Source organism: Dasypus novemcinctus, chromosome 14, assembly GCF_030445035.2.
Source record: "Dasypus novemcinctus isolate mDasNov1 chromosome 14, mDasNov1.1.hap2, whole genome shotgun sequence".
In the NCBI taxonomy this organism is placed as follows: Eukaryota; Metazoa; Chordata; class Mammalia; order Cingulata; family Dasypodidae; genus Dasypus; species Dasypus novemcinctus.
This window is the reverse complement of record NC_080686.1, coordinates 26,485,110-26,629,288: the sequence shown is the minus strand read 5'-3', so window position 1 is coordinate 26,629,288 and position 144,179 is coordinate 26,485,110.

Below are 144,179 nucleotides of genomic sequence, written 5' to 3'. Positions count from 1 at the left end.
AGGAAAACATAGCACCCCACCTATATTTTTAGTAAAGCACTTATGAGATTTTGAAATTTCGTGGGACACAGAAACTTTTAGATAGCCATATTGATCATTAGTGGCAACAGTGGGGATTCCAAGGATTGAAAGAATATGGGATTAATGCTGGAACCAGGATAAACAGGGGACTTGGTGAATGCCCAGATGTCAGAACAAGGAGATCCCCTCAAGAACCTGGTCCAAGTAAGTGCATAGAGGGCGTTGCCATCGATTGCAGTGGGCGAGCCTTCAACAAGTCTTGAAGGACTGTTCAAGATATGTGACGCTGGAGATCTTGTGAGACGTGGAAGTGAAGATTCCATTTTGGCAATAGCATAGAGAAAGATGTGATAGATCTATAAATTGGGTGTCAGCAAGTGGATGGTATTTTGAGCTAGGGGAGTGAACAACATAACCTAGCTACTGGATGTTCAGGGAGAATATGAAAGGCTTCAAGACTGATTCCTGAAGTACTTCCATCAATGAGATCAGGGAGAGGAAGAGAAATTGAGAGGTCAGAGAATTAGGGAAAATTCAGAGGGTGATGTTATAAAAGCCATGAACGGAGAGAGCCTCAAAAAGAGATTGGCCAACTGTGTTGCATGTTACTGAAAGTCAGACATTGTGTCTTTAATGCTTCATTTAGCTTAAAATGCTATGATTCTGTTATCTTTTTAGGCAAGGGGCTGATCAAGGAAGAAGACATTCCTTTAATTTATTACAGTTTACCAATTACAAGTTTGCAGGGAGCTTCTTGGGCTCAGTTAATCTTGCCTTCTTGGGAAGCTCTGAATTCTGTTTTTAATTTTTTTTTCAGTAGATAATATGGTCACATGGTTCAAAATTTAATAGTGAACTCTCCTTCCGTCCCTGTTCCCTAATGTTATACTTTTATTTTGTGTCCTTCCAGAGACATCTTAGGCCTATACAAGTTTAGAGCAAGTTGCCACAATGATGTGTCATGGGAGCACAGGTTTAGGGCACAACAAAAATATTCAGCAAATGGTCCCTTTTTACGGTTTAAAGATCCTGAGAGGGCAAATAATCCGGTCGTCACTTACATAGCACAGAGTCCAAAAGAGCAGGGAAAGAAGTCCCTTCATGGCCAGCCTCCCAGGGTGACCAAGACTGCTCCAGGTCAGGGTCTATAGATGACAGTGCCCGCCACCCCACTTCAGAGGGGATAAGTGAGACCCATCTGTACTGTTTGATGGTGGTTTTTATTCACCTTGGGATGAGGGGGTCCTGCCACTGAGAATTCCTCTTCTGATAAGCAGCTGGTAAGTTTGACTGGGCCTTTTCATTAGACTTAACATTTCCCCCAGCTGTGGGATGGCACACAACAGAAAAAGAGGTGGGGGTAGCAGAAGGCCATAGGTTGGCTGATTAGTGTGTGTTCATGACTTTCCCAGAGAAGGAGCTGGGGGTAAGTGAGTCTGGCCAGTGGCCACATAACATTACCCATAATATTTCTCTAACACAAATATTTGCAAGAGAATATAAACATATATTCCCCCCATTTTATAAGACAAGACGTGGCATGTTCTGCAAACAATTTTGCACCTTTCTTTTTTTTCCCCTTAATAATCTATTTTTAAGTTCTTGCCATACCAGTATGCAAAGAATTTCCTCATTCTTTTCTCTACCTGAATTGTACTCCCTTTTCTGGACATAATTTATCTAATCAGTCTTCAATTGATGAGCACTTAGGTTGTTTCCACTTTCTCAGCACTGGAAATGCTGCTATGAATATACTTGTATGCATTTGAGAGTAATCACGTTTATCTGTACAATAAATTCCTAGGAAAAGAATCAATGGGTCAAAGGATGGTGTGGGCTTTTAATTTTGATAGACATGTACAAACTGCATTTTATGCTTGCACCATCCACGGAAAAAAGGATCTGTTCCCTGTCTGTTGACCAACACAATATGTTATTAAGTTCTTAATTTTGTTATTGGCAGGATAAAAAAAAAGATATCTCTGTATAGTTTACTTTGCATTTTTCTACTTATGAGTAAAACTGAACATTTTTTTTCTACTGTTAAACCATGTGCCATTTTTCTTTTGGGTAGTTAGTTTTTCTTATCACTTTGCAAGGATCTTTTTAAATATTAAGGGAATTGTCTTTTTCTATGATACAAATTGCAAACTTTCCAAAGTTTTCGTTTTTTGCTTTGTTTATATATTTTTTTCCATGCACAGATTGTTGATTTTTAGAGGGTTAGATTTATCAATATTTTCCTTTATGATCTGGCCCTGCCTTCTGTCCACTGGGAACACTTTTGCCTTTACTGTGAACTGGTGCCACCTTAACCCCAAGTTTTATTGTAGCATTGATTAATTATAATTGAACATTAAATGCTCATAGAGTTATGCTTCAGAAATTCTTAAAATCAACATGACCCTATGACCACTTAAGTCATTTAAGATTTATCTACACTCTTTATTTCAGCTTTGAAAATAGTTTTTAAAATTGAAGGAAAAGGGAACTTTAACCTAATTCTGATATTATTTAAATAAACTTAAATTTAATGAGGATCAAAAAATAAAGTCTTAAAATACATTTGTCAAGCAGAGCTAGCATCCCAAATGTTGACTTTTTCCTTCCCTCTGGTATGTATTAAATGGCATGCAGCCAGTTACTGTTATTGTAAGAGCATAAACAAATCCTTCAGAAGTAAAATTTTGAAGCAGGATGCCATGAAGGGGTGAATAGATATCATTTAAATTTGTGAATTTTCATATGGAGGTAAAGTAATTTTGTTTGTTTGTTGTTCCTGATATTTAATTTTAAACACCATATCATAAAATAAGAACTGTTTACAAAATTCTTCAGAGAGAATTCCTGAACAATTCACCTCATTCTATTTATGGAAAGGTAAAAACTTTGTTTTAAATTATGCTTTTTATGGAAGAAAAAAACAATTTCCTGAGGCACAATCCTATGACTAAAACCAGAAGTGGAAAATTAACCATAGAAGAGAATCAATGTCCTAAGACTAAGGATGAGATGGGTATTTGAAGTGCCCAGCAGAAAAGATGTACTGTGAAGCTTCAAGGGAAAGTTTTGCAAAATAGCATCTGATCATGTGCTTTTGTTATCTGAAGAACCCCTTGTCTTCCACCTGACTTCATTCTTCTTTGCCAACATTTAAAAGGAAATGGGGTTTGCCCCACTTGATCCAGGTGGATAAAATTGAAGAGGACAAACGACCAGGGTTTATGTTCACCGATACTTGTAGGCTCCTGCCCATAGGCTTGTATGGAAAACTTATTCAATAAATAGGCATGAAAAAAAAATGTAATGGTTGGGTTAGGCACAAAGTCCAGACAAACAGGTTTTAGTAGATATATGTTGGCCTAATTCACAAAAAGTTTGGCAAGATCACCTGTCTGACCTAGCTCTTCTTGGAAAGGATGTGCATATTTAAAACTCTCCCCAGGCTTGGAAGCATAGACTGATGTCACATTCCAATGTAAGGCAGGGGGAGGTGGATTTTTTGCTGACTTATTGTTGGACTTCAGTTAAGTCATGCATTGACTGTGACTCTGGCCACTTGCAGAATCTAAGCAGAGGAATACTCTATCCATTCCATGTCAAGGAGCACCTTACAGAACTAGGAATTCCATTTAGTTTGTTGGTCTAAAAATCTTAGCACAGGAAGCAGTTTGGGTCCCAGTGCCTTCTAAAGAAGATGAGTAGAAGCTGCACACACCGCAATGAGCTAGCCCCTGCAATGAACTAGACACCACACCAGGCACAACAAGCAGATGCCACAGCTAGCAGATGCCACAGCCCATGGGAAGCAAGTGTGGCTCAGGTCATTGGGCACTTGTCTCCCATATGGGAGGTCCCAGGTTCGATTCCCGGTGTCTCCTGGAGAAGGCAAGCCAACAATGAGAAGAGAGAATCATCTGGGGGCTGGGGAGAATACAAAAATGTAAATAAATAAAGTCTTCTTTAAAATATATGACTCCCAGAGATGAGCCTCCCTGGTGCTGAGGGATTACTATCAATCACCAGCTGGTGATGTAACTAGAAAAATACCTTGAATAAAAGGGGAAAATGGTAAAGACAAATGAGTTTATATGGCTAAGAGACTTCAAAATGAGCTGGGAGGCCATCAGAGGGACTGCGCTTAAGAGTGTCTCAGCAGGATCCCAGAGACAGCCAAAGTAAATACAACCCCAGGTACTGGTGCTCCTGAGGGCCACGGAAACATGCAGGTTCTATGGTCATGTCAAAAGGCTCTGGAGCTCATTGCCTTGCCAGTGGGCCCTACTTTGGAGTTTGTGCTCCTGAGTGCGATGGAGTTGGACTCAGATGTGACCTTTGTACACATGCCTCTTCTATCACTTTTACTGAACCTGTGGTTGGCACTGGGGTTAGTTAGTGTATACTCAGGAGACTTGAATCTCTAGACTGGCCATATGCTAGCTGGGCCCTGAGCCTCAGCAGAGTTATAATACCTACTCTCCGGTTCGTTGGACTTACCCAGGCCTGCTAACAGTAAGTGAAGATGGTCAACCACCACTCCAGGGAACCGAGAGTGTCTATAACTGCAAGCAGGAGAATCGCATCCATCAGCCATGTGGGATCTAAGCCCCCTCTCAATTTAGAGGTGGAGTGGACATCACCATCCCAGGGTCCACAGGATGTAGGAATAAAATATGGATTAGAGTGGGCTTACTGGTATTCTACTATAGAACTATTGTGACTCTAGCAATGGAAAAAATTGATTTGGAGACAGTGGCCACAGGAGTTGCTGAGGGCAGAGAGAGGGAAGAAGAAGCGTGATGTGGGGACATTTTCAGGACTTGGAGTTGTCCTGAATGATAATGCAGGGACAGATGCAGGACATTATATATCCTGCCATAACCCACTGAATGAACTAGGGGAGAGTGTAAACTACAATGTAAACTATAATCTGTGCTGTGTAGCAGTGCTCCAAAATGTACTCGCCAGATGCAATGAATGTGCCACCATGATGAAAGAGGTTGGTGATATGGGAGGAGTGTATGTGTGTGTGGGGGGAGGGTATATGGGAATCTTATATTTTTTAATGTAGCATTTTTTGTGATCTATGTATCTTTAAAAAAAAGACAAATAAAAATTTAAAAATTAAAAATCTTAGCACAAATTTCTGGCTATACTGCTATGTATCTATCCGTTTTGCACAAGAGTACGTGTACTCTGTTTGTGGGAATAATCATACTTTAGTATACTTAAATTCATTAATTGTTTCCTGATCAGTGGATACTCTGGTTACTGGGAATAAAAACTATAATTTCTATTTTTCTTCAACATAATCTCAGTGTGAAGACGAAAGAATCTCTGTGGTTAAAAATGATACCACTTAGACATCATTCATCAGCTCCATGTAGTTGATAGAATTGAACACTTTATTTGCTGCTCCAACTACATTTTTTTTTCCATGGAAGGGCAAAAATGAATGAATATGCACACTTAACTTTTGGCTTCAGGCTAAAATGTATTATGCACAGTATTTTGGTTTTTTAAAATAATCACCTTGTCATAGTTCAATGGCAAAGTGAAGTCCATTCTGTCAATAAAGACAATTTTTGGGGGGGGGGAGGTTGGGAATCTCCTCACCCCTTGAGTATCATTTCATTTGAATGCTCCTGATTCTTTACCTGCTACTTTTTTCAGAATGCTCCATGGGACAATATAATGAAGTCTAAAATACCACACACTAAAAACTCATCTTTTCTGACAGCACATAGCTGACAAGTACTGATTTTCTCATCCATTGTCCCTATTTGAACACTATATTTTATGTACGTAAAATGCATGTCTAGAAGTTTCCTTTTAAACACTACAAGCCCGGAAAAAACCTGGATCCCCATATGTCTAACAATGTATTGCATGAATATATTAACACCATCACAACACCAACTGCTTTCATTGTTTTGCTGTAAATGGCATCATAGTCAGGATATACATCACTTAAAATGTATTTTTTAACATATCACAGAAGGGAGCAAACACATTCGTTAAAAAAATATTTAGGGGAAAAATAAAAGCAGTAGACATTATCTACAATAGATCTTTTGTATCTATTGTAGATAATGGTCTTATCCAGTGAATGAAGCTGACATGAATTTTGGGGAGGAGGAGTGAGGTGTGAAGTTTCAGAGGAAGTTTGAATTCTATTTAAAACTTATTTTCATAAAAAGACCAAAAAGCCTTCCATAATTTCCTGTTGTTTTAGAGGCCACACACTTTTAAATTTACCTCTGTCCAAAGTGGATTAAGACTAAATTAAGAATATTTCCCATTATGGTGTGACTATAATTAACACAGTTTGGGGTTTTTTTGGTGTGTGGTTTTGTTTTGTTTTTTTTTAAAATTTATTGCTCTAGTCCTGGTTCCCTGTGAAAAATCACTTACGCTGTCAGGCTTGAGCTGACAATAACCATACAGCTTATGGTGACTGATCTCTACGTTCTTAAAGGGATGTTGTGAGGGCACAGGGGATTTAGAGAGACACTGAAGTCCTCAGGAGGAAAGCTCAACATGAGTTCAGGTGGCCATCACAGCCAGGACTTAAATGTACCGCATCTAAGAAAATCTTTGATTTGATACCCTTTTCTTAAATTTCAGGACAAAAAAAAGTTAAGGAAATTCTTATTATGACAGGAGATGGAAAAGCCAGTAATACTTCAAAATGGTTGATCCAAGGAAGAAATTGTATTGAGCCTTTTGGTAAATGAGCAAAGGAATGATAACTTCAGTGAATTTCATAAAGGTCAAAGACAGCTTTGTAGAAAAAAGTCCCAAACCATCAGTGTTCTGCAGAGCCACATGATTTTTTTTGTTGTAGAATTCCATATATATGAATCTACTTTCCCAGGAGATTGTAATAAAAAGCCAACTAAACAAGTGCAGATAGCTGTACAAATTATTAAGTATATCTGTAGATAGCTCTATTCAGGCCAAATAAATACACCCATGTGAGACATATGTAGGTCCTGTTTTGTTTCATTTTGTGTTTTTAAATTTTTGAATTCCATTTGACAAACTTATAAACTTTCTGGACAGAGTAAGAAAGATATGCAGCCAGTATGATATTGTCAGTGTGAGACATTAATGAATTAAGGATATTTGTTGTCATTATTTAAAATGGCCACCAGTTACACATTGTGTAACGAAATCCAGTTAGGTGGCTAATTATAGACTTTGCTCATTTCTTCATACTATGTTTCTGTTTTACTTCCAAGGTAGTTTGTTAACAAGAGCAACTCCTTGCACTCTTTGAGAATAAAGGAGATGAAACTCACATCTCCTTATGTGACTTGAGTTTCCCTCAATTTCACTGATAAAACATATTGGAAGTACCTGGCAGTACTGATTGAAATTGTGTGTTTAGGAATCCATCTCCCAGAGAATGAGGACCATGTCTTTTTTTTTTTTTCATTAAAAAAATTTTTATTGAAGTATATCATATATACATGTACATACATAAACAATAAGTGTATAGTTAAAGTTCTGAACTTACAAAACAAACATTCATAGCATACAGGCTCCCATATATCACCCCACCACCAATAACTTGCATTGTTATAGACATTTGTTACAGATGATGAAAGAGCATTGTCAAAATAATACCTAACTATAGTCTGTATCTTATATTTGATGTGTTTTCCCCAAACCTACCTTATTATTAACTCCCTAAATTAGTATTATATATTTGCTATAGTTCACTTGAGAACATTCTTATATTTGTATTGTTAACCACAGCCATTGTTCACCACAGGATTCACTGTAATACAGTCCCATGCCTTGTACAATCCATTCAAAGTGTATACTCAGTCGCTTTCATTTTCATCACAGAGTTATGCTGCCATCACCTCAGTCAATATTAAAATGTTTTCATTACTCCAAAAGGTAAAATCCTATACTCCTTTGTATCCCCCCCATTATTGTCCTTTAGAATTGATATAATATCTTCTTTGGCATTGTTGCAAAAATATGGCAATATCACTGTTAACTATCATCCATAAATTACATTAGTTGTAATTTTCCCATGTACACCATATTCTTAACATTTTGTAATAGAAGACCATTCTTCTATTTATGCTATTAACCACAATCTTCATCCTCCTCCGAAATCACTGTTATATAGTTCCTAGATTATCCTCCAGCTCCTTTCAATTGACATCTACGTCCCTAGACTACCCCTTTCAGCCACAATCCCATTTATAAATCAGCAGTTTTAGTTAGGTTCACTATAGTGAGTTACCAAAAACTCTATTCATTTCCACCCATTTACAATAAACCTTATCAAAAATTCTACATACATTAAGCATCAGCTCCCATACTCAACCCACATTTTATCTCCTAATAAACTGTACTTTTTCACATTTGCCTCCATGAGCTTATTCATCATATTTAATTCATGTTAGTGAGACCACACAAAATTTATTCTTTCATGTCTGGCTTATTTCATTCAATATGTCTTTTCTTGATATCACTAGTGCCTAGCACATAGTGTCTGGTGAGTAACTAACTTATTGAGCTGAACTAAATGTTGGCTGTGTGCTCAAGAAATATCACTTAGCGGAAAACGGACTTTGGCCCAGTGGTTAGGGCGTCCGTCTACCACATGGGAGGTCCGCGGTTCAAGCCCCGGGCCTCCTTGACCCGTGTGGAGCTGGCCCATGCGCAGTGCTGATGCACGCAAGGAGTGCCCTGCCACGCAGGGGTGTGCCCTGCCACGCAGGGGTGTCCCCCGCGTAGGGGAGCCCCACGCGCAAGTAGTGCACCCATAAGGAGAGCCGCCCAGCGCGAAGGAGGGAGCAGCCTGCCGAGGAATGGCGCCGCCCGCACTTCCCCTGCCGCTGATGACAACAGAAGGGGACAAAGAAACAAGACGCAGCAAAAAGACACAGAAAACAGACAACCGGGGGAGGGGAGGGGAATTAAATAAATAAAAAATAAAAATCTTTGGAAAAAAAAAAAGAAATATCACTTAGAAAATGTTCTCAAAGAGAAGCTTATAAGCCTCCATTAGCAGCTTAGGAAAGCGAGCATAGGCGTCATTTAAACTATTACAGTAAATATGATCTGTATCAATAAGCACAGCACAGAAATGTAATAGTGTAACTTTACTGGTTAGACCACATCTGGAGTTCTAGGTCTAATTCTCAGTAACACATTTTGAAGGTAATTAATGTGCAAAGTAGCTGGAGAAAGGTTTGACAAAACTAGAAAAGTTCAACTGGGAGAAGGATTTGTGGAGCATTGCCTTTCTTTTGATTTGGGCTATTACTTATGTAGCAAGATTATATTAGCTTTCTATTGCTCCAGAAGAGTTAAATAAGTAGCTATAGTTAGATAGAAGCACATTCAGCTGTATATAAAAACTTTTTACTTTTCAATGTTCTTAATGTTTTAAATTAAAATAAATACAAAATCCCTTCTACATTTTATAAATGTAACAGTGTTTTAACAGTAAACAAGAGGAAAAGATTTAACTGCATAAAAGAGGATATTCCCTTAACAGCAATAAATTTAACTAAGAATAATTCAGGACTTCATTCTTGTTTTTCTCAGTTTGTCATGGGCCAATAAAGACTGTGTTTGGGAGACATTGGCTTTGACTATGCTCCTTCCCTTTCTTCCTGAGTCTATAATTCCACAGATTTAATATATTTTGGTGGTTTTTAAATAAAGTTCTAAAGTTATCTAGAGTTTCAAAGTGTCTTCATTGCATACTTCATGGCTAAATAAAACATGAATGCGTTAGAATTGAAAGAGAAAGATAAGAGTTGAAAAACAAAACAAAAACAAAACCAACACAAAAAGCTTTCACTTGCTTAAAGCCCTCTGATGCATTTCTTCTCTTTGCGTTAGTCTCTATTTAGCTGTTGGTACAAGTTGGGTAGTGAAATGGAATTTTCTCCTTCTTTCTTTTCTCTTCATTCTTTAGATGGGTAGACTGGTTTCAGATATGAACTGGAATTATGGGCTATAATTTATTTATGGGAATTAGCACACTCTAGAAAAATCATTTCAAGTTCTAAGAATTGAAGAATGTAGTCCTGATTTTTCACATGCCCTAATTTTCAAATGTTCCTTTTCAGCTAAAGAAATAAGTGAGAAGCTGTACAGAGGTTATGGTTTTCTTCTACTGGAAAATAGCCACCTTTATATTTAATTGTAGCCAAAAGAAAATGTATTGAATTTATTATTTCAATTTACAGAAGTGCAACCACAGCCCAGACCTCATTGTAACACAGAGTATATATTTCACTTCAGTAAAGAAAGACTAAATGGAATCAATATTTGAAGGACCTGGCACTGTATGAAGGTCAAAAGACTCTGGGTCCCTTAAAATATCTAAGCACATCTGTGTGTGTGAGAGTGTGGGTATGTGTGCTTACACATTGCCCTGCATATTTAGAAATTGCACACGCAGGGTTATTACTTTCTGTGCACACAAGAGTGGCTATGAAATCTGATGCATGATCAAACCCTAGTCTCTGCCCTCCACCATTACACATGGAGCCTGATGCTGGTTAAAGCAAACCATTAATGTCAGCATCTTATGTGTCACTTTCCTGACTGAACAATTCTTACATCCAAAACAATTCATTTGCTTCTGGATGGCAGGATAAAGTAGTTTACTGGAACATTGTAAATAAGGTTTTATATTTCTTCAAAGGCTTTCTTTTGATGAGCTCTTGATGCCTTTTTTAAGTTCCCATAAAGTTCCTAGGGCTTTAAATAGCAGGTGCTATCAATCAGTAGTCTCATTTCACCATCCCAAACCCCTGAAAGTGTCTGTTATGCACTAGATCTAATCTTGTTTCCATGAGCCAAGTCACATGTCATGATTTTAGCTGAAAAAGATAATCAGTATTATAGAGAATCTTCCCAAAGCAGCCATGGATACGAAGTTCCTTACCAAGTTAAGCAAAACGATACAGCACAAAATGGGTTTCCACAGAGGGAAAGCTTCTGAGATCTAGCTTTGGTATCTTAAACTTTCAGTTCTCTATCCACTGAGTCCTATTTTTGTTGATTTTTTCCAAGATCTTCTCAAAACCTACCCTATTCTCAGACGTTTTTTTCTTTCTTAGACTTGGAATCAGAATTATACCATAGCACTCAGAACGGCAGCGCAAAATATCTAATTGGAGGTCAGGGATGAGATCAAAGATGTGTACATAAAATGTAGTGAAAACCATGAGGTAGTCAGAAAGAAGCTTTCCATGACCCTTTCATGGTTTGGCACTGGAGTTCTGTAATAGTCATCCAGAACAGGATTTGCAAAAATGAAATTGTCTCCAACTGTGAAGTGTGCATACTTAACTTTCATTTCTATTTTAAAACTCATTACTTTCTGGTGTTTGGTGAGGTATAGCCAGCAAACTGGTTGCATTTATCTGAGAAGTGGAAATAGCTATGAGTGTGTATTTTGTGGAAATGCTGACCAAAACACTCTGCAAGATTCTTACTAATTAAAAACCCCCGGAACACAATCAGGTCTAGAGTAGAATTTTACTGCAATCATTTCTAGGTATTTATTTGGAATGAAAAATGAATATTCTAATACAACTATTCAAAAATGTCATTTTAACTTGATATTTTCCATATGCATGGACATTTGCATTCTGGAAATTTTAATCAATTTATGTCATTTTGTCTTCAAAAAAAATTTAGGGAATTTTCTAAGATTTGAGACACTGAGTCTTATAGCAGTTGCGTCTCCTTGTTTTCAAATATGGTATTTCATGAGAATTTTTTTCCTCTTTAATCACCTGTCTACTTTTCAAATTCTAGACTCTAAATCAGAAGTTTTAAACCTTTTTTTGTCCCGCAGACCCCTTTGCCATTCAGATGAAAACCATAGACCCTTACTAAATCCACACTATACTGTGTGTTATTTAATAAATATATCACACGTCCCCACAAAGATTTTTGAATTTCAGTTCAAGTTCACAGACCCCTTGTTAAGAACCTCTGCTCTAAATAGACTCTATCTTGATTAATGAGCCCTAGGCCATAAAATCAAGTGGAATATTATCTTGGCAAGGACAGAAGGGAAGAGAGAAACTGATGGAAAAACTATGAAAATTTGACTTATCATCAGAGAAGGTGAAGAATGGAGAAGGTACCTTAGAGCCACCTTTAGGGGCTAGTAGTACATTCTTGTAGTGTTCTAGAAACACTTTGGTTCTAGTAAGCAGAATAGGTCTCTGTATGGCAGAGTTCCTTCTGTGGCTTTTATTTGCTCATAAAAATTAAAATTCCAAAGGTATTCTCCCATATTTCCATTATTTCCAGATTATAATTTGATGTATTGGGAAATGTGTTAATATACAACGTTATGATTGAACAATTGCCTAACTCTTCTGTCTCAAAATTTATCTCTTTGTATATGGGAAAATTGAACTGGATTATAATTTTTTACTTTAAAATTATTACTATTAATTTCTTTGCAGTTGTGAATATATTTAAGAAGCCCAGTAGAGGTTTAGACCCTGTCCCAGATAAATGCTCACACACACATACCCACAATTTTAAAAACAATTTTAGAGGCTTTACAAAATACGTGAAGCTCATTCATGAATGCTTAAGAAACCCTGTATTAGAACAAGATAAGACAGTAGGTTAGGTGGCCATTTACTGTGATTGAAGGCGGTTTTGTTGGTGCTTTGGAACTAAAATAATAGCTGACCAGGCACTGAGTCCCAGTTGTAATCTTTAAAAATGACATAGTGTATTGGCTTGTAAAGAATGTTCAGGGTTTTTGGAGTTATACCAACTTCAATTTTAAAGTAAAACTTCGTCATCACTACCCTTTGCTGCGTTTATCTGAGAAGTAGAAATAGCTGCCAGTGTGCATTCCAAATGGTATCCAACTTAATTTCTGTCAGAGACAGGATGTACAGTATCATATGTAAACCAAAGAGACTACCTAATTAAAAGATTTCTGAAAGAGATTTCAATTTTTCTAAGTGTTGGTGCTCATACTAAATAATATGTCTCCACTGAGCAGCTGACAAGATTGCCAAATTTCTGTCATTTGACAGGTTGTACCAACATTTAAATTCAAATAGTCAACGAAAAGAACACTGTAAACATGGACACCTCTTTGAAAGAATACAATCTCAACTTCCATAAACATATGAAACAAACTATTGCCCCACCCAGGTATCATTTGTTGTTAAAGGTCTGTGGTCTACTGGGGAGGCAGCTATGATTTACTGTGATGTTGTCATGAGAAGAAAGTAATCTGGACCAAGTCCAGTCCCTCCTCCAAGCTGAAGGTTAGAAAAAATTTTTATCCTGTTGATGTCTAAATTTAGACATAGGACATAAGATGAGCAAGGCAGAGGTATTTGGAGAAATGAAGACATGAGTGGAAAAGTTGGTCTAGGCCTTAAGAGGGAGATGTAACAAATCTATTCAAGAGATCTAAGGATTTTGACCCTGAGAGCAATGTGAAACTAGTGCAGAGTTTTAAGCAGAAGAATGGCATGACCAGTTTTGCAGTTTAGAAACCTCACTCTGGCTGCAGTAGAAAATAGAAACCTGATGTCATTGCAAAATTGCAGAAGGAAGATATTGGTTAACTGAGTTAAAGTAACTGCTGTGGACATGCATAGGAGTTGAGTATTAAAGAAGCATTAATCACAATTAGCAGTTGAATGACTTTGGAGACAGAGAAAAGAGTTAAAATACGATTCCTTTGCTTAAGTTTTATGTAACTCAACAAATGGCAGTTCAATTCACAATGAGTGACATTGTGGAAGAGGTTTTGGAGGGAAAAAAGATGAGCTCATATCAAAGCATGTTGAGTTGGAGTTGCGTGCATACATTCACATGGAGATGCTCAGTTGATATGTCCGAGCTGCTTTTGCAGATAGGACCAGGAATATAAATATAGATCAGGGCATTCTTTATGTTATAGGTCATTGAAGTCAGAAAAAAAAAAGATGAAATCAACCAAGAAGAATGGAGAGAAAGATCTGAGGACAGAATTCTGCAGTCACCAAGCATTTTAAGGTGGGTGGAGGAAATTGAATTTTAAAGGGAAAGAACATAAGAAGTAGCAATAAAGGTAAGACAGAAACTAGTCTAGTTTCCCAGATGCCAAGGAAAAATAATGTTTCAGGAAAACCAGGATGGCCAATAGGGTTATATCCTACAGAGATGTCATATTCCAGTTGGGTTGAGGATTAGAAATAATCATTGGCTTTATTGACATGTCACAAAAGTGCCAGGCAAAGCTAAGCTTCTGAGAGCCATCTTAATGAAGGTGGAAGCCAGTATATCATGGGTAGAGGAACGGAAAGTGAAGAAGTGAAGGCAGTGAATGGAAACTGCTTTCTTAAGCAGTTTGGCTGCTAATTAGGCAGACAATATTAGAGGAAAATTTTCACTTAAAAATGTCTTCTCCTTGTTGCTTAAAAGAACAATATTTTTTCATATATGTAAAGCAAATTGCTACCTTTTTTAATGCTCATTAGCAAACACACCAAAACCACCCAAAAGAGGTCTGAGACTTCTTAGGCTCCGTAAGTTTTATTTCCCTTTCCCTGTTACAAAAAGCAGGAAGTTTCCAATGACTATTTGGTTGTTATCTTCATGCGTGATGGCAAGATTGGGCACAAGAGTCAAAGGCACTTAAAAGGAAGAAAAGAAACCTGAGAATATTTTGCGTAGCTCAGCTGAGGTTTTCCCTAAAGAGTGGAAACAAATACATTAAAATGAGTGCACCTGCTCTCTTTTCATTATTATTTCAAAATGTCAGATCAGTGACCAATTGAACATTCACCCTTGAAATACTCAATAGGCTCAGGAGATGAAAGTGGGGTTCAAGTCGGGGAGATCTCTCTGTTCCACTGGGCTCCAGTGGTCAGTGTCATGGTTGGTTAGAGAAGCTTCCACGGTGAGGGTCAGCAGGGTCTTGCCACCTGTGTATTTCTGTGGTGCCCACTGTTAGGTTAATGTGCAGAAATAATGTGTACTACATTCAACAGCACGAACATTCTAACTGTCAAGATCTTAAACCGCTGTCAGTGAAGTGACAGACTGACTTCAGTACTCAATGTTGGTCTGATGCTGTAAATGTGTAAGTTGGTAAGAAATTTGTCAAATTGTTTTTCAGCTGTATAGCAATTCTAATTCATTGGTCACCTTTTTAGGTGCAACATACACTGCAAAGAACTGTTTAAGATAATTAGGTGAAATTCTTTGATCATCTGAATTCAGACAAGGGAATTGATCTAAAATGGTTTAAAACTATTTCCAGTAGAATAAATTGAGTTAACATCTAAAGCATATTTTCTTGTGCTTTTTATTTAGTGAAATCATTTAACATATATAGTTATAATAGCTTTTGCTATCTGTTTTTATAACTTGCATTTTTATTGCAAGTAATATGGCATAAAGCAGTAGCACAGGAGTTAAGAGATTGGAATTTGGAGTTAGACATGCCGGGTTAGAATTTCAGTTCTGCTACTTACTAACTGAGTGACTTGAGTGGATCAATGCACTTCTTGGAGCCTCAATTTCCTCGTTTATAAAAAGGTGATAGTAATGGTATTTATTTCCTAGAGATGTTGTGAGGAAGAAATGAGATATTTGAAATCTTGGTAAAGTAAGCACTAAATAAGTGTTAACTTTCACTGTTATTGTTCTTTTATTAACTGGGGATTGTAGAAATTCAGAAGATACAAATAAACAAAATGAAAGTCAACTAAGATAATAAAATTTCACCACAAGGAGATCATCTCTAAATTTGTTTTCTCTGAATGTGTGTGTGCACAGAAATTTGCTAAAGGTTGCCAAGGAAATATATCAGAAATCAGTTGGCTTTTAGAATGGGGATTTATTAGTTTAAAAGATTACAGTTTTGAGGCTGAGAAAAATGTCCAAATCAAGGCTTCATCAGGTGATGCCTTTTCTCCCCAAAGCCTGGCTTTCAGGGATCCTGAAATCCTCTTTCATATGGCCAGGCACATGGAGGCATCTGCAGCTCTCTGCTTTCTTCTCCAGGCTCCGTTGCCCACAGCTTCCTGCTTCATGGCTTTTTCTCTGCTTCTGTGTTCCATTGATTCAGCTTCTGGCTCCCTGACTTTCTCTCTTAGCTTCTGGTGGTTTTTTTCTTTCTCTGTGGATCCCTCTCTCCACATTCATACTGTTTTTATAAAGGACTCCAGTCAGAGGATTAAACCCCACCCCCCCCACCCCAGGTCATGTCCTACTAAAGTAATCTAATCAAAGAATCCTAACTAAAGTGATCTAATCAAAAGGTTCTACCTACAGTAAGTTCACACCCTCAGGAATGGATTAGCTCTAAGATATGATCTTTTCTGGGGTCCATAAAAACCTCAAACTCCTGTGCTGGTTATATTGCCTAATGATCAATTCCTTTCAGTGAATAATACTTTGTGGTAATATTTCCATGTTATGAGGTATACAGCTATAGAACATAATTCTATGCCTATTTTTATTCATATGCCCACATGATATTTATTTAAACAACACTTTTATTGAATATCTGGTTTGTTTCTATAATTTTCTATTATAAATATCACTGTGATGAACATCTGGGCCACTAAAAGTTTGCTCACATCATTAACCATATCTGTAATTACGTCTGCAAATAAATTCTTAGACAGAGAGGTCTGCATTAAAGGGGAGCATATTTTGAAGGCTTTTTCCTCTAGATGTGTAGGGTTCAAATTTGTAATTGCACTAGCATTTGTACAAGTGGCATTAGCAGTTGAACAAGAGCATTCTTTCCTCACAGCCTTATACATGGGATACTATTAATATCAATTTTTATATTTTGCTAGTTTATTTCTGACTCCTTTTAGAAGGTCCATTAACACATGTCTCACAAGTTTCAATTTTGGAGTGTTTATAATGCTTCCATTGATGTAATAATTTTGTAATAATTATTGATGTAGTAATTTTCCCTAAGCCTAAATATTTCTTTCCTTTGAAATCTATTTGGTGCATGTTAATATGTTCATACTCTTCTAACAATGTTCTGTGAGGTCTCTTGTTCAAGCTATATAAGAAAAGCTGACAGAAATTAATTAAATTTATCCCATTTATATTATCTCAATGAGCTATCTAAATAAAAGAAAAGTTAGCTGACTTTCCCAACGTTATGAAACTTTGTAGAAAAGCTGGCACAGCTGGACCTCTCTGTGATTCCTTTCAGCTTCTCAAAACCCAAGTCATATACTGTCAGTGAAAACATTCATTTACCTCAAAAGGATATTATTTCTACATCAGAAGCAAATATACAACCAATCAAGATAAATGTTTGGAATACTTAAAATATAGTGAAAAAAGCTGGCTATCCTTCTGCTATGTTTTATTGCTGTTCTCAGTATTTGAAATGGCCTGATATGGTTCTGCAACTTTGAAAGGAGAAATGGTAAATTGTGAAGTTATAATTAGCATTGATAATAAACTAATTATTATACAGAGAATTATACAGAAAAAGCTCAATAAATAGCAAGGAATATTTAATGCATTATTGAAAAACAAGAAGAAATATAAATTTAAATGATGAATATTATGTACAAGTGTGGTTGCATCAAATGATTTGGAATTTTGACAATTTACATAGAAGATTGATCATTTCCAGTGAAACAGTCAATTGCTTGCTTGAAAATGAATAAATATTAAGGTAATATTAAGCAAAATATAAAATGCAACATGTAATATGGTATATATATCATATGTATATGGAATCTTTGTATAAAATTGCTACTTAGGTCTCTTATTGGCTCTTTGTGCTTAAAGTGTGTGTTTAACATTTCATTTAGCAGTTGTCTAAAAAAATGTTTAAATACTGTTATTTCATATAACTCATGTTGATTTCTAGCCTCATCATCTTTCATATCACCTGTAAAATATAACCTGAAACACACATACATATATAAGTATACACACAAATATATACGAATGTTTTACATATACACATATATGAATATATTTAGATATATATGTACATGTATGGATATATGTGTAAGCATGCTTATACATTATATGCATATAATATATACTTTAAAAATACATGTGTATGTTCCATTACATTTTTTCCTTTCTATTTATTTTATTTTATTTTTTTTAAATAGATCACTTAAAACTTACATTAAAAAACATAAGAGGTTCCCATATATCCCATTCCCACCCCACCCCGGCTTCCTCCATATCAACATTCCCCTTTATCAGTGAGGCACATTCATTGCATTTGGTGACTGCACCCTGGAGCACTGCCACTCCACGTCGACAATAGTTTACATCATAGTTCACACTCTCCCCCAGTCCATCCAGTGGGTTATGACAGTATATATAATGTCCTGGCATGTGTCCCTGCAATATCATTCAGGACAACTCCAAGTCCTGAAAATGCCCCATATCACATCTCTTCCTCCCTCTCCCTGCCCTTAGCAACTCCTGTGGCCACCATCTCCATATCAATGATCCGATTTCTTCCACTACTAGAGTCACAACAGTTCTATAGTAGAATACCAGCAAGTCCATTCCAATCCATATTATATTCCTCCATTCTGTGGACTCTGATATGGCGATGTCCATGCCACCTGTAAATTGAGAAGGGGCTTAGATCTCACATGGCGGGATGGATGCAATTCTCCTGCTTGCAGCTGTAGACACTCTCAGTTCCCTGTTGTGGTGGTTGACCATTCTCACCTCCCCGTCAGCTGACCTGGGTAAGTCCAACAAACCTAAGAGTAGGTGTTGCAACTCTGCTGAGGCTCAGGATCCAGCTGGCACATGGACAGTCCAGAGATTCAAGCCTCCAGAGCATACACAAACCTGAGTGCCAATCACAGGTTCAGTAAAAGTGACAGAAGAGGCATGTGTACAAAGGTCACATCTGAGTCCAACTCCATCACACTCAGGAGCACAAATTCCAAAGTCGGCCCACTGGCAAGGCAATGAGCTCCAGAGTCATCTGTCATGACCATAGAACCTGTGTGTCTCCATAGCCCTCAGGAGCACCAGTACCTGGGATTGTCACTGGGATCATGCTGAGACGTGTGTAAGTGTGACCCTCTGATGGCCTCCCAACTCATTTTGAAATCTCTTAGCCATATAAACTCATTGCCTTTGCCATTTCCCCCTTCAGTCAAGGTATTTTTCTAGTTGCATCACCAGCTGGTGATGGTAGTAATTCTTTGGTGCCAGGGAGGTTCATCCCCAGGAGTCATGCCCCATGCTGAGGGGATAGTAATGCATTTACATGTTGAATTTGGCTTAAAGAGTGGCCACATTTGAGCAACATGGAGGCTCTCAGGAAGTAACTCTACATTTTAAAGAAGAAAATGTATAAATTTTAAAATGATAAAATATAAAAAGAAAAAAATTACTCAAATAAATTTATTATCTTGTACAATACTTTTTCCTTACTTCTGACTACTAACATCGAAAAACTTCATATCCATCTTGAGATGTCACATCATTTATATATATGTGTTTATGCATGTGCTTCTCCAAAAAGAAAAAGAAATTAATCCCCACCTTATCTGATATTAAATTAATACTGTACTCAATTAGGGGAGTTATGAGGACTGGTGAATCTAAGTTACATTTTAGGAAGCTCAGTTACTCTTCTAAGTCCCCATTGGTTTTATTTTAGCATTGAATGTTAAAATTTTTTATAAGAATAGTAGTAGTAATTGTGTCCGTTAAAATTATTGTCCAAATTTGTATTCAGTTTTAACCCAAGCTATTTGGTTCACAGATATTCATATGGGAGGATCATTGATGAGATTTCAGTGGACAAAACTTTCTGTCTCTCTCTCACTCTGTGTGTGTGTTTGTGTGTGTGTGTGTGTGTGAATCCATTAGAAGATTTAGTCTGTCTGCCTGACATAAGGGTGATAGGTTTCTGTCTCTTAGTCTAATTAACACCTTTAATCTTTTTTAATGGTTAGGCAGTCTTTCTTTGGATTTGAGGCATGCTAGTGATAAAAGCACAGGAGGCTGGAGGTTAATCCTTCCTGTACTTTATTTCTTAATTTCAGCTACAGGGCTTCCCTTTGCATCATGGCTATTTATTCAGGAACCCTGATGATATGCTTTGAGCAAGAGACAACAGATAGTTTAGAAGTATCATTCAGTATTGTTCACATATTAAATTATAGGGACTGTAATCAATAATTGTTAAAAAATACAACTCCAATTCCTTATATCCTTTTTTAGTATTATGGTTGAGAAATTAATCAATTTAATGCTTTTATAATTGACATTTGACCCAGATAGCACCATATTTAGAATTATTCTAGCAATTTGATAACAAAAGAGTGCAAAATATCCCCAGACTTTGTTAATCAAGGATGTTGCAAATGAATACTAGTTTATTAATAATGGTTTGCTCTTCTCGCTAACATGGAGAATATTGAATTTCCTATGGTATTGATTTCTAAATTTACATGAACTAAAATAGGATATATATTGAATCAGAGAGATTTGAATTCTCCCTTTAGATTTAGGATTTTTAAATTTGTTAGTATCTTCCATGCGGTAAAATGTTTTGAACATTTGCCCCAGTACCTTGTAATATTTTTAAGCATCATTTTATTTTGGGAATGTTGGAAAATACACAGACATTTTCATTTATACAAATCTAGTTATCTTCATAATCCTCCATTTCTAATGTTAAAGAAATTATAGATTTTTAGGTATTTCACAAATAAATAGAACCCCTTCAAAGGATTTGTATAACTTGAGATCTCAGTGCAGACAACTGCATAAAGCCATCTTCAACCAATTTTCCTTCAGAATCATAACCAAGAAGGATTTCTTCAAAATGGACTTCTTAAAAAAAATAGAATTAAAATGTTCTCAATTTGAAAAGGATTATTAAACATTCCCACCAGTGCACACACACACATTCACACACTAAAGATCTATAATAATTATATGTAGAAATATTCAGGAGTCAAGGGGTAATAATCAAGAAATTTAAACAGGGGACAAATTCCTTGGGGAAAATAGAAATATAGGTAAATTATAAAGCATTTTCAGAATTCTCTATTATGAGATTTTTAGAATTGTTAATTAAAATATATGCTCCCTGTTATTCCACTAGCAAAGAAAATATAATCAGCTTTGCATTTTCTCCCTACTATAGGCAATGTTCTCATTCTGCATATATTGCTTTGTTAGGTAAAAATAGAATGGTCTAAAAGAGATTTATTTTTCTTTTCAGAGATTTGTGGGGGGGAAAACGACAAATAATATCACAGTCTAATGAGTGAGCTTCTACATTACCTGCTTTGTTCTTCATAAACTTAACTTCCCAGCAGTAATAGATAATTAGTATCCAGTTTCCCTTTATGTTTTTCCCAAGAATGCAAAGTCTTATGTGCTTGTTGTAGGAAATCTGTTGAGTTCAAAATGTATTTTGTTGTGTGCTGTATCTGTTCCTGCCATTGCACTTACTAACCGCATGCTCTGAATAGCTTGACTCATTCTTCAACTCTGTTTCTTTATCTGAAAAATGGGGATAATGATTTCCTGAAATTTTGCATGTGAAAACTAAATATAATATTTGTAAAGTTTCTGGCAGATAGATCGCACTTAGCAAATGTGACAGGCTTCTCCCCATTTTAGAGATTTCTCACTGTTGAGTAGTTTCACGTCATACTATTTACTTACTTGTGGTTTATATCAATCCTTGAAGGTGACTTTCTTTTTTTTAGGAAACTCAGATAAACCATGATTCAAATACGTCATGTCTTTCCCAGTGAAGATTCAGTCTTTACTCTTCTCCCTTCATTTTATTTACTGTTTTTATTTTAAATCTTTAAACGGTTTCCTAACTTTCCAGCTCATTTTCTTTTTGTTTGCAGTCACGGGCTGATAGAAGCTATAGCAAGCTCGTTTGTAATAGCACGGTCATCATTTTCTACCTCTTCAAAGAGTTTGAACCTTGCCAAAGGGGTGTGCTTCCCGGATGCGGATCACCAAGAATGAACCCCCGGCCCACACTCTGACTTTTCTCTCAGGACTGGCAGGAGTTAGTAGGGGACTTCATTTCCCTTTGGACGCCTGCTCCTAGGGCCTGCACTCAGAAGGACCTCACACTTGAGGTTTAATGCTCTGCCATAGAGTCTGGAAAATTCTTAAGAATTGTATCTTTGAACTTACGTTTCGTAAACGACGTTACACTGAAGCACGTGCGCTGGGGACGTGGCGCCTCAGCTCACCTGCAGGTGGGTCATCTCCTTGGGATGCGTCCTCGGCTGCCAGCTGCTCGCTCCTTGATGCCCTGGGACCCGCCCGGCGAGCCTTCGCCACCCCTTCCCCATTACTGCTGACGCATTCTTCCTGGATCAGTCTCCCCGTTGGGACGCACGTTTCCCCATCACTCTCTGACCCTGGAGGGGCGTGAGCAGAAGGCGTGTGCGGTAGGGTGGTACACCCAGTGGTATCTCCGAGTGGGAAACGGTGTCCCTCCCGGGCGATGGGGACAGGTCAGGTGGCTGGCGGGAGGGCGTCCTGGCCGCCTGTGAGGGTCTGCACTTTTCCTGTGAATATTCCCCTGCGGATGACATTAAATAGCAAATAAAAGAAAACACCAGGGCAGCTCAAGAGAGAGACTGTAGAGAAAGAAACACATTTTAGGAAGTGGTTTTGGCTCAAGGATAGAGCTGCTGCCTACCATATGGGAGGTTCAGGGTTCAAACCCAGGGCCTCCTGACCCGTGTGGTGAGCAGACCATGCGCACAAGGAGCGCTGTGCCACACAGGGGTGCCCCTGGCGTAGGGGAGCCTCACGGGCAAGGAGTACACCAGGTAAGGAAAAATTGCCCCCACCGTGAAAAAAGTGCAACCTGCCCAGGAGTGGCTCCACACACACATGGAGAGCTGATGCAGCAAAATGACGCAACCAGAAGAGACGCAGATTCCCAGGGTGCTGACAAGAATCCAAGAGGACACAGAAGAACACACAGAGCAAATGGACACAGAGAGCAGACTAGGCGGTGAAGGGGAGAGAGAGAAAAAAAAAAAGAAACAAATTTTAGATGTAAGTGTCTTTAATGGCACTTTTATCCTGCTTTTTGACTAAGCCCCATAAATCATGTAACCAGTCCTGCCCGCTCGCTTGTTCTCTGAATTGCTTACATGGACCTTCCTGGAGGACCACATTCACCACTCCTCCCTCTCCTTTCTTTTCATTTCAGCTGAAAAGAAAGGTCAAAAGGCTTGGGTCTGCTTGAAGTTATATTGTCCTGAGGCTTCCTGGGGAATCCTCAGCCCTAAGTCTTCGTATACCTAACCATGCTTGAGTCTTCCTTCCCTTAGAAGCAGTGTATTGAGTTAAATGTTAACTTCAGATTTTATAGTGATTTGCTAAGGGGGAGCTCTGAAAGGACATTCAAAATATTTGGATGCATTCCTAATATTGGCCTCACTATGCTATTCCTTTATGTGTGTAATTCATTACTTCATTCATTCAATCAATATTTCTTGATTGCTTAGTATACACGGTGCACTCTGCTATACACTGGGGACACATTCATTCATTCAACAGATGTTTAGTGAATGTGTACTAGATGACTGACTATTCTAGATGCTAAGGACAGAGTGAGTAAACAAGAGAGCAGAAATTTCTGTTCTTGTGGAATTTATATTTTAGTGGGGTGAGGGCAGGGGGAGGGGTAAGCCAGACAACAAATAACTAGGCAAATAATGTCCAACTTCTGTGAAGTTCAATCGTATTTAGAAGTCTCTGAATTTATTAGAATTTCTAAATTACCTTTATAGAACAGTGCACAAAAGAAACCTCTCCTTTTAGTTACTAGAAAGTATGGATTGATTAACATAGGGAATTATTTTCTTCTGTGTGTCCTTTGTTATCAATATCAATGGAAATTAATGATAGATATAATCAATCAGTAAGTCCCAAGTGACCCGTAGGGAGAAGTATAGAAAAGTCCCTGCCCTCAAATAGCTCAAGACTTAATTGAGAAATCAAGGAACTATATTAGTGGTCAAAAAACCAAACTATCATTGGATTTTCAGCAGAGAGAAAGGGCCACTGGAAGTCAAAGGAGTATCTATCCTGAGGATAGCTGGGAGTGAAGAGTTTGAATGAATGGGGAAGACATTGTAAAGAGAGAGCATGAAGAGGAAAGGAGAGGCTCACCTAGGTGAAGGAATATTGCTAACTCCAAGGAAGACTAAGAAGATAGGGCAAATTATGAAAAAAAACCTAAGTACCAAGCAAAGAATTTTAGGCATTGAATGGTAGGTCATGTTACACATTAAAAGATTTGGAGAGGCATGATTTGAATCAAGCTTGGAAAAGATGATCGTAGCAGGAGTCCATTGACTTTGTTCACATAGAAACTAAAGGTGAGGGATCAGTTATGATGCTATTGAAACTACATAGTTGTAAAGTGGAAAAAAATGGAATTAGGCTTAGAACAGTTGGACTAGACATGAAATATGGATCAACAAGAGTTGGTATGAGTGGTATGGAACATAGACGAATCAAAAATCATTGAGATTGCAACCCTCAGTGATGAAGACAAAAGTGGATGGAAACTTTCACAAAATCAAAAATAGGTAATGATTTTTTTTTAATTACTAAAGTGCAATGAGTCCCCCACCCCCAACCCTATACTATTAGACGCAGGGTTCTATCTGTTCACTGCCTCCTTCACTATGTCAACTCAAAACTTGACAACGAGGCTGACAGTCCCATTTGCTCTAAGAGGCAAAATAGCATTCACTGTCATTGCAAATAATAGCATTTCCTCAGTGAAGGTTGAACTAAATTACTTTAACAAGGCTAAATTAAAAATCAAACATGTTGATGCATTTAATGTGAGGCACAGAGGACACAAAAGATCATCAAAAATGAGTGGCAATATTGATTGCCATAAACAACCCTTCATGGAGAAAAGCAGACTCAGTTCTGACCCTTGGAATGCAGTTACCCTATTCCTAGTTTATTTACTCATAGCTTATGTAACACCCAATTTTGGAGTTTCATTTCTTTTTTTTCTGCTATGTTTTGTTTTTGATGTGATATTTTTATCTTTCTTGCCTCACCACAATTTCTTCTCTTCATTAACGATAATAATAATAATAATTCTACCCTAACACTTAGAATATGAATTTTTTTTGTTCTTTCATAATATATGAAGTAGAAAGGACATACCTAACTATACTCATTTATAGAATAATATCTTTTGGGTTTGAGATATGTGCTGATAAATAATTTGGACATTGTGAGACAACAAATTTTTTACTGACTCTGATAAACTTGTATAAGTTTCCATCAACTTCCTAAAGGAATTCTATGCCATATCTGTGGCCTTACTATTTTGCAACTTTGAATTCTATGAAACAGCATAGGATGGCCTTTGACTTTTTTGGATTTAGTTGTGCTATAAAATGTTGCTAAAGAAAAAAGCTGGGATTTTCGGAAATTTGTTTAAAGTTTTATCTTAACAGCATCATTCTTAGATTAAATTCTTACAATTCATATCTGAAAAAATTTTGAATATAGTAAAAAATTCTGGTGGAATTTTTGTAATTCTTCATTGAGAGTTTTGTTGATTCTTATACTAATTTAGAGAAAAAATTATTATACTAATTTAGATAATTATTTTTTTAATTCATTCTTTATCTTCATGAACAGTTGCACCAATTGCCAGCATAACATGTGAATATCCTAAGACTTGAAGCAGAAGAACTTAGGAAAAATTCTAGATAGTGTCAAGTAAACTGTGGAATGCATTGCTGCAAGAGGAAATACCAGCTTACATATAAACAATTATCACTTGGTTTCTATAAATTCATGATTCATCCAGCCATATTAGTGTATATTATAAGAAGTTAGAAATATTTTTGAAGTAAATACTTTTTTTAGGAATTGAACCCAGGACTTCATACATGGGAAGCAGGCACTCAACCACTGAGCTACATCTGTTCCTCAGTAAGAGTTGGTTTTTTCATTTGTTGTTTTTGTTTTTAGGAGGTACTTGGGATCAAACCTGGGCCCTCCCACATGGGAAGCAGGTGCTCAACCACTTGAGCTACATCCTTTTAATTAATATTAAGAATGATGTCTTATGTTTCCTGGGGTTGCATAACAACGTACCATGAACTAGGTGGTGTAAAACAGCAGAAATGTATTGTCTTAGAGTTCTGCAGCCCAGAAGTCCAAAATCAAGGTGTGAGCAGGGACCTGTAGCAGAGAATCCTTCCTTGTCTCTTCTAACTTGTGGTGTTTGCTGACCATCCTTAGCATTCTTTGGCTGGATGCATCACTCTAAGCTCTGCCTCCATTTTTGCATATCCTTCTTCCTTGTCTCTCTTCTTATGAAGTCACCAGTCATATTGGATTGGGACCCACCCTAATTCAGGCTGGCCTCATCTTAAAGTGAATACAAATAAGGTCACATTCACAGGTATTGGAGGTTAGGACGTCAGCATATCCCTGGGGGGGGACACAATTCAACCCATAACACTTGGTACTGATGCTTTCCTGCCTAGTGTCAGTTATCAGAATTGCGGTACTGGGTGGGACTTATCATGGACATTGATCACATTAAGTGTTCTTTATTTCCTTGCTTTATATTCAGAATATAGTTCTGCTCAAAAAAAAAAAGCAGCATTACATGAATTATCTCCTCTTCCTTCAGCCTAATACTCAAATAAATCCAAATTGTATCTGTATACATTTCTGCCTACCCTACCAAAATTGCCCCATCTTTTGCCAATCTATTGCTCTCTCCCACTGTTCTCTCTAACATATAGACTTGATTATGCCCGTCCTCTGCTTCACAACCATGTCTATGGAGTAAAACTCTTTACCACGATACTCAAAACCCTTCAAAATCTGGCTCTGAAAAACATTGCATTCTCTCAAGTAACTATTAACCATTGGCACATGCTAGTCCCTTAGTGGTACCAGCGATTCCAAGAGGGAAAGACTGACCTCAAGGGAAGTCCCTGACCTCATGTAGCCCACAGTGAACAAGCAATCACAGCTCAGTGTGACAAATGCTTCATGCATGTGTATGTGTAAAGATTAAGTGTGATTGGAAGAGTTTGGGAAGTTTTCCCAGAGAAAGTAGTAGATGACACGTGTTTAATGGCTAGAAGTTCATTAGATAGAAGAGAGGTAAAGGGTCTTCTGGGACAGGAAAATGACCTCTACACAATCTCCGAGGCATTACCGAATGTGATCTGCTCAGAAAATGGCAAGCCAGCCTATATGGTTGGCGGATAGGGTTCCGTGAGGGCCTTGAAGTAGGAGGCTGTTGAAGCCGATCACAAGTAGCTTTCTGTTCAAAGGGATGTGGTCTTTATAAATTAACCATAGAAAGAAACCTTAAACAGTTTTCTTTAGCAGATGCATGAGAGAGTACTTATGGAGAAATAGCATAGAGGGGAATATGCAGAATACAATGGGAAGAATGCCGGAGACTGAGGATCTGAGCTGGCAGGCAGGCAACTGCAGTCATCTTTGTCAACATACGGTGAAGGCATAAACTAAGGCTGTCAACCAACAGGCAGTGAAGGCAAGAGAGACCAGCAAGATGTAGTCAAAGTAGAATTGTCATAATTTCACAACAAGATGAATAGGGGAGTGAAGGGACGGGAGAAATGTCAGATGACCTCTGGATTTTCGTATGGGAATAAGGACAGTCCTGGTGTGACACTCCAAAGAAGTGAATGCAATGAGGGGGTATCTGGTAAAAGCAAGGCAGGTAATGAAGCTGGTTTAGAACACACTGAGTCTGAGGCCCTGGTGTCCTTCTGGCAATTATATACACATGCCTGTAATTCAGGAGAGAATTTTTAACTTTAAGTTCTAGTAATGACTAGGGTGCGGCTAATAATTCAAAGCCATAGTAGATGAATAGGGGCATAAAAAGTGGCTGGGGGTCTTGCAGAAGTCCATATTCAGGACAATTTTTTTAATGGAAAGGCAAATTTTATTTCAAGACAATGTTTTACAATTCATACTTGTAGGCAATTTGGGGGTACCCTTTTATCTCCTCTGAGTTTTCCCTTGCCACTTCTTATAAAAGCCACACTGAATTTGCTCACCTTTCTTTTTGGGCAAATTCCCCATCGGCAACTAAGTTACTGCTACTGCCTGATGCATCATTGAAAGCTTGAGGATTTTTGATAAAAAAATAAAAAGTAAAGTGATTCCTTATGCCAGGCATCATCATATTTTTCATAAGTGATTGTATGTTTTTGTCTTTCCTTTAATTAATTAGGTCCCCATCCTACAGTTGCCTTTTTCCTTTGGTCACAGGCCACTTTGAAGGTGTACCAATTTTGCAAAACTTATCATACGTTAAATACATATTAGCCCATGCTTTTTTCATTACCTAAATTGATAAATTTATTTCTAAGGCATATCCCTTTAACTTGGATGCTCTTCTTGAATTAGTTTTATCTATTTGCTGTTATTGTTGATTTATTATTTTTTTTAACTACCATAGTGCTCACTATATTGTACCAGTCCTTACTTGAGTCAATTCCACATTTATTTTAGTTATTTTTTCTTGAATATCCTAAAGCATCCATAGGTCAAAAAGAGGAAAACTATCCAAAAGAATAAATGAAAACAGATAAAAAATAGATAGCTATATATCAAATTCTAGTTTATAAAATCAAAACTGCAGTAACTCCTTCTAGGGATGTAGAATAAAATTCAGTACCCCTGGAATACAAAAGAAGAGGAAAAAAATCAACATTTTTCTGAAGAGAAGCAAAATCCTGATAAATGGTTTAATTTTTTCCAGAAAGACAATATCATAAATAAAATTATAATAAATAGTATTCAAACATAAGGAACAAAAAAGCATGAGCTCTATAACTGTAGGCAAAGAAAACCATTCCTTCCTCTTCTAAAACCATGCAATAAATCAGACAAATAAGGAAGCACTTCAATGATTCCTACATGGTATCAACATTCCTTCAGCCATGAATCAAAACTTTGCCCTAGTGCTGTGCACTTAGAGTAACTGTAATGACAAATGATACTTTCGTTGGGTTTTAATTCTTCTACAAAGTCCTAGAGGAAGTCTATTGATCCGTGTGAGTAGCACTGCTATGAGGATCCTTGGCCTTGTAGGGCTTTTCTCTTTATGTGCTCATTTTGCTCATAACAAAAGACTACAACTCTCTGGACTCACAAACACTACCATGTAATTTAGAAGGAACAGACAAAAGATACCAGATAAGAGCAGCCAGAGCTTGAGTGCAAACAAGAGTGAGAAATGACTTACATAGGACTTTGTTTTTCTTTGCCCAGAGTGACAGTTTGAAGTTTTGTGAATCTCAGAAAAAAATCATGTTTTTGAGCTAATCCATTCCTGTGGGTATTGGGCTCTTTAATTGCATTCGATTTGGTTAAGGGATTTTTTTTTTTTTTTCCATAAAACAAAATTTTATATAGCTGAAAGAGCCTTCCTGGGACTAGATAATTACCTTTAACAAAGAAGAGGAGGGGAAGCAAATGTGGCTCAAGGGATTGGGCTCCCATCTACCCCGTATGGGAGGTCCAGGGTCCAATTCCCGGGGCCTACTGGTAAAGGCAAGCCAGGCTGCACAGGAGTGCTGGCCTGCACAACAAGCTGGCCTGAGTGGAGAGCTGGCAGAGTAAGATGATGCAACAGAAAGAGACACAGAGGAGAGACAATAAGAGACGTAGCAGACCAGGAAGCTGCAGTGATACAAGAGATTGAGCACCTCTCTCCCACTCTGGAAGGTCCCAGGATGGGTTCCCAGTGCTGCCTAAAGAGAAGATAAGCAGACACAGAAGAACTCACAGCAAATGGACATAGAGAGCAGAGAGGGGAGGGCAAGGTGTAGAAATAAACAAATCTTTAAAAGAAAAAAAAAAAAAGAAGAGGAGGAAAAAAACAGAAACACCTGGACAGAATGAAATTCCTGTGTTCCAAATCAACTTGTTACACATCAACATAAACCATAGTGTCCTGGCAAACAACATGCTTTCATGTTGAGAATTGAATGTAATAATAAATGTAAAGGGCTGAGCTCACTGCCTATGCATAATAAGCACCCAGTAAATGCTACTTCTCCTCCTCCTCCTCTTCCTCCTCCTCCTTACTCTTAATACAGTGCTATTCCACATGAACAAATCTGAAAGTCTGTAATCATTTTCAAGCTTGCCAACTCCATAAATTAATTTTGTCAGTCCCATTTTGATGAACATTGAGATATTTCCATGGAGAGCATGGAGAGATGGCTTTTTAGTATGCTGCAGTGAATATCCGGTACAAGCATCTTTATTGTTTCATCACATTATCTCCATAGGATAAATTCCTATACACAGAATTACTGGACTCCTCACAACCTTCTGCGTAAATTACCTTCACATGGTACACTTGGCTCTTCATGACCTAGTCCTACCTGCTTCTCCAGCCTCATCTCTGGCCACTGCTTCCACTCTCACTGCAGCTTCTGGTTGTGCTGAGATACTTTCAGCACCGCCAATGTTCATATCTCCAGTCCTCCTTAGACTTGAACATACTATTCCCTTTGACTAGGAAAAGGCCAGTATATTGTCTCTTTATCATCCATTTTCTTATCTATATCCCCTGCTAAACCATAAGTACCATGAAATCAAGAAGCATATCTGTTTTTACAGGGTGTCTGGTCTCACTTTGATACCAATTGCAATAACATTTGTGATGTTCTGGACATTGTCTGAAAAAAATCACTCCATCCTTCCCTCAAAACACATTCTGACATAAATTCAGCTGCTGATTTAATCTAAATATCCACAAAATGAAATGCTGTCAAAATTACACTGGCTACACTGTGTATCTCATTTATCAGTAGAGTTTCCCATGCCTCACTAAGACCCTAAAAGCAGCACATGGCTGCTGATAACACTTTTGGCCCAAAGGTGGATCTAGGATTTGGAAAGCATTAATCTTGCTACATCTCCATTCCATGAGCATTTATGATAATCATCTCCACGTTTCTTTTTTTATCTGTAAGCATCAGTTTCTCCTGTTCTTGAAGCAAACTCAGCATCAGAAGGATCCTGGTGGGGAGGGCCTCTGAAATTTCCTGGCCCTCCTCCTCTACATATACATGGCTCTGAATAATCCCCGTAACTGGGAATAGGATGGATATTTATTTCTGTGATTAGTTTGTGTTATAAGGCATGGTTGCTTAAGGAGATTATCTGGGTGTGCCTTAGCTAACCACATGTGCTTCTGAAAATGGATCATTGTCTCCATCTGGTCGCAGAATAGTCAGAGGTTCAAAGCATGAGAAGTAGTTGACATACCATTGCTGACTTGAAGATGAATAGGTCAAATGCGTGGCAAGGAATACTGACAGCTTCTAGTTGCTGAGAACAGCCCCAGCACGAGCCAGAAAGAAGATGAGAACTCAATCCTGTAACTCTAAGGAACTGAATTTTGCTCATAACAAGAATGAGATTGGAAGTGAACTTTGCTCCAGTTGTCCCAATGATAACTAAGCCCAGTGGACACATTGATTTCAGTCTTATGATATCCTAAATAGAGAACCCCGCCTCACTGGGCCAAACTTCTGCTCTACAGAACTGTACAATAATAAATAGATGTTGTTTTAAGCCACTAGGTTTGTGGTAAATGAAACAAGAGAAAACTGATACAGTGGAGTGACGGGTAGTGGTAGAAAAGCAGAATGGGTGATCAGATGTCCCTGAAAAATAATTCTGCCTTCTGTTTTGAGTATTCTGGAAAGCCTGTATTTGTTGAGTGAATGAACATTACTCAAATAAGGGGGCTTGCAATAGAGAAGGCACTCTCTAAGAAAGAGATATACCCTGCAGTGGGTGTTTCAGAGGCCCTGCAGAGCTAGAGCTCTTGATGAACAATTTACTGATGACAGATCCCAAGGTTATATATATATATACATCTGATAATTTGGAGTTTGGAAGACTTCTGACCTCCATCATTTATCTTTCCAGTCAATAATCCATTAAATGTTTTCCTTGTTAACTAAAAGTATTTCTACTACTGTACTACTACAAGTATGACTGCAAGGCGAGGCGGAGGAGGCAGGGTGAGGGGAGAATATTCCCTGTCTAGTGGAGTAGATATTATCATTTTTACAATGGAAGTTAATAGTAGGGGGAACACCTTCTTCCCAACTTCTGTGTCCTCACCTAATGAATGATTAAGCTTAGAAACTCACAAATACCCATTAAGCACCATTAGGCATGTAGGAAATGGTTTCGTATTTTTCTTAAGAACACATTTATAATCTAAATGTAGATCAGAGGGAAAGAAATGCTGGGGGAAGGATATGCTGGGTTTGAGACAGAACTGTGCTAGAGCAGGCTTCAACTAGCTCTTGAGAACAAACAATGAACTATTCAGGGATTTTGTGAGGAGGCTTCTAAACCATTGGCACCTGAAAATCAGTCTAAATTGGAGTGTTTTATTAGCAAATGCTACAAGTCAGGGCTTTTTTTTTTTTTTTAAAGAGTTGGTTGACCAGCACACCACTGCTTCCAGGCAATGTGCTAAATGCTATTCACATATAATTTAAAATCAGGTAATCCCAGCATAGGATAGGTGCTAGTTATTTGTAGATGGCATAAATACATTCTGAAGAAATTTTGAGTTAGGATTAAAATCACCTAGATGTGAACTTAATGGAAGACAACTTGTTGAAGATGTAAATTTTCAACTTTCTGCTACATTGGAAGAAAGGAAAAGGATGGAATTTCCAGACAAATGGAGAAGGTTTATTCAGGTCAAGAATGTTGAAGGAGACAGGTTTAACTAGAGCAGAAGAATCTTAGTGAGAAAATGAGAGATAGCTTGATGGGTGTCTTGGTTTCCTATTGTGTTGTAACAAATTATACAAACATAGGGACTGTAAAACACTGCAAATTTATTATAATTTTGGAGATCAGAAATCAAAGATGGCTTGACAGGGCTGTGTTCTTACTGTAAAATAGGGGGAAATCTGTATTCTTTCTTTTTCCATCTTACGGAGGCTGCCCACATTCCTTGACTCATCACCCCCCATCTCTGGACTCTGCTTCCTTTGTCACAGCTCATTCTCTGATTCTAACGCTTACTCTCTTGCCCTCCCTCTTTCATTTATGAGGACTCTTGTGATTACATTGTGCCCAACTGGGTCATCTAGCATAATTTGTCCATCTCAAGAGCCTTATTTTAATCATATGAGAAAAGTCCCTTTTGCCATGTATGGTAACGTATTTACAGGCTTTGGGAATTAGGACATGAACATCTTTGAGAGACTTTTTTTTCTGCCTGCCACATTGGATATTATAGGCCAGTTGATTATGGGCTTTAAATGGAAGACTGAAGAGATTAAACACTTATTGATTCTGAGCAAGGGAATGATTTGATGAAAATGGCATTTTAATAAAATTAATATTTCAACAGATGGCTTAGAGAAACTGGAAACTGTTCTCTAGTAGATTACTTGTAGTAATCTATGGAGGAGGAAATTAGAATATGAACAAGGATATGGCACTGAAATCTAGAAAAACTGAATCTAAAAATATTTCTTGCTTCTACTACAGGACCAAGATATGACTGAATTGTTAACCATGAGGATAACTGAGAATAAGAAGGCAAAGAGAGGAAAAGATCAAAGTTAGTTCTAAGACTGCAAGTTTGGGAGGCTCAGGAGTATTATCATCAGTGTTTAAGAGATTTAAAAAAAAACACATTTTATTAATAGTATAATATTGTACATTTCTTTTAAAAATATTTATTTATTTTTGTATCCCCCCCACCTCATTGCTTGCACACACTGTCTGCTCTGTGTCCATTCACTGTCTGCTCTGTGTCTGCTCATCTTCTCTCTTTTTTTAGAATGCACCAGAACTGAACCTGGGACCTCCCATATGAAAAAGAGGTACTCAATTGCTCAGCTCCCTGCTTTGTTGTGTCTCTCATTGTCTTTCCTTTTTGTAACTCCTTGTTGCATCATCTTGTTGCATAAGCTCACTGGCCACACCTTCCAGTCACACCAGCTTGATGTCTTGCTCAACTTTTCCAAGAGTCACCAGAAACTGAACCCAGGACTCCCATGTGGTAAGCAGGAACTCAATCACTTGAGCCACATGTGCTTCCCTGTATATTTCTTTTTGAAACTTGCTTCTTTTATATGTTTTTCAGATATTTTCATGTTGTTACATGTAATTATTTCAACTATGATGTAGAATTCTGATGTATTATTGTACATTATGATTACACATTTATAATACCTACTTTGCTCTTGAAGCACATGGGGACTTTCCAGTGTTTTTGTTACAGCAAACGATGCTGCCTTGGTATTCTTATATGTATTTTATTTCCTTATGTACCAGTGTGCAGGCTACTTTAGTGTATGATCCTAGAAGTGTAATTACTGAGATGTGGAATGTGGGCATCTTTAATTTTGCTAGATGTTGCAAATAGCTTTCCAACATTGTGCCAATTTATACTCCCACTAGCAAGGTATAAGGGTTCTCATTGCTTTCTGTCTTGGTCCTTGGTATTGCCAGCTCCTAAAATGTACAGATATGAAAAAGGATCTTATTTTAAAAATATATATGTAACAGCTCTTTCACTTATGAGTTTTATTCACATATCATAAAATTCACTCTTTAAAGTGTGCAAGTAAATGGTTCTTAGTATAGTCACAGAGTTTTGTAACCGTCTTCCAAATCAATTTTAAAACATTTTTGTCACCTTAAAAAAATTCCTGTCCCTATTAGCACTAACTCCTCATTTGCCTCCAATACTCCAGTTGCTGGCAACCACTAATCTGCTTTTTTTGTGTCTCCATAGATTTTCTTATTCTCAATATTTCGTATAAATGGAATCATATATTTCATTTTCCATTGTGACTGACTTCCTTCACTTAGCATTATGTTTTCGAGTTCATCCATGTTGTAGCATGCATCAGCACTTCATTCCTTTTTATTGCCAAATAGTATTCCATTGTGTGGATGTACTATCTTTTATTTATCCATTCATCAATTGAAGGACATGTAGATTGTTTCTGCTTTTTAGCTACTATGAATCATGCTGCTCCAAACACTTAGGTACAAGTTTTGTGTAGACACATGTTTTTATTTCTTAGGTATATACCTAGCAATGGAATTGCTAGGTCAGCACAAACTCTGTTTCTTTGAGGAACATCTAAACTGTTTTCCAAAGTGGCTGCAACATTTTACATTCCAACCAGTGGAATATGAGGATTCAAATTCTCCACACCCTTGCCAATATTTGTTATAACCTGTCTTTTTCAGTATTAGAATTCTGGTTTTATTTTCCTTGACTGTCAAAGCAAATGCTATGGAATAGGTTGGGTAAAACAATGGGCACTTATTCACTTATAGTCTTGAGGTGAGAAAAAAAAGCCCAAAAGGCATGTGGCAGTGTCTCCTGCCCTTCTCTTCTGGGTTCCGTTGATGTTCAGCTTCTGGCTGCTCCCTGATGGCTCTCCCTCTCCTGTCCGGGCTTCATTCTGCTTATAAAGGACAACATTAATAGAATTAGTCCCATTCTGATCGAGGTGGCTCACATCTTATTTCAAGTAGCCTCATCAAAAGGTCCTACTTACAATGGGTTCACATCCACAGGAATGGATTAAGCTTAAGACCATTTTTTTCTGGAGTGCACTCAGCTCCAAGCTACCGCACTATTCTACTGAGTGTGAAGTGGTATCTCACTGTGGTTGTGATGAACATTTCTCTGATAGTTAAAGATGTTGAATATCTTTTCATGAGCTTATTGGCCATTTGTATATCATTTTGGGAGAACTGTCTCTTTAGATCATTTGCCCATTTTTAAAATGGGGTTGTTTTTCTTTTTACTATTGAGTTTTAAAACTTCTCTATATATTCTAGAGGCAAGTCCCTTAGATATTTGATTTGGGAATATTTTCTTCCATTCTGTGGATTGTTTCATTGTTTTCTTTATGCTATCCTTTGAAGCACAGAAGTTTTTAAATTTTTATGAAGTCCAATTTATCTATTTTTTTGTTTTGTCACTTGTGTTTTGGTGTCATCTCTAAGAGACTTTCCCAAGGACTTTCTCGTATATTTTATTTCAAGAATTATATAGTTTTAGCTCTTACATTCATGTCTATGATCCATTTTCAGTTAACTTTTGTGTATGGCATAAGGAAGGGGTCCAAAGGTTCTGATTTCATTATTTTATATCTGTACATCAAATTGTCCTAGAATAATTTGAATTTTTCAATTGAATTGCCTTCCTCTTATCAAAAATCATTTAACCATAAATGTGAAGGTTTATTTCTGGACTCTCAATTCTATTCCACTCATCTTTTGAGTCTATGTTTATGTCAGTGCCACAATAACTTGATTACTAGAGCTTTGTAGTAGGTTTTGAAATAGGGACTTTTGAGTCCTCCAACTTCATTCTTTTATTTCAAGAATGTTTTGTCAATTTGGGGGTTCTGTGAATGTCCATATAAATGTTAAGATCAGCTTGTCAGTTTCTGCAAAAAATCCTGTTGGGATTTTGATATAGATTTTGTTGAATTTGTAAATCTATTTGGTTATATTGCCATCTTAGTATTAAGCCTTCTGATCCATAAACACAGAATGCCTGCATTTATTTAGGTCTTCCTTGATTTCTTTCCACAATGTTTTATAGTTTACAGAGTGTAAATTTTGTGCTTCTTTGTTAGTTTTATTCTTAAATATTTTATTCTTTTAGATATTATTAAAATTGAATCATTGTACTTAATTTCATTTTCAGATTGTTTATTGGTCATATATAGAAATGTAATCTTTGTTGTTGTTTTGATCTTTTTAAAACTATTTTTAAAGAAGTTTTATATACAGAAAAGTTACATTGAAAATACAAGTGATGCCCATATATGCCATCCCTCCTCCTCTCATGTTTCCCCTTTTAATAACATCTTACATTAGTGTGGTACATTTGTTACAATTGATGAATAAATATTGAAGCATTGATGCTAACCATGGTCTATAGGTTACATTAAGGTTTACACTTTGCACCATACAATTTTATAGGTTTTGACAAAATGCCCCTATAGTATCCTCCAGCTGTCCTCAAACTAACATTAACCTCCCTAGACTACCCATTTCAGCCGCAATCACATCTATAAATCAACAGTGTTTGTTACACTCATTATAATGTGCTACCATCAACTCCATCCATTATCACGTATGTCAGTTGCCCTTACTGAACTTTCTACATACATCCAGCATCAGCTCCCCCTTCTCAACCCACATTCCATCTCCTACCAACCTACACTCCATAAGTCACTCATTGTATTTAGTTCATATCAGTAAGACCATATAATATTTGTCATTTTGTTTCTGGCTTATTTCACTCAACATAATGTCCTCAAGTTTACTCCATGTTGTCATGTGCTTCCCCAGTACATTTCTTCTTCCAGCTGAATAGTATTCCACCATATGTCTACATCACATTTTGTTTATCTATTCATCGCTTGACAGACACATTCTTTCCATCTTTCAGCAATTATGAACTAAATTACTCTATGAACATTAGTGTGCAAATATCTGTTCATGCCTTTGCTTTTGGTTCTTCTAAATATAATCCTGATAGTGGGATTCCTGGATCATATGGCAGCTCTATGTTTAACTTCCCAAGGAACCACCAAACGGTTTTCCATTTTCCATTCCCACCAACAGTGAAGGAGTGCCTATTTTTCCACATCCTCTCCAGCACTTGTAGTTTTCTGTTGTTGTTGTTATTGTTGCTGTTGCTTAAAACATTCTTGAAATGGAAGAACAAAGTTGGAGGGCTCAGGCTTTCCCATTTCAAAAGCTACTACCAAGCTATACTAATCAAGTTATTGTGGCACTGACATAAACACACATACAAAAGATGAGTGGAATAGAACTGAGAGCCCAGAAACAGACTCTCACATTTACGTTTAAACGATTTTTCACAGGACTGCTAAGGAAGGCAATTCAATGGAAAAATTCAAATTATTTTAGGACAATTGGATGTACACATGCAAAATAATGGAGAGTTTTTCATATGCAGTAGGGAAGAATGTGTTTTTTGCTACAGTTGGATGTAGTGTTTCTATAAATGTCTGCCAGGTCTAGTTGGTTTATGGTGTTGTTGCAGTCTTCTATTTCTTTGGTGATCTTCTGCCTAATTGTTCTATTTTTAAAAGTGGTTGAAATCTCCAACTATTATTATTATTGCTGAATTTTCTATTTCTCCCTTTAATTTTGTCCATTTTTGCTTTGTGTATTTGAGGGCAGTGTTGTTAAATGCATACATGTGTATAGTTGTTATATCTTGCTGATAGATTGATACTGTTATAATAAAACATCCCTCTTCTCTAGTAACATTTTTTTTTTTTAAAGTTGATTTTGTCTGATATTAGCATAGCCACTCCAGCTTTCTTGGGATTGCTGATTTCACGATATATATTTTGCCGTCTTTTACTTTCAGCCTATTTACATATTTGAAATGAAAATGTGTCTCCTGAAGATAATGGGACACGTAGTTAGAGTCTGTTTTGTTTTGTTTTTTATTTTATTTTATCCAGTTTGACATCTTTACCTTTTGATTGTATTGCTTAAGCTATTTTCTTTTAATATTATTATTCCTATGGTTGGATTTATATCTGCTATTTTACATTCATTTTCTATATGTCTCACCTCTTTTTTATTCCTCTGTTCTTCCTTTATGATTTCTCTTACATTAAGTGAATGTATTTTAGTGTGAAATTTTAATTTCTGTAATGCCTTTTAGTTATTTTATTAGTGATTACATTTTCACTTATCAGATTCTACTTCATATTTATACTAACATAATTCCAATGGATATACAGGTATCACTTCTATATAATTCTATTCCCTCTCCCCCTTTTTATGCTATTATTTTATGTTAATATGTGCTATTAATATTTGTAAATGTTATACATATTACATCTGGATTTGTTACAAACCCAGCAATCAGGCAATACATTGTTATAATTACTATTTTCAATAGTTTTATATCTTATAAAAAAGTGTCTGAAGAAAAGGGAATAAGCACATATTCAAAACATTTGTTATATTAACCTCCTTTTTTTACCGTTTCTGTTTCTCTTCATTTGTTCTTGTGGATTTGAGTTACCATCTGGTGTTATTTCCTTACTCCATGACTGCTTCGATCCCTCCCACGTCCTTTGTGCTGTTACTGTTAAATATAATACATTTCTGTATGTTATAGGCACAACAATACATTATATGCATATTGTTTTATACAATTGCTTTTTAAGTCTGTTAGGAAAAGAAATAAGCATTTATACTGCTTTTTATAGTTATGTAATTCTCTTAGATTTTTTTTGTGGTTCAGAACTGGTCATTTTCAGTAACACATTGTAACAACTCTGGAAACCTATTTTCCCTACCTCTCCAAATCTTGTTACTTTTGATGTTTACTTGTTTATTTGTTTAGTGATTTGCCTAGATCTTTTATTTATATTATATTTATTTATAAAAGTCTATTTCTCCCACGTGGGATACCTTGGGCATACACGAAGTCACCCTAGGATGACAGTGGTTTTATCAGGGCTATCTGTGGCTGTCTTTCCTGACTACACCCAGAATTTAGGCTATGCTAATTCCAATTTACGGTGCCTTTGTTTTTGGCAATGCCCTGGGACATAAAGGTTCCACAGTCTGTTTCATTTCAATTTAAGCCCCTTTGCAGGAACAGTTTTGAGGCCAATCTTTGAGGGATCTTTGTAGCTGTCGCTTTCCCTGGTTCAATGTGGTAAACTAGCTGATCTGTGCTTTGGCTTGTTGTTCTCATGGGGCTACCAACCTCCCCTTAATTGCTTACAAAAATCGCCACTATTTTCGAGAGCTCCTTTAGGCTTGAACTTCAGTTCCTGTGGGGAGAGCTTTGGATCACTCTGTTTTGTGGACAACCTCTTCCCTTGAGCAAAACCTCCGAGCCACTGACCCAGTGGTGGGGACAGTGATTCACTTCTCTCAGAGCGATACCTCTGCTTTTTGAGCAGGTATTGGGCAGGGGCAGCAGCCTCTTGCCTTCTTGCCTTGCCTCTCCCTCTGTGGAAACTCCTTCCTACCCATGTGCTGGAGTTAGAGTGATTGATGCCCCACGATTCTCAGCCTGCTGTGTTTGGGGTAGACCTTTTGCCCTATGAGTGGGGCCTGGATGGAGGGAAGGAGCCCTAACTTTTCAGCTGCACTTGCCTAGAATTTAACCTTTGCACAAAGAGATGTTGGGACTGAGGAATGGTAGAGGTCTGTCCCTCCTGGGGAGAAGGCATAACTCTTGATTGGGAACTTGAGAGTGGAAACTTCATGGCCACGCCTGGTTATAGTGCAGCTTCTGCCATGCCGCGTTGGAGACAGGACAAGAAGGAAGTGAGTCATGGTTCAAGTGCCAAAGGCACTCACTGTTCTTATCAAGATTTAGGAGATTTTCTTGAATAAACTGTTGCTTCCTACAATATATGTCCTTAGGGCAACATCCAGAGACTTTACAAGGTTGGGTTTTTTCAAAATAATTTTCACCAATTATGGTTGTATCACTGGGGTGTGGGTCCATGGAGCTCCCCTGGCCACGATCCTGGAAGTGGCCATACTGCTGTGTTAAATTGATATTTCTTTGGAATGAAAGAAGTACAATGTTAGTTAGATTAAATGAAGGTTGAATAGCCTTGGGCAAATTAGTTAACCTCAGTTTGCTCAATGGTAAAATGCAGATAATAAGTGTTCCTACATCATTCCATGAATCAAAATGAGATAATGCACATAAACATTTAGCATAGTGCCTGCCACACTCAAAACACTGAATAACTGTTTTTGTGTAACTGAATAAATGAACATTTGGAGTGGCATTGGTATCTTCCTTGTTGATCATTGCTGTTCTCAGATCGTCCTCCCACCTTTTTCCCTAACCATCCCAACTATGTGTGTTTATCATTATTTTATACTACTGACCCTCCTTGTAATGTTCAACTTTATACTACAGAACTTTTGTCTTTATTCCTTGGAGATTTTAGATCCTGGATCACTGTCACACTCTTTAATATCAAGTTCTTTCATAATTCTTAGGGATGATATAAATTTAGACATATAAACTTAGGTAAACTTTCCAATACTTTGGTTTCTCAGCTCCTTGACCTCCTCTCTCTAATGATTTTTATCCCTACATTACTCAACCTTACTTCCACAGCTGTACCTTGACTTTTTTATTTCCAATAGTGACAACACCTCCACAATCTGTTTCAGCCATCCCAGTCTCTGACCCTGGCATCCTATCATTTGGGGCACAACCTTTAATATCCTAACTCCAATAATCCTTTAACCCTTTTTAGACCTAGTAAGCATCAATCCAACCATTTTCATAATGCCTTTCATCCTCTAACACCTTTTATTCCCTCTTTACCCACCTCGAATTCTATGGTCAATCATTGTAATCACTCTCTTGCATTCATCCTCAACTCCTATGCCTTTCTATTGTTACATCATATTTTCCTGATGAAACTGTAACTCTAGTTAATTAAAATTCTCTTTCTGCTATATGCCCGTATCTGCACAGTTCAAGGGGTTTTGGGAAACTAAGGAAAACACGTAGTCTCATAACTGGTCTTGTTTTAAATTCATTATCAACAGCTTTATGTGGGGCCTTTAATCATCACACTATAGGTTCCCAGTCCATTTTCTCTTCTATTCTCTAAGGTGATATTTGGATACTTCCTCCTATTTCCAGTATCTCTTCTTTCCTTCTCTGTTTCTGATGACTTAACTTTCTGTTTCAAGGAGAAAATTGAAGCATTCCAAAGAGGACTTACATAAGATCCCATTAGTGCATCACCCACTACCAACAACTATGCTTTTATATTTCACTGTCTCTCCTGTTACCAACCATAAAATGTATGTCAATGTCTTTACCCAAGCCAATCTTTCCATCTATGCAAAAGACCCTACTCATTCTTGTCCACTCCAGACTATCACTTCATCATTTCTCCATACTTTCAAAAGCATCCTGAATTCTTTCTTCTTTATTCAACTGTAAGCAGCAGCATATAAGCATGCTATTACTCCATCTATTTTAAAAACTTTTACTTGGTTCCACTTTGCTCTGCAGCTACATCCCCGTTTCTTTCCTACCTTTTATAACAAAACTCATAGAGGACGTTTTCTACCAAATGTCACCAATTCCTTTCCTTCCATTCTCTTGTGCTCATTCCAGTCAGATCCCCCATCCACATTCCATCAGAATTGCTTTTCTCAAGGTCACCAAAGTAATCCACATTGCTAATGTCAATTGTGAATTCTCAACTCTCATATTATTTGTAACATTGAATGCAATTGATCCCCTTCTAAAAACCTTCTAAAAATCCTTTCTTCTCTTCTCAGTCACTTGTCAGTTCCTCCTTATTTTCCTGAATTCTAATCCTTGGACCTTTTTATTTTTCTATCTTTTTTTACTCCCAAGGTGGTATCATCACTCACATGACCTTACAGATCATTTCTGTGTTTATGGCCCCAAAATTTAGATTCAGCCACTTAGAATTAGGTATTCCCCTTAACTTCAGACCTATATGTCTCATTGCTTATTTAATATGCATTTATTTACCTATCAGGTATCTCAAACTTTAAAAATTTTCCAAGCCGATGTGCAGCTTCTTCTGCACACTTATATACTGGGTAATGATGAATACATTTTTCCAGTTCTTTGAGTAAAAAATGTTGTTATCAATCTTGATTCTCCTCTCCCACAACAAGTCCATCAGCAAATTATGTTGACTCTTTCTACAAGGTATATCCAGAATTCAACCCTACTTTTCTTCGCCCTAACTCTTATCCATGCTACCATCATCTCTCTCCTGGATTATTGCAATACTTTTTAATTTATTTTTATTTTTTATTTATTTCTCTCCCCTTTCTCCTCCCTTCCCCTGGCATTGTCTCTGTGTCCATTCGCTGTGTGTTCTTCTGTGTCTGCTTGCGTTCTTGTCAGCGGCACTAGGAATTTGTGTCTCTTTTTGTTGTGTCATCTTGCTGCATCAGCTCTGTGTGTGTGGTGCCATTTGTGAGCAGGCTGTGCTTTTTTCACGTGGGGTGGCTCTCCTTGCAGGGTGCACTACTCGTGAGTGGGGTTCCCATACACGGGGGACACCCTTGCATGGCATGTCATTCCTTGTGCGCATCAGCACTGGAATTATTGCAATACTTTTAAATCGATCTCTCAGCTTCTGCACTTGCCCCAATAGCCTGCTCTTAACAACCTATTTAGTATTTTATCCCCACCTCCAATATTTCATACACCCATCTTTGCCTCATGTTTTCTCTTTAGCACTCATTTCCTTCAATAGCGTGCATATCCAGGAGGGCAATTATTTCTGTCTTTTAAATCACTATTATATTTCCAGTGCCTTTAAGAATGCCTGGCATATAGTTAGGAACATGGACAGTTCATGTGTGAATGGATGACTCAAGGAGCAATGAGGCATTTACTTATAGAAGACCAATAAGAAATTTGGAGAAATGGGTCAGGAGAGAAAATAGATTGTTACATGTCAGGAGATAAGAATTTTTGAGTTGTCAGTATAGTGGAAATAATTAAAACATTTAAATGTACAAGTTCTATTAGAGGATAACTACAGAGAAAAGTAAGAAGAAAGATGACAAAGAGGATCACAAAATTGGGGGATTATAGGAAGAAGTAGCCTTGAGAGTGAGAGATACAGAGAAAAAGTGACGGCCAATATCATGAAAACTAAAAATGAAGAGATTAACTGTGTTACATGCAACAGAGAATTTGAAGAGGGTCACATTAGCAATTTTAGGGCATTGATGGGTCCATAAATCAGATTATAGGCCTTTAAAGGTATAAGTGATGGGTGGTGAGAAACAGTAGGGTCTAGGGGTAGGTTGCCTGTTTGAAGAACTTAGCTATAAAATAATGTAGAAAGGATAGGAGGGTGGATGAAATGAATGAGCAATTTCCAAGAGGAAGATTTTTTTAAGATTTGGGAGATTCAGACATGTTTAAAAGAGAAACAAAATAGAAAGAGAGAGAGAAAAAAATAAGGTTGAAAAGGTGAGCACCAGTATAGGAGAAAGTTATCTCTGGAAGAATGGATTCCATCTGTCAATCGAGAAATATCAAGGTGACAAGGGCATTTTTTGGGGGTCTTAGAATGGCAATTCAGGGAACTTAGATTCAGGTAGCAATCCAAATTGTGTCCTGTCTTGGCATTTCCAGGCAAAAGTTTTTAAAGAATAAGATTAGACAAATTGTCTGTGTTTGGTGGGTATTTCAGGTGCTCCAGTTGTCCTTCAGGTTAGACAGTTCACTGAGTTCTTTATCTCATGGTTTGTTTGATTTTTTTTTTTTTTTTTGGTGTCTGCATGTCCTTGGGTTTTGAGCAATAAGGTTGTTGGCTGAGGCTTTGCAAACTTTAGTAGTTTGTGATATCTTGCTGAGATTTGCCTAAACATAATCTCCAGAACAACCTCCAGAGTGACCTCCAGAATCCATTTTAAGTCTCTTTGTCATGGTAACTCTATTCTGTTTTATTTGTTTTTCCATAACAATGAAGGACAATTTTACTGAGTTAGCAGATGAGTTGTCTGTGCAGGGAACTCGTGACCCGATTTCTTAGGAAATAATTTGAAAATTCACCATGGAGTGAACATTAGGATTTAAGTAACTGGTATTAAACTGATATTGCGGATTACCTTACAACTCCTTGTGGAGTTCTATAACTCAGACCTCTAAATATTCAATGCAAATGTGTAGAGTGACTTTGTAGCCAGGATATACCTAATGCAAAGGCTCAGAAAGTTCTCAGAGTAGGAGTAGGTGTTAGTTTCAGGCAACCACCTTGGGCTTGATTAATAAAGCAGTGATGCTCCACCTCCAGGCTACCAGCTCCAGGCAAACTCCTCTGACTCTGCCCCAGGCAGGCCTCAAGTCTGAATATACATCCGGAGAAAAGGGACTGCTAGAAAACCTCCTCCAGTCACTTCTCTTTCTCTGATCTTGCCCCAGTTTTTGTGACCTGTACCCTAATGTCTAAGCTTAATGTGTGGCTAGTTTTTCTAGTATCTGGAAAAAAAAAAACACAACATAAAATTTAAACAGTACTGCTTTAGTGGATCGAGATGGAGGACTTTTCAGTGTATGAAAAATAATTAATGGTGATCATTATGATATTGAATACCTTGATTTACTCCCAAAAATGCATCTGTTCTTTTATGAGTTCTGTTGAAGTTGTGGCTTTCATACAAAATTGAGTGTTATTCCTGGCTGGGTTCATTGAAGAGGTCAAGAATACTGTTTGGCAGTTAAGACTGATGTTGGTTTAGTGCTATTCATTCATTCATTGTTATTGCTATTGTTGTGTTATGTAAATAAAACTGGCCTTTTCCCTTCTATGTGGTTGTGTTGTGGATTTAATTAAATTTGAAATTGGGGAAGGGCAGGGAAGCTTATCAGTTTTAAAGAAATTAAAAATGTGTTCTATCAATTTAACGTTATAAAGCATTATGGTCTGTCTAAAGTCAAGATATTGAATTAGGTTCTTTAATCAACCACTGTTGCATTAACAGATTCAATCCATTAAAACATTAAATAGAACTATATTTCCTATGTAAAATTATCACACATCAGCATTGCTGCGTAGTATGGAACTGACCAATGAAATGATTTTTGCTTAATTGAAGAGCAAATTCAGATTTCTGAGGAGGACACCGAAATAGTTTCTGGTCAGCTATATTATCTGGAATAATCTCAAGTAACATAATGGGATAATGACCATTTTGTTATCTAAAATCTTTCTATTAAAGGCATTTTGGTTTCCAACTAATTAAGACTCTCTCTTTTTGTGGTACTTTTCTGAGTTGAGTGCTTTACCCTATTGATCTATTTTCAGAATAAGGGTTTTTTTTTCCCAGAAAGGATATAAATATAATTTATTTTAAAAATTTGAGCACTAGCATAAGTACTGACTCAATATTCAGTACTTATATATTAAATATAGTTAGTTCACTACAGACTATTTGCTCCTTCCTTTAATTACAGAAGATTTGTGCATAGTGAAAAGTCATTATTTATAATCTTTGGTCAATTTAGTTAGGGTATTAGTTAAATCTTTATTCTTTTATAATGTAGGGAAGTAATTATAATAGAAGAAAGAAATGTTGATTTTAAAATAGAGGCTTTCTTATGTTTTTATATGAACAAAGGGTTTTAAAAATAGTTTTAGTTTGGATTAATTCATATTGCAGTGGGCAGCTAAGAGAGGCGTTTACATTTGAGATCAAACTATGAAAAATCCATAAGCACTAAAAGAAAAATAATGATGCCTTTTGATTATTCAAATTTGACTTAATCAGTATTTTTGAATTTTTCTTAAAAAAACTGAAAAGACACTTGGTCACATCAATTATGGTACGAATAATCTGGATCAGTACAGCACACAGGCAGTAAAATCTCTTGTTTTTGGTTATAATGAGCTAGAGATTTTAATCCAAATAATAAATACCTTTCTTCGCTAGTTCAATATCTACAACTCCATTTTCTTTTTTAAAAAGCCTATGCTTATTGTTTTCCAAAATTTTTAAAATGTAAAATTATTTAAATAAAGGAAAAAAATCCAGAAGTAAAAAGAAAAAGAAATAACTGTCCATTTATCCCATCCTCATGCCATGGTTCAAACTGACAGGCTGGATTCTATGAGACCTTATTCCAGTAAATGTGGGACACTGTGCATTTGCGAATGACTAAAAAAAGCATACTTGTATTTGAGTGGCATTTATCTGTGGCCTCTCTTATAGATGAAATATGGTAACTTTTCTTAAAATAAGATACCTTACTATGGTATATGACGGAGTATAATAGAGTTTTTGTTCTAAAAACAAAACTGTTTTTGTTCTAAAAACAGTCTATCTGACCGTGCAGAATAGCAGATTGCATAGGTGATTTTCACATTTTTCTTTTTTATGAAACACAGTTTGTTTAGGAAAGTGCATTTTTAAAGTAGGGATTGTGTGTTCTGAGCAATACTGTTGCAAAGGCAGAGAGAGAATAGGCAAAGTGGGGTTGCCTTTTGGAGAAGGCAATGATATGGCTAACAGGAGGTTTCTGAAAATGTCTGGTGTAAATTTCAGCTTGTGACCACATGACCAAGTCTAAAATGAGCAAAGGGAAAATCTCTTCCATGTTAGCATATTTCCAAACTCACCTTGCTGCAGTATCCCTGTATGCAATTTTTTAAACAAAGGGGAATTCCAGAATCCATTGCACAACTCAGAGATAAACTGTTCAGGATATAATTCCAATATCTTGCAGGCACATGTGTATGCCTTGCTTTTCAACATGCAGATAAAATGGCTACATGTAGAATGGCTGTGTAACCATGGTATTGCCTGTATAAATGAATACTGAATGTAAGAATTGTCACTATGACATGTTCTACAATGCCTACATGTTAAAAATCTTTTTATGCCAATAATTTGCATAACATGCTTAGACAAGCGTATGTTGTCCCTCAATTTTACAAAAATGACCCAAGTTAACAGCACAGCAAGAAATGTATTCATATTTTCTTCTATGGGCTATGATGACCCCACACTCAATTTTAAAAATATACAAATAAGGAATTCTCAATCTGCTAATCCAATAACAAAAATAGGTTTTGGTAATTTTAGGAATCTGTTATTATGGATAGTCTTCATGTTCTGTTTCTTTTAAGAAAAATGTCATCCTAGATGTTTAAAACATTGAATATTGAATATCATGGTGCCTACTTTATGTTTAATATATAAAGGTTTAAATCTACTAACCCAAAAATCCATTAACCTACCCACCCCAGTTGTTTTCTAATATGCACATTAAAATCAATTGTCAACACTGATGAAAGAACCAGGGTTTCGGTATCCTTGCATTTTTAAAATTTTTAAATTTTTTACAGTTTCAACTACTTGCTACTTTTATTCATCTTCTAAATATCATCTTCTAAACAGTAAGCATGATATTTTAACAGGCTTACTCCAGGTAAATGAAATGGGGAAAGAAATCATTTCTGCATACCCGAGTAGCACTGGAGCCATAACACAGTCTATAAAAAAGCACAGCAGACCCTGTTAGCTCACAGAATTCTTTCCCAAAGGAACTGATCCATTTACCTTTTCCTTATTTTCACTGTTTACCGAAGTCATGATATAAATTTGCCATTTATCAACATTTGAACTTATATACAACTTTAGTTGAAGAAAGGTAGCAAACACAAACGAAGGCTTTTTATCAGAAATAAGAGACTCTGTCATTATTTAACAAAGGAAATATAATAGGGATGGGAAGGCTGATACCTTGTTCTTGCCAGAGATTTTCTATATAATCACTTGTGATGGAAGTCATAAAATACAGTTAGGTAGTGTGTGTTTTGTGAGAACAAATGTTCTCAGATATTTTAAGCTGACTTCTTCACAAGCACAGGCTCTGGGTCAGGCATTCTCGGTTGTGAAGATTAAAATGTCAGATAATGTATACAAAATGCTTAAAATACAATGAGTTTTTAATAAATGCTAAGTCCTTTGCCCTTTCACCATTTCAGGTTTATTTTGGATCCTAGAGCTATGGTATATGTAATACTCTGATTCAATAGTTCTGGATTTTTTATGAATTTCCACTTATTTCGATGAAGCTTCTGACTGAGAAAGAAAACTCTTCAATAGGTCACCTCTTTCTTAAATGGGAGGAGTCATCTGGATAAAAGACAAATGAGTAATCCTGCTTTTTCCTCTCCACTTTGGAGGTGAGCAGCAAGTGCTATCCCAGCTGCCCTTATTTCTTTCCATTCTACTTGGACCCCTGTCTCAATCAAGCTTATCTTCTGAGGAGGGGTAAAAAGAGATTCTTGAAACTGAATCACAGGCTAGAGAAGAAATGATCATTTTCAATAGCTGTTCTAGGACAGCCAAGGTGGATGCTACCTAGTTTCACATCTTGTAGGCTGGGCCCCATTCTTCTTATCCGTATTAAACCAACCCAAGTCGTCCTTGGGAAGAAAGTAATAGTGGTGGCTCTTGGCAAGGCTGCAGGTGAGTCAATGGAAGGTCCTATGTCAGTACTTCACTGCCAGTTTTTCTTCATAGTAAATGCATATCTATACTGATAATCTCAATTCTCTTCCTTCTTTGCTTTAGTAGACAGAAAATAACTGATTGGACCAAAAGGGTTATCTTCTCTTTAGGATCACCTATCACATCTGGCTTCATCACTGCCCTTCCTCCTTAAATTTAGGCAAGTTTCTCACACACTCTAAGACTGTTCCAATTTATAACATGGGTAAAATAATATTTTTAATTGCATGGAAGAGTGCCTGGCACGTAAAATCTGTTAAAAGTAGAAGATAAGATAATATCTTAACTCAAAACAACAATCCCGATTCTTTTAACCTTCCTGTTATAGAAATTCACATATATTGTATACATTCTCCATACATGCATACACTCACATATATACACTTACCTACTAGTATAGTATTGCACTGTACGCTCCATTTGTTTCACTGCCAATATATTGTGGCTATCTTTCTATATCATTAAATATCGCAACTTCAATTTAAACTTTAGTGTAGTATTTTATAATAGACAGAAACTGCAATTTAATTAATCAGTCCCATATGGGTAAATACATAGGCTGTTTCAAATTTTTCATTATTTTTTAAAATGCTGCAATAACATCATGATACAATGACTTCATTATGCCACCTTTATTTTGTTTGCTTGTTTTTGGTTTGATTTTGCCATACAAAATCTTGATGTAATCAAATTTATCTACATGTTCTTTTACTATTTCCAATTCTTATGGTATCATTAGAAAGGCTTTCTCAGGGAAGCGGATGTGGCTCAACAGATAGAGCATCTGCCTACCATATAGGAGGTCCAAGGTTTCGATACCCTGGGCCTCCTGGCTCTTGTGTTGAGGTGGCCCACGCACAGTGCTGCTGCATGCAAGGAGTGCCGGCCCATGCAGGGATGCCTCTGTGTAAGGGTGCCCCCCATGCAAGGAGTGGCCCCTGTGCAAGGAGAGCAGCCCCATGTGAAACCACAGCCCCCCAGGAGAGGTGCCACACACACAGAGAGCTGATGCAGCAAGATGACATAACGAAAAGAAACACAGATCCCCAGTGCTGCCTGAGGAGAATACAAGTGGACACAGAGGAACACACAGCGAATGGACACAGAGAGCAGACAACGGGGGGCAGGGAGAGAAATAAATAAATCTTTTTAAAAAAAGGCTTTCCCTAAAGCCAGTTTATAATTATTTGCAGCATTGTTTTCTATGAGTGAATTTATGATTTCATTGATACACACGGAATTACTGTTTTTATGTTATTGTTGGTAGTGGTGGTGTTAGGAGTAAGAAATGAGGTAGAGACCCAACTTTATATTTTTCCCAAATGGCTAGCCAGTTCATCCAATATTATTATTGAATAAGGTATTTTTGCACTAATTTGAATACCTCCTTATCATATAAATGGACTATTTCTCCAATTGTCTATTATATTCATTTGGTTTGCTAAACTTTGCACTGGTACCACAATTTTTAAATTATTCTGGTGTTATTGATAAAACCAATATTTATCAATTGCTAAGATAGGAATTTGGAGGGGCTGGAGGGAAAGTCACCAGCTGAAAGCATGGTATTAAGTATCGGTTCTGTGGTTTAGGAGGCCTGAACAATGTCTGGAAAAGGAGAGGGGAGCAATGTGTGAGGTAAAAGGTGAAGGATGAAGAAAAGAGGGATGAACGGTATTGTCATCCCTAGAGAGATTAGAACCCATCTATGAACTGGACCACTGATTTGCCCTCTCATGTGCTTTCCCTGGAACTACGGACAATGAGTACTTATAGAGGAATGAAGAAGGGTTGTAGTTGGATTTTTCCAGCCTTGGGGATTTAAATGATGGTAGTTACAGAAGGGCAAACTCATGTGGGCTCAGGGGGCCAGGAAAAGACCAGTTAAAAACATGCCCCATAGGGCCAAGGCTAGTTGCGGAAGGACATAAAGCCAGGCCCAAATTGATGTATTGAGAAAGAAAGTAAAACTAGTCAAGGAATTGTAGATGTTGACGAAATTCAAAATCAAGTTAAATATAACTTAGGAAGTAAAAGAATTGAGAGGATAGTATCATGGACTGTGACAAAAATATTGAGACTTAGTTTGCAACGACTGATACGAAAAATTGATTGTTCTCTCCTTTGTATTGTCTGGTTTTCTACAGAATGTTATGAGAGGGATGAGATACAAGTTGAATAAAATGAGAGAATAAAAATTTATGGTTGGATGAAATATTGGAAAACTCTTCTGCTATTATTAGACAGGGAGAGGTTTAGAAGAAAAGAAGAAAAAAATTATATTTAAAAGAATAAAGTCTTATCAGGATTAGAAATGTGAGGCAATATACCTAATAGTAAAAGAGGAATGGCAATCATTTTTGCAAAAAAGAAAGGGGATCTGATCTAAAATATGGTTCAATATTATTGATGATGTAAATGAGAAGAAAGAGAAAGTGGGTATAAATATTTGAAAGGAGTTCTCCAAGTTCAATTAAATGCTTAGGCAGGTCCCCAAATTAAATTAGATGCCAAGAAATAGTTGGCAAGCGATGTGCCGTAATTAAGTGCCATCGGGCCAGGAACCGTTTCCACATGCTGAACGCCAGTTCATGGCCCTGCTCACCGTGCTACAATGGGAAAGTCAGTAAATGAAGCAAACCGACCCCAGTCCAAAAAGGCACAAAAAAGATAACTGAAACCAGATGCTATGGATAAACACACTGTGGCCAGCGATGTGGGTTCCAAGACAGCACTGCATTGGCCAAATGGGAATTTACACTCTTGTATAAACAATAGGCTGGGCTCCTGGGGTCCAGCCTGAATGAAGGAAGATACAATGTTCACAGAAGAAAGAAAAGCAGGCTGCGAATTACTAAACTGTAAGTGCGCTTCAAAGAAGAATAGGCAAGGTTTTGTAGCCTGGGTGAAAACCCGGGTTTCAAGCTTCTAATACAAGTTCTAGGTTACAGACCCCGGACTCCCGTTGCAATTTTGGCAGGAGTGCTCAAACACAGCTCCAAGTGTAAAGGCCCAATTGGAACCTCAGAATCGAAAGCAAAGGTCAGAATCTTAACATTTCTAAGAGTTCCTATCAAGGTTTCAACCTGAGTTTGGTGTCTCTAAACTATAAATACGTATGCATGCCCGCCATCTTGTAGTTTGTTTCATAGTTGGACTTAGTTGCTTTAATAGAGGTTAAATCAGTGTGGATAATTGTACCTCCAGTGTAGGTGTCTGATGTAGTGGTTTTGAACAGTCCAGCAGCCCTCCTGGTAGAGAGTTAGGGAGGTGTCCCAAATGAGTGCATTTGCTAGAGAGAGTAAGTTGGAGTTTGTGTCTCAAACCAAATATCTAGCAGACCATAGTTAGCCTCCACTGTGCAGTATTAGCTTTGCAGTGTGTTCATTCACAGCAAAGAGGAAATTGTAGCAACTGGAAGAAATTCTTTTGCTCCTAGAGCATTTTGCAAGGATCAGAAACAAGTTAATACAAGGAAATAGAGTTGCAAGGGATTCAGAAAGTTTTCTTTCTTATTGCAAACCAGTAGGAGTTGTCTGAGTGGTGATTATAAAACAGGAAGTGTTTTTCACTCATTTCTTCAGAGAGGTTACAGCATTTTTTCACAGCATCCTTTGTATTAAGTAGACCCAGGAACCATTATTCCTCATTTAGGGATGTGCAAGTGAATGCAGAAGGCTTTCAGATGAACTATCCAAAGAAGTGCGACCAGGTCAGAGTGGAGATACGAAACCCTGCTAATGGTTTAAAACTCTTTCTAACTGGTCCATACTCTTTTATTTTTTAGACTATTAAAGACAAAATGATCTAGAATAGAAACCTTTAATAAAGCATATTGGATGATTACAGTATTATAAAATTTGTAGTATGGGAATTGTTTGATATGATAAATTTTATCGCTAAACCAACCAGGTGCTAAATTTCAAGTTAGAGCTGCAGATGTTTCTATTTAAGTTGCAGAAAAGCATGGGAAACAGAAGAGTTTTCCATTTTTATAACAGCCAAGAATGCACACAAAAAATTTTGTATAAAAATTATTTTTGAATGGCAGTATGTATTAGAGAATTTTGTCTAAATAAAGAAATATCTGTATAATGGGGATAAAGCCTACTACTGATTTTTTTCATATGGAACCAGGATTAATAAAGAATCCTGGCAGACTACTTTAAACTGATTGGAAAAGATGTGAAAGAGAGATGCGGGGGATTGTTCAAGTACCAGACATAAGGGAGAAAGAGATTCTGTCCAAGAGGAAACGTTATTTGTTTATAATTTAAAAGGTGACTCTGGAGGACACTTACTGGTGTTGTCCATTGAAAGCGCATTCTAAATATAAGGTTAAAGCATTTTTTATGAAGAGTTTTATTTTTATCTCCAAATAGAAACAAAATAAGAGAGAAATTTAAACTTCAGCAATCTAGAGTAATAGATATTTGTAAATCTCATTAATCCACTATCTGCTAATTAATAGTTTTTAATAGTTCAACCAGGAATGGATTAAGATTTGACATAACACTGGTCCTAATAAAAAAAGATTCCTCAATAAATTAATGAAGGAAACAAAACTGTTCTATTCTTCCAGAAGGAAAAATGTGTCTTGCTTAAATGCTCAGGCTCTTTTAAAGTAGCTTAACGGTAACTACTGACTATGATAGTACTTTTTCAAATGATCCTTCTAAGAATTAAAAAACATTTTTCCTGAGCACCTACAACACATTATTTCCTACTACTTTTTGTTACTGTCTGTAATTTAAAATTTTACAAAAGCCCTTCAGTATTTTAAACCATGAGTTTCATACTTAGTACTATTTAAACAGACCTTTCTTCTAAGAACTAAAGCTTCCTTTTTTTTTTATTTTTTTAATATGAAAAAAAAGTTTGTTTTCATTTTCTTTTTTTGTTTTCTTTTTTCTTTTTTAAATTTATTTTTATTTTATTTTAATTTTTTTGTAGAACTAAGCTTCTGTGTCATGTCTCATATCTGCACCCTCATTTCCAGTCTTTTGTTATGGGCTTAGTTTAGGCCTTTGTGATTTCTCACCTGGATCATTGCAAGTCTTCCCCAGCCTCCACCTGCACACGTGCTGCCTTAATGATCTTTGGAAATGGCCTCTGGCATTACTTCTTTCTTGTTGAAAATCCTTCACTTCCACATTGCCTAGAGAATATCTTCAGTATGTCATGCACGTTTCTCCATGTATTCTTGCACATCTTCATCTCCCAAACCTAGAGTCCATTCACGGAGCCTACGCTCAGGGTTGTTTGCTCTTCCAGGATTCCTCTTCCTTCATTTTTCATGCCTTTCCATCCCTTCTCGTTATGACTGTTCTTTCTGAAATGCCTTTCTCTACTGTCCCAGTCCTTCCTCCAGTCATGAATCCAGACATAGTCAAGCCTTACCATTTCCATGCTAACTTTTTAAACCATTGCCTCCTATGTTTCGCTATTAAACTCTACAAACCTACTAATCAATAATAATAAATACAGCTAATGTTTATTGAACACTTCTGCTAAACACTTCATGGATTATCCTATTTAATATTCACCACAATTAAGTGAGGATGGTATATATCAATTCCTTTCACTGAAGCACATTCTGAGGCTTAGAGAGATTAGGTAACTTGTTGAAGGTAATTTGATAGTAGGTGAAGGAGCTAGAGTTGGCTACATTCTCTGCTATCATGTCTTCCAAAAGCACTCATTTGTTTTAAGTCTGTCTTCCCCTACTACAGAGTAAACTCTGGGAGCAGAAACAATGCCTTTTCATAATCCCCTGCACTCAGCACAGATTGCAGAAAGAAACATAAAAATAATCAAATAGTGATATGAACTATTAAAAATTGTAGTGAAATCACTATTTAATATAATTTTATGTTTTAAGATTACATTCATCCTTTCTATGTTGAAATATGAAACTGTTTCCTACTGAATCTGGAAATTTTTGTCTTTATAAATTCCCAGAACTTCTGGTTTTCTATCCAACAACCATATGCTGCCTTTTCTACTCTCCTGAAAGAAGTCCTGGTTGTTCAGCTGTTTAGGACCACATGCTTTAAGGGAGACTTCAAGAGTAAGTACCCATTAGTCTAAGCCAATCATAATGATTTCTTTTTCTTTGCTGGTGGTTACTTTTGGAACAGGCATTTATTACAATTGTAGTCCAAAGAAAGCAGACTTCCAGGAAGTTTCTGGGAAGGCTCTACTTACTCTCTTCTGATCTTTAGTAGGATGTTGAGATTTGACATGCTTCCTGGAGCTCCTGCAAGCATCTTTGACTACAGGCGGGTTAGACTATTTACTAAACATGGCAACAAGGAAAGATGGAAAGAATCTGGGTTCTGATCGTGGGTGAGATGCTGAGCTATCCAACTCTGAAATTATTCCGTCTCCAAACTATAAAAAGAATTTTTAAAGCAGCTTTAGATTAAATAAATGTTACATCAAAAATATAGGGTATTCCCATGTATCCCACCCCCTCCACTTTCCCCCACAAACAACATTTTTCATTAGTGTGGTACATTTGCTACAATTGATAAACATGTATTGAAGCATTGATACTAACCATGGCCTATAGTTTACATATAGTTTACACTTTCCACAGCACAATTTTTTAAAAATTTATTTTTATTTATTTTTAGTTTATAGAAATATATCACTCATACATAAACGTACATAATAAATGTATAATAGTTGTGAACTTACAAAGTAAACATATATATAATCAAACAAACATACATAACATCTCACCCTACCACCAATAACTGGCATCGTTTCTAAACCTTTTTAACTAATGATTAAAGAGCATTGTCAAAATATTATTACTAAACAAAGTATTTTCCCCCAAACAATCTGATTATTATTATCTTTATATCATTTATATATGAACATACATGAACAATTAAGTGTATAGTTAAAGTTGTGAACTTACAAAGCAAACGTGCATAACATCATATAGGGGTCCCATACATTAACCTTCCACCAGCACCTTGCGTTGTCATGAGACATTTGTTACAACCTATGAAAGAACACTCTCAAAATTCTACTACCAATCATAGTTCTTATCTTACATTTGGTGTGTTTTCCTCCAACCCTCCCCATTACTACTCCTCAAATATATATAAATATATATATTTTTTTATGACAGAAGTTGTAAACTTATAAAACAATCATGCACATGTGCAGAATTCCCAAACAACACCCCTCCATCAACACACTGCAATGTGGTGTGTCATTTGCTGCAGATAAAATAATGTCATCTGATTATTGCCATGTCCATAGTGTACATTTGGCTCACATTTTTCATACTACCTCAGTATCAACACAATACATCTTTTACATAGATGCAAGAATATTATATTATTTTTACTAACCACAGTCCATAGGTCACTCCAGCTGTATTTTTCCCATGCTTCTCCACATTCCCAAAACCCTGCAGTAGTGATATACATTTGTTCTAGCTAACAAAGGACACTCTTGGCATCTGTACCATCAACCACAATTCTCACCCACCTCTTGGTTTACTGTGCTATCCAGTTCCTAGATTATTCTCAGACATTGTCAATTGGCATTTACATAACTAGACTACCATTTTCAGTCACATCCCATTTATAAACTAGCTGTTACTCACTGTGTGTTACCATCCACTCTATACGTTTCCACAATTTTACAGTAAAGTTAATTAAAACTTCTACACACATTAAACATCAGTAGTCCACTCAGTCATTCTCTTATCTCCTTTAAGAATCCACCACCTACCACCAGGTCTTGAAGATATTTTCCAATAATTTCTTATAGAAGTTTTATGGTTCATGCCTTTATTTTTAGTTTTTTGATCCATTTTGAGTTAGTTTTTGGATAAGGTGTGAGATAGGGGTCCTCTTGCTTTCTTTCAGCTATGGATGTCCAATTCTTTCAGCACCTTTTGTTGAATGGATTGTTCTGCCTGAGCTGTGTGAGTTTGACAGGCTAGACAAAAATCACTTGACCATACTTGTGAGGGTCTGTTTCTGAACTATAAATTTGTTTCCATTGGTCTATTGTGTCTGTCTTTAGGCCAGTACCATGTTGTTTTTACCACTATAGGTAGGTATTATGATTTAAAGTCTAGAAATGAGGGTTCACTTTTCCTTTTTATGATGTTTCTGGTTATTCAGGACTCCTTACCCTTCCAAATAAATTTAATGATCGTGTTTTAAATTTTTTCTTTAATGCTGGTGGAATTTTTATCAGTATTGCATTAAATCTGTATATCAATTTGAGTAGATTTGACATCTTAATGATATTTAATCTTCCAATCCATGAGCATGGAATGTTCTTCCAGTTATTTAGGGCTTTTTTTATTTGTTTAACATTGGTTGCAGTTTTCTGAATGTAAGTGCTTTACATCATTGGTTAAGTTTATTCCTGACTATTTGAGTTTTATCTGTTGTATTTTATTTTCACCACTCCTTTGACACTTTTAGTTACTTTTATTGATATAATCTTCATTTCTAGACTCTCTTCCTGATCCTTCTTTCCTGTCTTTTCTTTTCAGGCTCTAGCACACCCTTTAGTATTTCCTGAAATTCTGGTCTCTTGCTTAGAAATTCTCTGTTTCTGTTTATCTGTGAATATTCTAATTTTGAAAGACAATATTGCTGGATATAAGATTCTTGGCTAGAAGTTTTTCTTTTGCAGTATCTTAAATATATCAGACCACTGTCTTATTGCCTCCATGGTTTCTGGTGAGAAATCAGCACTTAATCTAATTGGGTATCCTTTATATGTTATGCATAGCTTTTCTCTTGTTGCTCTCAAAGTTCTCTCTTTGTCCTTGGCCTTTGACATTCTGATGAGTATGTGTCTTGCAGTTGGTCTATTTGGAATTTTTCAGATGGAAGTACGTTGTGCTTCTTGGATGTGGATATCTATGTCTTTCAATAGGGTTGGGAAATTTTCTACCATATTTCTTTATTTTTTTTTTTAAATTAACATGATGTATTTTATTTTATTTTCTTTATTTTTTAATGTTACATTAAAAAATTATGAGGTCCCCATATACCCCCCATCCCCCTCACCCAACTCCTACCCCATATCAACAACCTCCTTCATCATCATGAGACATTCATTGCACTTGATGAATACATCTCTGAGCACTGCTGCACTTCATGGTCAATGGTCCACACCATAGCCCACACTCTCCCACCAGTGGGCCATGGGAGGACATACAATGGCTGGTAACTGTCCCCGCAGCACCACCCAGGACAACTCCAAGTACCGAAAACGCCCCCACATCACATCTCTTCCTCCCTCCCCAGCAGCCACCATGGCCACTTTCTCCACACCAATACCACATTTTCTCTGATTACTAATCACAATAGTTCATGAATAGAATATCAGTAAGTCCACTCTAATCCATACTCTATTCTTCCATGCTATGGACCCTGGAGTGGTTGTGTCCACTCCACATCTATATCAAGAGGGGCTTAGATTCCACATGGATGCTGGATGCGATTCTCCTGCTTGCAGTTGTGGGCACTCTTGGCTCCCTGGTGTGGTGGTTGACCTTCTTCACCTCCATGTTAGCTGAGTGGGGTAAGTCCAACAAAGCAGAGTGTAGGAGTTGCAAGTCTGTTGAGGCTCAGGGTCTGGCTATCACATGGTCAGTCCAGAGATTCAGGTCCCCTGGGTATACACTAAACCCCAATGCCAACTACAGATCTGGTAAAAGTAACAAGAGAGGCTTGTGAACAAAGATCACATCTGAGTGCAGCTCCATCACATAGAAACACACTCCAAAGTAGGGCCAACTGACATGGCACCAAACTCCATCTGCCATGACCCTTCATTAAATATTCCTTCTGCCCCTTTTCCCTTCTCTTCTCCTTCTGGGACACCCATGACACGTATGTTTGCATGCCTTTTGCTGTCATTTAGTTCCCTGAGATGTTGTTCAATTTTTTCCATTCTTTTCTTCATCTGTTCTTTTGTATGTTCACTTTCAGAGGCCATTTCTTCAAGCTCACCAATCCTTTCTTCTGCCTCCTTAAATCTGCTATTATATGATTCCAATGTTTTTTTAATTTCAATGATTGCACCTTTCATTCCCATATGATCTGCTATTTTTCTATGTATGCTTTCAAATTCTTCTTTGTACTCATCCAGTGTCTTCTTAATATCCGTAATCTCTTTAGCCATCTCATTGAATTTATTAAGGAGATTTGTTTGAACATCTATGATTAGTTGTCTCAGCTCCTTTATGTCATCTGGAGGCTTATCTTGTTCCTTTAACTAGGCCATAGCTTCTTGTTTCTTGGTGTGGGTTGTAATTTTTTGTTAGTGTCTTCTCATCTGATTTACTAGAGTATTTTTTCTGGATGCATTTTTTTCTCTCTAGTTTAGAGCTTCCTATTGTTTCTTCCTTGCTGGTTATGCAGTAGGAGCCAAGCATGTAGTTGGTGCTGTAAGCTGTGGAGGCTCAAGCTGCCCTCATTGCACCAGGGACCAATGAAGCTTCTTCCAACTTTCTCCTTTGCCAAGGATAGGGACAGAGTCACAGCTATGTGGAATAATCCACATGCAGGCCTAGACTGTAGTTGCCCAGACTGATGAATCGTCACATCCCTTTCTCCCCTACCTGGGGCAGAGATGGAGCTGCAGGTGTGGGCAGCAGTCTATGCAGTGCGGGTCCTAGGATGACTACAGTTGCCCTGGTAGACTTCTGATTTTCAGTCTATGCCATCCAAAATTCCCTGCAGTTACCTGTATAGGCTGGTGCAGTGCTTCTCAGCCTCCTACCCGCCAGAGGTGGGGCTGAAGCCTACACAGGCTGCAGGCTGATCTGTGTGAAAGAAACTGTCAGCCCAACTTTCTCTCAGGCTGGGGGTGGAGTCAGAATGGTGGCCACTGGCTTCTTTCTGACTTGGGCTTGTTCTCACCCCGGCTGTTCCCAGGGCTATCTCCCAGCCAGCCAAGTCTCCCAATCAGTAGCTGAAATAGGCAGCCAACTATCTCCTCCTCCCCTGAAATGGAGCTTCCAATTCCCATCACAGAGCAGCTCCTGGGGCAGCTTGTGTTGCCAGAGTAGGACATCACCAGCCTCTGCAGCTTGGCCAGCAATTTCCCAGAGAGGCTGACACAGTTCCCCGCAGCTTCCTCCCTCCTGGAGGTGGCACTGGGTTCTAGGCTAGACCTGCAATATGATCTGGATGGGAAGAAGCCAGTCCCCACCAGCACTGGGATTTTCAGTCCACTCCGCTTCCCCTCATGCCAGGCGGGGAGTCAAGATGGAGGCTCCCAGCCTCTTTCTGACCTGGACAGGCTCAAACCTTAGCTGATATCAGGATCGTACTTTAACCCACTGAATTTCCTCACATAGCTGGAATTGGTGCCCAGCTGTCTCTTCCTCCCCCGTTTTGGGGAAGTGGAATTTTCAATTCCAGCCATGAAACAGCTTCTGAGGTGGCTTGTGCCTCCAGTGGAGGATGGGCATTGGCCTCCGGGGCGTGGAGTGCTCTATTTATGAGTCTTCTCTGCAGATGGGCAATCTCCTCCTTCCACTCCCCCAAGGACATTGCAGGATGCTCTTCCGGCCTCCTGGAGTTTCTAAACAGGTGCTTCAGCTAACTCAAGAGAGCTCTTGGTGTTTGCTAACTACCCTGTAACAGGACCTGATTCTAGGACCTCCTTACTCAGCTGCCATCTTGCTGGTTCTTCCACAGCACAATTTTATAGGTTTTAACAAAATGTATAATGGCCTGTACCCATCATTGCAATGTCATGCAAGACAATTCCAATGTCCCAAAGATGCTCCATGTTGCACCTATTCTTCCCTCTCCCTCCCCTCAGAACTTCGGTCACCATTACATTTGTAACAATGATACAAGTTCTTCCATTGCTAGAATAATAATAAGTCTATAATAGAGTAATAATAGTATAAAAATAAGTCTACTTTAGTCCATAGTTGCATTCAACCTTTATGTTCATTCTTTCTTTAATATTGAGGATTTAGAGATGGTGATGCCCACTCTGTTTCTGATTGAGAAGGGGCTTTAGATCCCATGGGGTAGATGGGCAGAACTGTTTTGCTTGCAGTTGTGGATATTTCTGTTTTGAGGGATGGGCATTGTCCATCATCATCCTTTTGTTAGTTGTCCCAGGTGAGTCCCGTGAACTGGAGAGTAGGTGTGGCAACTCTGCTGACATTCAGGGCTCAACCAGCATACGAAGAGATCAAAGATTTCAGTCTCTGGGACATATATTTAACAAGTATAGTGCTAATTATAGGTTCAAATATAAGGGGCAGAAGAGCCATGGATAGGGAACCAACTCTGTTACATGTGGAGCATATATTCCAAAATAAGTCCCACTGACAGGGTGCTGAATTCCTGAGATAGTCTACCCTGCCTATAGTGTCTAGATGTTTCTAGAGCCCTCAGGGGCACCACTGTTTGAAGCTCTGTTTACTGTGTCAGTCAATGACATCCTGCTGAAATGTGCATAAACATAACCTTTGGAATGACCTCCTGAGTTGCTTTGAAATCTCTTAGCCATAAAACTCATTTGTATTTAATATTTCCCCCTTTTGGTCAAGATCTTTTTCCAAATGCATTACTAGTTGGTGCTTGGTAATAATCCCTCAGTGTCAGGGAAGCTCATCACCGGGAGTCATATCCCATGCCGGGGGCTGGGGCTGGGGATGTGGAGAGAAGGTAGAGCATTTACATGCTGAGTTTTGCTTGGAGAGCTTGCAGTATATTACCTAAGAATTACCTCCCAAAAGCCTCCTGTTGCATCTCCAAGCTTTTGATGTGAGATCATGATTTCTCTTTTTTTTAAAACATCTTTTGCTTTCAGCAGCTTTGTTGTAGTGTCCAAGTATGGTTTCCTTGGTTGGGCCTCACAGTTGGATATATTTGCAGTTGATTTTGGTGGATCAACTTTGACAAATTATTGGCCATTATCTTTTCAAATATTCTTTCTACTGCTTTTCTCCTTTTCTCCTTCTGCATTTCCAATTATTCTCATGTTCATAGTTTTGAACTAAGAGCTCTTCAATGCTCTGTTCTAGTTTTTTTTCTTTTGTGTTTCCATTGGATAATTTCTTTTGACTCATCTTCAAGTTCACTGATCCTTTCTATTCCATGTTCAATCTGCTGATAAGTTCATCAAATGAATCCTTCAGTTTTGACACCGTGGTTTTCATTTCTACTACCTTTTTTCATTTGGCTCCTTTTAAAAATGATTTCCATGTCTCTGCTGTAATTCCTTCTCTATATACTTACATTGTCCATGTTTTCCAGCTTCATCTAAAGCATTCATTATAATCCTATTAAAGACCCTGTCTGATAGTTCTAATATCTGTCTTATCTCTTCTTTTGATGATGAGTCACATTTTCTTGCTTTTTGATGTCTCTCTCTCTTTTTTTAATTGTATGCCTAATATTATGTCTAAAAGAACAGTGGATCCTGAAGTAAATAATGTTAAAACAAACAAAAGCATGCTCTTTCTACTCTCAGGCCACTAAAGAGGAGGCAGAGGTTGAGTCAATCCAGTCTATGGATGAGCTTGACCTGTGCTTTGCTGTTGCTTTGTTTTGACTCAGTCTGTCACTGGCTTGAAATAATTTGAGAGCAAGACCAGGACCTTTCCTTTAGCAGATTCTGAGATCTGAGCACAGGGGAGACTCTAAATATCTGTTTGTGCTTTATAGCCCACCACCAGCTTTTGAGCCATGGAGATATGCTTATGGCAGGCTAGCAGCTGGCTAGGTGGCTAGGGCAGTCTCTGCTTTCCAGTTCCTGCCCCCAGCTTTCTGAGTCTTGGGAGACTTCTTTCTGCTCTGCTGCCATACCCAGGCTCCCAGCTTTGGGGGGCTGAATTAGGGGATTCAGTGAGGGCCTTGGAGGGTTTCTCTTAGTTCTCTAGACCTGTCCCCAGCTTTGGCAGGCCCCACATGTCTGAGAGTCAGGGAGGTGGACTTTCTCTGCTCCTTGCCCCTCTCTCCAGCCGTAAGCAGCCATTGTGTCTCCTCTGTGGGACTGAGATTCCCTGTCCTGCCCCAGCCTTCACCAGGACCTCTCCTCTCCTGCTCTGCCTCAACCTTCCATGTAGGTGGTACTCAATGAAGGCCCGTAGGAAAGAGTTTGTGAGTGGATGAAGATTTTATATGTGGCTACTGCCTCACTGGATTTTAAACTGTCTTATCTATCCTTATTGGCTTTAAAAATTTCTAAGAATTTTAGCTGCTTTCTCCTTACCCCTTTACTTCTCTTTCCATTGCTTCTCTGAGAATGAAAGTGGTTGCCTGTTCCTTTTCTTCAAGGAGGAACTTGTCACTTTCTAGATTTTAGTTACTTAGGTTTCATTGCATCCTTGACTCTATATGGTTAAAAAAAAAGAAAAAGAAAAAACAAAGCTATGGTTGGATAGGTTATTTGGCTTGTTTTATTGCCAGGATGGAAGCAACATGCTCTTGTAACAGTCTATATCCCAAGTGGAAGCGGAAGTCTCCTTAAGACACTTTTGAGTTTTCTGGTATTTGCAGCTGAATATATCCACATCTATACTGTATTTAAAATTGTTCTTGGGGGTGGGTAAATCATAGATGATTTTAATTACATTTTTTGTGCTCATTATAAAATTAACCTATGTTATGTTGTGGAAAATAGAAAAAAATAGAAAAAAAGTCACAGAGGAAAGTAAAAATTCCCCACAATCACTTTTCCTAGAGATAATCATTAATATCATTTTATTGTATATTGTTTCAATCTCTTTTCTATCATTTATATCCATTTATGTTTAGCTTAAAACAAAATTTAACTTTATGACCTGTTTTCTATTCATATTAGATATGTCTTGCAAATTTTCTGGGTTATTAAATATCCTAAAAGCATGGCTTTTAATGCCTTGAATAATATTACATTTTATGGTTTTCAAAAATTTTTATTTAAAAAATCTTATATTATGGAGTGTTCTGGATATTTCTAATTTCTCATAATGACAAATAAACCTGTGATGAATATCCTTATTTCCCAGAAAGGTTGAAACTTGCTGAAAGTCAAATAGCTGGCTAGGGCTAATCCTGCACTGACTACAGAGCCTACACTGGGGTTCTCCACTACCGGTCTTTACCACACACATCTTGTGAAGGGCAAACAGGAATTTAGGATGTTTTCAGTCCAAAGGCAAAAGGAAGGTCAGGGCATTCATTATGGCAGACCTCAGGAATAAGCCAAGAACCATAGGTGTAAAGGGTCAGGAAGTCTGCAAAATCTAAGTTAGTGGAGACAGGAGCTAGGCAAGGTGTCATAATTGGACCTCTTTAAATGTTTCCTGACCAAGCATCAGGTGGCACTACAGTGTGCCTGCTTACATTCTCAATGATGACTCACTTTACATAGTTGGCTCCCTTCGTAGAATGAGACTTAATCTCTTTTCTTCCATCTCTCCCATCAGTGCCTTTTAGGATCTTGTCATGTCTATCATTGATTACCGCAGAAACATCTTACTGTATTTTCTGCCTTTGGCCAGGCCTGGTCCAATGTGTCTAATCCTATCATTCACCTGATTTAAATCCTGTTAAGTTTTCCATAGATTTTAGTAAAAATCAAACTTTGTTTGCTAGACAAGACACTTCACAATCCTGTCCCTGTCTACCATTTTAGCACAACTTTGGCCATTGTCCAACCCAGACCTTTCATCCATGTACAGTGAACTTCTAATTTCCCAAGCACATGTGTGGTTTATTTCTCTATGCATTTGCCCTTGAAAATGTCTGTGCTGACCCTCCATTTCTCCATCAGTTGTTAATCTCACTAATTTGAAACACAGCTTTAGTACCATCTTTGTTACAAGACTTGATAACTCCTTTGAATTAGTAAAAATTCTTTCCTTGTGGCTGACCACATATCTTCTTCATATACTTATTATGGCACCAGTCACACCTTACCATAGTTTTTAGGTTCTTCTTTTCTGGCAGAAACAATACCCTTATTTTGACTTTATAATCCCAACACTTAGCACAGAACCTGGCTTCTACTAAGTCTTTAACTGGTGTTTATTAGAATGCTGTAATAACTGTAAATATATTAACAGGAGAAAAAAGTGAAAGTGTTTAATTACTCAATTACCCACCTCCATCCTCTTTTCCCCAAGCTTCCCACACACTGGCAATATGCTCTGCCATCATCCATAGTTGCTTGGTCCACAATCAAAAAGTCATCCTGAATATATCTCTTTCCTTCCTACATTTTACTTGCTCCATCAGCAAGTCCTTCTGGGGAAAAATGCATCCCTAGACTAACCATTTCTCACCCCTCCATCATTGTCACCCTACACCAAGCAGCAGCAGCATCTTGTTTTTCCTATACTTCTAATGGCTTCATGATTAGGCTTCTCTTTTTACTTCCAACCTTCCCAGAATAGCCTACTCTCTACACAACACCTAGAGGAGCTCTTTTTAAAAATGGACATCATGTCAGAGCTTTCCATGGCAAATTCACCTTCACACTCAGGATGAAATCCGGAGTCCCCTACGTGGTCGACAAGGTCCTAAATGTCCTACATGACTGGTAGCCTCCCCCTTCTCTGTGGGTCATTTCAGCTACTCTCTCCCTTGGTCACTGCAGTCTACCCCCACTAGCTTTCTTGCATGCCCTCAATATATGCCATTCCTGTTCCTACCTCAGGGACTTGGCATTTGTTGTGCCCTTGGCTGAAATTGTCTTCTTCACACCATTCAGGTTCCTAATAAATAACACCTCTGCAGTGAGCCTCTCCGCAATAGCCCTTGTCCTACCTCCTCTCTATCTCTCATCTCTTCACCCTCTTTTATTTTCCTTATGGCACTTATCACCAAGGAAGTTTATATCATATATGCACTTTATTTGCTTGTTTATTTTCTAATTTTCCATTATAATATTATAATATTTCTAATTTTCCAGACTGCCGTGGTCACTGCTGTACCCTAGTGATAAATATTTATCATATGAACATATGAATGAAGGGATGCAGTTAATAGTCCAGGCTTTATTTTATCTATATTCTTTATATTCTGTTTGATTGGAGTATCTTCTAAACTTTTATGGACACAATTCACTGTAAGAAATACATGATACATCAGAATGAATACCCTTGTACACATAACTGAAAATTGTCTCTCAAAACATTACATACCTTTCCTATAAGAAATGCATTTTCTTACTGTTCATTTTATTCTATTTTTTAATAAAATTGACTTTATCAATAAGTAATGGGTTATAACCAGGGCTACCACTTATAGTTGTTCAGGCTGGGTACTGTTCAAAGATATCCCAACAAGAAGGTTATAGCTAGATATATGCAAGTATATGTACACATATATGTAAAAATAAGAGTGTATACACATACATCTCATACACATGTGGGTTAACCATAACATTACTTAAAATTAGAAATAAAATATTTTCTATCCCTCGAAAAAAATAAAAAAGATGTTTAATATTTATATATTTTTAAGAAAATATTGTAACAAAAACTTAAAACTAAATGTTAGAATAGAAACAGTTGTTCTCATACCACTTCATACCTACTAGGATGATTATAATAAAAAAGTAGAAAATAAGTGTGGTGATATTATGGAGAAATTGTAATTCTTATACATTGCCAGTAAGAATGTAAAATGGTGCAGACACCATGGGAAATGGTTTGGTGGTTCCTCAAAAAGTTAAATATGGAATTATATATGACCCAGTAATTCCACTCCTAGGAATACACCCCATAGAATTTTAAGTAGGGACACAAACAGATATTTGTGCACCAGTGTTCATGACAGTATTATTCACAATAGCCAAAAGGTGTTAACTACCCAAATGTCCACTATCAAATGAATTGATAAACAAAATGTGTTGTATATATACAGTGAAATATTATTCAACCATAAAAAGGAATGAAATTCTGATATATGCTATAACATGGATGAAGTTTGAAATCCTTATGCTAAGTGGAATAAGCCAGATATAAAAGGACAACTATTGGATGAGTCCCCTGATATGAAATATGCAGAACAGGCAAATTCTTAAGGACAGAAAGCAGATTAGAGGTTCCTAGACTGGGGTTAAGGGGAAATGAAGAATTACTACATAATGAGTACAGAGCGTCTATTTGAGTTCATGATAGGGTTTTGGAAATAGTGGTGGTAATTGCACTGTGAATGTAATTAATGCCATTGAATTTTACACTTAAAATTATTAAAGTGGCAAATTTTATGTTACATATATTTTTAACACAATTTTTAAAAAAGTCATTCCCTTGAATTTTGATCTTGACTCTTTTAGCCAGGAGCCCAAGTTCAAGAGCATAGAGATGGATGTAATCTTCCTTGTGAATTTGTCTTTAGAAGTTAAGTCAGGCAGAACGAGATGTGTACATTTAAGGATAATAGTTACCTCTATCCAAGGGTGGCACTGATGAAGCAGGGACAGAAAACTTGTAATAAGGTCAGGGAATTATTTCTGTAGCTGCTTTTTCAAGCCTGTAAATTTCACTTTGATTTGTCATGTTCATTCATCTTGTTGCATTTCTCAGGCAGAACACCGGGGAACAGCAAAGAGAATTTTATTTATATAAATTAGTGTGCTAATTAGCTGCAGTCTCACAGCTTTTGGAAAATTGCCATTTCATTTTATTGCACATTAAAAATTGGGTGTCCCAACCCTTGCATGCCTTTGGAAATGAAGAAAAAGCTCTACTAAAATATTTCTTGCCACCCAAAAGGGAAACGTTAAGTGCAATGGTTTTCAAGCTCAGTCTCTGAGTGCTTCTTAGTGCCTGTTGTTTTTGTATTTTGTTTTGTTTTGTTTGTTTGTTTGCGAATTGTGCTTTTAGCTTATCTGCTTGTTTTTTTTTTAGTAGAGAGCTCTACAAAAATTTTAGATCCTGCATCTTATGTTAATTAAAAATTGAATTTATTTGTTAAAAAAATACAGAGTGGGATTCTAAAAACAAGTGAAAATATGATATAAATATATCTCTCTATACATATTCAGATATATCCAAGAAGAGGATGATGCTAATAAACACACATATCAGATAGTGATTCATGAAAAGTTGGTCTCTAAGACGCAAATATTTTAATTCGGAGGTGACACCCTTTTGAAGGATGTGTCCCAGAAGGTCTTGTTCTCCACGACCAGTACTAAGCAGAACAACCATCATCGGCTTTTTCTTCATTTTAGTGTTTGCACAATGAGTGAACTATTTTCCTACCTCATGTTTCAGAAGAATTTTTTGGAAAAAAATGAAAAGTGCTCTGGCTTTCTTGGAAGAACTTGAACCTTTTGTGTACCCCAGATTTGTCCCTTCTCTCATAAGTGTGCATCTACATACACTCTTTCAGTACGTTACATGTGTTAGATGGAGTGAGGATGTGAGATACTTGCTACCACCACAAAAACCAACCACAGTAGTGTGTGTGAGTGCTCACTATCCACTAATGTCACATTTAATACTAAATGTACCAACATACTCTTTGTTTCTGGCCATCCGTGTCACATTGAAGGAGGGGTCGTTATTTTATTTGTGTGTCCTTCAACTACTGCCCAAGAGGAGGGCTTTCTTTTTTTCTATATCTCTTATGACTTCTTTCTACCAAAAAAGACACAGGGCTCTCCTAAAGAATATAGTGTTAGGTGATGGAAGTTTAATCAGAAGGCCCTGCAATGCTCCAAATGTGTTCATCAATTGCCATGAATGTATCGCACTAATGAAAGCAGTTGTTAATGTGGGAAAAGGTGGGAGGGGTGGGAGTAGGGCATATGGGAATCCCTTATATTTTCATATATAACATTTTGTGTAATCTAAGTATCTTTTAAAAAAATAAAAAATATATTAAAAAGAAAAAGAAAAGAAAGCCCTGGCCTCCTGGAAAACATTCTACTCCTGGGTAAGTGGCAGGGGCTGCTAAGGAGCCTTCTAAATCTGCTCCATCTCTTGGAAGTGACGAAATATTCCTGCTTTGAAAGAATTTCATTCCTTCCTGTGTTTCCCAGAACATCTTAAATAGAATAACCACAGTATTTTAATGACCCTTTTTAAAAAATCTTTTCTAAAATGAAAAGGAAATCAAAGAAAATGTCATGAAAAGGTAGAGGATGAAAGCAATGACTGGGGAAGATAGAGCAGCTAAGTGTTTCCATAAGGATATAGGATTTTGAGAGACACAGCAGGATGAAGAAGGGGTAGGTTGAATTCTAGGTAACCGCCCTCATCCCATTCTTCCACAAAAATAAATAGATCTGGAAGTAAAAGGTGGAAATACATGGCAGAAAGAGCACTATCCCAGCCAGTATATTATGTGGCCTTGGTGCAGGTCTTGGCTCTATTGCTAAAGATTTAATTAAATTCGGTCCAAATTGTTTTATTTCACTGGCACATAATTCCTTGACCTGTAGTATAAGATGGTTGGCTTCAATAAATCTTCAAACCCATTGCAGTTTCATGATTCCAAAAACTTTATCTTTATTTCTAAGAATATATAACCTGTTAATAAATCTCTGTATTTTACATGTTAGCTGTTAGAAATATTTAAATGAATTACAAAAAGCAGTAGTGGAACAAGTTGCTTACAATGCTGATTTAGGCATAGCTCTTTAAAATCATTATTAATAAAAGAGATAAAATAGATGGAAACCTTTGTATCTGTCATGAATTTTGTGTTTAAAATACTCTAGAATTGAATAAGCAGTTCTCTGCTGCTAATAGCTATGTGCAGACTGTAGCATTATTTCCTATGAATACTGTCCAGTGAAGAAAAAATGAAGGAGATCCTACCCAAGTGATAAATGATAAGCTAGCAGCTTTTAAGAAGATATTGCATACCTTATTCTGTTTTAAGTTTTTCTCTAGAAGCCAATCAAATGAGGACAGTTTGGGAACATCAACATTAGCTTACTTGACAATGGCATTTGCATCCTGAATTATTCTATTAGATTCTAACCTTGGCACAGTATAACCCTTTTGCTGAAATATTTATAATTGCCTGGTAACATGGGAAATAAACAATTTATTCCTATTATCTGTATGCATGTTTTGATACAGAAAAAGCAAACTGTGAATGACTGGGTACTAATAAGATCATGGAATGTCCCCAGCTTGTCATAAGTGGCTAGTAACAAATATTTGCATCAAGCCTAGGTTATCCAAATATTCCCTCTGAAGAGTGGCTGAGTGGGTTTGATTTCTCTAACCTTGCAGAATCATTTTATTCTATTGTTCCTGTGATGGATTTGCAGGGAAATGCAGTCCAGAGCCTTCAGGCAATGCATGGAATGAATATTTGCTATTTGTGTAGCATGTTGTTTCTGAAGCGTCTAATTTGGGAGTGATTTAGTAAACACAGTCATCATGAATGTGGTGATTTTTCCTTTTGCTTTTACATAGTGGGATTTTGAAAGTAAAATTCCTCCCCCGCACCCCCACTCATTTATAAGAAAATGGGGAAAATAGCCTAACTTACAACTTGTATTTTGAAAAACATGGTAAGAAGCAGAGTATATACTTTGCACTAGGGTCACTGGGCTTGCAGGGAAATAAATTGTTTCAACTAGATGTGTGGATCCAAATTAAAGAAGAGCTGATAGTTTTCACCCTCACTTTTTGTTGGGGGAGAGGGGGAGGCATGAGGATTGAACCCGGGTCCTCATATATGCAAAGCAGGCAGTCAACAATTGAGCTATACCTGCTCCCCTACATTTGCTTTTATTTCACCCTACCAAAAAACTTTCAAATTGTACAGGAGACTGTTTTAGCTATGAGCATTACCTTTACCGCTGAACAATTTTGATGAAAAGGATCCTCTTTGCAGGGCCTGCATATACTGTCATGGACATTATCTGAAAACCTGAGTAAAGCCAAAAGGAAAAGACCTCATTGCCGGTCAGAACTGTTTTAATTTAATGAACTAATATTAAAAAGATTCACATCGTGTATCTTGCACCGTCTTTCAGCGGGTATGCGTTCATTAAGGAAAATCTATGCTAATGTTAGCCGCAAACACACAATCCCAAATAAGGAAGAACACAATGAACATCCTGAAAAGCCCATGCTTTCCTTAAAGGATTCGTTGCTGAGCTCATCCCCATGGCAGCCTGCCACCCCCAACCCCAAACCCTCCTTGTCCCTCTGCCAGCTGCTTAGCTACTGCACTGATAGGGGCGAGAGAGAAGCTTGCTTCTGGCTACTAGCACTAGTGATACTGATGACACACAGTCTGCCATGGAAGAGTTTCACATCAGCTCCAGTTTGGTTGGTTTCAAAGCTTGACCTATCTAAGTTCTGACTCCATTTCAGTTCCTACGTGGAAAAAATGCTGCTTTCCATTATCGTAAGATCAAAACATAAGCTAGTTCCAGATTTCTTCAGATAATAACTAGTTTTAATAAAGCTGCATTGGATTCGCTATTAATACATAATAATAGATGAGGAAAAAGTGCATTTTCTTTAGAAATTTCCTGGCCACACTGGTCTGAGGAGTTCTTCACACTACACTGCTACCAAAGTGACCTTGGCCAAAGCACACCTCCCACCTCTGTGTCTTGATTTCCTCATATACAGAATATGGGATTAAACGAAATTATTGCTAAAAATCCTTCTTGATCTGAAAATAATCTATGGGTCCTTCTTACATTATGACCCTGCATGATAATGTCCATTGTCAGTATAGAAAATATGAACAGGGGAAGAAACTTTGCCTGAAACACTCAAAAAATTCTTGAACCCTGAGTAGAGTAGAAGTGGTTCAAGACATTTTGCTTGAAGTTAACTTTTAGACCTTTACGGTTAGGGGACAAAACAACATATTAAGAAGTTATGAGGAATTTTCCATTTACAAAGGTTATCCCTAAATGAAATCTGTAGTTGCCTCCATTTAAGAAAAAATAAAAGCAAAAGGGAATTAAAAAGAGGGATGACAGTATTTACATATATTTACTTTTCAAAATATCCAAACCTGCATGTAAGAAATTGTCCCAAGGGAAAATGACATATACTATATTTTTTGATAGTTCCTTGGCCAGAAAGTGTCCTATATAGTCTATGCTCATTTAATTAATTTAAGTATGTCAGTAGATTAAATGTTCATTGATTATATATTGATAAAAGAAATGGTTCTAAGTTTTTAAATAATTCTCTCCCATGAAGTATTGGAATATATCTGCTCTTTTATACATCAAATTTTGTAGACAAAAAAATAATAATTTCTCCCCAGAAGACACAATATTTTCTGACCTGGGAGATTGTGGTGGTGAGAGCAACAAAAGATTAAATCTTAAAAGGATTTCATTTTACCATTAAAGTTTTAGTATGCCCTTTAACCTGGCTTTTATTCTGAGTTGATTTTAAAGTCTAAGAAAGAGACCATTCACAGGAAGAAAGCAATCAAGGAACTTATCATCATTACATTTTAGATGTTATAACCATATGTTCCATAATAAATAGATATTTGAATCTGAAATGTGTGAAAACCTTTTTGGCATACATCAGAAACTGGATGCTCAAACAAGTGGTGTCCCCTGCGAATCTTGTAACAAAGAGTGGGTATTGGTTAAAATTTTATTCGAAGGCAATTTTGGCAGTATCTTTAAGCTGCCAATTACCCTCAAGGGTTGAAAACACTTTCAGGTTTATTTTGGTTAGAGAAACAATGAGAATTCACTTAAAGCCAAAGCTATTACTTGACTTGAGTAAAATCATGATAGGTGACTAAAATCATGATGCTAAGGCAAATAGGACTGACTTTCTTTGTGGCTAATGGAATAAATGCCCTAAAAGGATTCTGTAGGCAAAACCCAGTGCGCTGGAAAGGAGGATGAGGGCTCTATTTACAAATGGCAAAACCTGGAAGACAATAGTCAACTAACTGGCCCCCTACCCACACATGTACTAGTCAGTTCCTCACTGAACTGCTCATAATTCTTATTCTTCTTTCAAGATATAGAAGCAGGGAAAGGTATACTAAGTGTTGCCGTAAAGTAATGAGAATATATTTGTATAAAATGAGGAAATTAGTATGCGTATGTAAAAATGAGTATTATCCTTCAAATAAGTCATCTTGCAGTACATCCACACAGTTCACAAATCCTACTATTGTTAGGAACTTGTTTTGAAGCTCTTCATTTAGAACCATTTTATGAATCTGTTTGGGAATCACACAAGAGCCCTGGAACTATTATTATGTGACCCAGCCTCATAATCTTTCTTCTTCTCTTTACCCAAAACAAGCTTGGTTTACTACCAATTCACAAATGTTGATACTGATTCTAAATTATATTTTCAAATTATAAACTCTCTTACTACCTGATACTTGACATCATTGAAGATTTGCAAAAGGCATGTCTACCATGAGGGTAATTTTAATGAGAGGAACGGCCACACAAATATAATAAATATACTCTTAAGGGGATGACTCTGAATGAAAATACTTACTTGAAAATGAAATTGTGGATTTGTTTGTTAGACTGATCTCACTGCTTTATACACAAAGCTATTATGATTTATTTAATTTTGGTATGCAAAACCAGGAAAAAATTATAAGGTACATGAATAGGGTCACCAAATGTCATTTGCTTATAGCATTGTAGAATAAAGTAGCTAAAGGAAAAAGAGTATTTAACTGAGTGTTTTAAAGGGACTGATTATATTTTTTTAGACTTAGACATGGATTTTAAATTCACATGTAAATTCTCTTAAAAAAGACAAAGATTAAAATATTTTCAGAGGACTAGCCTTATGTGAAAACAAAAATCACTAGCATTTCAAAGACTTCTGCCATTCTGTAAGTGGTTATGTGAAATTCAGGGGGAAAGATGGAAATGGAAACATTCCTTGAAATGTTCTATTCCATAAGGTATTAAATGGAATTAAATTACCCACAAAATAAAATTTAAGTTCCAGTTCCAAAATAAATTGGAAAAGACCAAATCTCCCTTTCCACCCCAAGGATAACACAAAAGAAAATCTTTAGTTTTCATGTTCCTTCAAGTTTAGTTGTTCTCATTGTTCACTTTGATGATTTGCTGGGGGGGGGGGAATGGAAACTAATTTCTGTCATTAACTGGAAGAATGAACATTTTTGTTTCTCCACAAAATGAAGATTGTAATAACATAGATACCTCAGCTTAGAAGCTTTCTTTTTGTTTGGGCTTTTAATTCCTTCCCTGCTTTGCATGTCTGGAAGTAACATGCTATGAGGTATATTTCATTTTAAATAAATTAATACATTCATAATCTGTCTACCATGCAGAGATTAGATTATTTTTTCATAGTAAACTAAACCAGCAAAACAACCAAGAGGGCTCATCTTAGGACATACTCATTTTTACAAAAATCCATTAAAAATTCAACCTCGTTCCCCTTTTCAAGCATGGATATGTAGTACTGTACTTCTAAATATGTTGCATGTTATACACACTTTTGTTTTGAAAATAAATTCCCAATGAGAAAGATAGCACAATTCATGCCACACTTAGCTCTTTAACATGCAAATGCTGCCATATTTTGGTTTTCTACAGTAATGGAGCCAGGATTATTTTATAGTTGAAACATTTGAGAAACATTTGACACTTGCAATCAGAGCTTCAGAGATGTCTGCGTGTGTTATTTTAAATACTTTCAGCATCTGTGATCTGTGATCATTTCTACTTCTCCCTAGGCATAAAGCTTTCTCACCCACCATTCTCTCTGAACACAGACACACACACTCACACATGTACAAACATCCCCCAAACTAAATATGATCAACTAAGCAAAAGAACTGTTCAGTTAAATGAAAAATTCAGTCAAACTGTTAAATTGATCATTACATTTATTTGAAGACATACTACCCTATCTTTAACCTCCAGTAATTTCAGCCAATTAGAAGAATCAGTGACAGAGGAGAAAAAAAATGTTTGGCTAGATATCAGGAATGGCTATGTAATAAAGTCTGAGAATTTTTTTATTTTATTGTAAAAAATATTTCCATACCCTTCAAAAGCCCTACTGATACAAATGGGACCATAGCTTTCTTCAAGGGACTTTTTCATGGTGAGAGATTGGGCAGTGTTCTTAAGTACTCTAAAATGGGCACCCTGTTTATGCATCCCATTGTACATTTTCCTCATTATTTCATTTAGCAGTTCCTGGGCCTTTTATTCTCTCTACAACATTTTAAGTGAATGCACATATATCACATGCACAAATACCATCTCTGCCTACAAAACAAGATTATCTGAAACAAACATGGAATTTATAGCTATGTGTCCTTTTTTTCAATGGCGTTTTCGAATGGGTACATTGCACATCTGTAGTTATAGTTAATAAATGTAAGATTATAGTGTCACCTTCTTAAACCTGCCGGTCCTTTTTTCTTGTAAGTGTTGGTTCCAGTGAATTTCAGCTATTGTGATTACTGCTTTTTCTAACAGGCACCCAAGTGAGGACGCTTTGCAAGCTTTTTGGCAAGAGACATCGTTTTAGCTGAGCTATTTATCTGACAAACATTTTCACTAAAACCCAGAGTTCTTTCATTTTTTGTTTGTTTTAAATAACCTCTCAAAATAACTATCGAAGTTAAAAAAAGAAAAAAAAAGAAGAGAATCGAGGGGTCGTTTATCTTTACAAAAGTGTTCACCGTAGTATCTTTCAAGTAACAAATTTCCTTCCTTGTTTCCTTAAAAGTGATTTAGCTTTTCATATTTTCGTATGATTGACTATCATATAACCTTTACAGTTCAGTTTACAAAGAGCTTGTAGTGATGCGGGAAAATTCTAATACACACTTTGGAAAACAAGTCCAAAATACCAATCATGTATAATATATAATATCAATTTTGTAAAAAGCAAAAGCCTAGAAAGAAAGACTGGAAGGAAGTACTCTAAAATGTTTCTAGAAGAAGTCAATGGTTGTTGGGACTGTGGATGGTTTATTTTCTTATTCTACATTTGTTTCTCTTTTTTCCTATTCTACACATGGGTAAAAAAAAGAAATATAATAATTACAAACTGTTTTTCTTTGAACAAAGAAACTCATTGCAAACAGTTAAACAGTTACTTCTCTGGTAGAAGGCAAGGCAGGCACACTCGTTTAGAGATACATAGCTTTAAAAAAAATATTTTCTTAACAGATTCAAACAATGATTTGTGTAGTGACTAGATGATTTGATTGTGTGATTTAGAGTCTCTGAGAGAAAACTTGAAATTATAAAGAAAATTTTATTAACCAAATACTACCCAGAGGTGAGTGTGTTGACATGTAATAATTCTTGTTTGGCAATACTATTATTGTCCTGTGATAGCTCTTTTTCTTTCATGTGGATTTTTAGTGCATTTAGCCAAAATTTATTTGTGTTACAAATGAAAAATTTTACATAAAGCTAAATTAAAGGTAATTTTTTAAGTACTCAAATCCTTTTCAGATATGTTTTTTAAAAACCCTTTGACTTTATCAGCAGAGTTCTGTCTAATTGAAATGATTTTCTACACGGTCTTCTAATTCTGAGAGATCACCCCAATATTGCATAAACAAATAGCTAATGGGGATGTTTGTTTTCAAGTAGATACCTCTATAGCTATGAAATTTTGATATGACCAGGAACTCAATATTATTTTCCTTAGAAGAATCCAATTTAATGCTTTTTTTTTTTTACAGAAAAACATCTGTTTTATAAATCATTTCCATCCATGCTTCTTGATTCCTTTATATACACTAAATTGGAATTATTAAAGCCTATGAAGTCTTGATTATGTGGTCTAAAAATGCACATAATCACTTAAAACCCCTTTCCCACATTCTATGCAAAAAAATAGATGGAATGCAGGTGGAGGAAAAGCAAGTAAAAATGGTCTGAGGTTTCGGTGTGCATGTGTACTCAGCAATTTTTAAATACTAATTTTATATATTTAATGGCAAGGGCACATTGCTTTTTCTTTCTTTGCCTAAAGGTCGTGTATAATTGAAGATAAGTTAGCAAGAGTGCTGAGTGTGACTTTGATCTAGGTGTCCAGTCTTTCTCAGTGCTAACCATCCAGGGGAGAATATAGGAGTCACATCAGCGCATTGGTTGCCTTACTAGAGGTTGTCAAGCCCCTTTCCCTTTTCCCCTGCCTCCTCCTCCCGCACCTCTGCATTTCTGTAGCAGTTTGACTTTGTCTTGCAGAAACCTATTCAGCTATAGTACCAAGCCTTAGACCTGTTCTTCTGTATGTGTACCTGGCTAGCCTAATTTTACTGAGATTCAGTGTACGTGTTTGCATCTTGGACCATCTTATCAAATCATTTAAAATTCTATAGCACAGGCTATTTGATTTTGTATAGCAAAATATTCTCATTCTGAAAAAGGATTAGGATACCATTTATTATAAAAAGTCACTTCATGTAATGCTTTCTTTCATGCCTTAAGCAAGAACAATGATACTATGAATTTTATTTTTAAATTAACAAGAATAGTATCAACTCTTCCAAATTAGAATACATCCTAAAAATGTTAAACGAATACATGTAGAATCCAGGTGCATTTATCAAATACTTTAGAAAGATCTGTATTGTCTTTACTTAAGTAAACAATATTAATAAAAACAGGAATAAAAGACAAAAATCATTCGAACTTGCCTGTGACAAATTATTGACACTGCTTTTAAAATTTGAAAACTTGGCAGTAATTTTACCAAACATCTTATAAATCATTGAAAGAGTATTGTAAAGGAGTCATTTTCAATTACAATATGACCAATTATTTTAATAATCAAATATATCATCAATTATAAAATACATTAAACTTTACTCCTGTTTCAATAGAAATAAGTCAGCTATTTCTAAAATCAGTACTTTTTGTAAGTGCTATAGCATGGCCAATTTATGTTCACATAATTTTTCACTTTTTTCCATCAAAAATTATTTTTCATTGAAGCAATAACATAGTTTTCAATTCTAGCCCCATATTATTTAATGTAGTAAAAATCTATATGTATACAAGAACATTTAAAATATTATTCTAAACTTAAAGAAGGTGAGGATAGCTATAGATTTGTTTCCAAGTAATGTCTTGAAATTATAGAGTAAATCCTTTTGGAGAAGCTAAATCCTTGTGACAAATGGCTATAGATCTTTCCATTTCTTTCTTCAGTGATTAAATATTCTCAAGAATTTTTGTGTAGATACACTAAATATCGAATTTAAGCAGTGTCTATAGAATTATTGTGGTATAAAATGAGGGTTCACTATTGCACACTAAAATTAAAATACGTATTTTTATATTACATACCTTTGTTTTAGAAAATTCCATTTCACTTAACCTATCTACTCTGCAGTGTATTTTAATGATAACAAACCTCCAGTTGTCCATATGTTTTTATTATGTATGTGGTTAAGGTAAAATACAATTTAGATATACATAGAATGGATATAGTTTAAATATTTGCAATTTTTGCACTATTTACTACCAATTGGAATATTTTTATAGTGTATCATATGCTATACACATTTGTGGTAGCATCATGCAGCATCAAAATATGTTTATTACTTCCAATCAGCAATGAAAAAGCAAATCTCAGTGTACACAGGAAATAAGTACATTTATAAATGACTATTTGCACATTATAATATTAACATACATATATTCATTCTTGACATTTTGAATAACAAATTCTTTTACCTTTTAAAAATCCATCAGCATAAAAACAGCTATTTATGTTTTTAATCATGGAAGTACTATTTTCCACAGCACTCTATCTTAAAATGGAATAAAGTATTGCTATTGAATAATATTAAATTTCATAATTCAAAATAAGATTTCACTTTGAAAAAATTCCCTTAATTTTTAATATTCTCTAACAAAATATGATTTCATTTCATAGCACAATTATTAATCAGCTTTGCTCATACATCCTGATCATGTATTACATATATGGCTTTCTTAAAATTATCCAATTCAAAAACTAACAATTAGATAAATCTCTAGTAAGTGACATTTTATCCACACAAAAAATAATTCTTGGTTTAGTCTGAATATCATATATAGAGCTAGAGATGTTTCTCCAAACATGTGATCAATAAGTGTCCATTTTCATATCAGCATTAGTAATGGAAGCAATCTCTTTTAGGAGCAGTACCATTTCCATGTAAGTGTATCCTAGAATAAAAAGAAGCTTGTCACACTCCTCTCTAATAGTGAAGGATTTCAGTTCCCCTTTATGCAGACATTTGCACCTAGTATTTTCCAATTCTGTAATGCAAACATTCACCGAGAGGTTAAACACAATGTTGGCTCGGCAATATGTATGCAGAAGAGCTGCACGCATTTTGCACAGCCTTCGTCGAATTTAACCCCGGGTCAACAGACATGTTTAAATGTGGACTTGAACATAAATGACACCTACCAAAAGAAAGTGAACGAGTGTGAAGTTTTTATAAAATGTCACAATTGATATAATAGCACCATTTCAAAGAAAAAAAAAATGGTGGGGGTAGGGCACGCTCTCAAAGGAAAAAAAAAAAAAAAAAGAAAGATATGGGAAGGGATGTTCCAGAAGCATTTCCGTGAACTTACATGTCATCATTTAAATTTGGTCACCATACCAAATCACAAGTAGCCTAATTGGAGTTACAGGCATCCACTAACATTTTCTTTTCTACATTCCTGATATGTTCTCTTACTTTCCAACTCTTCTATTTCCAGGCGATTGTACCGTATGAAACTGACAGCAATTGTTCTGATTCATGGTTTAGGAGGAGTAGCTGATTAATCCCATGTCAGCAGTCTTGACCCTATGTGGAAAATAAAACCTTAGAAGGCCCACTCAACAATATATCAGGGAGCAGAGTTGTGTGGTTTGCCTTGCTCTTAAATTTAATGAAAGTTCCAGGCAATGCCAAATAGTGATTTGATGCACCCCCCACCATTTTAACATATATTTCAATCTATTTTGGGGTGGGGTGACAATGTAATGGGAAAAGAGGGTAAATGATTAAATTGTTTTCTGGGATGAAATTTTATGCTGCCAAATATTTTACTTGTGTACTTCCTGAAATGATTTTACATGTTATTTTTTTTCTTAAGCATAATTACTTTTTTAAGAAAAATAATTGCGTGTTTATTTTAAACCTTTAAAATTTCAGCTTTCACATTTATTTTTTCTTTTTAGTGGCCACAGAATGCTCTTCCAACTTTAACAGAGGTCTAACTTGTACTATTATAAAATAACTGCTGATGACTCCAAATTCAAGATCATGTTGAATATGACACAGGTGATTTTTAAAAAATGTGTATGCTATATTTTAAAGGTACAAAAGCTAAGCTTTGAAATAACCTTTTTAGACCTTGAGATAGCGTTTTTCAAAAATGCCCTAAACCTGGCGTGTATTTCTGTTACGTAACAGGGAAAAAACCTTTGTGCTCTGTATTGTGTACGCAGAACTTAACGAGTAAAATAAGGCATAAAGTGGAATTACATTTTTTCAAAGAGAACCAACCCTGTGTCATGATGATACTAATATATGAATTTTATTTACACCATGAAACAGATTGAAATACTAAAGCAACTTGAAAATCTGACAGAGAATTTGAAATCTTAAAGCAGGGACTGGTCACAGAGAGCAGTTTGGATTTCAATAGTGGAAGCCCTGAACAACTAGTAAAATAAAATTTCTAAAAAGGCCCTCGTATAACTAGATAAAGCTGGAATGTGCTGAAATCTCCCCCCTGCAAACTGCCTAATAGCACATTCAATGGCCCCTTTCTGTCACCCACTGTAACCATCAAGCCCAAGTCCGTGGCAGTCAGGTGAGCGCTGGAAACGCTCTCTCGGCTGGCTACATAGAATTCCGACGAAAGACACATCTGTACAATTTTTCCTTGGACATATTTTTCTTTGGTGCATTGAGATTTTTCTTAAGTAATTCTGAAACAAATTATGTGGGATTTTCTTATGCGTTCTCCTAACACACAGGTTTTATTTTGACGGAATCCCTTCCTATGAACATGCAGCTCTTTGATCAAGTTACATTTGCATTTCTGCATGGGGTAGGGTTTTATGTTCTTTTCAGACACGCTATCTATGACTACGTGTATCATATTGGTCCATGCTAGGCACCATTTAAAACACTAGGCACAAGTGTTGCCTGTGAACGGACTCCCTGTGTATTAAGCAGAAGACAATAGAATAGTACAATTTAAAAAGCAACATTAATAGGCCTTTTGAAGGGAACGTATTTTAAGAGTGGCTATTTTTAAACGCTATGTGCTCAGATACAAAGCATGATATTTTGCTGTGTACATGCAGCATCTTCAGATTAGCCCTATCTCAAAATTAAAAAAAAATAAATGGCTTTTCTTCAGAGCCAAGCACTTTGCACATACAGCACTGTTGAGGTGGGTAGCTTTAAAAAATAATAATAAAACAAACATAAGGTTATATTTAAGTTGCTCAAAGAGTTCTTAAACATGTAGCTGTCCTTTGAGAGATGACTATGCTGCACTGTCTACAAAATGGAAAGAATTTGTGTGTATGTATATGAGAAATTATCTTTATCCTTTTCAGGTTTTTTTTTTCTGAAGGTAGCATTTTTTTTTTCTTTGTAGTACCAAGGAATGTTCTTTTACCTTTCCTCAGAAAGATGGTAGAAAACAGTTTTCCCCCTTTCTCTGGTTTGATGGCACCTTTTCATAAAGAAATTTCCAAGCCTTGTCTGCTTCATTTATGCATGTGTGGCTATCAAAACTGCCTAGATCTCAAAGGCATACAAACAACTTGTCAATAAAGTGGTAAATTAAACAACTGGCATAGAGAAAAGCATCTTCCAGTGAATTTCCTCATTAGCAGCCAACTATTTGGGGGCCTTTTCAGGCTTAAAGCTTTAACATTCAGTAAAATTTAAATAAGACCAGCTTGTGGCTTATTAAGAAGTATATTATAATAGACATTGAGTGAACTCATTCATTTTATCATTAAAAAAATGCTAAAGTTTAACATTTTTCTTTAAAAAACAACTATTTACTTGGTATCACATTACATACTCTTAAAATATGACATAATATTACATTTTGAAGCATTAAAATAAAAAATAAGAGCTAAGCAGAGTACAAATTACATATCTCTCAATCAAGAAGATTTAGTTTCTAATGTCAGGAGTGTATTATAGGAGAGAGTCTTTTTGTGTCTCCACTAATCAGAGGATTCTTTTGGCTTTTCCTCACCTACTGAGTGAGGCAGCATGTAGGATCTATGAAGAAGCTTGATGTTTTGTGGATAGTATGGTTTGGAAGATGCTGTTTGCAAGCTTATTTGCTTGTGTTGTGTTTATGAGCAGGAGAATATAATTCATTTCTGCCTCTCTGCTAGACTGGACAAATCAAGGTGACAATCCGTGGTTAGCTCTGTCAGACCCTTTGTCCTGCGGCTGCTGTGAATCGAAGTACAATGGAAGCAAAGTGGAATATATAACAGTCCAGCTGCCTTGTTGTGACAGCTCAGTCCCACCATGGCCGTGTGTCAGCTCATGTTTGTGTACCGGGAGCCAATCCATAAGATGACAATGCAAATTGTGTGAAAAGTCTTCTATAAGATAACAAATCATGTTTGGTGGGGGTGAGGTATGGGAAGGAGAGGAAAAGGGGAGGTTGGACACATGTCTTAGAAAAATAATGACCCGTAAAAGGTGATATTTTTGGTACAGTGATTACATTCAAATGCAGGGCCCACATCCCAAGTCTGGCGTGTGTCTCAAAGACGCAGGTAGGCGCTTACCCTTAAATCTATCATTCCATTTCTGTGTGCAAGGTTCTGCATTAATGTTACTTTTAAGGCTGTTTATATTTCATTTACGCATGCAATTAATCATCTTTACTGTGTTGATGCTACTGGCGTCAGCAGTGTGACTTAATTAAATTTGAAATTATAGTACTGTAAATACAGGCTTCCAACTAGCCAGTCCAAATGAAATGCTGTGGTCTATTTCGCACCCACGGTGTTCTCCAATTTAAGTGTTCATTTGCAAAGGTTACATTTCAGACTGAAATTGGGTTTCTTTTTTTTAAGAACTTAACTGTTGATAAACTAGAATAGCTCTCCCTCAATGAGAATTTTATTCCTATCTATTACCTCTCTACTCAGGGTATGAAAGTAATATAACCCATATTTATTACATTGCGCTACTATTTATCTGATTAGATGCCTAATGTTCTTTAAGAACTGTTATTACCCTCTTCCTACTTTTTCCCCCCAATGTATCAGCCCTGAGCGGCTGTAAAAATGTCTCTCCTCCATTTTGTTTTAGGGTAGTTATCAAACAATTAGCCCACAAAATGGAGGCCCTCTGCCTTGCTTTATATACCGTACCGGTGGTGTTACCTGTTTGAAAGCTCAGACAGAACAGTTTGCTGTTGATCTTGTTAAAATAGCCTTTGAAGAATATTCACACGATGTCAAATAAATGGTTTTTGCTTAGGAGAAACCTTAGGAGCTCAATCCTTTACCGGGGTTCTGAGAAATATCCTATATGCGATACCTGTGCATCCCTAAGCATCATTCTGGACAGAGTGAAGATTTAAACTACTTATTCAAAAATTTCAATGGAAAAATGCCAAACTCTGTAACATTGCTAACTTCATTTCTTTTAATGTTTATGTTTTGTACATTACAGGCTTCCTCAAACAATTCATAACATGTCTAGCAAGGTTTCTGACCAGAAGCACAGCCACACTCCTATCATATACACAAGACAGGGTTTGAATACTAGAAAATTTGTCATCCGTAAAGTGCAGCGCAGACCTCGTGTGTAAAAAGCAAAAGCTCCTTTTTTTTAATGCAGTGGCTGCCTTGTCTGCACTTTTTGAAATTGCATATTTATCAGCCCATGAATTATTTATGAGATTGGAAAAGGGGGTGGGGGCGGAGAGGATGAGGAAGAAGCACATACAAAAAAAAAAACCTATGCTTGAAATACTTGGGCTGGAGATGCTTCTAATGTGAATGCTGGCGATTCTCTCAAGGATAGCTATAGTTTGATTTTTATCTTTATATTGTGTTTAGGTCTCCGGTTGCACATTTTGTTGTTTCAGAATTGTTTGGCGGTGTTTTCCACTTGTTTTCTGAGAACATTTAGGGAGGGGTGCAGTTTGTATAGAATTAGGTGATTGGGGGACTATAAATGAACGGAGCATTTCAAAAAACTTCTAATGTGTAGGATATTTAATAAATATTAATATTTTGTCCATCAGCTTCTATTGTTGTCAAGAAAGAGCTGACAGATTGAAGATTAATGAAATGTTTCATAAATTAGAAATGAAACTATCAGCAGAATGTCCAAAGTAGGAACCAACCATTGCTCAAGCAAGAGCTGTGGGGGCCAGTTGGATATCTCCTTCTTAAGTCCAATCTTTTTCAATCTCATGGGAGAAAAATAAACCCTGTCTACCCACTGACTGAGAATGTACATGCAGCTTCTTTCATTAAAGAAACCAGCATTCTCTACATATTTTTTAGCATGTTGATATTTTCTGTTTTTAAAACATTTCCCAAAAACAAGCCATATAGGAAACCGCCCCCCCCAATGGCTTTACACCCAAGAAATACCATGCTATGAGTTTCATAGATGAATATAAAGATTTTAACAGGTAGAATAATGCCAAATGTAATACCTGATTGTAAATCTACTCTTCCCAGAATACTTTATTGGGATGTGTGTGTGTACACATAGTTATGGGGCAAGAAGAGGTAGATATATTGGGGACAATGCTGTAGCTACTGTATTCCACAATATAACATTATGACATGATGGTGAGTCACTAAATCCCTAAAACTAAACCTTGCTCTTAAAGAAAGATGAATGTAATACCTTATAATGATAAATTATAAAAATAATAGTTCCTCATTCTTAAACCTCACAGAATTTCTTATATAAAGTGTGCAACACCGGAAGCATTTTAGCCTAAAATAAAAGGGACTTATGATGTGTGAAGCCTTGGAAATAAGAGATGTGAGAAGAAAAATATTGTGTATACGTGTTATGTTTTCAGTTCAGAAAATCCTGATTTAGGTATTAGCAGGTTAAAGTTGAAACAAGAGCTCTTTCAATTCTTCCTCTTACTGTTATATTCCTTTGGATTTATTAACTTTTCTGCATGGCTGTTCTGAACGCTCACCTGAAGTACCATTCTTCCAATCGGCCAGAGATATATAATTCGAAAGTGGGCTAGTAGAGTGTATAAAAATGTTTAGCCTAATCACTCCCTAATGACAGAGACTTATGTCCTTAGTGCAGTCGATTTGTTTCCTGGGTTTTAAAAGTAGATTATTTCCATGGTGCAGGCTTAGTGTAAGCTGTTGAGAAACCACAAGCACTGCACTTCAGCCTGAGTTTGGGACGTTCGCCAAGGGTAATCTGATTAAAAGGGCATTTTTTACAACATTGTGCTGCTTTGAAAATTCTGTGCTGCCCGATAGAGTGGGGGCCAAAAGATTGCTTTTTGAAGACTAACTAGTTTTCTCGAGCAAAATTAAAAGCCAGAAAATTCTCTTCAACCTACCTGCTATGGATAAACAAAATGTCCGTGGTAACACATCTATTACCAACCACATATAATTTTATGATGTATTTCGCGAAGCATTTTGGCTTTTCTCTTTTGCTTTTAATCACGTGTGATTAAAACTTACCCTCATTCCATCAAGAAATAAGAAGACAATAAATTTCTACTCCTGGTTTTGTTATTCTGTGATCATTATGTATATACCCTCTCCTCTGCTTTGAGAAGAAGTCATTTGCAATCTGCTTTGAGACACAGAAGCAGTTTTACTTACCTGAGAAGGTCAGTGGCTGTAAGTTGTTTAAAGGTCATTATCACATCTCAAGTCTTGGGTGTCTTTTAAAAAATAGAATATAATACTAATTAAATAGGACGTATTTGCACACATCAGAATGCATTCAAAAGAACCTTTCTGGAGTATTTCCCATATCCTTTGGTGGGATCTAAGTAGGCAAGCAAAGATAGATAACTAAACTTGTCGCATTTTCCTAACATCCTCAGGAGTATGTTGAGAGCAAGTGTACGTGAGAAGGCAGCCATTTAAGTGACATGAGGCTGTTTGCCCCAAGTGTCTGAATACACTGCATACTGATGAATGTTTGGCTTCTGTCACTTCTTGAGATTTACTGTCCTAGTGGGTCTTATTGGCATCATGTCTCCTTTGGAGAGACCTTTAGGAGTTTCCTGTCTTGTCCCCAACAAATCAGGTCTTTTCAAAATAACTGAAACACTGCACGGAGATGCCATGACATAGTTCAGAAAAGAAAACTAAAATATATTTTAAATCCATGGATGACTGGGGTAATCCAATCACTCAATCCATGGATTCAGTCCATGGCTTCAACCCTGCCCACAAGCTCTCCGTACTCTACTGAGGGATAGATATTGTGATACAAAATGGAAAATATCATATTCTAACAAGAACCCAAGGGCTGGTGAGCCACAGAGGAGGGACATCTTCCTTTTTGAAAGGAATTGGTATTAGTGAAATATAGCTTTGAGAGAGAGAGTGAAAAAGAGAGAGAGAGAGAGATCCTAAGAGGGGAATATTTCATTATCCATAAGTTTACCTTGTCCTAATAAAAAAGTATAATAATGTCTTTGAATGGACATAGACAATCTCATACATTCACAACGTTAAGAACTCATTATTGCCTCGCAAAAGCTCTCCTCCGTTTTAGGGGTATTCTAAATCATGTTAAATTCTTTTACATTGTGTGCTTCCAAATTCTCTGGTCTATATTTTAGTGGAAATAAGTCTGTGTCCTTTTCAGTAAATTTATAACATGATTACATTTCTTAACGTATACTTTATGAGTTTTGGTAAGATGGAAAGAATGTGCTGAAAATAGCTAGCATCAGAATAGAAACCCAGAGATACAGCAGATTGTATTAGGTCTTATCCCACGACAAAGGCCTATTGGATTTCTTTGTTAAAAATGACAGTTTTTCTTCTGAGCCATCTTTAGCTCCCCAGGAACCTTGGTATAGAATGGTTTAGGGGTGGATGATATGGTAAAGACAGTTCAATGACAAAATATGGTATTTCCCAAGAAACTGTTGGCAGGCATTAGGTCATGTTTCGGGGAAAACAGTGCTGTCACTTCAGAGCAAAATTCCCATCTGTGCCAATGGGGTTGTCCTTATGGATTCAGAGAGCATTTTATGGTCTTTCTTCCCCCTGCAGAACAGAAAGGGTAAATTGAAACAGCCACATTAATATGAATGGCTTAGAGTTATATGATTGAAGATTTTTTAATAACAGTACCAACATCAGATATTGTAGGGTGGAAGAAGGGCTTGAGGGTGACCGGGATCCAAAGTACATTTTCCTGTGACCAGAAAAACAAAGAAAAATGATTCTCTTCTGGAGAGGTATAGGTAAGAGTTGAAGAGGTGTTTTCCTGCATTCCCTGTATTTGGCATGTTGCTTTGGAAGCCATTTTTTGAAGGTCTTCTAGTAAATACTGGCCAGGAATGGCCCGTAACTATATCTTTGTCTATATAAACCTTTTCTAGCTCCAGGAATGTTTGTTAAGCACTGGATTTTATTTTTAATCTAGGTTTTGGATATCTCTTTAAGATTTCTGAATTTTGTGTCACTTACAATGAGATATTCATGTCAGGGAGATGTCCTGCTGTTCTAGGAAAGGGAGGGGGATACCATTAAAAAATCCTGATAATCAAGGCCACCTGTGATTGTGGGCTGCCTTTTGGAGCACAAAAGCACTGGGGAAAGCTGTTCTCCGAACCAAAGCAAAATTTCTATGATCTACAAGACACTTCAGCCCTCTTCCCACTAAGAAAAAAAGAAAATCTCTCTACAACAGGATCAGCTGCTCTCTGTTCCTTCCTTAAAAAAAAAAAAAAAAAAAAAATCGAGGTTGTTGCTATTTAACACAAAGCCCTGTGACCTCAGTGCCTTGGCTGCTTTGAAACACCAAGCTATTTAATGATGCAAATTATAAACAGAGGGAAAACATCAGAAGAATCTGTCTCGAAATTAGCTTGTTTGACTGAAAATTAGCTAGCTTAATCGAACTTGCAGGACTCAGATTTTCTCTGCGGAAGCCTGGCTTGGAGCTTTGGTCCATTTGCATTATCTCACCACTGAGTTAGAACTCCTGGTAATGTGAAAAATCAGGGACAGGAAAATCTATCTTCTATTTATGTGGTTGAAATAACCAAAGGCCCTCTTGGATTTTTAGTAAGGGCCTTACATTTTTCATATAAATGTTGTGTTAGATACTTGCAAAGCGTCAAGGTCAAACAGTTAAGTTTTAAATGACAGCTATATTTCAACGGCTCCTAAAATGCTGAGTGAAATTAACTATTCTTTTGTCCTAAAGAGGTAGGATGAATCCTATGTGTTGATACCTGATTACATTTTGTTTTCTTTTGAGGACACGGTATGGTTACCACATGATCCAATTCATGCAGTGAGAATGGTTGTAAACATTGAATCTAGTCAAACACTTCAAAGACGTGCTTAAAACTAGGACTACATCGGCTTATGAATAATTTGAAAGGTCAAAAAATTGTGCGATGCAGAGATAGCCTCAGGTCTTCGAGTTCTGTATTAAAATATTGGTTGCTAAAATAAAGATTCGGCAAATTTGGATAGAATGTCAGAAATATTTGTGATTTCATACTGTTTTCAGATAGATGGTGATGACTGTGTTTGTGTGTTTGTTTATAATACCAAAGTAGCAAAAGTCCAAAACCACTTTTCCAACAGGTCTTCTGTTTTATTTCTATCCTAGCAACCAAACATCTCTGATAGAAAGAAAAAAAATCTAAAGAAATTATTCCTCTGAGTATAGTGTAGCTCTTAATCAAAAAGATAATAGGTAGGTGATATGAGTATAAATAATTATGTAGTAGCCTGAAATCCTTTAAAAAAAGTTTAGCTGTAGAAATGGAATAGTTCAAAATATAGTTGGAAGAAATATAACAGGACAGATAAGAGGAGAGAAATTTACTGCTGTGATTTGGATATCACAAGAAAATATTGTTGACTTTAGGTGATATTCATCAAAAGGAAAATGATAAATATTTTTATCACTTTTCTATTTTAAAAAGTAAAATACATCATTATCTGTTATCTATAGACTTTTAGTGAAAATCTCTGGTAATAGTTTCTGAATTTCTATTGAGACTACCTACCATTCATAAATAAGTCAAGTTTATTATTAGGATCATACTGTAATTTCTAACTTTTTACAAGAAGAGTCACTTATTATCTTTGCAACTGTTTTATAATGATTGATCTTTGTTAAATTTGTTTAACTGAATATTGTTAGTAATGAAATAGCCCATAGGCTTCCACAGATGCCAGTATCAATAACACTAGGTGTTAGGCTGATTGAGCAGTAATATTCTAGTCCATCATAGCTAGAGTAATAGCAATTATATTTTTAAGCATCTTCCGCAAACTAAGGAATAGATATTCTGACAATAGTTGAAAGAAATTTATTAGCTATCATTAAATGTTTATAAAGTCTTATTTTACAAATTAGCACAGTAATCTTGTTCAAAGAGAATGGTGCCACCAAGATCTGCAGTCTATGTCTATGTTTAAATAGCACTTAAATATTTTGAGTTCTTTATTTATTTTGGTGTTTTTCAAAGTGAAAGAGAGGTAGGAAAGCAATGGTCCTCAAATAAAACATATTATGAAACCATTTTATTCAATCTCCTGATTTCTCTGCTATGTACAATCTAATATTTGTAGATTGCATACACCGGTGGTTTCTGGTTTCATTCTTTTATAACTATGGTAAGCATCCCACATAAAAGAAAAGTTATTTAAACAACATAATTCTGTTTGTCACTGTGAAAATATGTCCAGGAGACTTGATGAAATGCAGTGTCAATTTTCATAATGCTACTCAAATTTAGATGCTTGGTTCTAAACAACTTTAATTTTGTATTCTGCACAGTTTTCTGACACCCTCCTCTAGAAAGAAATCACCCAGGATTCCTTCCTGTCAGCCATCCCCCCTGCCTATCCTTTGCTCTACTTCTACAGTTTTCTGAATAGGTGACTGCATTCACGCCTGGCATTCAATGTATAAATGCATTGCCCTTATCTAACTGTTCTAGTACACCAGCTTTAAAATGCACCATCTTGGGGACTCCCCAAGCCGATGGTGTAGTAGTTACTCCGGCTGAGGAACAGGTCATTAGCTTCTCTTCTACAAGCTGTGGTCCACGCCCTGAAATTCACCTTAGTTAATATACTTCTGCTATTATTCTCTTTGCTTGACCTTGATTCTCCTTCAGCGTCTAGTCGGTGAAATCCACCATGACTTTACTGCCCTGAATTTGCAAGGTTTCTTTAGTGGCTGAACTGTTTCTAACATCAAACATGTTTACATGAAGAACCAATGATAATCGTATATATAAGTATGTAGTAAGTATATGTTATGAGATATAGGAATATGTTATAAAATATAGGGAATATAATACATCCTATTTAGAATATAATATAATACATATATATGCCTTTATACCACTCTAGGAGGCAAATAAATACCAGTTCCTGTTGTTTCAAAACAGGTCATGTGTGCCTTAAAACCACAAATGGTTTACAGGCAAGGTGTGAGATTTACAAGGGGGGGGGGGGCAAACACAACTTCCCGTAGAGACCGGAATAGTGGTCAGCTTTCAGCTTTCACTCAGATCCATTCTGAGCCAGCCATCTGCAGAAGGCGCGGGATGGAGGGGAGTGGGTCACCGCCGCCCCCCGGGCCTCGCTCTCCGCCTGGGCTGAGCAGCCGGCCTTCTGCGTGGATGTGGTCCCACGAGCAGTTCTGCGGCCACGCCGCCCCTCTGCGGCGCGAGCGTGTCCCCCCGGATCCCCGCTGGTGGACAGCTCCTTCGTGCAGAAATCGCAGCTGACCGCAGCTTCTCTTTCCACCCCGACCGCCCACCCCCTTGCTACATGGATAGCAATCTGAGCTCTGAACGTGAGCTGCGATGTCTGACATGCTGCAGCAGGAGCCTGCGGGAAGAAACAATATTCGGTGTACTTGCAGGGTGGGAAATTGGAGGAAGAGATGGGATGGCAGTGACAAAGACAGGTAGAGAGCTGGGGGGTTCGTGCGGCTTATCTCTTCCCACTAGACCGCCTTTGCTCTCAACGCAGAGTATAGAATCAACTATAAATAAAACCAAATCCTATTTAAACACATTGCCTTCCTTGACAGACTAGAGCTATGTACTTCTCGTATTGAACTCCACTCATCACCGCCTGACCAGGCTTTCAAAGGCCAGGAGCCCACGAACATCATTTTTCCCCCTGTCCTTTATAGAATTTTTTTTTTTTTCCCTAGAAAGCTTTGTATGTTTACTTATTCTACTACCACCAACAGGTCACTTGTGTGTTTCTGGCATACTAAGGTCATTAACTAAATGTAAATATTATTAACAAGAATGGGAATTTGGAACTAATTTACCCATGTGAAAAATTAATGCCTTCTTTTCTGCAGAAACAATGAAAGCTTAAGAGGCTTCTAGAAAAGGTCCATGGAATCATAATACTAAAGCATTACTGCAAACAGCATCCTCTTTATTTTAAAAAGTGAACATTTAGGCAGTATTTAGCAAAGAAAATGCTACTTTTTAAAAAACATACATATATGTATATGGAGGACACTTTAGTCAAACAGATTATGTATATTCTAAACTTTTAACTTTTTGTAATGTGATGTCCCAAGAAATAACTCTCACTTCGCAGTTTCTCTCATTTACTCAGTGTAGGCATCACTCAAACTTTTTCAGTCTCCGTGAATACATGGAATGTAAACTTACACCCTTCATAAAAAATCTGATGCAAGGCAGAGAGCCAGAGAGAACTTCAAAGATTTGGCAAAGGCAAGAACGTATCTTAACCTATCCCAAATTCTCATTTTGAACATGCAAAATTTCAGTCACTTAAAACAAAATCAGTTTAATTATGTGTAGTGCAGTACTTTCTTCACAGAACTGGTACTAGAAATAGTTTAAGAACAAACTGCTCTAGGTTTTATTTTTACTGGATCTGTAGGTAAGACTGCCAAAACTGTCACTTAAAAAATGTTGTTTGCAACCAGATTTCGGAGTCCTCTTTTCTGGTTCAGAACTTTGAAAATAGCAGCCAAATGTTTGGATACTTGTTCAGTTGTACAGATAAAAATTCCAGGACACTCCAAAGCATTCTTATCTCTAAATGGGAGCAAAAAAAAAAATTAATAAAAGAGAAGAAGAGGGAAAGGGAGAAGGAAAAAGGCAAGAAAAAGAATAAAAAGCGACATAATGGAGAAAGCCACAGGCACTGTGCTTTGACCTAGTTCGGAAGACAAAGTCAGCTTCCTCTCAGAGGAATATGATTACTCTTTCCTGACACCCTAGAATTCCAGATAGGAAAGGCCTCTGCTCTTGCAGGCCTGAATCCAGGACCCATGGGTTGTGCCACACGGTACATCACACCAGCTTCAGATGTTAACGACTCGCCCTTGCTTAGACGGGAAGATACCTTTTATAAACGAGGTCATGTCACTACCATTTCCAGACTCCTCAGCCATGCGCCATAGGTCTACCTTCTCCCTGCCTCCCATCCTCCCCAAACAAAAGGAACAGTACTCTGGAACAGTACTCTGAACATTTTTTTGTTGTTCTGTGGGTTGCTCTTATTGGGCAAAGATCATCATGCTCTGATTTAGTGTTTTCAAATAAGTGTGCCCTCTGCTGCAGCAGTCTATTGAGAGACAACACAGTCCAAGCGGGAGAGTTCAGCATGGCCACTAATAAAACACAAGTGCGGCTTTGTCAGGCCACAAGTGATTGCTTGAACAAGTGCCAACGAAGAAACCAAACATTAGAGCTCAGTGCTTCAGACCCTCAAGACAAAGGGCCAATTGACTTTCCTCGTTAGTTTTTGTGCCAAACATGTAAACACAGTTTCCTCTCTATCTTTGATGCTCAAAACATGCCAGCTTGTTAACATCTTGGGTGGTACTGTGGTTTATGAGGCTGACTATTATGTTAGATTTGGTATTTTTTTCCTCTTCTTATTGGAAAAGATCAGCTTATCTAATTTTTTAATTTTTTTAATGAAAGGAAGGTCTTAGAGGCACTTTTCACTTACCACTGGTCCCATTGACTCAAATAAGGCAATATGGAAAGAAAAAGAAAGAAAGAAAGAAAAAGAAAGGAGAGAAGGAAGGAAGGAAGAAGGGAGGGAGAGAAGGAAGGAAGGAAAGGAAGAAGGAAAGAATGAAAGAAAGAAAGAAAAGAAAGAAAAAAGGAGGAAGGAAGAAAGGAAGGAAGGAAGGAAAGAAGGAAGAAAGGAAGGAAGGAAGAGGGAAATAAAAGAAAAAGGGGCCTAAGTATGATCCTTAGTCATTCTTACTGAATAAGGGTAAAAAGTCTGTTACAAATGTTTCTAAAATAAAACCTGTAAATAAATATTTGTAGAATAAGTAGAAAGAGTACAGAGGAGTGATGAAAGAGAATGGTTATATAGTCAAGGTAGAGTTCCATTTTGGGAAGACTGGTATTATACCTTCTCCCCAAACTTGAAATTTAGAGTTGTCCATTCATGCCTCAGAAGTCTTGTTTTATTTCCAGAGCTCCCTTTGTTTCTCCTGTCTTCCTGGTTTTTTGTTTGTTTGCTGTTTTTCTGTTCTAGCTATTCTTTTACACCTGTGCTTACCAGTAAGACAAACTCCTCTTGCTTTCCCTCTTGATTCCTTAAACCAGGTAAAGTGGGTGTCTACAATTGTACTGCCGTTTGTGTTGTTGCACAGAAAACCCTTTGCTCAAATTTGTCCCTATATCTAGGCTATGAGAAGAAAATAGCATTGGGAAGTAAGAATCTTGGCTCCGTGGTTCAGGCATATGAGCTTCTTCAGTGAGGTTGTTCATTTTTCATCTATTAAAACATGATAATACAATATATTGTCAAGAGAATATAAATTGTTACAAACTCTGTGGAAGGCCACCTGACTATATGCGTCAATGTTAAAAATGCATATATCCTTTGTTTCAGTAATTCCATTTCTAGGAATTTATTTTATAAACTTCACATATGGATATAAAATCCAATTAACAATTTACTGTAGGGTTGTTTATAACAACAAAAGATTGAGGGGGTCTCTAAACATTCATCATTGGGGGACTGGTTAGATAAACTGTGGTACAGCCATACAATGGAAAACTATGTATCTATTAAAAATGCTACTTCTGCTTTGTAGGTATTGAAAGAGAAATAATCTCCAATTTGTATATTTAAGCTAAAAAGCAAGGGGTAGAACAATGTGCCTAATAAGCTAATATTTGTATAAAAGAAGAATATATTCGCATATATGTGAATACACTTTTTAACTACTCCTGGATGGTAAGAGGGGTTGAGCCAGGGAAGGGGAACTGACCTCTTGGGGTCAGAGCTGGGCAGGAAACAATTTTCACTTGTCTAACTTTTTGTAACATTTGAATTTCTTATCATGGAAATGTATTCCTTAGTGTAATGAAATGAATGGCTTTAATGCATGTATTTTTACATACTACACAAGTTCACAATTAGGTGTCACTATCATAATAGAAGTTATTTGTCCCTGCATAAAAACCTCTATGGAAATGGAACTGATATTGATATAGTTTTTCATGGAGGAGCAAGGAGTTTCAGGCCAAGAGAGCGAGACCTTAATCAGGAAATATAGGTCTTGATGGCACAGCAAAATGAATACCTAAAAGCAGTATGAGTACATTGGGTGCTTGAATGAATTAGGTTCTTGGAGCCTGTAGTAGGGATGATGGGTTAGGCACTGAAAGCAGAAATAGGACTTCTGAAGACAAAATAAACGCAAAATCACAGTTCAACACAGTGCCAGCCCCAGCCAAAAACCCTTTGTAAATGCGTAGATGTTCCTATGGAGTGAGAGGGGTTGTCCTGAACTTTGTAGCAAGTTAGTGCCTGGGAGAGTACTGCAGCTCGCCTAGACCACTGGGGATCACCACTGCAGCCAAGGGTCTAGAAAGAGATTATTTCCAAATAATGGAGGAGTTAATGTGTCTCCTAAGTGACTAACTTACCACTGGGGAGTTACTTAACCTCTGGGGAAGGTAGAATGTTTTCTCACAAAGTAGAGTAGTTTTGTAGAGTTTACAAAATGTACAGCAGAATTTTACCATTTTCACTTTCTCCCAAGCTCCTCTCTCATTAGTCAAAGAATGGCATATATTGAGAAGATAAAATTAACAGAAGGCATCTCAGCCAAGGAAGAGAAAAAGGAGAGAAAAAAATATAGTGCTGTTAGTAATAGAGTTACCCCTCTTTTGTGAAAGATGGTATACTTATTTGTGAAAAAGGCAAAATAAAACATAAAAGTCAACATATGTAACAGCACAAGTAATATAAATATCCCACAGCCACCGTAAAAGAGAGATCATAATTGGGGTTAAACCAAGAAGGCTTCCTGGAAGATGCTAAGAAAGGAGGGCATTTGGGTTTGCAGGGTAAAGAGAAGAAGATATTACAATAGGGAAATAATGAATTTGCAAAGGCAGGAATTAAAGAAAAACACATAAGCAGAATGGTAAATTGGTAATATTATAATAAATATTTTGCATAAAATACTAAGAAAACATTGATATGAGGATGTTAGTAATGTTATAAAGATAAAGGTTTATTGATGAAAAAACTTAACATGACTACAGAGAACTTCCTATTTTATGTGAAAACAGGAAGGTAAATGTTCATAAGTTTTGGTCAGAATTGTGATGTAAGAAAAGCACAATAGAAATAAAAGAAGGTAAAACAATCATCAAGGCTGAAAGCAAATTCAGGGAGACTGTCAAATATAAATACATACTAACTCTGATAATAATATATAAATATGCCACGTTATTTTTTTCTTCTGCCTAAGCGAAATATTGACAAATGAAAATATCCAAGGCACATTAAATAAAATAAAAATAATATGAAGTAAAAGGAAGATGAAGTGTTATTGTTCTAAATACTCAAAAACGCCGTAAATTTCAAAATCTAGTCCCAATGACTAACTACGTTGATAATTAGTATTAAAATATTTAGGAATAGTGTTTAAAGAAATTAGGTCACCATTTTCTCTTCTAATTAAGGATTAGATTGGATTGCAAAAGAAATCATAACATTTTATTTTATGCATTATGTTTTATGTATTGGTATGAGTATCCTTGAAGAGATTATTCTCAGAGCAGTGATTATCTAAATATTTATTTCAGCTTCCTAGTCAGCCCAATGTAGATGGAGAAAAATCAAGTAAAATTTCTGAGAATATAGCTAAATAACAAACTTTTTATTCAATCAGTGTCTTCTTAGCACTTAACTTTGCAGAACTCTATGGCTCTGACAGCTCAGGCTCAAATGCTGTGCTTTGTAATAGTTCTCAGGCTTCAAAATAATTGTTCTATATAAATATCCCTCTTGGGGTTTAAATATCCAAAGTTAACATTGTTTTATAGTTATATGAATTAACTAAAGATATTAACAGCACCCTGTCTAACATGGAGAGAAGCACAAGTTAGTGAGCAAACAGCTTCTAGTAAGCCAAAATAGATACTACAACATTCATGCATAAAGCATATGGATTTTACCCATATTATTCCCTTCAGCCCTTCACTAAAATCCTGCTTTTTCTGACTCTATATATGACTGTTACCAGTCTGGTTAGCTTATTTCTATCGTCTCCACAGAATGATGAATAAAAGTTGTCAGGAGAGACGGGCTGCTCTTGGCAGGTTCATTGCTAGTGGAGATCCATGACAGGGAGACAGAAAACTGTAGAACTTCAGATATGATACAAGAGCTCCAAAAGAAGTAGGCTGGGGACACCCAGGGAAGGAGCAGATGTCTCCGTGGAACTCACAAACTCTTCAAGGCATGCTAACGTGGGCCATTATCTTCCTATACAGTATTTGACAGGAAGAATTATGAACCTGAGTTACAAAGAGAAAAATAAACTATGCTAAGTGTATGGTCATTGAGTAAGATAGTCCTGTGTTTTAGATTCCAGAAAAGTTTGCATCAAAATAGTTAAAATCAAAAGAATGGTGAGTTCATAGGGCTTAAAATCCAGCTTTCTAAATAACGCAGTTTTGTGAAGAGTTTATTCCCTTGGGATTTTTATGTTGCCCCAGGGTTTAAATATAATTTACCTTATTCCCCCACCCCTTCCTTTTCTTTTTGAAAGCATTGTTTGTGATATGTAAGCATAATCTCTGTGGCTTCTGTTTGAATCTGCATTTTACTATATAATGCGAGAAAAATTTATTATGTAAGTCTGAATTTCAGACTTTTTCAGATACACAATGGTGATAGTAATACCCACTTCTAAGGGGCATGATGACTAATAACGATGAAAATAAAAATAATCATGCTTGCAGTGTTTATTATGTTCCGGGCTCTGTGCTAAAACTTTATGTGTATTAACTCAATTCTCACAACCACTTTATTAAGCAGATACTATTGATATCATCCTTGATTACAGATGATGTAAGTGTGGAATGGAGACATCACTTAACTTGTCCAAGGTCATGCAGTTATACAATGGCAGAGTCAGAATTCAAATCCAGGTATTTTGTCACCCATGTTTAAACTTTTCATCACCAGTTAATATTCACATAAGGAATACCTATAAAATCATAGTGCCTCACATAAATTGAGTTCCAACCGGCTATACTTCTTCTGCTAACCTTCAGTTTCCTCCACTAAAGCTTTAATACCAAAACAGAACAATGATTTATTTTTCCAATCCCTGCCTTCTCCTCCTTATCACAGCTACTCTATGAAAATGTTCTGTATCAATTACTTGTACCATCCATTAATTGTGCAACTTCTATGTGCTAGGAACCAAAGATACAGAGATGATTAATATATATGCTTGTTTTGAACTACTGATGGCCTGGAAGGGGGGCAATTCAGAGCTGTCCAACAGTCCAGTTAACACTCTCCCTTCACAGATTGGAAGGTAATTCTGACCATGGATTTTTGGCATTTTGCCCAATACTGGGGATACTTGATAAGCATAAGCATGAAATTCTCCATCTCCTTTTTGGCCATGATTTTCTATTGTGTTCCTGATTTATTGTCCTATGGTTGTTGAACTGCATAGGAGCTGTGAAAGCACATTATTGTAAAATAAGGAACTACTCTGAAGAAAACTGAAGGAAAAGACTAATGGGAAATATTTGGAAAGAAATATTTTAAAAATTGATTAGTTTTGGGTAGTATATTGGAAGTTCAGGGGAAAGAATAGAGAGCAGAGAGATGAATAATAAATATCTGATTTTGGTATAATTGAGTTAGTTTTAGGAAGTACTGGGGATTGAACCCAGGACCTCATATGTGGGAAGCAGGCTCTCAACCACTTGAGCTACACCCACTCCCCAAGTTAGTACAGTTTTGCAACTATCTTTGACCATTTTTCAGTTTGCCTTTATGAGGAAATATTTCATCTTCATTTCTTAGGATCATTTTTCCAAATGATTCATGAAAGAAATGGCATATATAAAAGCAGGGATATACCATTGAGAAACATGTAAATAAGTCCTAAAATAGAAGCTATTTCTGTTTTAAATATATATTAAAAATTAATACATACATAATTTTATAAAAGGAAATAGGAACATTTGAAAGATCATTTGGAAAGAAAGAGAGAGAGAGGATCACTAGTTTTATCATACTGATGAAGAAACTTAAGCAATTTATGTATGTTTTCTTCCAGGCTTTATTCTAAGCACATGTGTTTTACAAAGTTGTAGTCATGGTATAAATACAATATAAATCGACCAGAAAGTAAGGTAGAGAGGAAAGATAGTTGGTCTCTTACATATTGTGCTTGTGATCCATGGATATAATAGATTGGCGCTCAAGAGAAAAATGGGCTACAGATAAAGGTTTGAGTGTTATCAGCATATGCAAAAAGTGCTAAAATAGAACTCTTTTTGGTTAGAATTTAAGTTCAGAGCCAAGAAGAATGGGTGCTTAAGACACTCAGATTTCTGAGAGTGAACATAGCCCCAAATGGTTTTTCCAGATTCATCCATTAAGCACCTCCAGATAGATTCTGGAAGACTACATATTTCTTATATAAAGATGGGAGAATGTGTGATTTCTTTGAAGGAAACCATAAGCCAAGTGAGGGAAACTTGAAGAAGTTGACATGTGTCCGTTCTATAATGATGGGCATCTTGCATGCGTGAGAAATATGCCCCACACAGATGGCTAACTGGTGGGAGCAGACTGTGGCAGCATGGCAAGGAGGCTGCATCAGGAATTGCTGGTATTTATGGAGTTTGCCAAGGTTCATTTCTCCTGGGCCAAATGCGAACTTGGCCATCTTCAAAGGAAATCCTCCCCCCAAAAAGGATGATTACACAGTTTAGGTTTGAACTTTCTGGAGCAGAAGTTGAGAAATAAGTAGTCAATTGGAAGTAGTCATTGGACCCAGCTCATAAGGCTCATGAGAACTGGTTGTTAAATGTTTAAGAATTCTGTGAGCTAGTTGAACACAGCCATTATTTAAAATTAACCTATAGTTGCATCACCAGCTGGTGCTCGGCAGTAATCCCTTGGTGCCAGGAAGGCTCATCCCTGGGAGTCATGTCCCACACCGGGGGGGGGGGGGGATTGTAATGCATTTACATGCTGAGTTTGGCTTAGAGAGTGGCCACATTTAAGCAACATGGAGGTTCTCAGGAGATAACTCTTAGGCACCCTGCAGCTCTAGTCTTAGTTGAAATTTCAAGCACACAGGCTCATAAGTATAGTCATCAGTATCAAGGGCACATCATTGGATCATCCTTCTCTGGTCTTTGCCCTCATATCTGAGGATTGTTGCTGCTCCATTGGGGAATGTGACAGAGTTTCTCAGAATGTGACTCAGCACTCCCGCAGTTGTAGTGTGATACTCCACCCTCTATGTCACCCAATGAACACCTGAATGTATCTATATACCCTATATGCATGCCCTGGAGAACTCCCTCCCACCCATGCGTCCCCATCAATGACAGCCCACATCAGTGTTCCTCCCCTGCCATAGTTGAAACCTTCTGTGATCCAAAACTTCTTCAAAAATGAAGTCTAATATATTGCCAAATTCAATTAATAAGAAAAGGAAATAATAATGATAGGGTTAAAGATTAGAAATAGAATAAATAATAATTTAGAAAACCTGAAATTAAGTAAAAAATAAATTGGGGTATTAAACAAATGAAAAATACTATAAAAATTTTTTTGGATGTTTTGCCTTTCATCACTGTAGTATGTGTTGCCCTGAAGACAAACAAGTTTATATGGCTAAGAGACTTCAAAATGAGTCGGGAGGTCATCACTGCTTACACACATCTCAGCAGGAACTCAGAGACAGCCAAAATAGAAACAATCCCAAGTTGTGGTGCTCCTGAGGTCTATGGAGACAACCAGGCTCTGGAGTTCAGTGCCTTGCCTGTGGGCCCTACTTTGGAATTTGTACTCCTGAGTGTGATGGCATTGGACTCAGATGTGACTTCTCTACACATACCTCTTCTGTCACTTTTGCTGAACCTGTCGCTAGCTCTGGGGTTGGTGTAATCTCAGGAGACTTGAATCTCTGGACTGTCTATGTGCCAGCCTCAGGAGAGTTGCAACATCTACTCTCCAGTTTGTTGGACTTACCCAAGTCAGCTAACAGGGAGGTGATGATGGTCAGCCACCACACCAGGGAACCGAGAGGGTCTACAGCAGCAAGCAGGAGAATTCCATCCATCAGTCATGTGGGATCTAAACCCCTTCTTGATTTAGAGGTGGAGTGGACATTGCCATCCCAGGGTCCTCTGGATGGAGGAATAAAATATGGATTAAGTGGTATTCAGTACTGGTATTCTACTATAGAATTACTGTAACTCTAGCAATGGAAGAAAGTATATCATTGATTTGGAGACAGTGGCCATGGGAGTTGCTGAAGGCAAGGGATAAAGAGGTGTGATATTGCGGCATTTTCGGGACTTGGTGTTGACCTGAGTGAAATTGCAGGGACAGATGCAGGACATTATATATTCTGCCATAACCCACTGAATGGACTGGGAGAGAGTGTAAACTACAACGTAAACTATAATCCATGCAGCAATACTCCAAAATGTACTCATCAAATGCAATGAATGTACCACACTAATGAAAGAAGTTGGTGATGTGGGAGGAGTGGGAGTGTGGGAAGGGGGTACATGAGAACCTCTTATATTTTTATTGTAACATTTTGTGTGATTTATGTATCTTTAAAAAGATAATAAAATAAAAAATTTAAAACATTAAAAAATAAATAAAATCAATTTATATAACCTAATATTAATTTTTTAAAATTAGATACGTTCTATTAAGAGCAAGGTAATGTATATTCAAAACTCATCACTCCTTAACTATTTACCACACTTTTATAATTACCTATGTTCTTGTTATTATAATGGAAAGGCTGTGATACTCTGCATTTAGTGACACCAAATTGGTAGTGTGACATCAACCAGGATGGCCATATGGAAAGCAGGATGATTTCCTCCCAGAGAGCCAGTTGTTAACTCTTTGCCAACACACAATGGGACATATAGGGATTAGAGGGTGTTGTCTCCAAAGAACGTACAAAGGTGCTCTGAGAGAGCTAACATTTGGGCATCAGTCCTGCCCAGGGGGGACATCATCAAATCAGCCCATTCCAGGTGACCTTTTCTGCTCTTTAAATCTTTGACCTTTCCTGGCTCCATCCCTAGTCAGTGGTACAGGACATTTTAAAATAATTTGACGTATTTTCCTACCCTGAAAACTTAGGAGGCTTTCAATTCTTTGCTAGTTTAAATAAGGGTGCAATAAATATTTTTCTTCTTTTGGGAAATTGTAAAGTTGAAATAGAAAATATAGATGTTTTAAAATGAATGTTGTTTTATAATTTCAATTATATGTTTTCTGAATATTTTCTACAAAATTGGGTTCACGTATATTGATCTTTAATCTTTTGATATAATGAAACATTTTTTCTATTTTGTTACCATTTCATTTTTTTGAGAATATTAATGACAGAGAAAGTCACTCCTCAAAATACCTTGTTTCTTTTTATCTTTTCCTGAGATTTGTAAGGCATACATTTTATTTAAAGTTCAATGAGTCAACTTATTTTTTTACTTATTTTAATACCTAATATTTTTGTCATAAGAGTAGAATATGTGCTCCATGAAAAAAAAATAAAGTCAACACAAGTATAAATGGAAAGTAAAGCTTCAATTCCTATATTTCAAAGTCCTCTTCAGAAGTTATTGCTCTTAATAATTTTTTTTAAGTTCTTCTGGTGGTTACATAATTTAGAAAACATTATTTTAACTCTGTGTCATAATTGTTCAACTTTAAAGCAGATCTACAATTTAAGGTCAATAAAACCATGCCTACAATTTGTTAGTTACATATTATTTTTGTTTTTCTAAACGTTTTCATTCATCATGTTAAATAATATATTTAAACCCTTATATCTTGTTTCAAAAATTAAAATGTTCATGTAGATAATATTTTTCACAGAATGCAGTGCCCATTAGACCTATACAGAAGGAGTGTAATTCCATGTTATGATAATTGTGTTGCTTAAAAAAGAACCTGTTCCATGTATCAAGTTCAAGTGCAATCACTTTATTACTGGCCATTGATGGCTCATTATTCTGCAACATGTCCATTCACTTTAAATTTGGACCAATCCTATTTTTCCCCTGACATTTCTAATTTCCTTTCTCTTTCTTATTGACAGAAGAAATGTATGCCGTCTTCACCATCTCATAGAGATCTTCCAGATTTTTATTCAGACATCTTTTTGAATGGAATACATTTTCGTCCTGAAGAAATTATTGAGATGCTATGACTTCCTACTCTAATTGAGATCAGTTGCTTTTTATTTATTTCACCGTACAGCTGATATTCTGGTATTTGTTTTCATCCTAGAGTAGTTCCATGTTTTTCTTGGAGGCCCTGTCTGTATTTTTATGGATTTTTAAAAAATTGCTTTGCTGGAAGATAGCCTCAAGGTTTTGTTTCTCTTTGTTTTTTCAGAATGAGTATGTGAGAGATGAAATAGGTAGTTACGTTGGTAGGGGTGTATAATAAAAAATTCTGTATTCAATATCATTTTCATTTTCAACTTAGAAGACATTGTTTCATTGCCTTCTAGCATGCCCTGTTGTTTTCCGTTTGCTTGTTTTGCTTTTAGTTGTGATGGAATTGTTGTTGTTGTTGTTGTTTTTGAGGTACTGGGACCCAGGACCTCTTATGTGGGAAGCCAGCACTCAGCCACATCCTCTTGCCGGAGTTGATTTTTTGTTAGTTTTCTTGCTGTTTTTGTTTACTCAGGTGGCACCAAGAACTGAACCCAGGACTTCGCATATGAGAGGCAGCCCCTCAAACACTTGAGGCACATCAGCTCCCCTCTGGCGTTTTCATTTATTTATATTTTTAATGAGACATTTGATGCTAACCTGCTTTTTTGCTTTTTCTTTCTGAAAACTTTTAAGTTCTTTTTATCTTTGATGTTCTAAAATTCCACAAGGACAAACCTAAGTTCGTGTCTTTTTTTAATTCATCTTGTTCAGTAACTGATAGAACATTTAATATTAAAGTTTGTATCTTTCTTTGGCTCTGTAAATTTTTGCCTGTATTTTTCAAAGATTTTCTCCTCTCCTTTTCCCTTGTAATTTCTTAACGTGGAGCATACATTCTGGCTCCAGACTGCCAGAGGTCAAATCCTAGCTCCACCACTTTCAAGCTATAAGAATTTAGGCAATTATTTATCTTCTGTTTAGGACAATTTTCTCATTTGTAAAATGGGCATGTTATAGTACATATGCTATAGAAACTTTATGATGACTAAATAATGCAAAGCATGTATACCACATAAAACAGTGACTTACATAACAAAGTCCAATGTAATTAGGGTGTATAGTAACCACACAGCATTCTCTGTGATTGGAAGCCATAATTTCTTTCTGGAACTCCCCCTATTAGTTGCATGCTAACAACTAGATTGATAATTTCTCTTCCTTTCTGTCATATTTTCCATTTTTCTTTTTGCTATACTTCAGAAGTCACAAAAGTTGGCCAGATTGCTGGGTCCAATCTACAGACGTTTTCAGTCTGTATGGATTTAAAATGTTTTACTTAGTTGCCAACGCTTAATACTTAAAACTTAAGACTTTCACATAAGAATCTGCATTTCTATCTCCTCCTGAAAAAATAACAGGTCCTGTTTAGTCTTAACTGCCTGAAGTTCTACGCGCATTTGAAGTGAATAGCTAAATTGGAGAGTGTGGTAGCTGTCTGTAAATTGGGCTTTTCCTGGAACGCCAGAGCTCAGAATTGCAGAGCCGAATCTGAGGTTGACGTATTTGTCTGGGGCACATCAACCTACGGCTTTCATTTTTTTGGTGTGCAAGAAGGGAGCTGACTGCCCCTCGCTCATGCCCCAAACAGGGTTTTATTTAAGAATATCAAAACCCACATCCGCCTTAGCTCTCCCTCATCAGATTTTCCCTTTGCTTAAAGATGTGGCTCTCCAGTGTAAATCCTGCTACAGGCAGTCTGGCTTTTCCAGAGATGGAGAACGAGAACTCTCCCAGCCGCTCATGGGTCCCTAGCCTACAGGGGTTTTTAAGCTCATATGCCCTTTACCTTGTTTTGAAGTTTGTAAAATGTGCTGCAATTGTTTATTGTGGTTGTTATTGTTGTTGCTAAATGTGAAGAGATCTCCCTCAACGTAGTGTATACCCTGAGACTACACTCTATTCATTTGGGTGTGAGTTAACTGCCCTTATCAGAATGTAGCCGGAGGGCAGGTTGATATATCTGCTCGTAGACCAATTTCCAGTATCAGCAAGCATTTATCCTGTGGCTTCTATAGCCCTGAGGTGTAATTTTCCCCTCTCCCCACTGCCTGGATCTTTTACACAGACTCAATGGAGTTTATGAAAAACTACAATTCCAAGGATGCCCTAATACCAGGTCCCTTCCTCTTGCCATTCCACATCTGGGAACTTAATTTTTGGGATGAGACCTCTCAAAATTCAACCATCTTATGCCCACTGCTCCTTACCCTATTATTTTGTAGGAATTTCAGTCTCCAAATAGACAAAGAAAGAAAATTGCTAAAAAGAACAGGGAACAATATACTGATCTCAGAAAGCAGTATTGGGGTGGTTGCCCCGCTTCTATCGGTATAAAAAAGTAGGTGCCAGCGGAGGGGGTGTGTGAGGATACATGAGAAAAGGAAAGGCGGTAGGTCCATCATCTTTCTTTAAGCTAGTAGGTTTTGTTTCATTTAGAGTGAAATATTTTAAGTGAGTCGTCAAGTCTCATTCTAAAATTATATGGCTCTAGAACTCATGGTTAATGCAAATTTTCCCCAATTTTGTACAGGGGTTAGCTGTCAGGAGTTGTTTGGTCTGTTTTTCCTGTTTTTGTTTGTTCCCCATAAATTTTTCTAGTTAGAAGATGGGAGAGACTGAGCTAAGTGCCATTTTTAACACATAAATAAATCTGTTGTGAATGCTGTTAACACACACACACATATAACCAAAATACCTTTCCTAAGGTAAATGGATGAAATAATGGTTTCACAATGCCCACAAAAAATAGTGATTATTTTTACTTTTACTAATTTAATAGATTAAAAATATATTACTGTTTGTTTCTTTATTTGTTTTGAGTACTTCTCCATTTTACTCGTTAACTTCCTTTTTGTTTTTTGGTTATATTTAATAGTCACGTCTTTGAGCTAAAGTTCTTTGTGTATTCCTTACCAATTTATGCTCCTTATAAAATAAAGATATTAACTATTTTCCCCCATCATTCCTGCTACACATATATTTCCTTTTATTCTGTATCTTGACCTTTGTTCCATCAGAAGTCTTTAATGTTTAAACTGTCAAGAATTTCAGCCAATGTAGAGGTTAAATGAAGGTGCTTTGAAATCAGCAGAGGTGAATCAGCAGACTCTGAAATGAATTAGGTAATGTTGGACAAATTACTTGGTCTTTCTCAGTAGTCATTTTGTTGCACCTGTAAAATGGGAATGAAATAATACTACCTTCCTCAGGGGGATGTGGATACCAAGTAAGGCGACAGACACATGGACATGCTTAGGACCAAACCTGACACAGAGTAAACACCAAAACCAGTCAATCATTGGCATTATTTGCATTCATTTTCTTGTTTCTTCCATTTATTCTCAGTTCAGGATAAACTGTGCAGCAACTTTGTAAATATCCCATTGCTGTCTTCAGTCTTTTCTATGATACAATATTTTTATTTAACTATTTAATACAACAGGTTTTATTTTGGTATATAGAATGAGGTTAAATCCCCCCCCCCAATAAATCTAAGCAGTCTTTAAACACTTCTACACTGACACATTATGCCTAGTCTATTAAATATTAAATTCTTACAAAAACAGAAACATCTGCAAGGTCTAATTATTCTGAACTGTTGGCATGTCTATTCATACCTCAGGGCCAAAATCTTTCAATTATGGCAGCTTTATAATATGTTTGATTATTTAATAAGACCAAGTCTATTCAATCTCCCGCACAGATAAATGAAGGTCTGGGATGATTCTGGGTCCAATCTACAGTGTCTCTTACTTTCAGTTGAATTTCATGGAGTACAGGAAGATTAATCTTAGAAGTCTCATCTTGGATAGAGGCTTAAAAAAGAAAAGACGAGCTATCGAGTTTGGTATAAACCTATAAGGCTTTGTAGGAGAAAGCAGGGAAAGAGATAAGAAATAGAAGATTTGAAGCTAAGAATCAGAGGTATATCCTGAAAAATTCTAAGAGTCGAAGAGAGCAGCTTAGCCTTTTTTGTAGCCTTTAACGCAGAAGTGTGGAGAGCAATTTAACATGCCAACAGAACCAGACTCTCAAATCTTCTGCCTTTTCTTAAGAATTTCATTTTCATTCGTGCCCGTTCATTTCCACAATTAAACAGTACAGTCCCAGCTTTTCCATTTATTATCTGAATAATAATGTCAAGTCACTTAACCCCTTCGATGCTGTTCTTACCTACAAGATGGGGCTGGTAAAAGCCACCTATAAGATGCTTAGGATGTCACCACACACAAAAGCTTGACTGTGGCCTTGAAAAAAAAACAAAAAAACTCCAACAACAACAGTTGTTACAGTTACTTATAATTTATTTTCAAAGCTAGGTCAATGGACTTGAATTGGCAACCAAATAACATTAATGGCCTTATTAGTGCAAAGGAGGAAAATAGGGATTACTTTTCTCCCTAAATCCTTTATCTTTGGGTCTACGATCCCCTGTTCTCTCCTATGCCCACACTTATTGCCAATCCTTATTGCAAGCAGGGGTGGCCAAATCCAGACTCTCTCTGCTGCCAATAGTTAAACCCCGCCCCCCCCTCCCTTGTTTGCAGGCCTTAGTAGAGCAATTGTTTCACATGCTTAGACTTACCAATGAATAACTGGCTGGCAGCCTTTGGACTAAAATTCTTTCAGGAATGTCAAAGACATAAAACTGAGCTTCAGAAACTGTCGGAGCTGCCAGAGTCTGGACCCACAGGTCCCTCGTCACGTCACCATCAGAGCATTCCCTGCTGAGTTAGTTCCCTCTCTTGGTTTCTCTCCGTGGGTCAGAAGCCGGGCGACCCACTTCCGGGCTGCGGTGGCAAGAAGAGGCAAGGGTTGAGAACCTAGCTCCCAAAAAGGTTACGGTCTTTCTCTTTTAACAGCATCATGTCGGTTAAAAGTAACCAAACAGTATTTTTAATTTTGCTTTCAGCAAAGCTGTGAGAAGAAAAACTTGTCTGCATAATTTATAGGGGAGGGAATAGATCAATTGGCCTGTGACCAGATGTCTGACCTCACAATGTTAGTGAGATAAGACGCTGAGTATACAGTACTGTTGTCCTGTTATTGATGATGATGGGATTGCAGTTACTTAATATAAGGCAGAAGGCATTTTATTGAAATCTACTGTATTGGTTACGATGAATAAGCTCTTAACCCTTGAGTGGCTCCTGGCCAGTGTGAAAATTGAACTGCAAAGTCCAAGTGCTTGGCTGTAGAGTTCATCATCATAACTTCTGGGCTTGCTTCATTTCAAGTAGAAATGCTCTGATGGAGAAGACATGCCAAAGCTCCACTTTCCTCTGTTTAGAAAACAATGCTGCAAAGCATATTTTATAAATAGATTAAAATGGTTCCCAATATGCAACAAATGTTGCTCTTCATGTGTTGATTTTTCTAATACAGGCTCAGAACTGTGCCAGATCAACACACCACATGCTTTACCAACTGCTGACTCTGGATCCCTGAGTTTGAAATTCTAGGTCTAATTTTACCTTTCAAAGTAAGATCTGGGGGGTCTTGGGGCCATATTTTATGATCCAAGAGTCATAGAACATGATCTGTTGAGGTCTTGTATAAATTAGACAGCATGACATGATTGTTCTTGATGTGGACTGTCTCTGAAAATTAAAACTGCATTGTCATTTTCATTCGGTGTCTAAGTTTCTCCATGTATGGGGTGAAGGATATAATGAAGTTCTTACAAGCATCTTAATCAGGTCGTGTAAGCTGATAAACCAGTTTATACAGATGACAAAGGAGAAATAACTTCATAGGAAAAAATTACCAAAAATGTCCTATAAATTAAAAAAAACATAAAAAGCCACATGAGCAAAATGACCTAAGCAACTTAGGAAAGGACACTGAAATTCTGTCGATTTGAACAATGGTTGATCCTGTTGTTCTTTGGTGATGCACACTGAGGACTGAATCATTTGGCTGGGTTGTGAAGTGCTCGCATTTTGGGCTGTAAGGTTTGTATCTACACTTTGGGCCTCTGTTGGAGGCCTGCTTTCTCCTGTGAGAGTACACCATAAGCTAATACTTTCTACAGCAAGGGTAGTTTCACCTACCATCTAATGAACTCTAACAGTGAAAACATCCTGGTGAGAGAGAATTTACGGAAATCTTTATGAGATTACGTGTCTTGTCGTAAACACATGTGCATTCTGTTTTCATGGCTCCTGGATGTTGCATCGTAATCCTTTCATGGAAAATATTTTCTCATTTGTATTCAAATACTGGAATATTTATTGAGTACCTACTGTGTGGCATTTGGCATTCTAAGGACTTTCGCTTACTCCATTTGATCTGAATGAACAATAGGACATGTTTACAAGTGAAAAGACATGGCCGAATGTGTCTAATTGTGCCTTTTCAAAGATGCAATGGGGCAGTAATATATTTGAGCTCTGAACTAATCAATCACCTCAGAATATACAGTGAATTTGAATTCGTCCTGTGCACAGAAGCTTCTCGCATTTCACAAGCTTTACTCTACATTGGAATTCCAAATAGCATACTGCTCTTCCTACCTTTGTTCTTCTGCACTGATAGTTCTTAAAATGAAAGCCCTAATCTGTATTATATAGGATCATTAATTTCTGCATTTTACACTTGAGCAGCAGCACTCTGATTATCTGCTGCAATGAAAAGTAAGCAGCCCTGCTTTTGCCGACTTAATTACCTACTGCAGGGCCTTTCTTTTACCCATTGCCACAAACAGTCTGGAAATGGGGTCAAAAGCATGATTAGAAACCAAATTAGCCACTGAATCCAGAAAACAAACATGGAAACTGATCCAATAAGGGACTCTGATACAGAAACCAGAACTCCTACCACACCTGGTGTTAGCCAGAAAGTCTCCTAATGCCACGTTTCCTACAAGAACAAAGCCATGTAGCAAAGTCTCTCCAACGGCTTCTATATCTGACAAAATCAAATGAACTTTATAATAAGCCAGGGCTCAGTATTATAGGAAAGCTGGAGTCAGTCTAGATAAGAGGAACTTTAAAAAAATAGGCTTTATAAATGCTAGAAAAGTGTCCACACAGTTTTCAAAAATAGATCCTCAGATTTCAGTTTCAAAAAATGGCAGAAAATGGCAATTTGTTGGTTTATGAGTTATTTTTATAATCATTTAAAAATAATCAGCTTTAATCTTGATTATATATTTGAGAATTTCATTATGTACCATTCTTTGAGAATTTCTATATATATATCACCCATTTTTATGGATATTTTCTAAAGGTCTGTCAACTGATATGGCAAATCCTTTTGGTTTAGTGTTTTTCTTTAATCACACTCAGGTTCTAAAAATGCAACACTGAAGTGCCAAGAGGATTTGGAAGCATATTCTAGCTACATGTAAAAGAAAGATGTCTCATAGATTAAGGTCTAACTTTTTAGAGAATTTAATGGACAGTAATAGGATTTTATACCTTAAATGAAATGCTGGCCGATTTGTATTAACAAGGATAACAATGTTTACTTACAATATTGATAGGAACAGTAATAAGATGACTTAATTTAAAAGACTATGGGCAAGACAATTATTTTTGAAAATGTGCATAAAAGGCAACAGGGAAACAAAATGATAAAATATTTAAAGAACATACAGGGAAATGAGTCAATAAAAACCATATTTAACATTAAGAGATCATTCAGCCCCATTTGGAATTCATTTACTTGACTGTATTGCATACAATTAACTGCAGCTAGTCACAGTACTAAAGCTGTAAGCTAAAGCTTAAAATGAATTCAGTTTTATTTATAGAATGAATGTTTAGAAAAGCAGTAGTTTAACAGGATTTACTTATTAGTAAACAACCTTGACTAAATAATCTGGTTTTATTTAAAAGCAATTGTTTATATACTGCAGGAGGCTATATTCTGATAACATAAAAACACATGTTATCACTCCACACTAGTTACCTACATATTGCTATGTCCATTGCAAAGATGAAGGGACTACTCAGATTTCCTTAGGATAGCTATCCATCTTTAGATTTATGTCCATTTCATTTGTATTTTATCTAATCTCTTTAATCCAGTCATGAGAGCTGACTATGCTTATAATGAAGACACCAGATCTCCTTATCAAAAGTAAAGGAAGAGTTTGAACAATTATGAAATGAATGTATGTGAAAAAAAGATAGAATGAGCTAGGTTACAAATCTTTTCCTTTAATCACAGTGAGTTAATTATCTTTCTTTTGGGGGGTGTGGTGTGTAGGGCTAAGGATGGTTCTTTCAGTCTGAATTGACCAATAATTTGATAGACGCTTCCATCTTACAACTACAGCCTTAAATAAAGTGAACACTGAAAGCTCACTGAATTAGGTTCAAAACAACTCTAAAGATGGCCTACTATTTCTTGACTTTTCAGAGGATATCAGTAAAATAAAATATCCAGGTATTATTGAACTGAACACATTTTTCAAGGAGAAAATGATCTTGTTACTAGCTCATTTTTCTAGAGCTATTTTCTCTCATCAAGGGACCATTGTCCAGTGAGTATAATTTTGGAGCCAGAGAGTCTTATATTGAACATACCTCTGCTACCTACCTGTTGTTATTTTGAGGAATTGTACCACAAAAATTCAACCAGTTGATTAATATTTATTGTCTGCTGAGGCATTTTGTGCTTGTAGGATAGCAAAGAATGAAAGGACCTCAATAGTCCAGGTGAAAAGACTAAAAAATGACTTTAGACCATTCATAACATAAAATATATTCAATAGAAGTAAGCTGTGTCACCTTCAAGCACAAGCTTTGAATTTAAGAAAATGTAAATTAGAATCCTACCCTTTCCTCATATGGGGCATGAGTCTTTGCACAAATAAGAGGTTTTTGGGACTCAGCTTTCTCACCTATTAAATGAGGATATAATTATCCAATGCAATAGATTTTGTAAGTATTAGACACTGTATTTTTAGGATGTGGCATAAAATATATGCCAAATACATGGTTGCTAATTATGATTGTTATTGACTACTCCCAACAATATTACATATGAGTATATATAAAACATCCAGATTTTGCAGAAATCTAAAAATGTGATGAGAAAGTGAAGTGGTTATTGTGCAAACAGAATTGAAAAGCAGGGATTAGTAGACAATATAAAGAAAGAATCAGAAAGACTTGGTGATGATTTGGATATAGGTATGAAGAGAATTGAAGTTAAATAATAACCAGTACTCAGCAATGTAAAATTCAAAATGTCTGGCATCCAACCAAAGATTATCATCAGGCATACAAAAAAAAAAAAAAAGATGAAACACTGTACATGGTAAGGAGCATGATCTTCCAATCAAAACTGCCCCAGGATTGATTCAAATGCTCAAATTAGCAGTTTCCTTAAAATAGTTATTATAGCTACTCCATATGTTCAACATTTTATATAGCAACATGAGAAAGAAAAGATTAAAAAAAGGAACTTCCAGGAATGAAAACCACAATGTCTGCAATGAAAAAAAAATCACATTAGGAGGAATTAACTGCAGATTAGGTATTGCAGAAGAAATTTTAGTGAACTTGATAACTATCTAAAATGAAGCTTCCCAAAATGAAACACAGAGTGAAAAGGATATAATTTTAAAAAGAACAAAACATCAGTGAGCTATTGGACAACTTCAAGCAGACTAATGTATATGTATAGTTGGAGTTCCTGAAGAAGAGAAGAGAGAAGGAGTTCAGAAAATATGTTTGAAGAAGAAATGGTCTAGAACTTCACAGTTAAAGCTATAAACCCTCATATCCAAGAAGTTCAATGAAACTGAAGCACAAGAAACATGAAGACTACATCAAAGCATATCACCATCAAATTGCTCAACCAGACATAGGCAGAAAATCTTAAAAGCATCTAGAGACAACATAAATGTTACATACAGAGAAAGATTTGGATGATAGGAAATTCCTCCTTGGAACCAACACAAGCAAAAAGACAATAGAACAAAATTTTTAAGGCATTAAAAGAATAGAATTGTAAAACTAGATTTTTTATTGAGGTAAAATTCACCATTATAACCATTTAAAATATGTAAATCAATGGTTTTTAGTATTTTCACAATGTTGTTCAATCACCATGACTATCTAATTCTAGAACTTTCCCAAAACCTCCCCAAAAACCTTCCCAATTCCTCTCTCTCCCCATCCCTTGGCAACCATTAAATCTAAATTATGCCTTTACAGATTTGCCTGTTCTGAACTTTTCATACACAAGGAAACACACAGTATGTCATCTTTTGTGTCTGACTTAAGCAACCTGTCTTACTATTTTTAAGGGTCATCTGTGTTGTGGCAGGTATCAGAACTTCATTGCTTTTCCTAGCCAACTAATATATTCCATTATATAGATTATCATGTTTTGTTTATCCATTCATCAGTTGGTGGGCATTTTGGTAGTTTCCATTTTTCACTTTTTAAAATAATTTTGCTATGGACAATTGTATACAAGTATTTCTGTGAACATATGTTTTCAGTTATCTTAGATAAATGCTTAAGAGTGAAATTGCTGGATTGTAGGATAATTCTACATTTAACTTTTTAAGGAAATGCCAAGCTATTTTCCATAGTGGCTGCATAATTTTATATTCTTACCAGAAATGTATGTATTCCAATTTTTCCACACTCTCACCAATACTTATTTTCTGTTTTGCTAATTGTTGCCATCCTAGTGGATGTGAAGTGGTTTTCATTATAGTTTTGATTTGCATTTCCCTAAACTACTGATGATTATCTTTCCATGTGCATATTGACCATCTGTATATAATATTCAGAGAAATGTTCATTGAAATCATGTCCATTTTTAAATTATCTTTTTATTTTTGAGATGTAGGAGTTTTTTTATAGTACTTTTTTATTGAAGTATATCATTCATAAATGAACACACATAAACAATAAGTGTATAGTAAAGATTGCAAACTTATAATAAAATAAACATACATAACATCACACAGGGGTCTCATACATCACCCCTCCACCAACTCTTTGCATTGGTGTGAAACATTTGTTATAAACTATGCAAGAGCATTGTCAAAATATTTCTACCAACTATATTCCTTATCTTACATTTGGTGTATTTTCCTCCCAACCCATACTGTTTTTTTTTAAATGTATTTTTGTTACAGATATTGTGAACTGGCAAAACAATCATACAGATGTATAGATTTCCCATACAACTCCACACCCTGGTGGAACATTTGTTACAGATTATGAGATAATATCATCAGACTATTACCACCAATCATGGTCCATAGCATACATTTGGCACATTTTTCCATACACCTCCATTATCAACACAGTATAGCTTGGCATTAATGCAAGAATATTATAGTATGGCTGTTAACCACAGTCTATAGGTCACACCAGTTGCAGTTTTCCCATGTTTCTCCATATTCCCATTACCCTGCAATAGTGATGTACATCTGCTCTAGCCAACAGAAGGACTCTCTTGCATTTGTACCCTTAACCACAATTCTCAACTCCCTCTGGGTTCACTATATTCTTCAGTCCCTAGATTATTCTTTAGCTTTCTTTCTATTGACATTTACTTCCCCAGACTACCTTTTTCAGTCACAATCCCATTTATAAACCAGTTGCTACTCACTACAATGTGTTACTATCAACTCTATCCATCGCCACACTCTTACAGTCCAGTTAATTAAAACTTCTACGTACATTAAGCATCCATAATTCTTCTCAACCCTCCTCTTACCTCCTTATAACCTATACTCTAGGTTTTAATTTCATGTGTTTATTGTTTGTATTTAGTTCATATTAATGAGACCATGAAATATTTGTCCTTTTGTGCTTGGCTTACTTAGCTTAGTGTAATGTCTTCAAGACTCATCCATGTTATCATATATGTCCCAATTTCATTTCTTCTTATTGTAGCATAGTATTCCATTGTATGTATATACCACATTTTGTTTATCCATTCATTGGTGGATGGACACTTGGGTTGTTTCCATCTTTTGGCAATTGTGAACCACACTGCTATGAACATTGGTGTGCAGATGTCTGTTCATGTCATAGTTTTTAGTTCTTCTGGATATATTCCTAGTAGAGGAATTACTGGATCATATGGCAGTTCTAGTTTAACTTCCTGAGGAACTGCCAAACTGTCTTCTACAGAAGCTGACCATTTTACACTCCCACCAACAGTGAAGGAATGTTCCTACTTCTCCACATCCTCTCCGGCACTTATTGTTGTCTGTTTTTTTAATAACAACCATTCTATATGGTTTAGATGATATGAGATGTAGGAGTTTTTAATATACTTTGACTGCTAGACCTTTATCACATATATGATTTTAAAATATTTTCTCATATTATGTGGATTACTTTTACTTCCTTGATGGTGTACTTAAATGCACAAAAGTTTCTAATTTTGATGAAGTTCAGTTTGTCTGTTTTTCTCTTTTATTGCTTGTACTTCAACATAGAACTCTTTACAAGTAAAAATACCTTCTAAATATAAAAGAGAAATGAAGATATTTTCAGACATAGAAAATGTGTAAGAATTCATCACCAGTATACCTGCACTCCAAAAATGTTAAAAGAACTACTTCAGGCTTAAGGAAAATAACATCAGATGGAAATATGCTTCTACACAAAGGAATGAAGATCACTAGAAATGGTCACTGCATGGGTAAATATATAAGATTTTTTCTTAAAATTTAAATTCTATAGTATTAATAGACTGCAAACAATATACATAACAATATACTTTGAGGCTTATAGCATATGTATAAGTCAAATGTATAGTAAAAACAGCATAAATGTCATTAGGGAAGAAATGGAATTATAAGTTATAATTTCACTTAAAGGTAGACTGTGATAAGTTAAAAATGGGTATCATAAATCTTAAGGCAACTACTAAAATAACAAAACATGATTATACTTAATAAACAAAGGAAATAAATTAGAATCATGAGAAATATGCAATTAATCCAAAAGAAGAGAGAAAAAGAGGAAAAATGAAAGGAAAACCAGTTGGTACAAATGAGAAAGCAAATATGAAGATTGTATACTTAACATAGCCATATAAATAATCACATTAAATATAAATGATATAAACACCATAGTTAAATGGCAGTGATTGTCATATTAGACAAGGAAGCAAAACACAACTGTGTTCCCTACAAAAATCATCTTTAAACTTAAAGATACCCATAAGTAAAAAATATGAGGCTAGATAAAGATGGTAACACAATTTAAAAGAAAGCTGTAATATCTATCTTAATATCTGAGAAAGTAGACTTTAGAAAAAAGACTATTGCCATTGATAAGGAAAGTAATATGGTAATGATAAATGGGTAAATTAATCAAATTCTTATGCTGCTAATAAAATAACTTCAGAATGCATGAAGCAAAAGCTAAAAGAATTTCAAGGAGAAAGAGAAAGCCCAAAATTATTGGCAAAGTTTCCAACTGGTTTCTCTAAGCAGTTAATAAAAAAAGTAGAAAATCAGTGAGGATATAGAAGACTTATGTCACATTATCAACCAATTGAACCTAATTGACAATTATAGAACCATCCTTACAACAATAGCAGAAAACACATTCTTTTCAAGCACATACAGAATATTTACTAAGATAAATCATTTCTGGGCCACAAAACAAGTCTCAATAAACTTAAAAGAATTAAAATCATACAAAGAATGCTCTCCAACCACAAAGGAATGAAACTAGAATTCAAAACATTAAGAAGTTTTGAAATTTCACAAATATGTGGAAATTAATGCACTAAGTAACACATGGGGCAAGAAGAAATCAAATGGTGATTAAAATATTTTAAAATTGTTGAAAAGGAAAACATAACATTATAATTTGTGGGACTCCACTAAAATAAGAGCAAATTATTTAAAAAAAAATAAGCAGAAGAAAGGAAATATTAAAGTCAGAGTGGAAATTAATAGATTGAGAAACAGAAAAACAATAGAGAAAATCAATAAAACCAAAACTGATTATTTTAGAAGACCATAAGATTGATAAATTTCTCTTCAGGTTGATAGGAGGGAAGGAGGAAGGAAGGAAAGAAGGAAGGAAAGAAGGAAGGAAGGGAAGGAGGGAAGGAGGATGGGTGGAAGGAACAGAGGGAGGGAGGGAGGAGTGGCTATATATCTCTCCTTGTGCCAGTTCCATGATGTTTTGACCACTGTAGCTTTGTAGCAAGCTTTAAAGTCAGAAAGTACGAATCTTCCATATTTGCTCTTCTTTTTCAAACAGTTTTGGCTAGTCAGGTCCCCTTAACCTTGAAAATAAATTTGATAATTGGTGTTTCCATTTCAGCAAAGTAGGCTGTTGGAATTTTGATTGGGATTGCATTGAATCTGTAAATCATTTTGGGTAGAACTGGCATCTTAACAATAGTTAGTCTTACAATCCATGTGCATAGAATATCTTTTCTTTTATTTACATCTTTGATTTCTTTTAGCAAGCAAGGTTTTGTAGTTTTCTGTGTATAAGTTCTCTACAGTCTTGGTCAAATTTATTTCTGTATAGTTGATTCTTTTAGTTGCTATTGTAAGGTATTTTTTCTTGATTTTCTCCTCAGATTGTTCTTTACTAGTGTATAGAAACACTACTGATTTTTGCATGTTGATCTTTGAATTAATCAGCAGAAGGAGTACTGATGCAAAGTACCAGAAATCTATTGGCTTTTACAAAGCATATTTATTTGGGGAAAAAGCTTACAGCTACAAGGCCCTAAAGAGCACAACTCAAGGTTACTTCCTCACCCAAAGTCAGTTGCCACGTGTTGAAGATGGTGGGTGATATATGTGATGGTTCAGCCTTCCTCTTTGCTCTTAAGGCCCTGTGGGCCCAGCTTCTTCAGATCTCAGCTGCAGGCAGGCATAGGCCTCATTTCTCTCTTCCCAGGGCTCATTTATTTCCAGGCTCAACTACTCTGGTCTCTTCACAAGATCAGCTTAAATTATCAGACAAATGGCTCATCTCTCCTCCTGGGCCATAGGTTCAAGGTCCTCCCTTCTGTGACTGTGGAGCTCTCTCTTCATGTGTGTCTGCTTCTCTGTGTTCTCATTGAGTGAATGTCCATTTATATAGTCCACCAAGGTGGGTGGGAATTGTTACAGTCTACTGAAGAAGCTGAATTAAAGCCCTAATCTTAATATAATTTAATCAGAGACATCTCAGCTGAATCTAATACAACCAAAGGGTATCATACCCAGAGGAACAGACCAGTTTACAAACATAGTCAAATATCTTTTTCAGAATTCATAAAAGATATCAAACTTTCACAATCTTATATCCTGCCACTTTGCAGAATTTGTTTATTACCTCTAGTAGCTCTGTTGTTTTCAGGACTTTCTATATATAGAATAATGTCATCTGAAAATAGTGTAAGTTTTACTTCTTCCTTTCCAATTGGGATGCATTTTATTTCTTTTCCTTAACTGCTCAGGCTAAAACTTTCAGCACACTGTTGAATAACTGTTGTGACAGTGGAAATCCTTGTTTTTTTCCCATATTTTATAGGAAACATTTTCAGTCTTTGACTGTTGAGGATGATGTTAGTTGTGTATTATTCATATAGGCCCTTTACCTGTTGAGGAAGTTTCCTTCTATACCTAGTTTTCTAAATGCTTTTATTAAGAAAGGATGCTGGATTTTGTCAAAAGTCTTTTTTGTGTCAATGGAGATATGCTTTTTCCCTTTGTTTTGTTAATGTGGTGTATATATTAATTGATTTTCTTATGTTGAACCACCTTTGCATATCTTGGATAAAACCCACTGAATCATAGTGTATAATTCTTTTAATGTGCTATTGGATTTGATTTGCTAGTATTTTTTTTTTATTTTGAGGATTTTTGCATCTCTATTCATAGGAGAAATCAGTCTGTAATTTTTTTTTTCCTGTTATATCTTTATCTAGTATATGGGTGATATTGGCCTCATAAAATGAGTTAGGTAGTGCTCTCTCCTGTTCAGTTTAAATGGGATTTGTATTCATCTTAGAATTCACCTGTGAGGCCGTCTGGTATTGGGATTTTCTTTATTGGGAGGTTTTCCATGGTTGATTCAATCTCTTGTAATTGGTATGTTGAGATCTTCTATTTCCTCTAGACTTACTGTAGGTTATATATGTGTTTCTAGGAATTTGTCTAGAAACATCTAAATTGTCTAACTAATTTGTTGGCATACAGGTTTTTATAGTATCCTCTTATGATCCTTTTTATTTCTGTGGAGTCAGTAGTAATGTCCCCTCATCACTTCTGATTTTATTTACTTATATTGTCTCTCTTGTATTATTTGTCAATCTAGCTAAGGGTTCATCAATTTTATTGATATTTTTAAAGAGCCAAATCTTGGTTTTATTAATGCTCTCTATTGTTTCTTATTCTCTATTTCATTTATTTCTGCTTGAATCTTTGTTATTTCTTTCCTTCTTCTTGTTTTAGGTTTAGTTTGCTGTTCTTTTTCTAGTTTTCCAGGTATGCAGTTAGGTCTTTGATTTTAACTCTTTCTTTAATTAAATGTACACATGTAGGGCTGTAAATTTCCCTCTCAGCACTGCCTTTACTGTATGCCATAAGTTTTGATATATTGTGGTCTCATTTTTATTCTTCTCAAGGTATTTACTGACTTCCCTTGTAATTTCTTCTTTGACCCATTGATTGTTTAAGAGTATATCATTTAGGTACCATATATTTGTGGATTTTCCAGGTCTCCACCTGTTATTGATTTCCTGCTTCATTTCATTATGAATTATCAGAGGAGATGCTTTGTGTAATCTTAATATTTTAAAATTTATTGAGTCTTGTTTTGTAACCCATGTGTTCTGTCCTGGAGAATGATCCATGTGTATTTGAGAAGAATGTGTATCTGCTGTATTGGGATACATTGTTCTGTATTTTTCTGTTAGGTCTAGCTCATTTATCATATTATTCAAGTTCTCTGTTTCCTTACTGATCATTTATCTAGATGTTCTATCTATTGAAGAGAATAGTGTATTGAAGTCTCCAAATATTACTGTAGAGGTGTCTCTTTATCCCTTGAGTTTTGCCAGTGTTTGCCTTATGTATTTTGGGGCACCCTGGTTAGGTGCATAAATATATATGATTGTTATTTTTTTCTGGTGGGTTGATCCTTTTATTGATAAATTAATATATAGTTCCCTTCTTTATCTCTTGTAACAGTTTTTGACTGTTTTTCAGTGTCTGTTTTTTCTGATATTAGTATAACTATCCCAGCTTTTTTTTTTTGGTTATTATTTGCATGGAATATCCTTTCCCATCCTTTAACTTTGAATCTATTTGTGTCTTTGGGTCTAGGATGAGTCTCTTCTTGGAGCATGCTTTTCTTTATCCATTCTGCCAATCTGAGTCTTTTGATTGGGGAGTTCACTCCATTAACATTCAGTGTTATTACTGTACAGGCAGTATTTACTTTACCCATTTTGTCCTTTGGTTTTAAATGCCATATCTTTTTTGTCTCTCTTTTCCTTTGTTGCAACCTCCATTTCTGTATATTTGATCTTTGTGATGTTAAATGCTTTCTTCTTGGTTACACTGGGATTTGTATTACATAACCTAAAAATCTTAAGTTACTAATTTGAAAAGATACCAACTTAGCTTTAATAGCATGCAAGTTCTCTGTTCCCATGTCATTGTTTCCCCTCTTTATGTTGTTTTTTGTCTCATATTACCTTTTTATATTTTGTGTGCCCATTATCAGGAAATATGCCTTTTCCTAGTTCAATTGTATTCTGACTCTAGGAATTAAAAATTAGAGTTGTATATTGAGGATAGAGTACTACTGAGTTTGGCATTTACCCTTTTAGGTGACTTTACTGAAGATCCTCATTTCTTCACTCTACTATGAGCCACTCTCTCCTGTCTTTTCCTTTCAACTTGCAGAACTTCTTTTAGTAGTTCTTGTAGGTCAGCTTTGCTGACTAACTCTCGATTTCTCTTTATCTGTGAATATTTTAAATTTTTGCTCATTTTTTAGGGCAATTTTACTAGATAAAGAATTTTCACCAGCAGTTTTTCTCTTTCAGTACCTTAAATACATAATACAGCTGCCTTCTTGTCTCCATGACTTCTAATGAGAAATTGGCACTTAGTATGTGTATTGTGATGAATCACTATTCTCTTACTGCTCTCAGAATTCTCTCTTTATCTTTGGCATTTGACATTCTGATTACTCATAGTAGATATATTAGGATTTATTCTGCCCAGAGTATGCTGCACTTCTTGGACATGTATATTTGTTTTTCATAAGAGCTGGGTAAATTATTTACCATTATTTCCTCAAATATTCTTTCATTACCTTTTCCAGTTTCTTCTCCTTCTGTGACAACCATGACACATATGTTTGTACACTTCATGCTGTCACAGACATCCCTGAGAAACTGCTCCATTTTTTCTATTCTTTTCTCTGTATATTCTTCTTACTCTATGATTTTTATTATCCTGTTCTAGTTCACTCATTCTTTCTTCTGTCTGTTCAATCTGCTGTTGTATTTCTCTAGTATATTTTAAATATCCATGTTATGCCTTTCATCTCCGTAATTTCTGTTCTGTTTCTTTTTAAACTTTCAAATTCTTTTTTATGCCCACATATTATCTTCTTAATATCCTTTAGCTCCACATTCACATTTTCCTTAATCTCCTTGAATTGATTTAAGGGATTATTTTTTACCTCTTTGATTAGTTATTTCAAATTCTGTGTCTCCTTTAAAGTTTCAATTTGGGTGGTGGACTTGGCCCAGTGGTTAGGGCATCTGCCTACCATGTGGGAGGTCCGAGGTTCAGACCCTGGGCCTCCTTGGCCCATGTGGAGCTGGCCCATGCACGGTGCTGATGTGCACAGGGAGTGCCATGCCACGCGGGGGTGTCCCTCATGTAGGGGAGCCCCACGCGCAAGGAGTGCACCCTTCAGGGAGAGCTGCCCAGCATGAAAGAAAATGCAGCCTGCCCAAGAACGGCGCCGCCTACACAGAGAAATGACAGAGTAGGATGACACAGCAAAAAGAAGCACAGATTCCTGTGCCGCTGACTGCAACAGAAGGAGGACGCAACGGGTGGACACAGAGAGCAGACAACCGGGGTGGGGGGTGGGGGGGAAGGGGAGAGAAATAAATAAATAAAATAAATCTTCAAAAAAAAAAAAAGTTTCAATTTGTTCCCTTTACTGAACTATTTCTTCCTGTTTCTTAGTATGGCTGGTAATTTTTGGAAAATGTCTGGATATATCTTATTATTTTGATGTGTTAACTCCAGTGGTCAGTTTCTCCCTCTTGTCTAGGGTTTCATTGTTGGTTGACTTTGTGTTAAGGCTCTTCTTCGATCCTTGGTCCAACTTATTCTGGACCTTTAGAGTAGCTTGTGTGTAATTGTTCAGTTTTCCTCAGCTCTTCTTCATATGTTTCTTGCCCTGGATATGCATGTATGCATTACAGTTTTTATGATGGTAATTTTTGCACAGTTATTTCACTTCCAGGAGAAAGCTTCTTTTCCTCTGTTCTTTCTCTGGAAATCTTGATCTGCTCTCTTGATTTTTGTGCAGTTTTCTCCACAGCTCCTGTGATTTATTTAAGTTCACTCCCTTACTCATTGTTCCATTTTCCTTATGTTTTTCACTTCTGGAATCCATCCTGTCTTACAGCAGCTGAGTCCCCCCACTTTTTTTTCTGTGAGGCTTTTATGCCTTTGGTTTCTTCCCCCATTAGAACCCTAGGTTTCTGGCGTCCCAGATGGGGTCAATTCAGAAAGGTGCTTCAATCCAGAAAGGTCCTTTTTGCACATCGGTGGTCCATTGAAGGGAGAATGGATAAGGAATAAGACAAAGAGGTCTCCTCTCAAAAATGGTGTTAAACATTGAACTAGTAGCCAGTACAATCAGCCAAGAAAAGGAAATACATTCATCTTGATTAGAAAGGAAGAAATAAAACTGCCTTTATTGGTAGACAGCATCATTGTCTATGTAGAAAATCTAAAAAATCTCCAAAAAGCTACTAGATCTAATAAATAAGTTTAACAGCATTGTAGGATTCAAAGCCATCAAGCAAAAATCAATTGCATTTTATATTATAGCAAGAAAAACATAGAAATTAAAATTTTAAAAATACTATTTACAATAGCATCAAACATGAATGCTCATAGATAAATCTAACAAGAGATATGCAAAATGTGTGTACTGAAATCTAAAAAAACATAGCAGGCTCTTTTGTAGAAAAAAATATTTGATTCTAAATTTCATATGGAAATACAAACCATCTATAATAGCCATATTAGTCAACTAAAGGGGTGCTGATGCAAAATACCAGAAATATGCTGGCTTTTATAAAGGGTATTTTTTGGGGGTAGGAGCTTACAGATACCAGGCCATAGGGCATAAGTTGCTTCCTTCTGCAAAGTCTATTTCCACATGTTGGAGCAAGATGGCTGGCAACATCTGCCAGGGTTCAGGCTTCCTGGGTTCCTCTCTTCCCAGGTCTTGCTTCTCTCTGGGCTCAGGTCCTCTGTTTTCTCTACAAGGTCAGCTGTAGACTATGAAGCTCTCTAGGCTTTGCCTCTCTCCACAAAGTCAGTTGTGGACTATAAGACAAATAGCTCTGTCTTTCTCCCCAGGGTTTCTGCTGTGTCTAAGGAGCCATCTCTATTCCTCTGTGTTCTTCTCATGGGTCAGGTCTCTTTTCCTGGGGCTTGCTTCTCTTTCCTCTGTGTGCTTACTTCCCAGGGCTCCAGCTCAAGACTCCAGCATCAAATTCCAAATCAAAACTCTGACATCAAAATGCCTCCAACTCTGCCCCTTGCCATGTCTTTTATTTGTGTGTCCCCATCCACCAAGGGGTGAGAACTCAACACCCTACTGACGTGGCCCAATCAAAGCCCTAATCACAATTTAATCATGTCCAGGTAGAGATCAGTTTACAAACATAATCTAATATCTATTTTTGGAATTCCTAACTATATCAAACTGCTACAAAAGCCAAAACAACTTTGAAAAAGAATAAAAAAGTTGGAAAGCTCAAACTACCTGATTTCATAATTTATAAAGCTACAGTGGACAAGACTGTGTGGTACTGGCTCAAAGATAGACAAATGCATTGATGAAATAGAAAAGAGTCTGAAAATATACTTACTCAGAATCAATCTGTTTAACAAATTTTGCTGGAACAATTATACCTGATAGGCAAAAAAGAAATAGCATATACTAAAAATACTATATACTAAAATTAATGCAAAAAATCATATATCTAAATGTTAAATATAAACACATAAAAATTATAGGAGAAAACCTTTGTGATCTTGGATTAGGTAAAATTTCCTTTAATATTACAACAAAAGTACAATCCCTAAAATAAGAAATATGTAAATTGATCTTCATCAAAATTAAAAATGTCTGTTCTTTGAAGAACAGTTAAGGAATGAATAAATAATCCACTGAAAAAGAAAAAACATTTATAAAGTCATATCTGATAAAAGACTAGAACCCAAAATATATAAATAACCCTTAAAACTCAATAATAAGAAAAAGAGCATTTAAAAACAAATAAAACATTTGAATAAACATATCACCAAAAACACATTTGGCAAATAAACAAATAAAAAGATATGCACCATAATTTGTCATTAGGGAAATTCAACACAAGATACTATTACACTCCCTTTAGAATGGCTAAAATTAAAAGGACCAACCACACCAAGTGTTGTCAAGTAGTTGGAGGAAACAGAACATTCATATGGAGCTGGTAGGAATGTAAATTGTACAACCACTTTGGAAAACAGTTTTTGGTCATTTCTAAAATTTTAAACATGTCTACTATATGATCCAGCCATTCCATTCCTACATATTTACCCATGAGAAAGAAAAGATTATATCGGTGCACAGAAATGTACATGAATGTTGGAAACAACCCAGATGTGCCATAACATGTGAACGAATTTACAAATAAGGATGGAACTACTAATAATTGCTACAAAACGTATTAATCTCAAAATCATTATGCCAAGGACACAAGCCAGACAAAAATGAATATGTATTGAATGATTTCATTTTTACAGATTTCTAGAAAATGCAAATTAATATACAGCATCAAAGTACATATCAGTGATTGCCCAATAACAGGGGTCAGGGAGAGGCAGAGTGAGGGATTACCAAGGTCAAGAGGAAACTTTGGGGTACAGTGGATTTGTTTGTTTCTTGATTTGGGTTATGGTTTCATAGGCATACACATGGGTGAAAATTTATCAAATTGTATACTTATCATGTACAGTTTGTTGTGTATCAAATATACCTCAATAAAGCTGTTAAAAATTGACAAAAGTCTTATATGCTGGATTATAGAGATAAAAGCCAAAATAATACGAACTATATGTAACAGGTAGTCTTAAAAAAAAGTACATAAAAGTATATGAAAATTAAAAGATTTGCAATTTTATATCAAATACATGTAAACAAAGGAAAAGATTAATTGAATTTAAACAGAGGATGTAAAAGTTAATATGTGATATAACTCAATAAATTAAAGGCATTATATGGGATTAGTGGAATTCTTTCAAAAAAATGCATGATCCAAAATAAAATATAGTTTTCATAAAACTATGTGTGTCAAATCATTTAGCATTAAATAAATGAAGCCAAAATGTTGGAAAAGCAAGGAGAAACTGGATGAAACATAATTAGAGTAGCAAACATTTGCACACATTTCTCAGTCCTTGGCAGGACAAACAAATTGTAGCAAATACATATATAGGAAATCTAAAGCAAATATTTAGTAATGCTGATCTACTAACCATGTACCTAATTCTGTAAACTGCCAAACAAAAATATATTTCTACTTAAGTGCTATACAACTTCACCATTGATTAAGCTGAAGGAAAACCTCAATAAATTCCAAATATTACATGTAATTATAAACTGTATTTTCAATGATAATCTTACAAAGCTAGGAAAAAATGTTCATAAGCTGAAAGAAACAAATCGTCCAACACCTTTAAAGGACTCTATTAAAAATTCTATGTTCAGGAAACGGACTTGGCCCAGTGGTTAGGGCGTCCGTCTACCACATGGGAGGTCCGTGGTTCAAACCCCGGGCCTCCTTGCTCTGTGTGGAGCTGGCCCATGCGCAGTGCTAATACGCGCAAGGAGTGCCCTGCCACGCAGGGGTGTCCCCCGCATAGGAGAGCCCCACGCACAAGGAGTGCGCCCGTGAGGAAAGCCACCCAGCGCGAAAGAAAGTGCAGCCTGCCCAGGAATGGCGCCGCCCACACTTCCCGTGCTGCTGATGACAACAGAAGCTGACAAGACTCCGCAAATAGACACAGAGAACAGACAACGGGGGGGAGGGGGGGATTAAATAAAATAAATAAATCTTTAAAAAAAAAATTTCTTTGTTCAAAGAAAAAGTACAGATCTTGACCTTACACAAACTAAAAATGAATTAAACACCTCGATTTAAGAGTTTAAACTATGAAACTTGTAGAGAACACATAGAAGAAAAATCTGTGGCCTTGAGTTAATAAACAGTTCTTGAATATGAAACCAAAAGCATGATTCATTAAAATTTTTTTGATAAAACAGACTGAATTAACATAAAAAATGTTTACACCTCAAAAGACACTCTTAAGGAAATGAAAAGACAGCCCAGTCTGGGAGAAAGTATTTAGAAATCATGTATCTCACAAAGGATGCATATCTAAAATACATGGATAACATTTAAAACTCATAATGGTAAGGCAAACAAACCTTTTAAAACTGGGGAAAGGGGAAAGCAGCTGTGGCTCAAGTGATGGGATCTCCACCTACCATGTGGGAAGACCTGGTTTGATCCCTGGGGCCTCCTGGTAAAAAAGAGAAAGAGAAAGCGTGCCTGCATGGTGAGCCCAGTGCCCATGCAAGTGAGTTACACAGCAAGATGATGAGACGCAGCAAAAGAGAGAGGAAGGGGAGAGCCGCAGTGAAGAACAACAGAAACCAGGAACTGAGATGGCACAATTGACAGGGAACCTCTCTCCGTGTCAGAGATTCCAAGGATTGAATCCCGGTGAATCCTAGAGGAGAAAAAATGGGAAGAGAAGACAAAAAGAGAAATAGATACAGAAGATTGCACAGTGAATGGACACAGACAGCAAAAACAGAAGGCTAGGGGTAGGGAGGGGGAAGAAGGGAGAGGGGAAAATAAATATTTTTAAAATTGGGAAAAGGTGTGAATAAACATTTTACAAAAGAAGATATAACAAATGGCCAATAAACCCACGAAAAGATGTTCAATATACATTAGTCATTAGGGAAATGCACATTTAAACCATAACGACTAGGAAGCAGATGTCAGGTATAGCTCAAGACTGAGCAACAGCTTTGCATGTAAGGGGTCCCGGGTTCAATCCCTGGTACTTCTTTAAAAAAACACCAACATACTGCATTACCTATTGGGATGACTATAACCAAAGGGCAAACAATCACAAGTGTTGACGAAGATGTGGAGAAACTTGTACCGTCATGTACTGCTGAGGAGAATGTAAAGTGGTGCAGCCACTTTTTAAAAAAAAACCCTCAATTTTATTGATACATATTAATAAAGCATCCATCCCTCCAAAGTGCACAGTAGGTGGTATTCAGTATAATCACATAGTTGTGCATTCATCACTTCAGTAAGTTTTAGAGTATTTTCATTATTCCAATAACAATAATAATTTAAAAACCAAGCAAACAAATAAAACTCATCACCTCTCAATCTCTCTATGCTTCCTCTGCCATACATAGCTGCTATTCTGTTTCCTTCTGTCTAGTATATTTGTATTTATAATTTGTAAAAATAGTCATATTTGCAATTTCACCCATAATTGTTTTTACATGAGGTTTCACTGTTATACAGTTCCATGTTACATATTTTTGCTTTCTTTCTAGTAATATACATGACCTTAGACAGGGGTTCTTAACCTGTTTAGTTCCACGAACCCCTTTGCCAGTCTGGTGAAAACCACAGACCAATTATTAAGTCTACCCTATACTGTGTATTATTCCCACAAGAATAATGTTTTTTTTTTTTTAATTTCGATTCAAGCTCACAGAACCCTTGTTAAGAACCCCTGCCTCAGACTTACCTTTTAAACCCCTGCTATACCCATATAATAACTCTGCTAGTTACAAACACTATGATGTGCTTTTACCATTTCTATTCACTTCCAAAGATTTACAATCTTTTTTATCAGTTCTGCATAGACTAACTCTCAGCTTTCCATTCTTTACCATCATTCTATTCTCTGGTGACCTATATTCTAATTATTATCTCCATGACTTTACATAATTAGTTCATAATAGCACAATCATATAAGATTTGTCCTTTTGTGTCTGGCTTCATGTCCTTCAGGTTCATCTATGTTGTCATATGCTTCACAACTTCATTTCTTCTTACCACTGCATAATATCCCATCGTGTATATACACTACAATTTGTTTATCCATTCATCAGTTGATGGACACCAGGGTTGCTTCTATCTTTTGGCAATTGTGAATAACATCGCTATGAATATTGGTGTGCAGTTATCTGTTCATGTCACTGCTCTCAGTTCTTCTGGGTATATGCCTAATAATGCTATTTCGAGGTCACATGGCAAGTCTATCTTTAACTTCCTTAGGACCTGCTGAACAGTCCTCCACAGAGGTTGGTATAGCCACTTTTAAAAATAGTTTGGCAATTTCTTAAATTATTTAACTTAAACTTGCAATTAGATCCACTATTCCACCCTTATGTATCTACTGAAGAGTAATGAGAAAATATTGCACACAAGATGTGTACACAAATATTCATAGGGACTTTATTTGTAATAGCCGAAAAAGTTTAATCCAATAAAAATGTCTAACAAATTGTAAATGGAGAAACAAAATGTGCATTTCCACATGATGGAATACTATTCAGGTATAAAAAGGAATGAACTAATGATATATGCTATGAAAAGATCAATGCCAAAAACATAATGCTACCTGAAAGAAACCAGTTATAGAAGACTACATATTATATGTTCAATTTATATAAAATGTCCGAAAAAAAAAAAAAAACAAACACCCAAGAAGTGGATCGTTGGCTGCCAGGAGCTGGAAATTGGGAGTGATTATCAACAGCAGCAAATGCCCACAAGGGAACATTCTGGGCTTGATGGAAATGTTGTAACACTGGATTATTGTAATTGTTTCATAACTATAAATTTGCTAAATTCATTGCATTCTTGTTTTAGTCAGGGCCCTCTGAGAAACAGAACTAACAGGAGAGATTTATAGATTCATGCGACCACACTTATATTGGCAAGTCATAATTCTATAGGGAAGTCCACAAGTTGGGAATGCCAGTGAAAAGGTTGATGAATTCTCCAGGAGAAGTTAGCTGGCTGAAGTAGAGATAGAAATTCTGCTTTCTGACTGCTGAAATCTTTAACTCTCCCTTTAAGATCTTCAACTGATTGGGTGAGACTTCTACCATTGTTGAAAGCAATCTAGTTTGTTTGTTGTAGATGTAATCAGTGATGCAATCAACTGACTAAGGATTTAAATCCCGAAATAACAGCAACAATCAGGCCAGTTCTTGCTTGACCGGACACCATAACCTAGTCAAGTTAACACATAAACTTAACCATCATAACTGTACACTTAGGTATAACATTCAACTCTGTGTTATGTATATTATACCCTTATGAAAGTTTTTTATTTTAAATATTTTTTAAGATTTAACAGATTAAGAAAAAGTTATAACTAAGGAAAATTCCCTATGCGTTTTCATTTCCAAGCAAAATTAATAAAAGCAAATCTGTTTACCATGCAATTTAAGAAGTTAGGAAAATAAAGGAAAATTAAGCCTAAAGAGTTTAAGATTGGAATTAAAATTATTGATTGGAAAATTACTCTGAAAAATTGATTTGAAAATGTCAGAAATTATAAAAAGCAAAGCAAAACAAGACAAAACATAAGGTAAAGCACAAGCCACATTAACAATAGAAAAAGTAGTTATAGTCATAAGGTAAAAAACTTAGAAAGAAGAAAGATATAAGCACAGGTACAGATGAAATTAAAGGAAATATGAGAAAATTTTGTTCAGTTCTTCACAGATAAATAATCTACATCTTATAAACATATTTACATATATTTTAGGAAACTTGATTCTAAGGTGTAGATAATGTAGATGGGTACATAGTTTTATAAGAACTATCCTTAATAAAAATACTAGAGTTAGATGATTTAATGGATTAATTTTATTTCAAGGATTTAAGAAACTGGCTTTTTTGTTAGTAAATCTGTTTTGTGACATGAAGAAATGAATATGGCACATTTTACTTTCTGCAATTACAGTAACACTGACCACAAAACTTAGCAAGTTATCCAAAAATAGGAAAAATAGACCAATCTCACTTATAATATTGACAAAAAATCCTACAAAAATATTAACAAAATGAATTCATCTTGAAAACATAAAATACCATCATCAACCCAGAGTAATTACAGGGTTGTACCAGTTTTATTTTAAGGAAATTCACTAAAATATGCCACATGTAATCTCTTCATTTGATACTTAAATGTAGTTAATAAAGTTCAATATCAATTCCTGAATTTGAATTATCCTAAGTAAATTATTAATAAGATACTTCATTAGCATGAAAAAATTATATATCGCAAACTGATAGATGGTTTTGTTTAAAACTTATACATTATTTATGTATACATTACATGTACATTATTTTCAAAAATATGTATTACACCAGTTATAAATTTTAAAGTACTTTTAGTTCACAGAAAAAATAAAAATCTCAATCAGAGTGTATTCAGATAATAATAACACCTATAGGATACAGCAGAATTGCACCTATAGGAATATTTCATGAGCATTTTCATTTCCAGAAAATTTAATAAATGCAAATAAATAAATTTAGTATTCAAATAAGATCATACAGAATGTATAAAAGTAATGCATATTATAATATATACAGTTTATAATATATATATTATACAGAAGAGGAATTGATAGATATATACCATATTGTTATATGTGGTTTTCCTTAGGAAGTAAGACAAAGCATGAAATAAGGGTTTAAAGGATCTTTTCACATTCTACTTTTAAAATTTCTCTACTTTTTTTAGTTTTTAGAATGCATGTATTGTATTCATAGATTAAAATCAATATAAAAGTAGAAAGTTCAGTAATAATGTTATGTTTGTTATAGTTTTGAAGTTGCTGTAAGCAACTAAAAATTGTAAACTGGAAATATGGAATTTGTAACTTCTGGTTAATAAAAATGATGTGAATATATGCATTCATCAATGCCTCCTCCTTAACTTCCCCTAAAATTAGATTAGCCAAAAAATGATAAAAACCTATAAGGACAAAAAGGGTGGGAGAAAAAAATAGCAGAAGAGAGGTGCTACAAATTTTTGGACAAGAAATATGGATTGAGAAATTCACACTGCTGAATAATCTGAAAACCATGTTTTCCAAAAAGAAACATGTCAAATTAAGCCAGAAAAGTCTCCAGAATTAGAGGTCCCAAATTTAGCAGAAAAGCGGGTGTGGTGTTTAAATACTGGATAGGTTTAAAACATCTATTTTAGAAGCAGCTAGAGTCACAGGGATCCTTTCTCATCCTTCTAGCCCCTGACTACCTTTTCCCCATATACAAAGGAGTATTCCATGGCAATCTTGGACCACAGAGGCTACAAAACTAGAAGCACCAAGTTCTCTGCAGGACAAAGAAGCCTTAACAAAATGAAGGAGATAGAGACCAGATCTGCATAAGTACTACCAGTTCTCTCAGGCTCTCTGAATACTGGCAGCCAAGCATAAACATGCCTGACTTTTAACCAGAAGCAGTAAATTGTTGGATATCTCTGGCGAAAGTGAATAATGCCAGAAAAGATGGCCATCAGAAACTAATATTGAGGGGGTCTACCAATGACTGAGGTCCACTGTGCTGGCTAGAACTAGATTATGAGAACTGATTGTTGAATTTTCTAGACTTTTGCAAGCCATTTGATATGAAGTTGATTGAAATCAGCCATGCTGGGAGTGTTTACACCATTGGAATCAGCAAATTCTATAAAACAGTACTTTCCCCCACTGCTGGAGAACTGCTTGTTAACCTTTATCAACATACCACTGACTGACTCCCTAAAGGAAAACAATCATCTGATAAGTCACATCCATGCACTTGTATTTTAGTACCTTACTTTTTTAAAATTTTTTGTATTTTTTAAGAAGATACTTAAATTACATAAATGTTAGAATATGAGTAAGTCTATTTTAGTCCATAGTTTGTTCCCCAATCCTGAGGATTCTGGGATGGTGAGGTCCACTCCACCTCTATTTGAAAGGGTGCTTTGATCCCTTAGGGCCAATGGATGGGACTTTTTTTTTTTCTCCCCCCCCCCCCCCAGTTGTCTGCTCTCTGTGTCCATTCACTCTGTGTTCTTCTGGGTCTACCTGTATTCTTGTCAGTAGCACCAGGAATCTGTGTCTCTTTTTGTTGTATCTTCTTGCTGCATCAGTCTCCGTGTGTGTGGCGCCACTTCTGGGCAGGCTGCACTATTTTCACGCAGGGTGACTCTCCTTACAGGGTGCACTCCTTGCACATGGGGCTCCCCTACACAGGAGTCATTCCTGAATGAGACAGCACTCCTTGCACGCAACAGCACTGCACGTGGGCCAGCTCACCACATGGGTCAGGAGGCCCTGGGTTTAAACCCTGGACCTCCCATGTGGCAGGCAGATGCTCTATCAGTTGACCCAAATCGGCTTCCCTGGGTGGGACTCTCTTGCTTACAGTTGTAGACTCTCTTGGTTCTTTGATATGGTTGTTGTCCATCATCACCTTGTTAGCTGTCCTGGGGGTGAAACCAATGAACTGGAGAGATTCAGGACCCAGCTAGTTTCTTACTCTTTAATATGAATGAGTACAGAAGAATCCCTAGTAACCTGAGGAAAGTCCTCAACAGAGAAGAAAATAATCCAACAAATAAATAAAGAGCAGGATGCAAAGGAAACAGGGGTGAGAACGGAAGAAAAAAAAAAACCATGAAAATGTTGAAGTTTGCAGAGAGAAATGTGAAGATACATCCAGGAAACAATACGAGTATGGGGGGAAAGAGGAACATTCAGAGAACAAGAGTTTTTGGAAATGTGCTAGCTGAAATAAAGAGAAAATCAGTAGAAGAGTTGTTAGATGTAGTTGAAAAAATTTCCCAGGAAGTACACTTAATGAAAGAGGTAGTTAGAGGATTGATTACTCAGGGCTGGGGAAGGGGGGGGGGTGGTCATACCATTTAACTTATTGGCAGAGAGAAGAGAGACAATGTAAGTCTGAAAATTATCGAAGGAATAACACAAGAAAATTTCCCAGAACTCTAGAATATGGGCTTTCACTGGAAAAGTTCACCAAATGTTCAGAAAGTAAATGAAACAAATACATACACATACACACACACAATCCAAAACATAGCACCATAACCTTTCAGTACAATGGAAATATGAAAAGAAAATCCTTCAAGCTGGGAGAGTGGGAAGAATAGGTCATACAAAGAATGAGGAAACAAAAAGGGATTGCACTTTTTAACCACAACACTGGAAGAAAGGGGGAATCTCACGCAGGAGAGAAGGGAAGGCAAGTACCAGGATGGGTAAACAAAACTATGGATCCCAAATAGAAAGCAGGACAGAGAGCTTCAAAAAAGGTGAACTCAAAATTTAAAAATCAAGAAATAAAGGTATAAGGATATTATTTAGAATTGTGGAGGTAAATGCTAAAAGAAGCATCTAAAAGGGTAGAAAATGATTGCCTCCTAGAGTGGGAAACTCATGAGTAGGAAGAATTGAGGGAAAGACTGCTATTTTTCATTGTAAGACTTGTAGAATATCTTGAAGTTTAAAAATAGGTATATGTATTACCTTCACACAAATAAAGCAACAGCAAAAAAAAAAAAAAAAGAACGTCAGAGTCCACAATGCCATGTTTAATTAATCGAGGATGTGCTAACAGGAAAGTATCACAGACATCATCAAAATGTTATTCAGGTAGTCTTCTTTCACCTGATACTGTGTTAACTGAAACTTGGGCATGCAAGAACTACGTCCTTGCTTTGCCCTTCAGATACCATGGAAACTTGCAAAGCGAATACACAGTTGTGGTAGTCATGAGCTTCCATTAATATGGTGCCATGGAAATCGAGGAGGGCCTGAAACAGTTTTGAGTAAATCACATTTGGAAGTTGATCCTTTGTTATTATTTAGATAGTACCCAAGAAGTTTTGGTTTCTCCTCAATCCATGTAAACATCAATAATTTTAGAAACTTCATCTGGAAATAAAACTAATTTCTTTAAGAATGTATAGGTCCTAGAAAAGGAACTATGACATATATATTTTGGAAATTATTTTTAGAGGATTCCTGCCTTGTATGAGTACCATAACACATTTCCTTGAAGGAACTTCTATGTACAGTCCTCAGTGAAAATATAGCACTTGGAAGTGCACTGGTGTGTGAAAATTAATTAAAAACAGAACTAAAGTTTTAGGATTTTGTTTAATTTTATTCTGGTTTTTGATGAGAGTTCAGGTCAGTTCTTACTTCATCCCTATCAATTCATCCATCAGAAATTATAATTACTTTTCTTCTAGTCCTTAATTACTTTTTACCAATAATCTATATAATTTTCAAGATGATTTAAGTGGTTTTATCCAAAAGAAAATGTTTAATTCAGAGTGATTAGTCTGTAGACTTGATAACTATTAACACATTATTTTCCCTACAGGGAAGAATCATTTGTTCAGGATAAAGGAATTTAACACAAGCAAATCTTTCCTACATAACATGAAAGTGCTAAAAAAAACACACCTCAAATTTCATTGAATAGAGTATATATATAGTGTGAAGAAATTTATATTCTAGAGAGTTTCAATATATTTAAAACATATTTTTAACATAAAATCATATTTTATAAGTATAGTTTTAATATAGACGGTTCCTTGTAAATTTTTAAATCAATTTTAATTAGGTATAATTTTAAAATAGACACAAGAATTTTTACACTCCTATTACCACACCACAATCCCCCAAATTTCTCTTATGCCACTTTGCGGAACCAACCACTGTTTGACTTTCTGTTACTGTGGATTGGTTTCTCTAATCTCAACTTTCATAAGTTCCATAAATGGAATTATACAGCATGTACATATTTGTTCTGATTCCTTTTGTTCAGTATCATGCTTTTGAGATTGATCTGGATTGTTGCATATAATAAGTTTGTTCCCTTTTATTACTGAGCAATATTCCATGGTTGATAGATATTTGTGTTTTTTTCAAGTTGACCTATTCCAAGTGAAATTGCAATGAACATTTGTATACAAATCATTGCATGACAAACACTTTCATTTCTTTTAAATACCTGGTAGTGATAGTGCTGTTTAAGTATTTTTTACTTTATAAGGAAGTGTCAACCTGTTTTCCAAGGTTGTTGTGTCATTTTATACTCCTACCAATGATAAATGGGTGTTCCAGCTGCTCTCTATCCTCACCAAAATTTGTGATTATCAGCCTTTTAAATTTAGGCTTTCTAGTACATGTAGTGATAAATCATTGGGATGGCTTGGAGTTAGGTATCCCAGAAAAACATGTTATTAAGCTTGATCCATTCTTATGTATATGAATCCATTATAAACAGGACCTTTTGATGAGGTTACTTCAGTTAAGGTATGGCCCAACTGGATCAAGATGGTCTTAATACTATTACCGGATTGCTCATATAGAAGGCCATTAAAGAGAAGCCACGTGGAGCAGTCAGAGGCTGGAAGTCAACAGAATCTAGCAGAGTAAAGCGAAGCCATGGTCATGTGCACTGCCACGTGACGGAAAACCCAAGGACCAGGGATTGCCAGCAGCCAGCCCCAGAATGCCAAAGTCTTTGGGGAGAAAGCATCACCTTGCTGATGCCTGGCTTTTGGACTTCTCCTAGCCTCAAAACTGTGAGCCAATAAAGCCACATAATTTAATGCTGATAAGTGATGATGTGGAGCATCATTTTATGTGCTTGCTGACCATCACATACCTTTTTTGGTAAAGTGTTCAAATCTTTTGCATATTTAAATCATTGGGTTCTTTGTGTTCTTATCGTTGAGTTGTAAGACTTCCTCGTAGGTATTCTGGACATAAATCCTCCCTCAGATATCTGTGTTGTCAACAGTTTCTCCACTTCTGCGATATGCCTTTTTATTTTCATATTGATGTCTTTTGTAAGAGAGGATTTTAACTTTTAAGAAGCTTGATACATCAGGTTTTTTTCTTTTATGGTCAGTGTTTTCTGTGGCCTGTGTCCTTTTTCACCTGTAAGTTTTATAGTTTTAGTTTTTCAGTTCTTTTCCCAGTAGTCTTTCTTTTCTTGACATCTTAGAGTCTCGCCCTATGCATAGGCAACTCAGCCTTCAGTTAAAGACGCAAGGGAATCTTTATGCAGATGCCTGAGAGCTCTTTTCCTAGGCCACTCCATTCTCTCAGTACTCTCTTCCACAATCTCCATCAGCCTCCTCCTCCCTGAACTTCAATCTTTGTCTCTGTAACTTGGCTCTGCTTGAGTATGCCCTCCCTTGGCCATAGGCTTTAAGTGTCTACAGCTAGAAAGCTTAGGGCAAACCTTTATGAATGCCTTTTCTTCCTGACCACAGTCTGAAAACTGTTGTTTAATATCTTTTGTACAGTATTTTAACTATTCACTGGGGGCAATCAGGTCTGGTTCTAATTACTTGGTTATAGCTACCCATGCATGGCCCATTTCAATTTCTAATCACCCAAGCAGGTAAGCTCATAAATAAATATATATAAAACATATAATAAGGAGAAGATGTAGCTCTGTGGTTGAGCACCTGCTTCACATGTACAAGGTCCCAGGTTCAATCCCTGGTACCTCTTAAAATAAATACACACACACATATACTAGGAGAAACAGATATTCAAAATCACTTAATTTTCTCTAATTTGTATATTCTTAAATGATAACCAGCAGTAGAAGGAAACAATACGAATACAATAAATATTTTCAGGATGTTTTCCAAGTAAATAATTAAAAACATTAAAAGATAATCGTTCATATTTCAAAAAATATTGGGCCATCCTGTTAAGCATAATAAATCCATGGGAAAACTCTGATATGTGCAATAACACCAGGAAGCTATTTACTTATTCTCCAAATAGTATTAACAATATATTTTGAATAAGCCTTATATCATTAGTCAATTTCGTGAGAATAGATATTTTAGAACTGGAGTCAATTGTTAGATTTCCTTTTCATGATGTAAAAGGACACCTGTCCCAGGCAACCTGCAGTTCCTGTAAGATTTGAGGCAGGGTTGTTGCTTCTGATTAAAAGAAATTAAAAAGTCTGAAATGCAGAGAATTGATGTTAGTGGGGGAAAAAGAGAATATTGTAAGGAGATTCTGTACATATATACTTGTGGCTGCCTGCTTATCAAAGTGATTTGAATGAATTAATCAGTTTCTTTAAATTTACCAGCCAATTTAATCTAACACCTGTTTTGACTACATTTTTCCCACTAAAATTTTACTGTGAGCATCCAAGTATAGTCTTTAACATTATGCAGAAATGGTTGAATGTCTTTTCAACTTCATACTGCACACCATCTATTTCTTTTTCTCATTTGCATTCCTCAATCTCACTAAGTTAATTTAGCCTCTTTGCAAGCATGTGAACTTTTTCAGGCAATTGTACCGTTGTTACTTGACAATGATGAAGTATTTACCAAATTATCTTCCAAATAGTCATTGTTCCATTCTATCTAAATTTAGTGACACTGAGAATAATTGTTAGTAATTATAATGACCAGCATTGGCCAAGGACTGCATATGGTGATATAACAGCAATAATTACATTGTACTGGGCACCTGCCTACTTTATCTGTGTTGTGAAGAAGGAATTATTATTTCACATTTATAGCTGAGTACCTAGAGCTCAGGAAAATTCAATAACTTATCCAATGTCACAGGGCACATAAGTGGCTGAAACCAAGATTCAAACTCAGATTTATTTGATCCCCAAACCCATGATCTCTAATTGCACCATATTGCCACATATTTTATCTCTGTTCTTGTGGGTAAAACTTGATTCCAGTGAATTATCTTAAAGGGTGTAAGAGAGACACATGAAGAAAGTCACCAGACATTGATGTTTCTTTGAGACGTGAAGAGGGAGGTCTTGGGGATATAGAGTTGCCACGTAATCTTATACAACACTTGAAAGGAGAAAGGTGCCACTGTTCCACTTCAAACATGCCACTTCTTCTTGGACTTGCTTGTCTCCAAGTTCCTCCCACACCATAACTTCTGCCTTCCAATTGTGTTTGCACTCAGGGTTATATACTCCCAGTTATAGGTTGAAATTTCCAGGCAGTGAATATTACAAAGACCGGACTAGGCATTTATGCCACTTCACTAAAATATACTATACTCTTTCGTGTTCGTTGTGCCTGAGATGAGAGGGTTACTTTAAGGCCATCTCATTATCTGAAAGTAGAAGAGACGTATTAGAATCAATATGCCACTAAATACTCTACTTCAAACCCTACCTTTCAAATGTGAAGAGAATCATTCTTCCCACTCGGGCAGAATCATGGGGCCTGGTCAGTGGCTCAAAGGCGTAAGAACGGCTTCAGCAAAGCTTTGCAGAAATGAGTGAATATGGAAGGAAAGGTCTGCCTTGACAGGGCACAGGACCTGGGGCTCCAGCTATATGAATGATCTGAGTGAAGAAAAACTGCATTACACAGTGTATGGGCCCTTGAGAGCAATGGTAATTTATGGAGAAAGATCTAGAATAATTGATAGAGAAGTGCTTCTGTGTCCTGCCCAATCTTTGCCAGCCTGAAGATTCTTTGGGAAACTCTGGCATCATCTCTCTGTCTTCCTTATGGTCAAATACACTGTTCCTGGCTAATTTTGTATTTCCTGCTTCTCCAAGTTTTTAAAACAAGGTAGAAACACTGTTCTTACTCAAAATGCTATGATCGTAGAAACACTGTTTTATTGAAAAGACACTGATCTTCTTGCAGCTGCAATTCCCCTACACCACATATTCCATGGTTGCAATATCTCTACCACAGCAATGCTGAGTCATGGGCCACATTCCTGGCTCAGAGTGTGTTACTGCCCTGCCTTGACAAGAATTACAAATGCAAGCTTTACTCAGACTATGCAGGGAGGTAGGAATGGTCATTTGTCTTCCGATCATTTTAAATGTACCATTCAGAATTCTGTAACGTCAGGATACAAGAACCCATCTTCCGGCCATATTTCCCTGAGCCCTTGGAGCTGCAACCACTGCCTTCTGAGAACGGGACCTCTTTCAAGAGTCCACGCACCCCTCCTTTCCCCACTCCGCCGCCAGAGGGGAGGACAGACAAGGACCTGGGGACAAGCCAGAAGAGTGGACGTTTCTCAAGACACCCCCGGTCCATGCCGGCTCCTGACCCAAGGGCAGAGCATGCCGTCACCACATCGATGGCAGCAATTCAAAGGACTGCCTGGCAGGTGGTGTGGAGCGTGCGGAGAGAAGGGTGACCGCACTGAGAGCCAGCGGCGGGGCGCACGTGGCAAGGACCGCTGCGCCACCCCGTACCCTGGCGCTGCGGCCGGGAGGCGGCGCTCGGTCACACCGCGGATGAGCGAGAGGCCACGCCGGGGCCACCGCGCGGCTCCAGCCCAAGGGTTCACCACGGACCCCGGTTAGCCCCGAGACTGGCACTCGGCCTCTGCCCCACGTCACGAGAGACACCCACCGTCGGCGGGGTCAGCCGCAAGTTAGCGGCTAAAGTGACCGGATTCCAGGAGAGAAACGCCGCGCGGGCCGAAGGGACGTCCGTAAAGGCACGAGCCTGGGCTCTTGGGGCATCTCTCAGCCCCACTCCCGGGGTAGGGAGGTGGGAGAGCGTGGAAGAGAGGAAAGAGGACCCTTCCCGGGCAAATCTCCCGCATCCGGCCTAGAAGCCCTCCTGATTCGGCCCAAAAGCAGCCACCGAGAGGGGACGCCAAAAACTCCCAGGCAGGCACTTAGCTGGGTGGCCTGGGCCCAGGCGGGACCAGGCCCGGCTCGGGGCACACGGTCCAGGCAGCAGTAATGGCCAGGCTGGTCCCAGTGACCAGAGCACAGCGCTACAGTCCTGTGCGCCCCAGAGCTGGCTCACCTCCAGCCAGCAAGGCAAACCCTGACACCACGGCCAGCGGGCATCAAGCCCCAGGCCGCTGCTTTTGCTCTCCTTCCTCCACTTCTAATCTTCCCAACACCCCGACGGGAGAGAGGAAGAGATTTGAGAGGAAAGGGGGTTCCATCTGTACAGGTAAACAGGCGGCGTGGCTTTTATATGCCAAGTTCATTGTTGATCACCATGAAACCTTCTGGGGAAACCTTGAAAATGACAGTTTCCTCAACCACACTGATGGAATAGTTTCCAAGGAGGGGAAGGAAATGTTTGTGTATTTAACCTATTTGTTTCAACATTGCAGTTTTACTTGATTCCTTCCTTCCTTTCTCTTACACTTAATTTAGACTGTTGGGCTTTATAAATAATAATAGGGAACATAACAAAAGGGGAAGAGAGGTAAATATTTATTGACAAGCTGATCGTCAGAATTTCTTCTTTGTCTTTAGCTTTATAACATATGGACCCATATCATGTGTTTAATTTAACTATTATGTTAGATTGTTTTCCTTAAGACATCCCTGAATTATTGCTTTAAAATCCAACCTTTAAATATATTAGCACAGTTGCTGTTAAATCTTGGATTTGTAATAATGAAATTAGAATTGCTCTGTGTAATTTTGGGGGTAGTAAAGTAACTGGACAAGTTTATATTAACTGTGAAGTTGTGCTGCTGAAAGAAATGAGAGGAGAAAGTGGAGGTCCTTGCTCCAAAGCAGTTCACTTTAACTGGCAAGACAGTGTAAAATCAAATGTTTGGAGGATTATGTGTTGTGATTTCCCCTCAGTTTGTGACTCTTCTCTCTCCTTATGGTCTTTGATGAACAGAAAATTTATGAATATTAGTGTAACAAAATACATAAATCTTATAATTTATATTTTGTCCTTTTGGAAATTTTTTAAGAAGGCAAAGAAATTATTCTATATCTTCATATACGTAAGTTTCAAAGATTTGCCTTTCAACATGTAAGTTCTTAATCTATTTAGAATTGAATTTGTGATTGATGTGAGGTAGGGATTCATTTTCAGTTTTTAAAAAAATTTGCAGGATCCATGTCTAATTTTCTAAATGCAATTTTGTTGAAAGTCCGTCATATTCCCCACCAACTCAGCATCAACTCTTTCATTTATTAGCCTTTTGTTTTATGGGCTCTTTCTTCTATCACACTGATCCTTTTGGCTATCTCTGCACCAAAACAGTAGTGTCCCAATCACTGTAACTTTATAATAACCCTTGATTCTGGCAGAGATGGTTCTCCATAGTACCGTGCAGCTACATACTAGGGTTTCATCTGTCACAGCAAGTTCCTTAACTTTTCTGGGCCTCAGTTTGCCATCTGCAGATGGATGAGAAAATAATAGAACTTACTTGGTAGGCTTCCCCCATCCCCACTGAGATGGCTCCCTCATCTGTCTCTTAATTGTTTCCACTCATTGTCTACTCACTGTGTCTGCCCGCTGTCTGTTCGCTGTCTTCAGGAGGCACTGGGAACTGAACCTTGGACCTCCTTTGTGGGTGGCTGGTGCCCAGCTGCTTGAGCCATATCTGCTCCCCTTGGTAGGCTTTTTGAGACTGAGTAAAACACTTAGAACAGTGACTGGCATGTTATAAGTGCTATTACATATTTTCTATTATTAATATTAATATTATTGGTTAAAAGTATCTTTACTATAATTGCTTCTTTGCGCTTCCACACAAATTTTAGAATGAACTTGAAAAGTTCTTTGAAAAAAACCTTGTTGTGTTTTCATTATCTATAAAATAGAGAATTGACATCCTTATAATACTGAGTCTTCCTAATGACTTTTTTTTTAAAGATTGATTTATTTCTCTCGCCACCCCCCCCCACATTGTCTGTTCTCTGTCTCTTTGCTGCATCTTCTTTGTCTACTTCTGTTGTTGACAGTGGCATGGGAATCTGTGTTTCTTTTTCTTGCGTCATCTTGTTGTGTCATTTCTCCGTGTGTGCGGCGCCATTCCTGGGCAGGCTGCACTTTCTTTCGTGCTGGGCGGCTCTCCTTGCGGGGCGCACTCCTTGCGTGTAGGGCTCCCCTATGCAGGGGACACCCCTGCGTGGCAGGGCATTCCTTGCGCACATCAGCACTGCGCATGGGCCAGCTCCACACGGGTCAAGGAGGCCCGGGGTTTGAACCATGGACCTCCCATGTGGTAGGCGGACGCCCTAACCACTGGCCCAAGTCTGCCACCCCTAATGACTTTCAAAAAAGTTTTAAAATTTCTTAAATAAAGCCTTATTCTTCTTCTGTTGAATTTACTCCTTGGTGTCTTGTATTTCCCTTTATAATGTTATACATATCATTTAAAATGCAATTTCTAATACTTATTGGTCATAGAAATTGAACTGACTTGTTTATTGGTCTTATATCTGGAAATCACGCTAATTCTTTAAGGTTTTCTATGGAGAAAATCTTGAATGTAAAATATTCTAGTTTTGTGTCTTCCTTTCCAAACCTTATACCCATAAGCATTTTTGTTTGGATTTATCATTGTTATTATTATAAACCTAGGTGAGAAATTTGGAATAATATTGAGGGCAGTGAGCATAGTTACCTCTTCCCCAGTTTCAACTGAAGCTTGATATTGTTTCACCAGTGTTTCACCAGGTTTCTCTTTTGCTTGTTTTTTACAGATGCTCTTTTTCAGAATTAGGAATGTCCCTTACATGCTAAGAGATTTAAAAATAATAAATTATGTTAAATTTATCAAATGTTTTTTCTATACCAGTTAAGAGGATCATCTAGCTTTTGTCCTTCATTCTGGAATGGAGTGAATTCCATTAAAATAAAGAATGTGCAATGGACATTTTCTAATAATGAACCAAAGTTGCATTCCTGGAATAAATGCATCTTGCTCATGATGTCACATGCATTTTATATATTGCTAATGTTAATATACAGTGTTAATATTATTATTTTTTATATCATTGCTCATCAATGAAGCTTGCCTCTGCTTTTCCTTTCTTATCCTTATCCCTTCTCAGGTGTTTGTGAAAGATTCATATTGGTCTCAATAAGGAGTTGGGGAGTTTTATTAATTTGTCTTTACTCTAAAAGAGTTTATTTGTATTTTTAGTGTTTAATGATCTGTTCTTCAAATGTTTGGTAAAAAACACATATAAAATCACCAAGATCTGATCATTTTTTTAATGGGAATACTTTTTGGTTACCAATTGTATATATCATTTACATTTTCAATTTCTTCTCGAGAAAATTTGGTTTATCTGTATTTTTCTAGGAAATTTCCTATTTCATCTCAATTTTCAAACTGACTGACCTATGCTGTCTCTAAAATCCTCTTATTTTTTAATCCTTTCTCCATCTGTGCTTATGACCCATTTTTTATACTGTTATTTACTATTCATTGTTTTCTGCTCTATTTTTTCATTTTTTCCCCTGCATAACTATTTTTAATATACTTTTTTACTTTTTAAAAGATACTTAGATTACATGAATGTTACATTTAAAAATAAAGGTGATTCCCATATGTCCCACTCCCTACCCCCCTCATGTTTTTGCACATTAACAGCATCCTTTATTAGTGTGTGGTACATTTGTTACAACTGATTAACACATTTTGGAGCATTGCCACTGTGTGTGGATTATAGTTTATGTTGTAGTTTGTACTCTCTACTGCACAATTTTGTAAATTATGGCCTGTATCTGTCATTACAGTGCCATGCAGGACAATTCCCAAGTCCCCAAAATGCCCTCATATTACAAATTTTTTTCCCCTCTCTCCCCCCAGAATCTCCAGTGGACACTGCATCCACATCAATGATAAAAGTTCTTCCATTGCTAGAATCACAATAAGTCTATAGTAGAATACCAGTAAGTATACCCTAGTCCATCATTCATTCCCCAATCCTGAGAA